The 133,325-nt window shown below is 41.6% G+C and overlaps 20 protein-coding genes and 1 non-coding gene across 28 annotated transcripts; 7 read left to right on the top strand and 14 right to left on the bottom strand.

Annotated features, from left to right (window-relative positions):
- The first annotated feature begins 130 nt into the window (after nucleotides 1–130).
- LOC115057684 (SH2 domain-containing protein 1A-like) lies at nucleotides 131–2,547 on the top strand. 2 transcript variants are annotated; one of them, XM_029524873.1, is made up of 4 exons: nucleotides 131–382; nucleotides 1,015–1,075; nucleotides 1,163–1,307; nucleotides 2,233–2,547. In XM_029524873.1, exons 1-4 carry the CDS (start codon nucleotides 231–233, stop codon nucleotides 2,238–2,240), a joined length of 366 nt encoding a protein of 121 aa, XP_029380733.1. In that variant the 5' UTR covers nucleotides 131–230; the 3' UTR covers nucleotides 2,241–2,547. The 2 variants fall into 2 exon arrangements, with proteins under 2 accessions (XP_029380733.1, XP_029380732.1); XM_029524872.1 differs by having other exon boundaries at nucleotides 135–382; nucleotides 2,148–2,547.
- A 1,374-nt stretch (nucleotides 2,548–3,921) lies between these two features.
- On the bottom strand, nucleotides 3,922–9,151 carry LOC115057683 (granulocyte-macrophage colony-stimulating factor receptor subunit alpha-like). 3 transcript variants are annotated; one of them, XM_029524871.1, is made up of 10 exons: nucleotides 7,176–9,146; nucleotides 6,633–6,703; nucleotides 6,368–6,408; nucleotides 6,139–6,260; nucleotides 5,787–5,968; nucleotides 5,275–5,402; nucleotides 4,958–5,096; nucleotides 4,729–4,834; nucleotides 4,381–4,462; nucleotides 3,922–4,286 (listed from the first exon to the last, which is right to left on the bottom strand). In XM_029524871.1, exons 2-10 carry the CDS (start codon nucleotides 6,694–6,696, stop codon nucleotides 4,179–4,181), a joined length of 972 nt encoding a protein of 323 aa, XP_029380731.1. In that variant the 5' UTR covers nucleotides 6,697–6,703; nucleotides 7,176–9,146; the 3' UTR covers nucleotides 3,922–4,178. The 3 variants fall into 3 exon arrangements, with proteins under 3 accessions (XP_029380731.1, XP_029380730.1, XP_029380729.1); XM_029524870.1 differs by having other exon boundaries at nucleotides 4,729–4,831; nucleotides 6,633–9,151; XM_029524869.1 differs by having other exon boundaries at nucleotides 6,633–9,146.
- Nucleotides 8,718–8,789, bottom strand: trnae-cuc (transfer RNA glutamic acid (anticodon CUC)). The gene has a single exon. It is a non-coding gene; the product is annotated as a tRNA-Glu (tRNA).
- LOC115057682 (caspase-8-like) lies at nucleotides 8,896–11,692 on the top strand. The gene is made up of 6 exons (XM_029524868.1): nucleotides 8,896–9,086; nucleotides 9,558–9,892; nucleotides 10,054–10,085; nucleotides 10,373–10,478; nucleotides 10,562–11,105; nucleotides 11,272–11,692. Exons 2-6 carry the CDS (start codon nucleotides 9,565–9,567, stop codon nucleotides 11,408–11,410), a joined length of 1,149 nt encoding a protein of 382 aa, XP_029380728.1. The 5' UTR covers nucleotides 8,896–9,086; nucleotides 9,558–9,564; the 3' UTR covers nucleotides 11,411–11,692.
- A 655-nt stretch (nucleotides 11,693–12,347) lies between these two features.
- Nucleotides 12,348–14,656, top strand: catip (ciliogenesis associated TTC17 interacting protein). Its single transcript, XM_029524697.1, has 9 exons — nucleotides 12,348–12,468; nucleotides 12,705–12,890; nucleotides 13,006–13,061; nucleotides 13,230–13,316; nucleotides 13,440–13,607; nucleotides 13,693–13,817; nucleotides 14,123–14,199; nucleotides 14,276–14,343; nucleotides 14,468–14,656. The coding sequence occupies exons 1-9, from the start codon at nucleotides 12,348–12,350 to the stop codon at nucleotides 14,654–14,656; spliced, it is 1,077 nt and encodes a 358-aa protein (XP_029380557.1).
- Nucleotides 14,657–15,137: 481 nt separating this feature from the next.
- On the top strand, nucleotides 15,138–20,616 carry casp8 (caspase 8, apoptosis-related cysteine peptidase). 2 transcript variants are annotated; one of them, XM_029524579.1, is made up of 13 exons: nucleotides 15,138–15,179; nucleotides 15,272–15,298; nucleotides 15,705–15,870; nucleotides 16,097–16,272; nucleotides 16,352–16,457; nucleotides 17,367–17,496; nucleotides 17,587–17,636; nucleotides 17,723–17,780; nucleotides 17,987–18,051; nucleotides 18,147–18,258; nucleotides 18,380–18,507; nucleotides 19,621–20,012; nucleotides 20,228–20,616. In XM_029524579.1, the coding sequence occupies exons 3-13, from the start codon at nucleotides 15,760–15,762 to the stop codon at nucleotides 20,361–20,363; spliced, it is 1,464 nt and encodes a 487-aa protein (XP_029380439.1). In that variant the 5' UTR covers nucleotides 15,138–15,179; nucleotides 15,272–15,298; nucleotides 15,705–15,759; the 3' UTR covers nucleotides 20,364–20,616. The 2 variants fall into 2 exon arrangements, with proteins under 2 accessions (XP_029380439.1, XP_029380440.1); XM_029524580.1 differs by lacking the exon at nucleotides 15,272–15,298 and having other exon boundaries at nucleotides 15,139–15,179.
- Nucleotides 20,617–21,049: 433 nt separating this feature from the next.
- On the top strand, nucleotides 21,050–29,818 carry LOC115058115 (protein lifeguard 3). Its single transcript, XM_029525426.1, has 12 exons — nucleotides 21,050–21,224; nucleotides 24,577–24,894; nucleotides 25,550–25,617; nucleotides 26,200–26,264; nucleotides 26,346–26,399; nucleotides 26,506–26,556; nucleotides 27,048–27,087; nucleotides 27,442–27,479; nucleotides 27,557–27,644; nucleotides 27,877–27,972; nucleotides 28,075–28,128; nucleotides 28,247–29,818. Exons 2-12 carry the CDS (start codon nucleotides 24,582–24,584, stop codon nucleotides 28,394–28,396), a joined length of 1,017 nt encoding a protein of 338 aa, XP_029381286.1. The 5' UTR covers nucleotides 21,050–21,224; nucleotides 24,577–24,581; the 3' UTR covers nucleotides 28,397–29,818.
- Nucleotides 29,819–31,730: 1,912 nt separating this feature from the next.
- Nucleotides 31,731–37,018, bottom strand: mcm6 (minichromosome maintenance complex component 6). Of its 2 annotated transcripts, none has more exons than XM_029525262.1 (18): nucleotides 36,818–37,018; nucleotides 36,532–36,678; nucleotides 36,244–36,354; nucleotides 35,952–36,039; nucleotides 35,666–35,827; nucleotides 35,406–35,571; nucleotides 35,162–35,310; nucleotides 34,869–35,019; nucleotides 34,639–34,780; nucleotides 34,313–34,454; nucleotides 34,126–34,233; nucleotides 33,715–33,870; nucleotides 33,467–33,595; nucleotides 33,213–33,377; nucleotides 32,815–32,935; nucleotides 32,513–32,704; nucleotides 32,277–32,416; nucleotides 31,731–32,176 (listed from the first exon to the last, which is right to left on the bottom strand). In XM_029525262.1, the coding sequence occupies exons 1-18, from the start codon at nucleotides 36,913–36,915 to the stop codon at nucleotides 32,069–32,071; spliced, it is 2,475 nt and encodes an 824-aa protein (XP_029381122.1). In that variant the 5' UTR covers nucleotides 36,916–37,018; the 3' UTR covers nucleotides 31,731–32,068. The 2 variants fall into 2 exon arrangements, with proteins under 2 accessions (XP_029381122.1, XP_029381123.1); XM_029525263.1 differs by having other exon boundaries at nucleotides 32,513–32,683.
- Nucleotides 37,019–45,455: 8,437 nt separating this feature from the next.
- Nucleotides 45,456–47,528, bottom strand: LOC115057442 (C-X-C chemokine receptor type 4-like). The gene is made up of 4 exons (XM_029524560.1): nucleotides 47,098–47,528; nucleotides 46,786–46,994; nucleotides 46,398–46,681; nucleotides 45,456–46,294 (listed from the first exon to the last, which is right to left on the bottom strand). Exons 1-4 carry the CDS (start codon nucleotides 47,110–47,112, stop codon nucleotides 45,699–45,701), a joined length of 1,104 nt encoding a protein of 367 aa, XP_029380420.1. The 5' UTR covers nucleotides 47,113–47,528; the 3' UTR covers nucleotides 45,456–45,698.
- A 2,515-nt stretch (nucleotides 47,529–50,043) lies between these two features.
- LOC115058068 (uncharacterized) lies at nucleotides 50,044–53,383 on the bottom strand. The gene is made up of 6 exons (XM_029525376.1): nucleotides 53,329–53,383; nucleotides 52,594–52,677; nucleotides 52,024–52,496; nucleotides 51,395–51,470; nucleotides 51,179–51,307; nucleotides 50,044–51,084 (listed from the first exon to the last, which is right to left on the bottom strand). Exons 3-6 carry the CDS (start codon nucleotides 52,460–52,462, stop codon nucleotides 50,670–50,672), a joined length of 1,059 nt encoding a protein of 352 aa, XP_029381236.1. The 5' UTR covers nucleotides 52,463–52,496; nucleotides 52,594–52,677; nucleotides 53,329–53,383; the 3' UTR covers nucleotides 50,044–50,669.
- Nucleotides 53,384–56,629: 3,246 nt separating this feature from the next.
- LOC115057303 (UDP-glucuronosyltransferase 1-1-like) lies at nucleotides 56,630–60,685 on the top strand. Its single transcript, XM_029524344.1, has 9 exons — nucleotides 56,630–57,166; nucleotides 57,596–57,659; nucleotides 57,741–57,889; nucleotides 58,222–58,349; nucleotides 58,575–58,668; nucleotides 59,376–59,501; nucleotides 59,799–59,886; nucleotides 60,000–60,219; nucleotides 60,322–60,685. The coding sequence occupies exons 1-9, from the start codon at nucleotides 56,630–56,632 to the stop codon at nucleotides 60,590–60,592; spliced, it is 1,677 nt and encodes a 558-aa protein (XP_029380204.1). The 3' UTR covers nucleotides 60,593–60,685.
- A 34-nt stretch (nucleotides 60,686–60,719) lies between these two features.
- ndufb3 (NADH:ubiquinone oxidoreductase subunit B3) lies at nucleotides 60,720–62,147 on the bottom strand. Its single transcript, XM_029524345.1, has 3 exons — nucleotides 62,100–62,147; nucleotides 61,069–61,197; nucleotides 60,720–60,970 (listed from the first exon to the last, which is right to left on the bottom strand). Exons 2-3 carry the CDS (start codon nucleotides 61,194–61,196, stop codon nucleotides 60,820–60,822), a joined length of 279 nt encoding a protein of 92 aa, XP_029380205.1. The 5' UTR covers nucleotide 61,197; nucleotides 62,100–62,147; the 3' UTR covers nucleotides 60,720–60,819.
- Nucleotides 62,148–63,182: 1,035 nt separating this feature from the next.
- On the bottom strand, nucleotides 63,183–66,174 carry pecr (peroxisomal trans-2-enoyl-CoA reductase). The gene is made up of 8 exons (XM_029525379.1): nucleotides 66,048–66,174; nucleotides 65,474–65,607; nucleotides 65,224–65,389; nucleotides 65,063–65,144; nucleotides 64,878–64,974; nucleotides 64,643–64,753; nucleotides 63,768–63,879; nucleotides 63,183–63,680 (listed from the first exon to the last, which is right to left on the bottom strand). Exons 1-8 carry the CDS (start codon nucleotides 66,157–66,159, stop codon nucleotides 63,598–63,600), a joined length of 897 nt encoding a protein of 298 aa, XP_029381239.1. The 5' UTR covers nucleotides 66,160–66,174; the 3' UTR covers nucleotides 63,183–63,597.
- A 1,052-nt stretch (nucleotides 66,175–67,226) lies between these two features.
- Nucleotides 67,227–69,384, bottom strand: rpl37a (ribosomal protein L37a). Its single transcript, XM_029525135.1, has 4 exons — nucleotides 69,330–69,384; nucleotides 68,476–68,604; nucleotides 68,262–68,344; nucleotides 67,227–67,393 (listed from the first exon to the last, which is right to left on the bottom strand). Exons 1-4 carry the CDS (start codon nucleotides 69,330–69,332, stop codon nucleotides 67,330–67,332), a joined length of 279 nt encoding a protein of 92 aa, XP_029380995.1. The 5' UTR covers nucleotides 69,333–69,384; the 3' UTR covers nucleotides 67,227–67,329.
- Nucleotides 69,385–69,629: 245 nt separating this feature from the next.
- Nucleotides 69,630–71,746, top strand: cfap410 (cilia and flagella associated protein 410). The gene is made up of 7 exons (XM_029525064.1): nucleotides 69,630–69,827; nucleotides 69,960–69,978; nucleotides 70,109–70,155; nucleotides 70,262–70,491; nucleotides 70,772–70,922; nucleotides 71,021–71,120; nucleotides 71,216–71,746. Exons 1-7 carry the CDS (start codon nucleotides 69,751–69,753, stop codon nucleotides 71,378–71,380), a joined length of 789 nt encoding a protein of 262 aa, XP_029380924.1. The 5' UTR covers nucleotides 69,630–69,750; the 3' UTR covers nucleotides 71,381–71,746.
- Nucleotides 71,523–75,881, bottom strand: orc2 (origin recognition complex, subunit 2). The gene is made up of 16 exons (XM_029525063.1): nucleotides 75,783–75,881; nucleotides 75,443–75,514; nucleotides 75,212–75,355; nucleotides 74,533–74,619; nucleotides 74,308–74,394; nucleotides 74,176–74,207; nucleotides 74,012–74,069; nucleotides 73,604–73,911; nucleotides 73,406–73,515; nucleotides 73,196–73,328; nucleotides 73,001–73,097; nucleotides 72,786–72,932; nucleotides 72,529–72,700; nucleotides 72,383–72,444; nucleotides 72,185–72,303; nucleotides 71,523–72,062 (listed from the first exon to the last, which is right to left on the bottom strand). Exons 2-16 carry the CDS (start codon nucleotides 75,510–75,512, stop codon nucleotides 71,979–71,981), a joined length of 1,710 nt encoding a protein of 569 aa, XP_029380923.1. The 5' UTR covers nucleotides 75,513–75,514; nucleotides 75,783–75,881; the 3' UTR covers nucleotides 71,523–71,978.
- A 615-nt stretch (nucleotides 75,882–76,496) lies between these two features.
- LOC115058223 (D-threo-3-hydroxyaspartate dehydratase) lies at nucleotides 76,497–79,553 on the bottom strand. The gene is made up of 9 exons (XM_029525534.1): nucleotides 79,408–79,553; nucleotides 79,188–79,317; nucleotides 78,403–78,553; nucleotides 78,141–78,321; nucleotides 77,330–77,448; nucleotides 77,107–77,233; nucleotides 76,856–76,918; nucleotides 76,668–76,773; nucleotides 76,497–76,586 (listed from the first exon to the last, which is right to left on the bottom strand). Exons 1-9 carry the CDS (start codon nucleotides 79,551–79,553, stop codon nucleotides 76,497–76,499), a joined length of 1,113 nt encoding a protein of 370 aa, XP_029381394.1.
- A 1,188-nt stretch (nucleotides 79,554–80,741) lies between these two features.
- col6a2 (collagen, type VI, alpha 2) lies at nucleotides 80,742–93,118 on the bottom strand. 2 transcript variants are annotated; one of them, XM_029524886.1, is made up of 32 exons: nucleotides 92,905–93,113; nucleotides 91,457–91,548; nucleotides 91,206–91,306; nucleotides 90,950–91,093; nucleotides 89,887–90,249; nucleotides 89,773–89,793; nucleotides 89,618–89,683; nucleotides 89,426–89,524; nucleotides 89,284–89,310; nucleotides 89,102–89,128; nucleotides 88,955–88,999; nucleotides 88,755–88,808; nucleotides 88,607–88,669; nucleotides 88,458–88,520; nucleotides 88,302–88,355; nucleotides 88,169–88,204; nucleotides 88,020–88,082; nucleotides 87,811–87,873; nucleotides 87,632–87,694; nucleotides 87,487–87,549; nucleotides 87,344–87,394; nucleotides 87,164–87,262; nucleotides 87,013–87,075; nucleotides 86,756–86,791; nucleotides 86,623–86,668; nucleotides 86,048–86,200; nucleotides 85,831–85,925; nucleotides 85,137–85,318; nucleotides 84,862–85,040; nucleotides 84,721–84,759; nucleotides 82,370–82,704; nucleotides 80,742–81,747 (listed from the first exon to the last, which is right to left on the bottom strand). In XM_029524886.1, exons 2-32 carry the CDS (start codon nucleotides 91,530–91,532, stop codon nucleotides 81,481–81,483), a joined length of 3,036 nt encoding a protein of 1,011 aa, XP_029380746.1. In that variant the 5' UTR covers nucleotides 91,533–91,548; nucleotides 92,905–93,113; the 3' UTR covers nucleotides 80,742–81,480. The 2 variants fall into 2 exon arrangements, with proteins under 2 accessions (XP_029380746.1, XP_029380747.1); XM_029524887.1 differs by lacking the exons at nucleotides 80,742–81,747; nucleotides 82,370–82,704 and adding an exon at nucleotides 82,758–84,113 and having other exon boundaries at nucleotides 92,905–93,118.
- Nucleotides 93,119–97,934: 4,816 nt separating this feature from the next.
- Nucleotides 97,935–119,456, bottom strand: col6a1 (collagen, type VI, alpha 1). Its single transcript, XM_029524673.1, has 35 exons — nucleotides 119,312–119,456; nucleotides 118,566–118,695; nucleotides 118,079–118,279; nucleotides 117,821–117,980; nucleotides 116,404–116,517; nucleotides 116,298–116,318; nucleotides 115,574–115,594; nucleotides 115,426–115,470; nucleotides 115,254–115,307; nucleotides 115,114–115,158; nucleotides 114,581–114,607; nucleotides 114,459–114,485; nucleotides 114,318–114,362; nucleotides 114,166–114,219; nucleotides 113,593–113,655; nucleotides 113,444–113,506; nucleotides 113,307–113,360; nucleotides 113,169–113,204; nucleotides 112,996–113,058; nucleotides 112,684–112,746; nucleotides 110,323–110,385; nucleotides 109,584–109,646; nucleotides 109,400–109,450; nucleotides 109,281–109,316; nucleotides 109,026–109,088; nucleotides 104,536–104,601; nucleotides 102,922–102,957; nucleotides 102,530–102,566; nucleotides 102,316–102,324; nucleotides 102,083–102,216; nucleotides 101,630–101,736; nucleotides 100,702–100,888; nucleotides 100,437–100,608; nucleotides 100,308–100,337; nucleotides 97,935–100,179 (listed from the first exon to the last, which is right to left on the bottom strand). Exons 1-35 carry the CDS (start codon nucleotides 119,394–119,396, stop codon nucleotides 99,575–99,577), a joined length of 3,030 nt encoding a protein of 1,009 aa, XP_029380533.1. The 5' UTR covers nucleotides 119,397–119,456; the 3' UTR covers nucleotides 97,935–99,574.
- Nucleotides 119,457–121,887: 2,431 nt separating this feature from the next.
- LOC115057792 (zinc finger protein 665-like) lies at nucleotides 121,888–126,695 on the bottom strand. Its single transcript, XM_029524997.1, has 7 exons — nucleotides 126,533–126,695; nucleotides 125,585–125,787; nucleotides 125,416–125,508; nucleotides 125,003–125,098; nucleotides 124,755–124,865; nucleotides 124,531–124,660; nucleotides 121,888–124,434 (listed from the first exon to the last, which is right to left on the bottom strand). Exons 1-7 carry the CDS (start codon nucleotides 126,543–126,545, stop codon nucleotides 122,558–122,560), a joined length of 2,523 nt encoding a protein of 840 aa, XP_029380857.1. The 5' UTR covers nucleotides 126,546–126,695; the 3' UTR covers nucleotides 121,888–122,557.
- A 430-nt stretch (nucleotides 126,696–127,125) lies between these two features.
- LOC115057943 (zinc finger protein ZFMSA12A-like) lies at nucleotides 127,126–130,852 on the bottom strand. Of its 2 annotated transcripts, none has more exons than XM_029525203.1 (7): nucleotides 130,699–130,852; nucleotides 130,182–130,384; nucleotides 129,597–129,689; nucleotides 129,419–129,511; nucleotides 129,202–129,312; nucleotides 128,970–129,102; nucleotides 127,126–128,789 (listed from the first exon to the last, which is right to left on the bottom strand). In XM_029525203.1, the coding sequence occupies exons 1-7, from the start codon at nucleotides 130,700–130,702 to the stop codon at nucleotides 127,399–127,401; spliced, it is 2,028 nt and encodes a 675-aa protein (XP_029381063.1). In that variant the 5' UTR covers nucleotides 130,703–130,852; the 3' UTR covers nucleotides 127,126–127,398. The 2 variants fall into 2 exon arrangements, with proteins under 2 accessions (XP_029381063.1, XP_029381064.1); XM_029525204.1 differs by having other exon boundaries at nucleotides 127,126–128,774.
- Between the last annotated feature and the right edge of the window lie 2,473 nt (nucleotides 130,853–133,325).

The following is a 133,325-nucleotide window of genomic DNA, read 5'->3' as shown; positions in this document are numbered from 1 at the left end:
TTCAGATCAGGCAGCTCACTTCAGTTTCCTTACACATATGCAGACTCATCACATATTTTGTTCAAATTGCAAAATGTGAAATACAGCCACATGAGAGAAAGGTGAAAACCAGAAAAGCTTTTTCCTGCTTCTCAGCGTTTCACGTGATATCACACAGCCGCTCAAAAGTCTGATCTGCTCCACCCAAACCCCCCAGCCACACAAACGTTGGTGTCTGCTTGTGGGGAGGAATGGAGCAGGGCAAGATACTGGTCCAGTCTTTTTACTTTGGGAGAATTGGAAGCGAGGTCACAGAGAGGCTGCTGGAGAGGTTTGGACATGATGGCAGCTTTCTGCTAAGAGACAGCGAGACCGTGCAAGGGGCCTACTGTCTGTGTGTGAGGTGAGCCGACTCACTATTTGTGCAGTTGTCATATCTTTATAAGTTTGCTGAGTCATTCTTCTTTAGACAATTTATCTGTGACTACACTGAGCGCATTTTATAAATAAAGGGATTATTCAAATATGCAGAGACCAGCTGAGAGTTGTGAGTAAAGAGTTGATGTTTGCTTTTCACGAAATACCTTCGTCATATCTCTGCACCATAAAACAGATGTGTTGAGCATTTTACTGCAGCACAGACATAATCTTACTTTTTTATAACCTTTTTACAACTTAATGTTCTATAATAATGTATTGAGTGATTTATGCACATAATTGTTAAAGTTCGAGTATTTTAAATTTGGGTTTGTGGTCTTTCTGAAAACTGAAAGAAGAAAAGACAGGAAGTTAGAGTTTGTTGCAGACAAAGCAAAAGATTCTGACAGATAACAATTTTATTGGAAACATTCATATATGTCATATTCATATATCGCAAACACATGTACACATTCTGTACATATATATACATACTGTATATATATATATATATATATATATATATATATATATATATGTGTGTGTGTGTGTGTGTGTAAATCACTTGTTCAGAGCAAATAAGGACTCTTTTAAATCACTGAAATTTGTGATTTACAGGAAAACGCCATTTGTCCACACCTACAGACTCATACACACCCCTGATGGCTGGCATCTTCAGGTAGGTGAACATCTGCGTACAGGTCACGTTTGTCCACACAGGCACAGACAAGATGGTTACTTGTGGCGTGTGTGTGTGTGTGATCAGATTTCAGGGTTCAGACAGCAAAGATTTCGGACAGTAGAGTCTTTAATAGAGAGCTGCAGAAGGGGCATTGCCTCTGGTGTGGGAATGGCCCCTCTAGCAGAGCCACTGGACAGAACACAGCTACAGCACATCAACTTGGGGGAAGGTATAAAACATGCACACACACACACTCATTTACACTATCTGTTACAATATATAGCAGTGGTGTGCTATCAGGAAACACAAAGTAAATAGTGTTTGACGTGTTAAAGTGGAACGTAGATATTAAGAATGTATCAGGGCATGTATATTTTGAGATGGCAGCCCATGGGATTTTTACTTTGGCTCTTGGATAATCGCAGAAAATAGACATGATGGCGAACAAGAGTCTACAATCATTTTACTCAGAAAACTATATTAGTTCCAGGCTAGCATGTAGGATTTTTGAGTACTGGACACACACCCAGATAATAAAAGTTAATGTTAGTCTATGAACAAACTGCACCACAATCAGATAACTTCAGGATCACAAGCATTTGATGTCCAACTCTCAGTTAGGGTTGAGCAGGAGGCTACAAGGGCCTTTTCAGGGATGCTGGTTCAGTTCAGTTCAGAAGAATACAGGCCATTTCAACTGTTTCAACATGAAAGTCTAACAGCACAAAATCTTGAAATAGGACGGGACGTTATCTAAAGATAGACACAGTGAGATGTTGTAGGTTTGTGGCTGGAAAGCGAGATAGCGTGTCGCTGAATCTTAGTCACTGCGTGTATTTTCCATGTGCCAATGTGCAAAAGTAATCGTGAAAATCTGATTAGTTCTAGTTTTAGTATGGAACACTGAAATATTTAATCTGGTGCATGTTTTCACACAGACAGACACACACACAGTGTGTGCATGTTGTGCAGTGCATGTTTTTGTGTTTTCTGTACATCAAAGACGCCTTTTCAGAGAGGAAATGTGACTCGGTGAACTTTGACACAGTCCCAGCTGTCTCCTCCACAGAGTTTGCCTACATGGAAATGAGCTGCAGCAGCAGTACCTTCTAATAAGGCCGTGTCTTTACACTCACACTAACACTGCTAATCAGGTGGATGAACTGGCGATGAAAGGAGCTAAGATGGCAACATGATGGCACATCGGAGATCTGCGGATTTTCTTTTCTTCATATATTCGTCTATATCAATGTGTATTACTTAAATAACAGTTTCAGCAAGTATTTACCTCTTCACCTAGTAGATTTACTGAAATGTTTTACTGTGTGGAAACGTTGAAGTTTATAATAGTGGTTAATCTGTGGATTATGTTCTTTTTTTGCCATAAAGGAAAGAAATATTATGGAATGATGTCAGGGGTTTTTGTATCTCATGTGTAAATAATACATTTGTGTATTTTATCTCTTTGATCTGTGTGGTTTGTGTGCAGATTTTTTATCTGATGCCACTCTAACAGGTCAGCCTGTCTGAGGGTAACAGTACAGGAAGTATAGTGCTGCTAGAAAAGCAGATCTCCATAACTGCCACAGTTATTTATTCTGTGACTTTATGTAGGTTTCTCACAGTCATTGGTGCCTTCTGATCTTTCAACTCATGGACAACAATCGCTTAACAAAGGGTGTGTGTGCAGTATTCCCAGCCTTGTATCTCTCACCAACCTGTCAGCCTCGAGGTCTCAGATTAGCTATACTGAGCTGAACCATCCCTTTGAGACATCCAAGGTCAAATTATAAAATTCAAGTCAAAACTCTACTTTGCGCAAAATGTTGTTAGCTATATGGAATGCTGTTCTTGAGCAGCTATTTAACAACTCTCAACCTTTGGCTGCAGCCTCTTTAAAAATAGCATTTTACCAGGCATTACGATAGTTTAATAATTTTCCCTTTAATTACAATATATTTTCACAAAAAAAAAAAAAAAAAAAGCAAAGCTTTCTACAGATAATTTTCTTCCTCTTGCTCAGGAAACAATAACTGTGTTAATTATTATGGAATTAAAATTTGTGAGGTTTGGAACTTTAGTTCAGCACAAAGACTGGAGGCAGGAGACAACTAGATTAGTGCAATAAACAGTTCACAAATCCTCCTTGCAGCAGTTTGTATAATATGTAGAAAAAAAACTTTGCCACTGAAGAATGGTGGATTATTTCCTGGTGGGTATTGTTATATGTCCACTGCACCTAGAAAAGTTAATGCGCTAAGGTGAGATAACTTCTGCTGTATCTTAATATTCAACGGTCAGATGAAGAGGTGACGTCTTCTGCACTGGGGAGTTTTTTTTATTTAATTTCTGTCATTGACCAACTCTTGCTTTCAGGCAGATTTAGCATTTGCCTTGCTTTATTATATTCTTGTTTTCTACCATGCTCATTTCTGCCTCTCTTCACTCTACATTTTGTGATTATGTTTTTATTAATCTTAAAAGAGGCTGTCATGGTGGTTCAGTGGTAAGCACTGTCAACTCACTGCAAGAAGGTCCTTGGTTGATTCCAGGCCTTTCTGCGAGGGGTTTGCATGTTCTCCCTGCGTCTCTGTGGGTTCCCTCCTGGTTCTCCAGCTTCCTCCCACAGTCCAAAGACAAACACCTTTAGCTTAATCATGGACTGTAAATAAGCTGTAGATTTAAGTGTGAATGGTTGTTTGTCTCTATAGTGGATGTCAGTCCTTCTATAGACTAGTTACTTGTCGAGGAAGAACCCAACCTTCCCTCAGTGTCAGCTCGGACTGGCTCCGGCCCCAACCAACCCTGGCCAATCAGCAGCATAGATAACAGATGGATAATCATAGAAGTCAAGGCAACTTTATTGTCACAAAAAGCTCCACATATTTTTAATATGAATATATTCCACTTTCTGGACCAGCTCCAGATACTTCAGACATAGAAAATATGTTTTATTAGAATATTTAGAAAAATGTTTTTAATTCTTACATCATACAGCAATATTTGTACTAAAACATTTTAAATTATCGCAATAGCTGAAAATTAACTTTGTGTTTGGCAAAGCGTAAAGCTATGAAACAATAAAAATCCAATTTAACATTTAAGACAGTTTTGGTGCTTGCGGAATAGAAATTTTGTCTGTATTTTGATCCACGTCATCCACCATTGTGATCTCCTCATCTGAGGATGATGGGACAGGAGGGGAGAGCTGGAGATAGGCACAACAAGCAAAACTTTGGCATCCTTTGTTCACTTGTGCTTGTGAGTAAGTATCTATAATATGGATGTATGCATGCACTTACTGTAAATGTGTCATTTTTTTCCAAGAAGAATCTATACTTTTGTGGGGGGCGTGGAATTGGAGGAAACAGGATTTTGAGCAACCTGGAATACACACACACACGCATCTTCAGGAAGTTTAGCCTATTTTGTGGCTTTTCAGAAAGTAAACTGCTGTCACCACCTATGCAGCACTTTTTTCTGACTTGAAGTCATCACTTTGTGACTTGGGTCAGTTTAATGCATAAAGTAACAGCTAACAGAAGTTGATAATAAAATGGATGGGCAGAAAGTGTACAAGGAGCAGTTTGAGTGTGTGTGAGATAGGTCAGTGAACAGGTTAGGCTTTAAGTCAGAGCAAGAAGCCATACCTCTGCTGGTGCATCAAAGCCACGAGGATCATGGGTATTCCAAGTGAAATCGAGATGATCAACACAGTGTTAAGTTTGTAAACCGACTGGTTCACTGCTTCCACTACTAAAAGATGCAAACAAGATGGAGATGGCTGTAAAGAGGTTGTTAATTTCAGGACTATAACAGCGTGTCATCAGGCTTCCATGCATCACCCAATCATCAAATGACTTAAACAGCAGCACTCACTAATAGTGGGACTCCATTCACTCCAGTGAGCAGATCCAAAACATATGTCGCCCTTCCTTGTCCTTATCCTCACTTTGTAGGTGTGTGTGGGATCTGCTATGGGCTCTGTATAAGACAGCTTACTGTCCAAAGTTTTTACCTGTTAGGAAAAGATTAAAATCTTATTCCTGTTCCTAAGTACAGGAAAAACAAAAAAAAAACAAAACACAAACAAAATAATATATTTGCTGTATCTCATGTATTCTCTTCTTTTAATCGGAATTAACATTAACATTCATTAACATCCATAGTAATCCATGCAAGCAGGCAGGCTGTACCTCATCACCCAGGTCCAGCTGGTATACAAAGCAGTCAGGTCCTGATATGTTGTTGGGCACCGTCCATGTCACCGACAGATCTTCATCTTTGATTGTTGCAGAGAGGTGAGAGGGTGGAGATAGGACCTCTGCGGAACATACATACAGAAAATCATATTACATAAAGAAGAGTAGAATTATTGTACCAAAAGTAAAGGCTAGGTCGGCCCAAAACTGGCACCAAATATTAACCACTATACAATTATAGTGGTGTCAGAGCCGCCTTAGTAATCAAGTAATAAGAAAAAAAATCTTAACCATAGATTGAGAAAAATGGTTTAACATGGAGCTGGATTCTCACAATAAAAACCATAATTTATGTTAGGAATGATATTAAAACCTTAAGAAAATCCTCAATAATACGGCAGTGAAGTAATGTACTAAAAAAGAAAAATACTCAGATGTGGCAGAAAAACTATTACGTTTGTGCCTCTTTAGCTTTTGTTCAGTATGTGAGAGAAATTAGGTATTACCTATTGCGGACTTTTCATATGTGTAACTCTTGATGGCTGACTTCTTCGTGCTGTGCAGCGTCTCATTAAACTGGAGTATTACGTGTGACATGTCATCATTCGGGACAGTGAATGCCCTTGAGTCGACTCTTGCATTGGACGATTGGCTCAGAGAAGGAATTATACTTTCATGGTTACAAATACTGAATGAAGAGACAGAGAGAGAGTTACACATTCAAATCAAATATGTTATTTGATTTTTAGAAAATGAATACACCTCTATCTCCTCCTAAAAAATATTCCGTTAGATACTGACTGCCCTGCTATCCTAAATGTAAATTTCTCATTTTAAAAATAAACAACATATTAGCACCTGATGTAGACGGAAAGCTGAACATCTTTCTCTAAACCCTGGAGTGACCAAGAGCAGTTGAGTAGATTTGTTGGATAAAGGATGCAGGTAAAGTTTTCATGTTCCTTTGTCACAATGTATTCCTGCAATAATTTCATAACACAGAGAAGAGGACATAGAAATCAAAATATAACTCTATATTCTGAGCCTTTCTCCTGATCTCTAGAAGTTTAATAATTTAGATTCTCACATCCTTTTCCTCGAAACAGATATCCTCATCACCCTTTGTCACTGTGAAAACATTGTGCGTACAGTTCATAGACTCATAATACGTGGGTGTATAAGTGTCTACATGTATTTTTGTGATTCAGACCATTAGCATTGTTGTGAATGGTGGAATTTTTGTCTTCACGTCTGCAAGGTATTAGTTGTGTTTGAGGACTTTAACATGAAGGTAAGAATTAGATTTAGTGTGTATGTGTGTGTAGTCTGTAATAATAAAAGTCTTACAATACCTTGTATGGCAAATAAAACCAGAACACTGGACCAAAATTCTGGATGGACAAAAAACAACTTCATCGTCAACCTAGGGATTTTACACACACATACAAAGAAAGAAAGACAAAGAGAGATACAGGAACACACACTGATCATATATGGTGGTGTATTACTTTAGCCACATGCAAGTAATTTCCTGACTTTTCATACTTCCCCTTTTGGGTTATTTTACATGAAGGGGTTGACTGCCAGTAAAACATAAAGTACAAAAAAATAAAATAAAATAAAAAATTCCTCTTATGAGTGCTTATTATTTTATCAGTCACGTGAGACTGAGTTTTAAGAACATTAACTCACAACCAAGAGAGTCAGGAACAACTGATTTTGACTGTTTTTTGTTTTGTTTCACACACATAGATGGACATAGAACATTCCTTAACTATTATCTGCTCTATGTGTAAACCTTCTTACACAAATCTAACACAAAATCTCCCCTTGTGTAGTGCTTTGGTGTAATGATGTCCGACAGTAAATAGGAAGAAGAAGAACAAGTTTTTTACCTTCTGTTGCACCCACACCCTGTCGCTGACTGTGAGTCTGTGAGTGGTGTCACTTAGATTAATGACACATCTGGGGAAATAAGAGGCATCAGGAAGCCAGGGCAGCCTTTCACAGCAATACACCGCCACATTCAACTTTAATCACGCCAGTATGCTTGGCTTTTTACTTTAATGTCAAGGCTGATGCACTAAAACTAGCCCTATGTGAAAAGAAATACTCAAGAGGAAAAAGCCACTTCTGAAGAAATTGCAAGTGAGAGGTGGAAAGTTGCTGGAAAGTAATTGAACTCTTGGAAAATGCAAATTACTGAAATTTTTGTGCACGAAAAGTGAAAGTATAGTGAAAATTAAGGAAAGAACATGTTTTTCTATGGTGAATTTCAAAAGAACAGGTAAAGGCAGTGAAAGAAGAAAGATATGTTGTTATTTAAAAGGAAATAAGGACAAAATAAATTGTGGAATGGTAAAAGGAATCTCTGCCAAGGCCAGTGTTAGACAATGTGAATCAAATCTTACAGAAAAAAAATAAAAAAATAAAAAAATAATTGTAAATGTTCCACATTTGCCTCAGGGTCTTTCCCCAGCACATGCACCACCCTTCCAACAAATGTAGTACATACTGCTGATGACAAACCCACAAACAAACCAGTACCAGTAAAAACACAATCTCTTTGGCATAGGGAACAAACGATGGAGGGAAGGAATGAAAGAAGAGAATAAGCCAGAAGAGAAAGATGTACTTATTCAAAGTGTTAATAGTGATAACAGATGAACTATTGACAATAAAACTAATCAGGTGGGTAGTTGACATTAATATCAGCAGCATTCACAGCTGCACCGTAATGTCATGTTTTAGAATAGGCACAATCTAATGCTCTGGTTGTCTTCATTAGAAGAGAGATGTCAGTAAAAGGGGAACAGGTTCTGATGAACGTATGACTCAAATAGAAACACATCATTCTCAGTGTTCCCGAAAATTGGCCACTGACAAAGGGACATGATGCATCTTTGGTGCGATCAGGAAAACATGCCCACACAAAATGGTCTGTTACTTATACATTTTATTTATCACTTTGGGTGATTGTTTGTAGGTCAGCCAAGTTACTTAGAAACATGACAACATCATACTAGTGACAGTAGAATTCAGTGTTGTAAAAGTATAGCTGTTGCAGGGCTAGGTTTACCCAGCTAGAAAAATCTGCCAGATCTTCTTGGCTTAAAACTCATTATGGTATCACATACTGTGCTCTTTCTGTCCTGTGTCCTGATACAGGGTCCTGGCTCACTACCAGCTCTGTGTTACCAGCCTGTTTCAAAGTTTCTTTATTTGTTTGTTTGTTTGTTCTGACCAAAGATGGATGAAACAGGCCTATCATTCAAATGATAAACTGGTATTTATAATGTATATCTTTCCATTTATCATTGAATTCATTGAGATCAGGAATTAGTAAAGTATTCTACACAAAACACAAAACAAGACAAATAGAGTCCTCAAAGGTCAATAACAGTGCAATTTACAGCTTGGGGAGGTCAAAAACTCTGTTCCCTGACCGGGAATCGAACCCGGGCCGCGGCGGTGAGAGCGCCGAATCCTAACCACTAGACCACCAGGGAGCCATACGAAGAATGGAAATGATGACTTATATTTTGTGACTAATAATACCTATGGCGTTGGTATTCTTCTTCTTTGGTAAGCGCGGTGTCTTGACCTCCCTCCGGTGGCTTACGGCTGGAACTGGAGATCTGTTGACGGCGGCTGCAGTAACTCCCGGTCAGCCGCTGAGAGGAGTCATTATATCCGCTCCACATGCTGGTGGACTTGGATCGGACCAACACATGCAACTGCAGCAGACCTCCTGAAGGTGAATCTGACCGGAATCTCACCTGAATCTGACCGGAGACTTTCTGACAGTAAGTCTGTCCTCGCCGCCACAGCAGCCAGCTTTGTTTCCATGGACGGTGTCCGCATGAGACGAGCTGAGCTATCAGAGAAAGGTTTCGCTTTCTTTGATGAATTCTGGGAGTACCGTGCGCTCAGATGCACCAACATGCGGAAATGACAAAAGTTAGTTGGAGTTTACAGTAGTTAGGCTATTAAAACTAATCATAAAGCTTAAAGCTAAATGAAAAATGTGAATTGAAAATATGTTGAGCATAAATTCTGTGTAGCTGTAATCCCATTACTGAGTGAACAAAGCAGTAACTATACTCTAACGCGTTCCTGGTTGTGCGATAATACAATGCTATTGCTTAATGTTGCATGTATTTTCACATGCGCCTTAAGCTAAAAACACACTATTTGGGTGCACTCGGGAGGAAACAGGACAAAACTAGCTCTCATTTCCTGCCATAAGTTATCTTATTTGTTTCTGTCTTCGTCAGACTCAGCATGTCAGCCAAAGGAACACTGAAGCGCAACAAACCAGACATTGTTTCGACTTTGACTGGGGACTATTTATTCATCCTCAACAAAGTCTCGGCGAAAGACCTGATAACTCAACGTGAGTACAATAACCTGAAGAGCATCAACAATGTAAATGTAGAGGGCCACGTTGTGGAGCTGGTAGACAAGATCGTAAATAAAGGAGAAGACACCTGCAAGGAGTTCCTGAACCTCCTGCAAGCTGATGAGGAAGTTCAAACAACTTTCCCTGAGATGAAGTACAAGCTGAATGACACTGGCCCCCTTCTGCAGCCCATCCCTTGTTCAGATGACGGTAAGATAACATCAATAAATAGGTTAGAAAGGACTGTGGAGAGCATTTAACACAATTCCTCAGAGCTGAAGCAAAAGTCTCAAGCTTTAATCAGCATTGTTGATTTAATGTTTGGAGGTGAGGTAATTCAGTTTCTCTCTCTTACTCCTTGATTTCTTCAGGTGCTGTGTCACAAGGCAACAAGAAAGAAAAGGTGACCTCTTTATGAGATACACAAACAGATCAGTCCGTGTATTTAATTAGCCTTTGATGAAGAGACACAATAAGATTTTAAAAACTTTCAATAATAATTATAAAGTGCTTGTTAATCCCTACGAACATATACACACTTTCATATATTAATTTAGTGAAGACAGTAATTTCACTGTCTTCACTAAATTCATTCAATTTAATTCAGTGAAGACAGTTAAATTACCGCTTAATTAAGGATTAACTGAAAGTCTTTGTGTATTTATGTTATATTTGGTCCAATGTTTTTAGGATGAACTGTACCAGATCAAAAGCCATCCTGTCGGTCTTTGTTTGATCATAAACAATGAGATTTTCACGGGCAGCCAAATGAGGAGGGGAACCAACAAAGATGCTGGTACGTTATAGAATAGTCAACTTCCATATCTTACACAGTAGTCCTCTTTGTTGATGATGGACAATTAAATGTTTGTCCTGCAGATTATTTGGCAAAGGTGTTCAGCTGGCTGGGGTTCAAAGTGCTGATGTGTAAAGACCAGACCCAGGACCACATGGATCGGACACTGAAGTGCTTTGCTACTCTGAGTAATGTGTCTCAGCTGCAGGAGTTCAAGGTCATGGAGTGGTCTGACACAGAATTCATTGATCTTCAGCAGGCTCCTAAACATGGAGATGCATTTGTCTGCTGTATTCTGAGTCATGGAGAATTGGGTTCCGTCCTTGGGGTCGATCTGAAGCCGCTCTCCATTAAACAAATAACCAGAAATTTCAAGGCAACCGATGAGTCTCCTCTCACCAGCAAGCCAAAACTATTCTTCATCCAGGCCTGCCAGGGAAACAAAACACATCGTGGAGTGTCGTTAAAAGATCTCGAGGCTGATTGTTCTGGATCATCCATTCCTGAAGAAGCTGATGTTCTTGTTACTACTGCCACAATCGAAGATTATGTCTCCTTTAGACATCCAAAATATGGGAGCTGGTTTGTTCAGTCCCTGTGTGAGCAGCTAGAAGAAGGCTGTCCAAAGTAAATATGAACTCAATTTTAATATTTAAGTTTGCTGCTTGAGATATAGAAATATTTATAATATAAGCAATATTTTAAGATATGATGTGATATAATTATTACTTTAGTGTGTACACTGTTTACTATTTGATCATAATTTCTGCTGTAACGCTCTATATTGTTTTAGGAAAGAAGAAATCCAAAGCATCCTCCTCCGTGTCAACAACCAAGTAAGCCAAAAAGAGGCCTCTGAAAGAAAGCAGATGCCTGAAGTGAGGCATACCCTGAGGAAGAAACTTGTGTTGTCACCAAAGCCCACCAGCTAAATATCCAGAAATCATGCAGACACTATATACATCATTTTATGTAATCGGTTTAGTCAGAGGGGTTTTGTAAATTTCTTTTATCTTTTTAGAGCTTTTGTTTTTTTAATCTTTCATACATTTTTGTATCAGACAAAAGGGAGCACAGCATGGTCCATGGTCCAAGTTCTAATGACAGTTGACCTATTATACAACACTTTTTGAGAGCTTTTTTTAAACACAAACCTGAAATGCTCACTCATGGTGTCATTTACAGTTTTTAATAAATTAGTTCATAATAAAAAAGTGAATCTTGTGTATATTTATTTAAATGACGAAACTTTGATGATTCAATGCTTTACACTAAACATTATTCATGTTTCCTCCATTATTTGAACAAGACCAATCAAGCTTTAAAATATTTATGTAGGATTAATATAAAAGTTATATATTTTATTATAAATAAATCTGTATTTTGACAGTAAAACATTCTGCCATTTTTTTTTACTTCTATTTGTCTTTTAAAGTGTGTGTTGTACCTCAATTATCTAGTCACAAACTTTTGTGACTATTTTTGAATACATATTTTGAATATTCAATTGTATTTTCATTAACTTTTTTTCAGGTGCTAATGGTCCTCTATGTAACACTGTAGAACTGTAGGTTTTCGTTTCATTTGGTAGGAATTACGGTACCTTGCTCAATTGCAGATTCGGCGACGCACTTCGATCCGTCTTTACGGTACTGCAGCGTCGTTTCCATGACAACTCAAGACACGACTCCTCTTTTTCCGTGGGTGAAGACGCAGCTCAGAGAAGTCAATAAAAAACAGCTAGCTTCAAAAATGTCAACAATAACCTACCTGTCATGTGAGAAGCGTATCATGTAAAGCTGCTACAGCTGGGTATAAACTTATTTAACGACCAAAGCTGCCTGCCGAAGATACAAGGCGGCGAACTGAATGGAAGCTCCGCCGGAGGACGAGGCTCCTGTCGGGCCCTTGGTGGGCTCTGCAGGACCGAGCCACGGAGAGCAGAGTAGAGGAGCCTCGGACGAAGCGATCATATTTATGTCCAGCATCGGTGGGTTAGCTGTCAATTCTTTCTATGGCAGTCTGGTCAACAGGAGACTGAACTTGCTCCGAAATGAGATTTTGCGCTGACACCGTCTGCTTTTGACATCCTTTCAGTTGCACAAGCCACTCAGTATATGCAAAATCTGCAAATAACACATTTCTGAGCTACAGATGGTTGTTTGTGCGTTTAAAATTTCTCCACTGTGTATTATGTCCTAGCTGATGTCCACCCACTTTTCTCAGAGCCTGCAGAGATCCAGAAGTGTGCTTTCCCGGACTCTATGGTGACTGTTTCAGAGGGTGGCACGGACCTGGGGAGGTTCAGTGTGACTGTAGAGTTTGCCCACAGAGCTCAGGAGCCCTGCCTGATGTTGCATGCTCAGAGTCAGGGGGCTATTGACGGCTCCCCCTGTGGGACTACAGTGACAGGTGACAGGGAGCTTGGACTGTCCAGACACTTTGATATTTGTGTTTTGTTACTTTACAGATCACTCAGTGGAGCTCATCTTCATAATCTTTCTCTTATCTTCGTTGATATTTTAAGCATACCTGAATGCGAACCTGGAGGTGCTGGAGGAAGATTACCATGAGTATGTAAAGGTAAGTCATTGCCAGCAGAACACACACACACACACACACACACACACAGAAAGAGAATGAGAGAGAAAGAGAGAGAGTAGCTGTTGCACCAATGAAGAACATTCAACACAATCTGCCTTTTATTATCTTTCTTATTTTTCATTTTTGCATTTTAAATTGTTTCTATAGCTTGAAGGCCGCAGCTGGGACAAAAGGTGTTACATGGTGCAGCACAATGGGCAGATGATGATTGATAAAGTTACCACTATAGGAGAGGTGAGTGGAGAAACAACTGTGTGAGCCAGCTGACTGAAATCCTGCATTAAAATCCTATTAGCACATTTCCACATTTACATTTCCATGTAAAATAGATGCATTAGTGTGAACATGTGCATGCAGGAGGTGACAAAGGAGAGTGTTTCTTATCCCAAGTCCACCTTGAGTGGGCTGGTAACAGAGGGTTCCATCTTGCTGCTGATGCGCCTGATTGCTCTGAAGAAGAAAGTACCAGCACACATGCGCTTCATCTCCTTCGATCAGGGATTACACATCATCCACACCACCTTTGTAAGTATTTACATTTATGTGAGTGCTCTTGTTCAGACAGAGATTTAAGAGTGGACTCCTTGTGCTTATCTGTCTGTCTGTTCAGGGTGAGCTGGGTCTGAAGCAGATGGATGTCGGAGGTAAGACTGTGGAGGTATTTGGGATAGAGAGGATTGTTCACTCTGTGGATGAAAGCCCAACTACCTGGCAGTGCTACTTCCTGGATGATGGGTACGTTGCACAACTATCTCTTCTATTTCAACACCTTGGAAATTTGAAAGGTGCTTTGCTTTGAGATTTAGAGAGATGCAAGGAATGGATTTAAGTTCAGTCCTTTTTTTTTCCATGTTTGTGAGTTGAATTGTTTTTTGTGTGTGATTATTTTTCATTTACAAAAGACCAACCCTGCATTCACAGCAAGTGTGTCCATTATAACTTAAATACTCAATATTAATATTTCTCGATGCAAAAAAAAGAATACCTTGTGTGATACTTTATGAATTGGTTCTTTCAGCACTTTCTGTTTTTTTTATCAGACACTTGGCCAGCAGAGTGCAGTTGGGATCGCCCATAACCATGAGGCTTCTTCAGCTGCCATCACAGATAGAAAAGGGTAACCATTCACATATGTACAGCCTGAATCTCTAAAAAAACCAAATAAGTGATGGGATTTGTATCTTTGATGATAGGTTTTGAGAAAGTTCCCTTGGTTTGGGAGGAAGACATGCAGATGCAATCCAATTTCTTGGACAGAAAGGTGAAACTGGCTAAATGTTGAAGAGCAACTTTTTTTTCTTTTTTTTTCAGATTGACTGTGTGTTTCTTCCCATCTAATTTTACATATCAGAATATGAGTGAGTGTGTTTGTCTCACTATGACAGGAAGAGCTGAGGGCAGACCACGCTTCATACCTAAGACATCACCCAGAGATCCGTGCCCTTATATCTGACTTCCTGCAGCTGTTGTTGCTGAGGAAACCAGACGATGTCTTCCAGTTTGCCAGAGACTACTTTCTCCCATTTGCGTCTCCCCGTCCTCCTGGATCCAGCCTCAAAGCCTCATTATCCTGAAGGCACATCAAGGGCTTCGCTCACAGTGTCACCAATTTCTCTACTGATTTGCTTTTTATTTATCACTGCACTTGAGGAAATATAGTGATGTGAATAAAGTGTTCTTTATTTTGTTTTGTTTTTAACCGTGTTTTTTGCTTGTTTGTTCATATGGCTTTCTTTCAAACTTGTCCAGGCAAAGCCCGTGTGTGCTGGTACTAGTTAAACTGGACTGACGATGAGGCACAGTCTGTCTTTAAAAATAAAAGCACAATATCTAAGATAAAATATTATTGCATTGAAAGTTCTTCTTCAAATCAGTAAAATTTGAGCTCTGGACCATCATTTTGGTTGTTCTTGGGTCCTGTTTTGTAGGAGGGTGAGAACTATGTCTTACTATGTCCTACCCATAAATAAACACTTTCTCGTGTATCGGCTTCATGCTACCAGTTTAGGGGGCTTTTATTTTGAAACTCGCTGACTTCCTCCAAAACTGAAAGGAACGGGACTTCCGAGTGAACAAGTTGGCGAGAAGCTGCAATTGGTAACTTACTTGGCCTTAAGTCTTACTTTTAAGACCCAAGTTTGTTTGAATGAATTAGGTAACACAGATCTATTGTGTTTTTTTGACGTTAGCTGATGCTCAACGGCGAAACAACAGCGGTAAGTTTTATCGCCGTGTGTCAGCTCAGAAGACGGGACCTCCAAAAGTTAGATAGACTTGATTCCGGAGTCAGTCTGAACTTACTGTCTTTCTACTTTTTTTGTCAGAAACAGTCAAACAAATAGCAACACAACTATTCAGCATCAGTAAATACACGTTCTCTCCAGTTTACGGAACAACTAGTGGTGTTAGAACTGTTAGATTGATACTGAAATACCTCAGACATGACGTCATTAGTGTAGCGATAAATTGGTAGGGCTTTTTGTGAATTTTTTGTGTATCTATTGTCATGTTGCCTCATCAAGTAGTTTAGTTTATCATATACACACACACTAAACATTATTCATGTTTCTTGTGTGTGTGTGTGTGTAGCTTAATATCTCCTCTGTCTGTTTCCCATGGCAGACCTGAACCTGCAGGACGCTTTGAGGGCAGCAGACCTGATTGTGGCGGTGGATCCATGATGGATAGACTGAAACTGTTCCAAATAGATGATGAACTGGGCTCCTCCGAGGTTGCAGCGCTGTGCTTCTTGTGCATTGGTGTTGTCCCAAGGAAACGCCTGGAGGGGGTTAGTATACAGACATGTGACTGTCTACAGGAAAAACTAACCTAGACCTTAGACTTAGAAATATGTCAGTCCATCACTCCTTGACAATCATAGTACAACCCTGAACTCTTGGTGATCATTGACATTGAAGTCAGACATTTGATGACTCCACATGTAGACCTAGATGTAACTTTGAATTGTGTGACAGGGTTGTAAAGGTCTGAATGTTTTGGTTTTTCTCATGCAGATAAAGGATGCGAAAGCACTGTTCTTGAAACTGGAAGAAAATGGCTTGATGGAAGATGGCGCTTTCCTCAGCCAGCTTCTCAACACTATAAATCGTGTAGATCTCCTCAACCGCCTGGAGACCGACAGCAGGGGGGTGCAGGAAACTGATGCTCGTCCTGTCCTGTCAACATACAGGTACAAGTAGTAAGAAATTCTGTCTGTTTTTTCCTTGTCTGTTTCCTCTTTTTCACTCCTCCCCCATGCTGTCTGTCAGGGTGATGCTGTATAAAATATATGATGACATCACTGAGAAGAATTTTGATACAATGAAGTTTCTTTTGAGCCAAAACCTGGGCAGAAGACAAATAGAAAACTGCAATGTGAGTACGCCGGCATGTTGTAAATCACAGCTGTACCTCAGTTATTTTAACCTTACTTATTGTCTTCAAGCTTAGAACCTTATACATAAAATTAGGAATGAAAGGTTTAACTACATTCCCTTCAATGCAATAACCACATCATTGTTGTAGTACCTTTTACACAGTATTTGTACAAAATGTACCTTTCTAAAGCTGAGTTAACTTTACCTACTTTACCTGCACGCTCTATACTTTCATGCCCCCTACCCGAACCAGGGTCCGTATCCCCACCCCGCTTTAACTGGTGCAGTTGGTGAGAGGTCAGAGTAGTTGATGGTAGTGCTGCTTGACATAGTTGTCTTGATGCGAGGAGCGGTGATGGCTGGCATCAGGGGGTGACTCTGGGACGCCTGTGATCGCTGTCTAGCCTTCTGGAGGTGTTGTGGGCCTAACTAGACGAAACACCGGTGAAAGGAGATTCCCACCTGATGACCCCAAAGACATGATAGCTATCACTGCTCACTGGCCTAGTTGGATATTATCTGTAGGGAACATAGAGCAGGGTGAAAGTTTGCTGCTAGGAAGGTGATCACTGAGTCTGGTCCATTTTTTTTTTTGTCGCACAAGTTTCTTGTGTTTTTTCTAAATTCCTACAAATAGAATCGTTCATACTCTCTCTTCAGAATTTCATTTCCTATCACAAATTTCCCTCCTAATTTTTTAGAAATATGAATATGATAATATGAAGTTCAAAAAAGCCAATTTAAGATGATTTTGTTTGTGCATTTTAGCATTGTTAAATTTTACTCTCTTGATTATTTATGTTCTAACATTTTTACTTTCCCCAAAAGCTACTTTTTAGTATTTTTGTGTAGAGCTGCAAATCTTCTGTACACGCAAACAAAACCAAGTATTCTCACCTAATTGCAGACAGCGCTCGACCTATTTTCTGAAATGGAAAAAGCTGATTTACTATCTAATACAAAGCTTGATGAGCTGCAAAGAGTACTGAGAAAATTTGATCATAAACTGTCTGAGACTGTACAGGACTACATTGACGGTAAGAGACTCACTCTCACTTACATGCACACATATGGACATTTTTATTTTGTATTTACAATGATGATGACTGTACTTTTTGATGATGCAGCCCAACAGAATCTTACTAGATTACATCCTCCTGTTCGTATGGATAACCAGGTGTGTGTGCAGAAATGATTGGGCTTCTTTTTTTTTACTATTACGCTTCAAGTCTAGATCATTGACTGCAATGTGTCTCTTACCAGAGGGCCAGCAACATCTGTCAGCCAATGCAGCCTTTAAGATCTGAGTCCGTGCCCGGTTGTAAGCATCTTTTCAACTGTATTTTACCTGAAATTCATCCTTTACAAATGACAAGCGTACTTTTCATAAACACATAGCCATTGTATTCGGGCCCTTGATGGCTATGCTACACCTCAAGGGCCCTTTACCTCACTAGTAAAGATGTTTATATTCAGGCTATAGTTTGTTTCTAATGGCTGTACATTTCTACTGTTTTTATTATCAAGCTGAAAGACAGACTGTCTACACTGATGCTACACCAAACAGACAGGCTGAGTCTGTTATTGAAGAGGTAGCTGTTCTCAAAAGCACAGATCTCTCATTCATTCATTTAACAGAACATTAATGTCTAAGATTTGTCTATGTGGTGGTGTTTGTGCCCTGTAGACAGACTACTACATACTGAGAAACAATCCCCGTGGTAGGTGTGTGATCATCAATAATGAGAAATTCGATGGATTTGGGCTGAAAAATCGAGAAGGAACTCAGGAGGATGCCAGTATGTAACAATGCATTTTAACTGCCATGTGACTGATGACTGAGGATACACAGGGACGCTCACATGTAATTTGATCAAACCTACCAATGTTCTTCAATTTGTCTTTCCTAAATTGCTACAGAGGCTTTGAAATCAGTGTTCACCCGCCTTGGCTTTACCGTGATGATTCACAATGACCTGACTGCTGACAGCATCCGACAAAAACTATCTGAGCTAGGCGAACAGAATTTCTTCAATGATGATGCTTTGGTGAGTGATAATACGTGCTGTAAGAGCAGCATCGCCACTGACTACCCTATATTTCTTACTACTCGGGCTGTAAACCCATAGTTAGGCAGTATGTAAAAGTTCTTTTTGGTTTATTGCAGAGAGTTAGATAGGTTAGACATCACCACTACTCTGCTGTTGTCCCAGTCATTTTTTTTCTTCCTCAATTTTTTATATCAGATCACAGCATCAATTCAAGCATCATGAACAGTCAGACCCTTGCATCCTTATACAGCAGGCATGTAAAGTTATAAACAAGAAGTCTGAAAGATATTAATCCATCTTTGGTTTTGTAATTTAGTTTATAAATGTATCAATTATTTAATCCCAAGTCTATTTAAAGATACATGCTTTCACATTTCTAATTGAGTGTGGATACAACATCCTTTACAACAAAGCTACACAGATTTCTACCTTATTGTATAGTACAGTTTTGGTTTTTTTTGTTTTTTTTAACTGAGTGCATTACTGTCATGTCTGAAATGCAGCATAGTGATTTATGATCATGACGTGAACATTAATTACAATGTGCATGTAAAAGTCTAATTTAACTGCAAGTTGACATTCTACACTTATTGATTGATAGTATTATGCAAACAATCTAGGAAAATGAAGTGAGTGCAAGAAAGTGAATTAGTGCATTTTCCAAGTATTACGGGTCCTGTAACCAGAGAGATGCTGCAGATGTTTTACCAATGTGTGTGGTGGCAAGTATACAGTTCTATGCTGTTGTCTGGCGGGGCGGTAGCAGAACACAAAAAGATTTATGGTGACTGGACCAACTGGTAGAAAGAGCTGGCTCTGTAATTGGAACCAGATTAAACTCACTGGAGGCTATAGTGGAGCGATGCCTGCAGAAAAAGTCATCTTAAGATATTCAGATCATTCACATCATAACATCCTAGTGGATCAGACACAGCCACAGCAGTGGACAGTTTATCCATTCATAATGCGGGATGAAAAGGTACAGAAAGCTTTTAATTCTAGCTGCAGTCAGACTTTACAGCTCTTTATCAATTAGTAGATAGTATACCAAAAAGCACAATTTCCCTCTGTGGATTAATTAAGTTTTTCTAACTCTGCTCTTGAACTTAGGTTATTTGTGTGCTCTCCCATGGAGAGAAGGGATGTGTCTTTGGCACTGATGAGAACAAAGTGTTGCTGAAAGAACTGACGTCACCCTTCTCAAGCAAGAACGCCCCCACTTTGTCAGAGAAGCCCAAACTATTTTTCATCCAGGCGTGCCAGGGGAAGAGCTTCCAGGAAGGATCTATGCCTTTTCCTGCAAGGCCAGGAGATGAGGAGAAAGTCAAAGAGAACCGCCTGGAGGAGGATGCCGGTCCAATCTATTGCAAGAAGGTGCCTTGGGATGCCGATTTCCTTATGGGCATGGCCACTGTGCCAGACTACAAGTCATTTCGACACACTTCCACAGGCTCAATTTACATCCAGGAGCTGTGCAGACAGCTGATCAGAGCAGCAGAAAGGTGAGACACTGCACACTAAGTTGACTGAAATGAATTTGTTTGGACCCCAGTTTAACCTGTCATAAAGGATGAAAACCTATTGATTCTTAATGAAATCACTCCTTGCCAGAGGCTCCCAATGGTTAGCTGCTAATATAGGAGCATAATATATTATGAAAACACAGAGAATTTCTTGAGACTTACTGTTTTATATGTTTCTGTTGTTTTCTGTTCAGCCCTTATAATGATGACATACTGAGCGTCCTGACACGGGTGAACAGGGAGGTCAGCAAAGAAGAATTCCTAACACACAAACAAATGCCAGAGCCCAAGTACACTCTGACCAAGAAATTAGTCCTCAAGTTTGTGTGAGCTGTCTGGGATCAAGTGCAACAACGTTGATAGGCCATATTATCCATCAACAACGCATGTGTGTGTGTGACTGTGGATAATTCTGTGTGTATGTGTAGGTACCATGTGTGATACTTACAGTTGGATAAATTTTAATGTCAGAGTCTTCATTGTTTTCCTGAAAACATGTTGTGTTATTCTAGAGATAAAAAAAATCTATAAAAACAAAATCTTACATTTTAATAAAAAAAAAAAACAAAACATGCTGAGCGTGTTCTGTTATTGTGTGTAAACTAATTGATTTATGGTTTTGATAATATAATAATAAAAATTTAAGGAAATTTTTCCTTCTAAATAAATTCTACTTGTATTAGTGGTTGTATGGTGTCAGGTGAGTCAAATAATCACAATCAGGATATCTAAAAACTATGGGCCCAGAAAAAACAAATATTTAACATACTTAAAAAAAAAAAGTGTGATTAGATAGAAGACGTATGCAGAAATGTACTTAAGGACAGCACTTGAGTAAATGTGAGTTTTAAGTTGTTACATATTTTCACACGGTGAAATGGGGAGTGTGTGCAAAATGAGCCAGCTGAGCCTGGCAGGTCCCGTTGGACACACAAACACAACAGCGCGTATAACGTGTGTGTGTGTGCGTGTAATTAGTGGGGCTCCTCCCTGCTGGTCCTCGCGGCTCCAGGAAGTGTTCGCATCTGACGGTGGCTGCAGCCGCTCAACACACAGGCATCAGGGCTGACAAGCGTCCACAAGCCTCTCCTTACCGGGGAGGGTTTTGAAGCAGTCAGGGTGTGTGCGCGCTCTGTTTTTTCGTTTCTTTCCTTCTTTTGGTAGCCGAATCAGGCGGACTCTCTTCCCTCGGTAAGTGACGCTCTTTTTCCTGTTTTCCAGTTGTTTAGTCTTCGCAGCGGTTTGACTAGCTGGAGAGAGGCGAGCAGAGCAGCTGTGTGTGTGTGTGTGTGTGTGTGTGGTGGGGGGTTTAAGTTAGAGGGGCACGCACAGAAAACTCACTTTCTGTGCGTGTTTCTGAGTTCAGAGCTGTTCAGGAATGTCCCTCGGCCAGTGTCTGACCTGAAAAGGCTTTTTATCCGAGGAGGTTTGATCCGGTGTGCAGGGCGGGCCGGGCGGGGCCGGGCGGGGCCGGGCGGCCGCTGTCAGCCCGCTGTCAGCCCGCTGGACGTGTTCCTGTGGCTCGGGCCAGCAGACAGAGCCCGCCATCTACTACACCTGATCTCCACAGGCTGTCCACTCACAGACACACAAAAGCAACAATGGCATCAAAAGTGTTGAAGACTTGGCTGTCCTTCAGTAAGGCACTGGACAAAAATGAATAATCTAATGAATCTTATGTAATGTTTTTTTTTCCTTGCAACTATTAATGGCCGCAACAAACAATTTCCACCTTCCACTGATCTGCCTTTGTGCCCATCCCAGTTTCACAGGCTTAAAGCAGGCGTCTTTAAATCGTTGTGTCTGATTTGATTGTCCAAAAGCTCAAAAGTTCAACTGTTGACTCAAATTAGGAGAACTGCAAACTTGGGATTTAAAAAAAAATGACTGAATTGATCTTTTGAGAAACTTCTTACAGATTTATTGACTGATTCGTTGCCATTAGCTATAATTGCAAACACTGGAATTAAAAACAAACTTTGAACAAGGAAAAATTACAATACCCTCCCATGACCCTCTCCTCCTGTATAATAATTTACATGGAGCCCATAAAGATGGCATGCAAACTGTATGTCAACCATTTTCTGGGGATGGACAGAGCAACAGAGGAGTTTTACGTATGTAGAGCTGTAGCTGTTGGGAACACATCAGACACACATGAATTTGGAAAGTCATGATGACTAAGGACAAACAAAGGAAGACTGCAGTAGTCACAGAAGTTACAGAACATTTTTTTGATAATGTATTTACTCAACAGAGGCCCTAGATTTTAACTTTGGACTGTCTCAGTAGAAAGTGAAAATTATATGTTTTGCCAAACCGGTTTACATTGTTCCTGTGTCAAAAGATAATTCTATCATTTTGTTCAACCACTGACGCTTGAAAGAGACATGATATTTGAGGAACTGTAGTTCATTTTATGCTATGAGGCTTTAAACTTTATGATAGTGACTTCAACAGGGAGCATTTTTCAACTGACTCATAGCCATGTGAAGATTTGGTGATGACCGAATAATCAAACGGAGAAAATCAACATCAGTTATTTTCCACAGCAAGCCCTCTGCTGAACTTCCATGTGAGGATTTCTAAATAATAATCTTCCTAAAGCAGCTGTTACGCCCTCCTGTTCAAACACACAACAAACCACCTAAACTCACAGCTCACTGTGTGCAAGTTGACCCAAACGTGTGTTTGACTGCAGATACTCTGAAACACTTTTTCCATTCACTGTATTCTGTCCTGTTGCTCGGTGCTTGGGATGTGATGTAATGGCAGCATGAGGTGGAGCCAGCTCTGAATTCCTTTACTGTGTGTATTCTGTAAAAGTCCCAGTGAAAATGAAGCTCTAGGAACATTTGGTGTTTTCTAAATTACTGCGCAAAGAGCCAGTGCCAAATAACAGAAAATACCCTGCCTTAGGCTGTTGTAATGCAATGGGGAATAATTTAACACATGACCTACTAAATAGAGTGTAAATCTGAAGTTTTCAAGTCTTCAAAGTCTGTTGTCGCTGTTGTTTCATTTGTTGGTCAAGTGCTTAAAGTACCACAGTTTCCTCCATTGGAGGATCATGGGATACATGAGCCACATGTGGCTACATGCTGTCTGTGTATGTGCGTGTGTGGTTTATTATTAGACCTCTCCCTCAGAGATCCATGCGGTTGTTCCTGAGCCTGTGATGATTTTTTTGTGAAGCTCACTACTAAGCAGAACCATGTGTTCACTTTAACCTGACACAACCCCAGATGTATGATGTTAGGTCAACTCCAGTGGGATTGTCCCCCAGCCAAGTATTGGAAAAAATATGCGCACACACAAACACACTAAATACCCAGGCCTAAACCAGTCTGTGCTGTTATTAATGAAGAAAGGATTGTGAATGTTTCAAGTGTCAGAGATTTTTATACACTGAGCTATATACAGAGGCAGCCCCTGTGTAGTCTTGATAATGCTGGTTACTGTGGTTTGTTGTGGACATGAGAGTAAATAAACACAGCTGTATTTGATTTACAGAATAGTTTGCGTTAATGTGCTACATCTTGGATTTTTCTGTGGATGTTTGCATTTCAGAAAATGGACAATTTGTGTTTAGATTTCACAATGAAAAAAAAAATGCAAGACAATATGATAATGCAGGCAAATTTGTGTCTAATCTAACAAAAGAAAATGCTTTAAATTGGATTATTGAAGAGCAGGACATTAAATCGTGTGTGTGTGTGTGTGTGTGTGTGTGTGTGTGTGTGTGTGTGTGTGTGTGTGTGTGTGTGTGTGTGTGTGTGTGTGTGTGTGTGTGTGTGTGTGTGTGTGTGTGTGTGTGTGTGTGTGTGTGTGTGTGTGTGTGTGTGTGTGTGTTAATTCCATTTCCAAAACAGCTCATTCCTTTCTCATTTCTGGAGGAACTGTTCGTTTAAATTAGTTCTTCTTTGGTCACCAGGGAGGAGAAATGGATTTGATGTTGAATCAAATAAAAATATAACTTAAACAAACAACTTCCTGTGCACTGCGCGCACACACCCCAGAGGGATCCTGAGCAACATTAGCATCCATTTGGTGTCTAGTTCTTGGCCAAATATGACACCAATATTCGCTGTCCTTTGTGTCGTTCACTGGCCCTTGAGGGAAATTTGCAATACTGTTGTTGCCAAATGTTTCAGCGTAATGACCAGCAGGGCTCAAACCTGGACAGTTGCTAGGCAGCTTTTGCACAGAAAACTGCTGTTGTCTGTGGCTGAAAGAGGATTAGAACAGTGTATCGTAAAATGGGAGGTACTCACTTTCAAAAGAATGTGTGCTGACATGCAGCACTGCTCAAAGGTGCTGAGGCGAACAATAGAGTCAGGTGATAATCAGCCATGTCTTCATCACTCCAACTCTTTCACTTTCACATTGGAGTTTCTTCTTTTCTTAATGTAAAACTATTGATCAGAGCAGCATTAAAGGCCCACACCAATATGAAAGGCTAAAATAACTTGTTAATACTGATTGTGGCAATGTATTGCTTTTTAAATTGTGAAAGTTATCTTCTCCTGCTTTGTCTTCATAGGCATCATGTCCAGGCCAGACTACCCTCCTCCAGGGTATAGTGACGGTCATGGCCTGCTGTACCAGCCACAAGGCGGGTCTTACCCACCGCCTGCCTATGGCTTCCCTGCCTATGGTGGTCCCCAGCCAGGTCAGCCATCTGCTCCCTACCCCACTGGTCCAAATGCCCATTTGTTCCCAGGCCAGCCAGGGAACTACCCTCCAGGCCCATATCCAGGACAGCCTCAACCCAGTGGGCATCCAGGAGCAGGCTACCCCAGTCACCCTCCCATGCCCCCTGTTATCCCTCCTACCATACCATCAGATATCCTGAGCTCAGGTAAGACAGGGACCACCATGAATCCAAATTTATGTGAAGGTGGGACTGCAATTAAGTCTTAGGTCTGGACATCTTAAATTATTAAAGTAAAAAGAATTAATAAAAATTTATTTGTCACTTAAAAAAGTCAAATGAATGATTGCATTTGGAAAATGAACTGAGTGTTAGAGTGTTAAAGTTTAGTTATGTCACTCCAGAGCTCACTAGTCGTGTGTGTGTGTGTGTGTATGTGTATGTGTGTGTGTGTGTGTGTGTGTGTGTGTGTGTGTGTGTGTGTGTATGTATATATACAGTATATATATATAAGCATTCGTTTGCAGTTTTATGAGGATGTTTCAAGGAAATCCCTGCTTTTTGTTGAGAAATAGCTCAGCACATAATTCTCACTGTATAAACCTAATTTTTATCCGTTTTGCAGTACAGTTTTGTACAGCACTCTTTCCTGGGTTATAGTAAGCTAAGTTAATTTTCTTCTGGCCATAGAATTCTGGTAAACAAACAGAAACAGACATAAAGGTGGTTTCAGCCTTCACAATGTGAAACTGTCACTTTAAATTTTCAGTATAAATGGAAGTCGCTTGCTTTGTCTCTGAGAAGCGATTACATGTTTCCTTTAGCTCTTTGTGCTCCTTTGTCTGTTCAACTGGTGACACAGGTGAGGAGTTTGCAGCGAGTGGCAGCGGTTGGGATAGTCTGAGCATTCGGCATGCTTTCATCAGAAAGGTAAAGAATACTCCTATCACACCACGTGCAGCTTTTGCACCAGTGTTGTGTACTATCCCTTGTTATACTGGAGTAAATGGGTTTTTTTTTTCTTAAAGATGCAATTAATCTGTCATCTTTGAAAAGCCCACAACACATTTATTTTTTGGGGTATTTTCAGAATCATTAAAGATTCCTCTAACCACGTGGCTCAAAAAGTTTAGTATTTTTACCACATGGCCACTCTTTTGATTTCTATCACTCATGCTGTCATTCTGTCGCATGCATTTTTATTGCATCTTCTCTCCCCCTGCTCTCTTTCTCTTTCCATCTCTCTTCCTGCCTTTTCCCTCTGTCACATTCTCTGTATCTCTCTCTCAGTCTCTCTGTGTCACCAAGTGCTTACCCATGGAGCAATTTGTTGCATCTCATTAATAACTCTGTGAAGAGTATGGTCTACACTTGTTATATGTAGAGTGCCATGATGCCTTTATGATTTTTCAGCTATATAAATAAATTTGATTAGAATTTTTTATCTGCCTGGAAAATAAACGCAACTGCCCAGATGTTAAACTACATGTGTTGTTTTTGTGTGATTATCAGGTGTATCTGGTTTTGGCGTCACAGCTCATGGTCACGGCAGCCATTGTGGCTGTATTCACCTTTGTGTACGTATTCTGAGCCTGTCTTTTGTGTGGCCATTTGTGTCTGCCTGTGTCACACTGTAATTGTGCATCTGTTTCCCACAGCGAACCTGTCAGATATTTTGTACAGCGAAACCAAGCCATATACTGGGCATCATAGTAAGTCTTTCTCTGTAGTAACATCAGTACTGTTCAAGTGAGATGGGTTAATAAAAATCCAAATTAAAGCTTTTGAATTTTGATGTTGTGCATTTTGTTGCTTTAGTGCCGTGTACATTGTCACCCACCTTGTGCTGGTCTGCTGTAAGGGGCCGCGGTGAGTGTTATTCCCTACTTTTACAAGGTTTACAAGGTCTGCAGAGAACATTTCCTCAAGTGAATTTAGTAAACATGTGTAACTGGATCTAATCCAGTTACACAAAACTAAACTAAACTAATGTTTACTAAAACTAATCATCATCCCAAGAAACTGTAATCTAGAAAATGGCATCTGCCCATCACTGTTATTGTCACTATGAATCAGCTCTTAGAGATTAGGAAAAACACCTTTAATAACCACTCAGATCCCAGGGTGAGATATTTATGTTACTGCCCAAAACGTAAAATAAATAAATAAATAAATAAATACGATATATATATTCGAAGGTGTATTATATTTGAGCTAATTTGTGTTAAAACTGAAAGTGAAACTTTCAGCAGCATACTCACACTGAAAATAAACCTTTTTGTGAAGCACAAGAGATTTCTTTTTCATTATTATTTCATTTAGTTCAGATAATTACCATTTTAATTGCATTCTCTTTGCAGGAGGAAGTTTCCCTGGAATGTCATTCTTCTGTTCCTCTTTGTAAGTGGGGGGATTTGGGGATCAAAAGGTAGAGACACATAATCATCAACAGTTTCTAGGAGATGAACCAAATCAAGTCGGCTCTGAGAGCAACCTGTTCAAGTAGTAAAGATGGACAGATCTCAGACTGCTGACTGGTTTGTCACTCTTAGTTTTTGCCAGTTTCCATTTTTTAACCGCTTGAATCTTAATCCAAGTTTTAGTTTATAGCTCATGTAACTATCTTAACTTTCTGCTCAGACTGACCATTGTTTCAACCACAGATAATTGTTACAATGAGGATTTTCTTAGTTAGACAGTTAAGATATGATAGTTTGCAGCTTTTAAACCTTCAATTACGCATCATTTTCACAGACTCTGGCTTTGTCCTACATGACTGGCTCCATATCCAGGTAAAGAATCAACCTGTACGGTCAGAATGAAAACTTCCAGTGTACCTCTGTATTAACTGAATGCTTCCTATTTTTAGTTACTATGACACAAAAGCAGTGTTTCTGGCTCTGGGTATCACCGCCGTTGTCTGCATTGCCGTCACGGTCTTCTGCTTCCAGACAAAGGTGTGTGTGCGTTTGTGTGGTCCAGGTAACACACATGCTGTGGGGACTTATCTATTTCACTCATATTAGCGAGACTCCTCATAATATAAAGCATAACATTTTTAAGTAAAGGAATTAAATGTTAGTCAATGAAATGTACTCTGCAGCTGTGGAGACACAACTGTGTGTGTGTCTACGCATATGTGCGCCCATGTGCATGTTAAAATGGCTGTGGATGGTTTCTTTCTTAAAGGTCGACTTCACCAAGTGCCAGGGCCTTTTCTGTGTCCTGGGGATCGTAGTGTTTGTGACTGGAATCATAACAACTATTGTGCTCTCCTTCAAATATGTGAGTGGAAGCTTGTGTTAACAACAACAAAAATACTGTTACTGACAATATAATCCTGAAAACCTTACATTTTCAATCATTGTAACATGCTTGTTGTTGCAGATTCTGTGGCTTCACATGCTTTACGCTGCTCTGGGAGCCATTTCTTTTACTATGGTGAGTGTTTTACTTTGATGAGCCAAATGTTTCCATCTTGTAAATCACACCTCAATTTAAACTGGACTCATTACTCTGATAAAAGAGTTTTTTTCTTGGCATTTTTCTCTGTTTGTAGTTCCTGGCATATCACACACAGCTGCTGATTGGTAACAGGAAGCACTCCATCAGTCCAGAGGAGTATGTGTTTGCCGCACTATCCATCTATGTCGACATCATCCAGATCTTCCTTTTCTTGCTGCAGATTATTGGCGCTTCAACCAAATAAGTCTACAAAGGCTCAGTGGGGTGCAAACACCCAGCTGCAGAATCATTCCATGCTTTTTTTTTTTAAACCTTTTTGCTAAATTAGTCAATACAGTCAGAATAAATGTATAAAATCATGGTGCACGTCTGGGAACATATGAAAGGGCTGAATTTGAGATTTTATCATTGTTTTGCAAGTTTAATGCTGCACACAAAATATGCACTTTTTCTGAAATCTGTATTTGCAGCTGCATTAAGCATTTTAGTAGTAGTTAGCAAATTGTATTAATTCAATATAAATATTGACAATGGAAAGCCAGCTGCCATATTGTTTTACATTTGCTGGACTTCCATTGAAGTGGTAAGTGTTTCTCTTTGCACATAGATCCTAGATACTACGACTGCTTTTCATTAATTGTTGAAAATGGGCAAAATTTATTTGCTCAAATGTTCTAAATCAGATTTGCCAATATAGCAGCCTTTTCTCTTGGTGTTCTTCAAGTAGAGTAGGAGTGCGCATCTTCCAAACATTTTCTTTAAGTCTGATATTGAGTTATTTCATATTTATTTTTCATCAAAAACCATCTTAAAAGCTTTGTAGGGGCAGGACTGCTGTATGGCATAAATGATTCATTAATAGGCTACTACTAAATATAATTAATTTACCGCAGAAAAATTTGTCAAATACAGAATATTTAACTACTACTTAAAGGGATTTTTAAGAGGGGGTCTCCATTGCTTTCTTTCCATGTTAGGTGACAAGATTAATATCACTCCTATATCTAATATGAAACATAGCAACCAGCAGACACAGTGGAGTTAACGGTAAATGTTTACCTGTTTTGATTTTGTCAACAGTAGTGTGGATCAAACACTTATCTGTCGTGCCAACACTTGGGAGAATGATGTGCCCACTGCTCTTACAGATTTTTGTCCCCAAATGTATTGTCCTGCTGTCATGATTTACATACTTCACTATAGTGCCTTCACAATGACATATTGAAGATTGTATGCTTTACTTAAGTCAAAGTTGTACTTGGTGAGCTTTTATATTATTGTTACATACTCTATGTGCCTACTTGTATGTTTGTGTGTTACAGTCTGACTTGGGCCAAATGTAGAGTACCAGTCAGGTGGGTTAGTCCAAAAACAAAAGCACAGTGTCATCTTGTTACATGATTGGAACTCCATAAAGCATGGATATATTGCATCCCAGCTAAACTGGCACACTGTCCCCATCTAGCTGGTCCTCCATACAGCACCACCCACATTAAGTAAAGGCCCAACAACACAAACATACAAGCCTTGACTATAAACAAAAATATGGCAAACATTTTGACTGTGTGGTATAGAAAGGAAGTTGGTGTGGGTTTGTAAATATACATATCAATGTTGAAGAGAATCTGTTTGCCTTTTTCATATCAAATAAAAAGATTTTGTTTGAGTTCTGATGTAGTTTATATACAGCTGTATCTAAACAATTGCCATTCCTAAATATCTTTTTATTTCTTGGAAGATATTTAAACATTAGATTGGGTCAATACAACATGGTCATTTTCCAACAGCTCTCTTTCTCATTAACTGAGTAAGAAATAAAACTATCCTGGTAGGTTTTGTCACATGACATGTAAACCCACAGAATAATCAGTCACCCATGCCTGAAGATCTCAGAGAGCTCAGGATGTTTTAAATTTGAGCTCATATCATTGAGCTCTCTTCCGCAATCAATCTTGGGCAGTAGTGCAGGAATCAGTGCAAAATCATCACAGCCAACCAGGAACATCATTGGTCAACGTTAACATTCTCTGTGTGTTGGTGGTAACGACTGCCCTCATAACTGCCCTCGTTTGAATTTCTCATCCTCTGCCGAATCTTCAGCTGCTTCAGTCTGTTTTTGTCCACTTCTCTCTTGGCCAGGATGAAGCTGATGATGCCTATGGGGAGGCCTATCATCCTGGGTAGGGGAAAGATGGACATGAATTTAAACAGAGTTTAAATGTCTAAGTGTCTAATATTTCGTCATTCCTCGTTTATCAATAAGAATAGAAATTACTGTACAGTGATATTTTCACAAAAAAGGTACGATTTACTACAGTGCAGTTGTATTAGATTACATTTGTTTTACAAAGTTTAAATACACTTGACTTTCCAAATGACCATTGAAACATGACTAAACTCTTGCACTGGTTTTCTTTTGGCCAGGCACAGGGTTCAGTATGTCAATTTGTATATATCCACTGTCATCACAGACCAAAATGCAAAATGGTAAATTTGAAAAGATAAACAACACACTGTGCTTCAGGCCAAAGTTTTATCTAAGCTCCAAATAATCAAGCTGAAGATCTTTCAAATTCAGTAATCTCTCAACTGACGCAATCATATTTGCATTTCAAACTTTCATCTACCTTTGCAATATGCAAGACTCTGGCTAGCACAATTTAGATCCCCGATGCTCAGAGCAAATATCTCGTTCATTAAGAAAATAATATTCGGTGAATATTATATATGCAGAGGTACTGATGAGTTAATTGTGCTTTCGGCTGTGGCAGATTTCGATGTACAGAGGTAACAGTAGTGCCTTACGAAGGACAGTGGTGCAGTCAAACATGAATAACTGAGAAACAGCCAGCCTTTCTATCAGTGATGCTGCCACTGTTGATCAGTGTTTTTGTTCCCAGAGTGCCATTTCTTTGTCATTAGATTATTTGGTCACCGGACACTCACCAGGCATAGGCCACCGGCTTCATGGGGTTCTTCGCCTTCTTTTTGGGGATGTACTCTGGTTCTTCAGCCTCCTCTTCCTCGGCTCTCCTGGCGGAGGTGCTGCTGCTGCTCTGCGGCTCCGTGCTGGAGCGCCACCGGGGTTCAGAGGACGAGACACCGAGCTGGCGACACTGAGCAGCCGGCGGCAGCGACCACTTACGGCTCCGCGTGAGGAGGCACCGGTGGGGAATCAGGTGAAGACCTGGAGATTTATACGTCGTTTATCTGTCAGTGACATGACAGCCGCCCGTCCGATGGGAGGACTGTTTAACAAGCTACATTTCACCTGGGTGGCGCAGTAACCCTTGAAGCCGAGCTTACACAAATGCACAACAGGCGTCTGTCACATGTATTGTCATTTGATTGTGTCACCATTTTACAGGACATTAGGCGGCCGCAGGTGTTTTACCTCTCAGTGTTGTCCCCACGGCTTTCACGTAGCACGCCGCCATGTTAGTTGAATAAACTCGAGCGGACATGCGCAGAGCGGTCGTCTGCCGTTACCTAGTTGACAACATGAAGGTGGCACTTCCGGGAACTGCAGCACGTGACCAAGGACTGTCCAATAGCGGAGCGAGGGAGGTGTGTTTCTGTCAACATTTTATTTATTTAACATTTCAGAATTTTACAAAGAGACATAACTTAAAACCACAGCGGTGAGCTACAGGGTGCGCCTCCAATAATACAGTTACGACAAACAGCAATTGCACACGTCAGGGCTGTTCCCGCAGTCATACAAACAGATGCTAACAAAACAACAACAAAGAGCAGCATATTTACAAAAGTCCATTGGATAAAGAAATTTTTTTTTAGGATGCCCAGGATCTTAACTTTTTACAAAAGAGATGATAAACTCGAAAATAAGTCAAAAAACATCCACAGGGCTACTTTTATGCATGCATTACATTTGAGCACGAGTAATGAAAGCTGTTCAATCTTCCAGGATGTAGTTGGGGTTGACAACCAGAACACCCTCCTCTTGGCTCTCAGTTTCTGAGCCCTTCAGTCCAGCTTGAGACAGCTCAATCAGGATGTGGTCCTGAGGGAAAACATACACACACACATCGCAGCTTCTGTCAACCACACTTACCCGTGGCTTTAAAAACAGCAGTTGTTCATTTTGCAGATGTTTTACTCACATATTGCACCAGCCTGTGGATGACCTTCTCTATCAGCCCCTTCTTGTTGATGAGCTCCTCTTCAGAGTCGATCTCGGACTCAATCTCCTTCAGATACCAGTTCACCACTGCACTCTTCTTTAGCTCATCCTCCTCTTCGGCTGCAGATAACAGCAAAAATGTGAGATTTAGAAAACTGCATCATCATAAAGCCGACGGATTGAGAAGCAGATTGTATGGAGTGGAAGGCCTCTTACCCTCCTCTGCTCTGCGCAGATGCAGGACAAGCAGGTTGGAGATGCGTTTGTACTCAGTAAACGACAGGCGGAGGGATGGTTTCTGGCTGCTAGGTTCAACTTGGCCATTCACATGTCCATTAATTTCATTAAGGCCATTAATACCATCCATGTGGCCATTTACACCATTTACTCCATTAGGGACATTGTCTCCTGAAAATAAAAGTTTACATGAGATGATTTGTTTTCAGTATGGACAACTAGCCCACCTCAGTCATGCTTGTACATTTGTTTCCAGGCGCATGTTCACTGTGTGATAGTACCTTCATCCAGCTGTTCCACCTCCATTTCATCCTCCTGCTCTAAGTTGATGTCGGGCGTCTCCACCCTGATGATGGATTTGTTTAGCAGGCGGAAGGCTTCCTTCACATGTTTTGGCTGCACCTGGAAATAAAGAGAAAATGTCAATGTTATCTTGTAGTGGATATTTCACTGTGAATATCCATTTTCTTTTTTATAGGAAAATGGATATTCATTTCCATTTTGAACGTATATGATAAAATTTTTTAAATGAATGAATTCAAATGTATGTCTTTATCATTTGATAAAGTCTATAGAGGGAATGGAACAGTTTCTCAAACCAGCACATGAGCCACTTGGCTATCACATCATGTTATGTTTGGACTTTACTTTCTCAATAGGCGAGTACAGTTGTACTCACTTCATCACAGCAGTGCATGCGTGCCATGGCCTCTGACAGGCGGATCATGCTCTCTAGCTGCCGCACTGTTATCCTCCAAGCAGACTTGGACAAGCCGCCAGAGCCGTCACGGAGACGCAGACGCTTGTACTGCTCCACGATGAACTCCTCAGATTCGCTTGAAATCTACATATGTACAGTGTTAATAGTTTATGCACATTAAAAGCCATCATTAATAATGTGAGTGTGGAAGAAACTGCAGACCACACACCCACCTTAGGTTTGAACTGCCTGGCAAAGAGGAGATATCTACGGATCTCATCCAGAGAATACAGTCTGTCTACCGACTCCTCTACGCGAGAGTGCAAGTCCACAATACGCCTGGCGATCGCGTAGTCTGTCACCTATACCCACAGACAAACATAGAATAGTAGGCTGGGTAAGACATTGAGCAAACAGCTCAACTAACTAAAATATAAGCTTGTAAAATAAAGTAGATAAATACTCAGACTATGCCTGATACCTCGTTAGAGTCATCGACCAAGATGAAGAAGAGGTCGAAGCGGCTCATGATGGGCGCGGTGAGGTTGACATTCTGTTTCAGGCTCTTGCTGCGGTCGTAGCGCCCGCCGACTGGGTTGGCAGCAGCCAGGATGGATGTGCGAGCATTGAGGGTGGCCTGGAGGAGGAAGAGAACAAAAAGTCAGGTTATTCTATGGCAAAGATTGCTGAAAGGCCTGGTTCATAACACAGCAGCTGTATCAGTTGCCACATTGCCATGTCTTGATTTCATAGGATGTGTCATTAGGGAGGCTTCTCTTGAGTAAAATGAGGTGATGTAACTTTTATTCTTTAATTGTTTTATGTTTTATCTATAAATTTATTCAAGCTGTGTAGTAACATGTTGGCTGAGCCTGATGCCTGACTCCGTTACCTTGACTCCAGCTTTAGTGATGCTGATGGTCTGCTGCTCCATGGCTTCATGGATGGCCACCTGGTCCTTGATGTCCATTTTGTCAAATTCATCAATGCAACATACACCCTGAAATAAAATTCAGTTATTAACACCAGAGGATAGGCTGTAATGTCCTTTACTGCAATTTATAAATTGAAGTACTCACATTGTCAGCCAGCATCAGAGCTCCAGCTTCGATCACAAACTCATGCGATTCCTCATCTCGGACCACAGCAGCCGTCAGACCGGCAGCACTGCTGGCTTTCCCACTAGTGTACACTGCTCTGGGGCTGAACTCCTCCACGTGCCTGTAGACACACTTATGTTTATACATCACCATACTGGGGAGAATAGATCCATTCAGTTCTGTATTTTTGGGGTTATCAACAATGGTAACTCAACATAAGCACTGACAGTAAACCACTAAAATGATCTCAGTCTTTGTTGAGGGAAGTGCGAATGGAGAGTAATCTGTATGCTTGCGTTACACACTTGAGGAACTGGCTTTTGGCGGTACTCGGGTCTCCAACAATGCAGACATTAATGTCTCCTCTCAGAGAGGTTCCCTCCATGGTCGTCTTGGGAACGCCGCCAAACAGCATCAGCAGGATACCGCGCTTCACCTCGTCATTTCCTGCACAACACCAAACATTGGAGACACGAATTTGAAAATCCAGCGTGTCAGCAGCCTCTCAAGCGTCAAAGCTGGTCCAAGCACTGACCGTGGATGGTGGGGAAGAGGCTGGTGCACAAGTTGTGGTACAGGTTCTTGTCCTGGCTCATCTCAAACACTTTCTCCCACTCCTTCTCTGTCATCTGGCTCTTGATGCTTTCTGCAGTCTGCTCCTCTTCCCGCAGCTCCTTCCCACCAAACTACAAGGAAAACATAGAAAAACATTTGGCCCTCATTTGCTGTTTTTTTTTTTTTGGGGGGGGGGGTCGGTCTTTTAAGCAAGAGGCAGGCAATGAGAGACTGACTTCCATATAAAATAAATGCGCATTGTCTGTGTCTTACTCGTGGGTTAGTTGGGGCCACATTGCAGGCCAGGAAGGCCAGTCTGTACGACAGCTCTCTGACTCCCAAAGCTTTCAGGCCTCTCAAACCCTCAGACTCGAAACCCTGGGGTCCTCCGGCTACACGGGTGCTAGTCTCTGCTCGCACCCCTGAAAGGAGAAGACCCATACTGTAAAGGAACTGTCAAGAAAAATGTTTTCCGCTTGTTATCTGAATATTCAAAATGTGTTTTTAAATCCCATACCAGGAGTGCTGAGCTGCGAGACATCTGGCACGACAATCAGGGTCCCAGTGAAGTCACAGCGGTCTCCAGCCTGAGCCGCCTCCACTGCCTCGGCCCTCAGGACAATCTCCAGGGAGCGTGGTACTGAACCACGGGGCAGCTCAGCCTGCGTCTCCTGGATACGAACCTGAGTAAAGAGTTAAACCCAATCATCAGAACTCTGGCCTTCATGCGAACACCTCCTTCCCATTGAAGCACAAACATGGTGCCGATTCAGATACCTTCTGGAAGTCGATGAACTTGGACTTGTGTGTGTCCAGGTGGAAGCGGGAGCGGTTGTTGCAGACAGGGTTCCTGCAGATGGTTGGAGGAGAATATTTGAACTGCTGATGGACATCTTTGATCACTGCCTGGCAGTCCATGCACAGGAAGGTGCCGCTCACCTGGAACAACCAAAGAAGTAGTTCTAATGATCAGGCCCCAAGATAGAAGCTCAACATCAATGTAAACAATCAGTGTTTAATCTGATCCCAACCTCATAGTACATTTATATGCCGAGTAGCTTACCAGTTCAGGATGGACTGGGTGCGTCCTCACCACCTGACCACTGATCCTCACCAGGGTGCCGATACGTGTAGACGAAAGCTCACGAATTCTAATTTAAAACACAGAAAAACAGTCACATATAAATGATATAGTAGTATTAATATTAAGTAGTATAGTAGTATTAATACCAATAATAATATCTTTGGAGGCTACTGAATGAAACACCAACAGAGCAAACTGAGATCAACACTGTGCATATTTACATTTACAGCACTACCACTAGCAGATTTAAGTTTGTCATCATGGGCCTTACTTGTGTCTGGTGGGAAGATCTTCGAGGGCAACGTAGAACTCCTTGGTGAGAGGAACGTTCCCATGATCCCGGGCAAAGTTGCGCACTGCCCGACACAGGAAGGGATACACTCTGAAGGCAGAAGCTTTCATGTTAGTCCAGAGGTGCGCTTTCTGTGGCTGTTGGAGATTTTTATTCACTAATACAGGTCATGTATGCGAGTCAGTTTATCAAGCAGAACAGCAGCTTCATCATAGAGCCAGGACAGTGTGTGTGTGTGTGTGTGTGAGGGATCGGAATCAGGCTCACCTGTAGTACTCCTCCTGGATGGTGGTAGCCAGCTCCTGGTTGAAGCCCTCCAGGTCTGTGAAGCTCACCAGCAGGGTGTTCCTCTCAGGCCTGATCAGCTCCTCGGCCTCACGAACGTACTTCACCTCCCCATCGCCGGTCTGAAACCTGCACAGGAGAAACGATCGGATATTAAACATCGACAGGCGATCGGCACATCAACGGATGAACAGCTAGAGCCCAACAACACGCAGAGCAGAGCTTCAGCTCGTCTCCACACAATGGATCCTCCCGCTGCGGGACTTACTCCTCTAAGAAAGCCTGGAACAACTTCTGGCATTTTTCCGCCAACTCGTCCTTCACCATCTCCCCGGCATTTTCCGCAGTTGCTGTGGCAACATCCATGCTGAAAAACTGTAAGAATGCGACGAAAAACCCAGAAAAAATGTGAATTGCAGACCCGCACCGCGTCAGTCCGGACTCAGACCTTGTGGATCAAGCCGTCACAACAGAGATCCACTTTTCGCGCGAAAAGATGGACCACGTGACGTTTGGCGCGCCGCTGCTGACCAATCGGTAACGCCATACAAACATCTTCCTGTTTGTGGCCAATGAAATGGTGGAACTGCAGAGTGACGTGGTCCGCCTCCTGCTTCAATAAAGTTCGGATAAAAAAAAATGCTGAAACGAAGAAATTCAGTCAGTCGGCTCGAATGAGTCTGTCCACATATTGACCACGTTTATGACGTATCTGTTGTTATGTGTAAATGCTGTAATCACTGGCCATAACGTGTTAATATTAGCACCGCTGATTCAGGCTGTTTAACGTGTGTTGTATTTCCCCAATACGGCCACTGGATGGCAGTAAGCACAATCTCAAATATCCATATGCAGTATTTGTAGACATTGCACAATAATTTAATTGCATATGAAGATAAAAATATATTATAATCTTGTATCTTCTGAATTCTTGCATTTTTTATGTTCGTGGGAAGTCAGTGAGGGATCATGTATGTGTGGTGTGGTGTGTAACTCTGCCTGGCTGCTCTGTCTACACAGCCACCTTCTGTGACACTATCATGGAGGGTCTTTATCCAAACATTCAAACTTTTTTACTCTCATGTTTGAAATGGATATCTCTGAAACATAAGTGCTCAACATGCAGTGTAGTGATTTGAAATGACCACTGGGGGAGGATGTCATCAGGACAAAGGCTCGGCTGCAATCACCAGGACCACACAATCCACCTCTCATTTATCTGCTATGTCAATTAGAAGATTAGTTGATGAAAGGTGACACCTAAATAGATATACTATAATGATGAAAGTATCGTATTGAAACTATTTTATACTCGCAAACAGATACAATGCTGCTTTTGTTTTAATATTGCATTTATAAGAGAATTTTTGTACTTTAGATATAAACCTATAGTTACATTCATATATTTGAAAAATACAAAATACAATTCTTGTATACAACACTTGTTGTAAAATATTCATTTAATATATGTCTTATACATATATACACATGTTGTTAATATAAATATTTATTTATCAATTTGTAGTATCACTTTCCCAATACTGCTACAAGAAAATACATCCCACTGATGAAGACCATGAGCGAATCCTCTGGGTTAAAGAAATCTGGTTTGATGGTAGGTATCCATAGTGCAGATTACTTGCCAGCATCTTCCTGAATGGCTAAATGTATGAGTTTCTAAAGTGTATGTCTGCAGTATTGGTTAAGCAGAAATCAAAGGACAGCTATGTGGAAACTGCACACAAAAAAAGTCCCAGGACCACCTCCAAGGCTCAACACTGATTTGAACTCCATTATTCCATTAATTGCTATTTCTGTTCCCACATTATTCTCACGTCTCCACCTGCTGAGGTCAATAAAAACACCCCTGGCAGGCTATTGGTTTCACCTGTCACATTGTATGAATCAACCAGGAATAAAGCAGGAAGTTATTGCAGGCCATTTGGATCCAGCCCAGTCTTTCGCTCCTTTATATTTCTCCTTTTGTCTTGACCCCTGGCTTTCCCACGATTGTTCAGCGACAGGAAGCTCAATTTGTCTGAGTGTGACAAGGGAATTGTGAACATCTGTACATCTGTAGGTAAACATACACACATACGCACACACACATGCACATCCACCATAGCAACAGTGCCATAACAACTGATGAGAAGGGATTCATATATTTGTAATTTGCCCGAAAAATATTAATGTTTGTGTGTGTGTGTGTGTGTGTATCTATATATATATATATATATTTCATTTTATTATGGCATAATCATGTACCAGGCACCAAGATGGCTTGTGCAGTCAGACAAGAACCTTGATGGTGTCAGATTTGTGGTAAGTGGTGAAAAGATAGCGAGAACAAACAGGTGTAAGCGCAACAGGATATGAAAGATGACAGAGATCAAACAGAATATTTAAAAAGGGCTGTTTCCTGGTTATTTTGTGCCCATACTGTGATTCATTTTCATTGTTTTTCAGTTTTACTCCTGCAAACTGGACCAGAAATGAAACTGTAAGGAAAATTTAAATGCTGCCATATAAGTTCATTGTGCCCAGTTTGCTGAAGACAGGAACGGGGTAAAAATTGTGTGTTGTTCAGATCTGCCAAGGATCTCTTGGGTGGGAAAATTGTTTGTTTATGTCTGTTGTCAGGTTTAAGCCACCTAGAACATTATTAAACACACAGGGAAGAAAGACAAAGGACAACAGCGCTCATTTTTACTTGCAAGGAGAACAGACAGAGATATGTTCAGTTACGTTCTCTACCTGCTCTGACGTATCTCCTCTGTTCTCCTATCTTTATTTCCTTAGGGTGGTCCCTAGTTACATGACGTTGCAGCTCTAAAGGGTGGGGAACACACAGCTGCAACGTAGTGGATAGATGCTTATTGTATAATCATATTCAAGGTACACCTCTGAAACATGACACACCAAACACTTTGAGAAGCTAGTTCATAACCGAAGTAATCTGGTTTCCGTCTCCTCCCTGTCTTCATGTTCCTCTTCAAAGGTCGTTGCTTATCTTCCGGAGGTATGATCTCCGCTCCTGTAAGAAAAACACAAGTTTCTGCATTCCTGCAGGGTTAGTAAAAGTTGAGCAATACTGTGATAATCATTTTATGTACATTTATTCTAACATTTCCCTCCTGTTTATCACATTCTTGCTCAAATTCTCATATCACTCTGCTCAGTCAATTCATGAAGATTTTCAACTGCGAGATCATTTTTATGAGCACAAGAAAGGTTACACTTGGAGGTAATGTCTTTAATATTCATAATCGATTTAATCAGTGAACAAATCCAGTAAATTTTCAATAGAGTCTTCTTTCCCACTATTCTCCTCATCAGTTTGAGAAGTGCCATCCAGCAAGGGGTACATTTGAGCCACTTTATCCTCCATGGGTGAAATTGCTGTAGTAATTAGACGGTTAATAAGAGAACGCAGGCAGGGCACACAACAACATCCACACAAGGTTAAGATTGCAGCAAACACTGTTATAGAGACCAAAACAGAGGACACTAGAAAAGTCATATTAGTTTGTAACAATAGTGCTGAGACTGCATGTGGTACATGTGGTACTTTTTAGCACAAGTAGTGTGTAGTAGCACAGTATTTTTCTGCCTTCCTCCATCAATGCTGTAGCTGTTTCATGTGGAGGTTTATTTGGAACGTCAAGTGAATAATAGTAGTGTGGTTGGCCTGATCCCTGAATTACAGAGATCCCCTTTTTCTATTCCTTTTCGTCTTTTTACTGCAATGTGTCCGTGAGGAGTGGGTATTAGTGCTAGTCCTAACAATAACAACCCATCGCGCCCTAAAAGATTAACTGGACACTCTGGAAACATCAAAATAGACAGCAGGCATGTCTGTCCTTGGGGGTTTCTCAACCACAATGGTTCCGACTCGGCTACTTCAGTTAGCTTTCCACTGGCAGATCGCACGGTTACACTTTGATTGCTGAGCTCAGAGTTTGGTATCATTTCTTTGCATGTTGTTCTACACGCCCCCGTATCACACAGGAAAACAATGCTTTTGCCATTCACATATAAAGTTACATCTGGTTTTGCTGTGTTTAATGCTAGTAGGTCTTGGAGATTTAAGATCTCCTCAGCTCCTAATGAGTTCTCCTCATCAATTTTTCTATCTGACTGGCCTAGTCATTTCAACTCGCCTAATTTTTGTGGACAGTTTCTAGCAATATATCCCTCTTTTCCACAACACCAACACTCTCTAGAGTTTTGTTGATGTCCTCCTCTGTAACTTCCTCCTCGGCCTCTGCCTCTAAAACCTCCTCTCCCTCCCTTGGAAGGGAGAGGAGGTGTACAAATGTATCCACCACGTCCTTGGCCTCTGCCGCTATCTTGGTAGAACACCTCTCCCTCCTTTTCCTCTTCTTCCTCCTGATAAAATACTCCCCCTGCCTTTCCACCTTTTTTCTCCTTAATTACTTTTTCTGCATGGAGTGCATAGTTAACATAGTCCTCCATGGTCCCTGTAGCGAATCCTATGTAATGTTTATTAACCCAGCAACGTATTCCATCTTTTGATCCTGCATGGAGAGCATTTTTTAATTGTTGCTGGAATACCCCATCTATATTTCCATCATCTTGCAATCCACTGTGGGTTTTGAATTTAGTTGTCATTCTTATCTTATATTCTTCAAAGGATTCATCCTCCTTTTGCTTTACTCTACCTATCTCGGTGTAGTTAGCTCTATGTCTAAACCGTAGAGTAAGTCTGTCATTCAGGTCTCGTACACGGTTATTTAACTCAGGGTCATCATGACCCAGAACACGATCTCCTCTCATAGGGTTCCATGGACCCCTCACATAATGCCAGTCTGGTCCTAGCGCCTGCATCCAGACCTGCTGCGCTTCCTGCCCGTTTAAATGGTAGGAATTATCTCAAGTTCTCCATATCTTGAACGAATTGTGTGACATCCTCCTTATGGGAGGTCACTCCTTCTATAGCTTTCTTTACATCATCTATGGTCCATGTCCTGTAAACTAGAATAACAGGGTTGTTGGCCTGATCTTCAACATTTGGATTTGCTACCTCAATCATTGGGTAAGTCCCTATCTCATCCTGCTGTATTACCGGTGGAGATTTCTCTCCCGGGGAAAAGACTTGGACCAGTCTCCTACTCTTCCCCTAGATCGAGTACTTCTAGGGGTTTCTGTTGGTCCATCATATGGTGGTAACTCACTTAAGTCTGGGTAAAGTCCTCGTCCTGGTCCTGAGGGAGCTGGACCTGCAGCTCCCCCTTCAGCCTCTTGGCCTAAATCTCAGTCGCCTCTAGGTCGTCTGCTAGGTCCTGTCTCATTGTCTTCTTTTCTCTGATACATTAAGTCTTTTTTTCTACGGTCCTGTTCTTTCTGTTTTTTCTTTTTCTTTCCTCCTTCTCTTTGTCCTGCCACTTTCATCCAGTACTGTGTTTCTTCATAACCTTCCTGCTTCATTTTTTTTGGGGGGATTTTTTTTGGTTAGTTTTGTAATGCTGTCTTGTAATACACTTATCTTTTGTGTATTTAAACTTCCGTCGAAATTGTGTTTAACAATCCATCTGTCTAGTTTTCGATTTTTACATGGATCCTATTGTTCTATGAATTTCTAATCCTGACACTTCAATTTATCTCTTGGTTTTTCTTTACTCGACCCCTTCCCCATTTTAAGAATTTGGTTCGACCTTTGCAACACCTAGGGTATTCTAGAGGTCGATTTTTATCAGTGGGGTAGTCTCTCAAATTCCTGTTGTGGTAATTCTCACTTCAACTCTTTCAAGTGGAGAATTCTTGCCTTTGCATCCACACCAGTTGACTACTTACAAATCCTACTGTTTTATATGAGACGAAATACCTAGTGGTATGCCAATCTCCTTTCACACTCACATTCACTCTCCTACTCGGAATTTAAGGGTGCACACCAGGACTCCGTCATCCTCTGCAGAGACTCCCTTGGTCTCACGAGACTCCCTTGGTCTCTTTTTTTTCTTTACCTGCCAGTGTCTAGAATATTCAGGGCTTGTTTACGCGCAATGACCCCTAGTCATTCGCCGTGGCCACTCACTCTTTTTAAGTCAAGACTCAACTCACCTCCGTTGTCTTTCCCCTCTCGGAATCCGGTCAACCTTTGGATCCCAGCTGGCGGGTCGATACTCAGTCCCGGAAAGGGTTTATTTCCGGACCCACTGTTTTTAGGAGTCCGCCGTGGCCACGGTTTTCCTGGAATCCACCCCGCCCGCTGGAATCCTCGGGTCTGTTGGAATCCGGCTCAAAGGACCAAGTTAATGTCAGGTTTAAGCCACCTAGAACATTATTAAACACACAGGGAAGAAAGGCAAAGGACAACAGCGCTCATTTTTACTTGCAAGGAGAACAGACAGAGATATGGTCAGTTACGTTCTCTACCTGCTCTGACGTATCTCCTCTGTTCTCCCATCTTTATTTCCTTAGGGTGGTCCCTAGTTACATGACGTTGCAGCTCTAAAGGGTGGGGAACACACAGCTGCAACGTAGTGGATAGATGCTTATTGTATAATCATATTCAAGGTACACCTCTGAAACATGACACACCAAACACTTTGAGAAGCTAGTTCATAACCGAAGTAATCTGGTTTCCGTCTCCTCCCTGTCTTCACGTTCCTCTTTGAAGGTCGTTGCTTATCTTCCGGAGGTATGATCTCCGCTCCTGTAAGAAAAACACAAGTTTCCTGCAGGGTCAGTAAAAGTTGAGCAATACTGTGATAATCATTTTATGTACATTTATTCTAACATCTGTAGATCATAAATATTGGACAGACAACACTGAATGTGTCTCAATCCATTGAGTATGAATTCAATTAATTTATGCACTTCCACGTTCCATTTGGGAAGCGTAGTCTTTTCTCGTTTGCAGCTCTTAATTAATGTATAGCTGATGGAAATGACGTTTGTTTGACATGTGTAAAGGAAGAGTTTGTACAAATTCAAATATTAATCCAATCATGGTTTTGGATGAAAGATCATTTCAATTAAACCTCTGGCTGATAGTGAGTTGGTCCTGATGTGGAAGTAGCATCTTAAAATCAGGCTGTATGTGGGCTAGATTTGAGCTTTGGAACCAGTTCAGAAGAAAAGAACCAGCTGATTCAAGTATGGACTGAATTTATTTTACGACCTGGCCAGCGATCACCAACTCGTTTGTGGAAAATAAACATCTGTGTCCATACCAAAATACATGACAATCTATCCAATCGTTGTTGAGGCAGTCTACTTGCAACCACAAAAGGAAAGAGAGAAGGCCTGAGAATCTTCACAGTCACAAGGATGAGGTCTCTGGAGACCGTGAATGCCTGTAGAAATGATTGTCCCTATGCATCTAATAGCTGTTGACATATTTCAAAACATCAGACTGACAAACCAACAGACAACTAAAACGGAAAAATTTGTCTACTCTTGTTTTTGTTCTTTTCTAGCAATATATGTTTTCAGTTCTAGTCGAGCCAAACGTTGTAGGGTTCACATAAACGTTTTGTTGAGGCATTAATCTAAACAAGACTTTAAAGAGAAACTTATATCTATAATTGGGCCACAATCGGCATCCATTATGTGTATCCTTCATAAAAGCTAAGTGATATTTTTTTATTCTGTAATAATCTACTGTATGTTTGCATCTCAGCGTTGTAGCTGGTTATTAATGGAATTGTAGAAAAGCTGTGAGTGGTCTTCAGGGTCATCTCAGTGTCGGTAAAGTGATGTACTGTGGAAGCTCTCTGTGTTGCTTTGTGTTTGATTGTTTTAGCTGCTTGTTTTTCCTAAAATGAGCTGCAGGAAGTGTTTCCTGTTTTGAATACACTATAAATAGAAGAGAATTGTGGTCCCGCGTATATGTGTGTGCGTGTGTGCGTCTTAGTTGATGTGAGTGTCTATGAATATGTGAAGGAAGAAAAAAAAAACAGAGATAAAGACATGAACAGGTAACAGGTACGTTTCTTTCCACCATTTCTCTTTATAAAATTGCATGAGCACTGACTAAAGTCAGTGTCAAGGTCACAGTGAGTCACACTGAAGCAGAGTCAACTCTCCATTGTAACAGTTAGTTGCTATATTCTTCCTTTTCGTTTCCCTCACAGCTCTGCTCCTCATCCTCCTCCTCTGTGCCCCAGGAAACGGGACACAGTAAACTTCCAGCTTCTGTTTTGCTCACTTCCAAGTGGAAGTAGATATGTGGGAAGCACTTTAAGTGTGTGTGTGTGTGTGTCTGTATTGGTGGAAAAGTGAACCTTCTAACCCTTCCATGCCCCTGTCTCTCTCACGAAGAAGGCACATACTGTTTACATAATCAACATTAATCTAACCCGCACCCTCGAGGCACTGACACAAACACACCACATCCACTAACCTGGGAGCTGTCGCATGTTGAAAAGCTGCTTCATTTTTTTCTTTGTTGCATTATTTTGGACAGGTTTTATTGTGCTGCATGTGCGGGATCAGGGGATTCAGCTGGCGGACGGCTGAGTGATTATGAATTATTACAAATACTGAATCAACACACAAATGCGTCACAACTGATGGCAGCACTGTTCCCTGAACATCTGCATCAATGAATCACCAGCACATCAAATATGAATCACAACTGTAGTGACCTGTGGTGATGTTGGCAGCTGTTGACTGGCAAAAAAATTCATTTGATCCAAGCTTCTCTTCCCACATTTCCTGTCCCTTTTGAATGTGTCCGCTGTGATAAAGCTGCCAGTAGCTTGCTTGATTAAAGACCAAATTATTAGACTAATCTTAATGACATCTAGCCTTGACACTTGATGAGGATGGGAGTGTGGATGTGGTTGAGTGGCTGCAAGCCAGAAATTAAGACTGTTTCACTTAGGAAGAAAGAAATATAGTTCATAAAAAAAAAGCTCTTTCACAGCCGTCGGTTGTTTTCATATTTTATTACAAACATGAACGAAATACTACTATTACTACTAAATACTAGCATTTTAATGTTTATCTAATGGAAAACCCATAATGAGGGAGAAGACAAGTCATGGGCCAGCCGACTGCTCCTCATTTTCTCAGATGCTTTGTGTCAACATCCTAACATCCGTTCACTCACACATACAATATATACAATATATACAGTTCACACACACGCACGCAAAGCCAGTTAGCAGCACAGACCAACACTAGCTGGAATGTAAACTTGAGGACTCAGACTCTGTGGTTGTCGAGGCCCCGTTTCTTCTTCGTGGTAAAATCTTCAAACTGGAGGCACGGCTCAGTGTGAGGGCTCTGCGGGCCGAACTCTTGAACCCGGCCCCCAGGAAAGCATACAGCAGTGGGTTCAGGCAGCAGTGTGCAAACGCCATGGGCTCAGCCACGGCCAGCCACACGCCTAAAACAGCCTCCAGCCTGCAGCTGCGGGGCAGGACCTCCAGGCGCACTAGAGCATCAACAGAGATGCCCGCTCCGTAGGGCAGCCAGCACAAGAAGAAGCAGAGCACCAATGTGATGGTGGTCCTGACTGCTCTTCGCTTCTGCCTCTGGCCCCCCAGCGGGCCCCGGGTCAGCCTGGTGACAATGATGCAATAACACACCAGCAGGACCAGCCCTGGGATCACCAGACCCACCAGGACCAGCTGGAGATGGAAAACTGCAACCCAGAGAGGAGCATTGTGTGCTGGGTATAATCTCTGGCACAGGATGGACCCCTCTCCTCCCTCCTGAGTCCTGGCAAATATGAAGTCCGGCACCGCCAGCAGGGCAGCGGGCAACCAGGCACCTGAGGGAGGAACACAGAAAAACATAAGGAACTGTGGAGGTGAGGACAGGAGAGGAGAGGAGAGGGATAGTGAGATAGGGTTCATCAGCTGCTGGACTCTCACCTACATACACCAGCCTATGTGCCAACATCTGCCTCAGCCCACCAGTGTTGGTGTCAGTGGCTCTGACCACGGCCAGGTAGCGGTCCAGGCTGATGAAGGCAAGTATCAGCACGCTGCCGTACAGATTGACTGTGTAGATAACATGCACACCAATGCACGCGACTGCTCCAAACTGCCAGTGGCCCAGAGCTGCGTCCACGGCCCAGAACGGCAGTGCCAGAACAAACAGGAGGTCAGCAGCTGAGAGATGGAGGCGATAGCAGTCCGTGAGGCTGCATTTTGACCTGCATACAAACACAAGAGCACAAATCCGTTTAGCCCATTCTGAACCGTTGAACGCTGCTAAAGCCAGAGCTTATCCACCATCAACCCTCCGGCTGCCCCTCACCTGCGTTGGCAGCCCAGGACCATGACCACCAGGCCGTTCCCAGTGATGCCCAGGATGAAGATGAGAGAATAGACAACCGGCAAGAAGACCCAGTGAAGCTCAGTGGTCATCACATGTTCCACCTCACATGGCTCCTCCAGATCTAGTCCCAGCTCACCGGAACCAGATCCCGATCCTGTGTCATTTAAGTTGCTGTCAACGAGGATGTGCTGGAGAACAAACAGATGCATGATAACGATGATGATTAGGGGAACAGAGAGAAGGAAGAAAGCAACCATGACTGCATCCTACACAATGACATAAAATCCTCACCTCAAAGTAGGTCATGATGGGGACGGACCCTTGCTATTTTCTAAAGCAGAGTGGAGTCTAGCCCCGGTCCAGGGCAGCTATTTATCCGTGCTCACGCTCCTCCCCTTCACACTCCAACACATCTGTGTTCCTGCTGAAATGATTTTCCTGTTTTCGAGGTGTCAGGTGCTGATTCTATCACAGGATACTCTGTTGTGTGTCTGCGTTTTGCTTGAATTGTTTTGGTGTCTGGTTTGTGATAAGCTGTGGCAATAGCAACTCAGACAATATGCAATGCGTGATATACGTTTGTTACGACTGTTTCTCCAACTGTCATGCTCTGATAAATCAGGACAAGTGGTGAAAATGTCAGTCTTCAACAGACTGTGAACAAACTTGCTCTGCTTGCATAACTGCCTTGTACGAGTCTCCCCCTTGTACACGAATGTTCAAGAGGAGACGAGATGATTATCAGAGCTCCTCTGCTCTGCTGCAGCTGCAAGACGCCATCTGGTTCTTCACAGTGAATAACTTGCGAGTGTGTTGTGTTCGTGTGTTCGTTTAGCGCATCACCTTTCTGTTTTACACACTGATGCAGCCGTTACACAACCATCAGTACTGTTGGACCAACTTGAATAGTTCTGGACTTTTACAGTCTTGAATATTTCATAATGGGAGTTACTTAACAGATGTGTTAAAAAAGGAATTGTGATGATTTGTACGTGAAATTATTAAAATGTGAATTCACAGGTGAATATTTCCATATTCTTTCTTGAATAAATGAAGGAGCAAAAATGCAAACTCTTAAAATTTCTCGTCTAATGATTTACATTTACAGTTTCAGACTGAGGAAACAAGCGTGAACTGGAAAGAGGAATATGATGGACAGACACATTCAAATAGCCTGATTCCAATGTAAAATTCTAATATTTAATTGGCTCATTTCATTTCTATTCCATTAACTGAATTAAACTTTCCTTATGAGTGTGTTAATTGATTAAAATTCATGTGATGCAGAGCCAGTGAGCAGACACATTTCCTGGATTTGGTAGCAGCACTTCTGAATGCAAATTCCCATCCATCCTCTCCCAATACACTAATCCCACAAGTAAACGGCTCCACCCTCTCACCCCCCAGGAACGCTGTCAAACCTTCAAAAACCAAGTGCCTTATCTCCGTCTCATTTTCCCCACCCTTCCTCCACTTCACTGGTATCAGCGGAAAAATCTCAGAAATAACACTGTTGTGTTGTGTTAATGTCCTCAAATCGGATACACTGACTGATGTAAAAAAAAAAAAAAAAAAAAACAACTCAGATGCAAATGGGCTTCTTGGAAGAGACACAGATATCCCACTCTGTTGTATGGTAGGTCCACTGTGCTCCAACTTGTTGATGCTCCTGTTTGTCCTGCTAACATGTGAAAAAGTGTGGTGTATGCCCTGCCTGACTATCTGTTCTCGGTATTGTGTTTAACCACAGTGAAAACAAATAGACAGAACAACATGCTTTAACACAGTTGGGAGACACTCCAACTGACTATGAAAACAAGTGGCGCCACCTTGTGGTCAAACTACTCAGTCCAGTGCCTGAATAAAGTGACATGCTACAGTCTGATGTATGGACTAGCCCTGATGTAGATTTTGAAGGACTGAGAATTTAACGCTCACAGATTTATTTGACATCACCTGATAAATGATTGTGTGTGAGAGTGGAGGGGCTCAGATTGCACAGCACTTTGTGCCATATTATGCTACCGTAAAGATGCCAAGGTAAGGTGGGTACAACGCTTATTCTCATTTTGCCTCTAGTTTGTGAACGAAATAGTGATATTGTGTCAGATCTGATCAAAGCAGATTGAGAATTTATTAACGTGTAATCGTGAGACTAACTCGCACAGTGAATTATATTATGTCTATTTATATGTTATTTCTTGATAATGTTAATGTTAAGAGTTTCTGACTGTCAAGCTTGCTTATCAACCATTTTTAATGTGTCCTTGGATTCTGTGGTAAGCATGGTAACCAATGCTTATCCAGAAATCTTTGGTAAGTTTTTAAAGAGAAGTCTGCAGGAATGCAGGCGGGGGGGAAGTGGATGGCAGGGTGTCTGCTCGTCCCACAGCCTTAAGTCCACATGAACTACCTGCTACCTGCAGATATTAATTCCTTCTATATACTGTTGATTCATGTTTTGGCAGACCTGATGAGCAATAAAGGCACAACATATAAGAAATGCCAGAAATGCAATAGTTGTTCTTGGTGCTGTTTTACCATCATTCATCACAATTTTTGATTCCTCCATTGAATTATTCAAACCCCACTCCAAAGGTTTATTAGGTTTATTGGCAAAATGTAAAATAATTTGAGTGTTTGCAATAAATAAATAATAGTTATTCTATGACTGCTGCAGTCTTAAAATTATTTAACTCTAAATAGAAATCCTCCTAAGAACACACATTTGCAAATCAGGTGTGGTCTCAAGCACCCCGCATGCAACCAATGAAGCCCTTGATTGGTTGGGTCAGGGGTGCTTGAGATAGAACATCTCAAATATCTGTACTGTTGACTAAGATGGTTGATTGCATCTTATAAATATGGCTAAGTCAAGGGAATTGAGCCAAAAGTTCTGAGAATAAACCCTTCCCTTGCACAAACAAGGAAAAGGATAAATAAAGATAGCAAAGGCACTGAATGTTCCCAGAGATGTAGTTGGAAACATACTTTGTGCTGATTTTGGAGAAACCACTTGTAATATTAGTTGTACAGTGCAGTGCAACTAATCCAATAAATTTACAGTGATGCTTGAATAATTTGGATTGCAACTGTATGTGTTTTAGTGTGCACGCTGAGGGTTTTATCACTTTTTCATACACTTTCACACAAGTGTATGTCTTCAGGACAGGGCTCATACACACTACAGTGCACCGCGCTAAAATAGATAGGCAAAAAATAATGACACTATGAACACGAATGAAAATTTATTCTTTTGATTTGTTGATATAACCTCCACTTCCTTAGTCCATTGCGATGCGAGTTCATAACAGTCAAATAACTAAATCTGTTGACTGTTTTAATGAATTAACTTCAACTGTCAAGACACCTTCACTCTGAACCTGTTCAGAAGTTAGAGTTTTCATAGAACTACAGCACAATACATAAATGTAATTAAAAAGGCCCCGAGGTGTATGAAACTTTAAATAAAAGGTCTTCTGAGATTTAAGAAAACATTAGCTATTCATAGCAATGTGGAACTCCAACTTTGTAACTAAACTCCAGGTATGCGACAACAGTTATTGACACTATTGTGAGGAGCCTGGCTAAACAACACTGAAAACCAACTATGAGTACATCCAACCTACAACATTTCCATCTTAATATCAAAAAAACCTTTCTGCAGGCAACTGTTTTTGCTCCAAAAGCTTTTCGCGCTCAAAATAATATGGAGTGGTAGGGAAGCTAAAACATAACTTTGGAAACTAAAACCTTATAACATGGAAGAGGCCTCATCCAAGTTACTTGAAGCTACGCTAGAATAAGAACACCAAATACCGTAGTTGCTGAACTGGAGCTTGAAGCAAAGTAGTGTCACCTCACTAACGTGTCTCTCTGAATATCATGCCACTGTTGCCACGCAGTTGAACAAGCAAGTTTCTGAATCCACTTGTCTTCTTCGGTGTTGGCTGCCTCAGTGGGATCCTCTTTATAGGACTGATGTTCTCCAGAACAACTGAGCAGGGAATCAACTTAACCTTCAGATCTGTATCTACTTGATTGCTTGTTTCTTCATTGCTACTAATCTCAGCGCCAGGACTGCTGATATGATGGTTGCTGGTTGGGGGAAAATCATTTTCACTGGTAAGCCTGTTAGTGATGTGTGGGTGGGGGTTGCTGCTGTTAAGACGCTGCTGCTTAGGGGAACGAGATCCTTGAGATTCATCTCTGGTCCTCTTCCTCCTCTTGCTCTTTGGCTCCTTTTTTACTGCCACTTTAATACAATACCTAAGGTTCCTGACACAAATGCAAACCACAGAGAAGTCATTTCTCATGTTGACAGTTAGCTTTGTTTAGTAGGAAATTGATGATGTGTACAAAGAAATTTTACCTTTGTAGGAAAGTGTGCGGCCTTGAGCAGATGGATGATTCTCCCTCTTTCAATTGTTGCTCACTTGGTTTCACATCTTTCTTGAGCTTAACACCTTTCTTAAGCTGATGTACATGGATCAAAAGCTTCCTGACAAAACAAAACAGGGAGTGAGTTAGCTCGGCTGCTGCAGCTCAAGTGTAAAACCAGTAACTGTACACACAAAGGCAATCTTACCCTGTAACATTAAGTAGTCTCCGAGGTCGCCTTTTTTTGATCAACACCCACTGGTCACATGTCGAAGACTTTGGATCTGAGAACAAACGAGACAGAGAGGTCAACCATGTTGATATAAATCTGTCAACTGAATACAGACTGATAATTTATGAAGTCTCCTCTCTGCGTGGACAGCTCAGTGCTCTGAGAATGTTGTGTATATGTATTCAAATCAGGTAGTGTCAATCAATATGAAAAACACATGCTTACAAAGCTGATAGACAAACATTTACTCTGATATATTTTCACATTTAATTCTTAGACTGTTGCTTAAAGGGACAACTCATACAAAAGCTAAATATATAAACCCATTTCTGTGGCTGCCTTAACCACATTGCAATGAGGGCCACTATTTTAGTGTTAAATGTCATCAGATAGAAACTGTAATATATACAGTGAATTTTATATATTATTATATTATAAATGTAATAAATGTATAAATAACGTAATAAATTTAAGTACATTAATGTAAGTATTATTCATCTGATTCTTGTGACAATATTTTTAGCCTCTCAATGTACTCTCTGCAGCAATTATCAACTTTCTCGACAGATATTTCACCTGCATGTAAAAGGAATGAGTGCACTCACCAGTGTCTAAGAGTTTACTTTTAATTGGCGCTTTCATCTTCTTTGCCCTCTGGTAGAGCTTCTGGCAGGCTGAGCACTGTGGAGGTCTCTGTTTTCTGGACATAGTGTTGTACAAGACAGAGGGACCAGAAGCTATGCTACTAGTAACAGAGTCTTCATCTGAATCGTCCACTCCTTTATCAGTTATCTTTATAAACCCGTATTCATCCTCCTCAGCTACAGGTGCATCCTGTGCGTCAACGGCAATGCCACCACTGCTCCCATTATCTGCATTAAATACACTGTTTCCACCATCAGTCTTTCTTGACCTGTTCCTCCATCTCTTACTTCTCAGCTTCCGCTGGATAACTCCTTCATCGGGGCTGGGGCTTCTCTGGGGACTCTTTTTTGGGGCTGTTGACAGTTTGGAGGAACATCTGGATGAACGTCTGGGAGACATGGGGCTGTCCAACTTCACACAGTACTCTAGAGACCTGTGATAGGGAGTATCAGTGATCATCATTTGCAGAATGGAGTAGATGTAGACATATAGATTAATGTGTGTCATTAGCTGTTTTCCCCCAGTCATACCTGTAATATACTACTTTTAGAGAAAATGAATGACTGTGCAACTCCAAGCCATCTGCCTCAGATCTGTCAGCTGCAGGCCTGTTCCTTGGAAGACAACCAGCCACTTTGATTACGGATTAAAAAAAAAAGAAATACTTGTTTGCATGTTCATGTTTCTGGTTGATGTGGCGTGAGATGCTACATGATCAAAAATATTCTCACGCCTGACAATACAGGGGTCAGGCTTGATGAAGTAAAGGGATTAGAGATCACACAGCAGCCAAACAACAGCAAACGTTTCTCCTGTGCAATTAGTCTGGACTAACATGGACCATGTAGCAAAAATCAGCTGATATCTTTACAAATGAATGTAGACGTCACAGGATGCTGCACACTGGGCAAAAACTGAGGAGCTGCTATGAGGCCAATGACCCAGAGCTTTCTTGGATCCCTGGACCTGTGCTGGTCTGAAAACACTGAAGTCGAAACTGTTAACACAACATTAAAACATTACTGCCGCTTAGCTCGTTTAGCATCCCGCCTAAGAGTTAGCTGAGCTAAAAAAAACAAAAACAAAAAAAAACAAACAAACAAACAAACAATTAACAAAAGGCAAACAACAATAAATAACGACGTGACAGCTGGTGGTCCGCTGCTGCTGTGACTCTAACTTACTCAGTGTCTGGTCCTTTCATATTGCTAACACGCTTCACTCGACATTCATTTAGCTGACACTTTCAAACAGCGGAAGCTTACTTGATAACATTGTGGCTAGCGTTCCGGTGAGCTCGCGGACCCTCGTTCTTCTTCGTCTTCTTCTTCTTCTTCTTCTTGGATTTTAATGGCGGTTGGCAAAAAAAAAAAAAAAAAAAAAAAAAACGTTACGGTGCATTACCGCCGCCGACTGGTATGGCGTGTGGCTCGAGTGTCACTTAATCGTACGAACTAAGGAAACTTAGACAATTAAATAAGGCAAAATTATATTCTTTTTTTTTTTTATCAAACCTGTTCTTCGAAGATATTGTAGCAACGCATCATCACATTTTCGCTCGAAACTCTTTTGAATCTAACCTTACCTTCAGTTTTGTGAGGCTCAAATTAGTTATTTTCTTTCTTCATTATATTTTTGTCTCCTGTTGATCACAATAGTCACATTTTCCTGAGGCATGTTTCTTTATTTTATAGAGGCACCTCGGGATCGTGTTGTCTTTCTTGTGACCCCATCTCTTCTCTGAATTATGCAGTACCATCTGCCTGTTCTTTCTTCTTCCCATTGCTTTTGCCACCTTTCTTTTAACTTGTGCTTAATTTTGGTATTCATTTCGGTTTTACTAATTTAAACTTGGATGTCGATGTTGTCTTTCTTGTTCCTTCTTTTTTCCCCACCTGTCAGCTTTTTCATTCCCACTTATTCCTATATGAGCTGGTATCCAAACTAAAGTTATGCTCAGTTCCATCATTTAGGCTCTGATCAATGTTTGTTGGATTCCCAGTAATATATCTTTTCTGCTGTCTGACTGTCCGTTTGTTATGCTAATCAAAGTACTCTCCTCAATTCTAAAAGCATTTCTCCCGTTTCTACTTGTAATGCTGAAGTCTGGGTTTTTCTAACTGCACCTGTAAACGACCTTAATACCTGATATTGAATGCTGCAGACCCTTCTTGTACCTCTTATATTATGATTATATTTACTATATATTTATAATATATGTGCTATATTGTTTAATTGCATAGCATTTTGACAGATGCAGGGACTATTTTTAACTTAGTGGACAGTGAGCACCAGGACACCCAGATCTTATGTTGGATCAGAAGCTATGCTGCAGGGGCTGGGTTTTAGTCTGTGTGTTTTGTTTCGTTTGTTTGTTTTTTCCTCTCCCCCTCCCCCTTGTGTTGTGTTCAGCTTTTGTGCAGGAGGCATGGCTGACCAACTCTCCACCTTCCCTGGTTTGCAGTGGAGGCACACCTGGTTCTTGTTTGCCACTAATCAATCACTCCCTGGTCACCTCTACATCACCTTGCCAGATAATTCTGACTTGCTCAGTAGTGCTATAGCAGAAACCCTTGTGCTTATGCTTGTTGGCCTCGAGCCTTTTGGTTGCCTGTTTGCTAACTTGTTGCCTGTCCTTTTCCAGTGTGTGCCGTGTTCCCCATCGCCGAAACTTAAACTGCCTCTCTCCACCAGCGCCCTGCTTTGACTAGTTCCTGTCTCCCCCCCACACCTCTAAGCTTTTGAAGAGCTGGACCATTTCTGTTTGCGCCTTAACCTGCTACTTTCTGTTCATTAAAATACACAGAAACTGCCCCCCTGTGTCTGCCTCCGCTACTGTTGGTCCACCCCTACATGTGTCAAGAAGTTTCCTTTTGATATTTGGTTGGAGGTTTATTCTTTTACAATGTACCTTTATAAAGCTACTATAACAATGACTTCACATATTAAGAGGAGCTCTATAAAGTTGAGTTTTTATTTATTTAATTTCTCTTCGCAAAGAGCTCCAGATCATGAACTGGTTATAGAAAAAGCCTTGTCATCCGGTGTCATGGGTTTGATCCTAGAGAGCCAGGACAACCTGGTTGAGCGCACATGATTCTTAAAATCAATGTTAAAATGTTCCAACTATTATGAACAACAAATGTGACTATGGTAGTAATGTAAGCAACATTTATCTGAGAGGCATATAAGTGCATGGATAACAAACATTATAGGTATGCCATCAAGAGGAGAAGACAGAGAGATTGGTCTGTTTTGCTCAGACCTGTGAGAACCCAGGTTACACAGGTGTACTAGGCCTGTGTGACAAGGTTTGAACTCTTCCCTGGCCTCTTGAAAGAAAAAGAAAAGGTCCTAATATAAAGCGTGAAGTCTCCATAAGACAGAATTCTTACCCTATACAAGTACTAATAAGTTTACTGATGGCAATGCATTTCAGCTACAGCAATCAACTGAACTAAAAAGAAACAACTGATAAAGTACACACATATATAACTGGACACAACTCTACAAACTCAGACAGCATCTGCCGCCTCAGCAGTCTTGGCAGCTACAAAAAGCTGACAGAGAAGCTGAGGAGGAGAATCTGCAGAGGACAGAGATCTTACCCTTTAGGATGTTGCCATTAAAAAGAGCAGAAGAACATTGCTTTTTTTTTTTGTTTTGTTGGACATCCATTCATAAGGCAGCAGGATATTTTTTATTTATTTATTTTGCATTTGTTTGGTTAGCTGACCAGCCATGTCAAAAATAATTTAGATCAAGTGGAGCCTGTTCTTTTGTTTCCAAATTCTTCAATAGCAAGGCCAGAGGGCCACATTATTTGCAGCCAAAAACTGGGTCACCCAGACAGATTCCAGTGCTCGTACTTTTAGCTGCTAACAGAAACTTCATTAGACCTTTGCACGGGTTTCTTGGATGAAAATTGTACAAGTTTGGTGAGATGTGAGCCTGACAGATGCAATAGATACTCTGCAGGATATCTGGCATCACACTCAAAAGAGGCATGGACTCACAAGCACACTGAAATGCTTGCAACATCATTATATTGACATGGGGGGAGGGACAGGTTGTTATTCACACGCTCTTCTCATGGCCTGTGTCTCAGCACAAGTTGTGAAGAAATCAGGGAAAACCTTTGAGCAGTATTCCCCGCCTTCTTAGAGATTTTTGAAAAGGAAAGGTTCTCTAAGGGGAGCAAGGACTCGGTGACTAGTGGTGTGACATGTTTAAAAGATAGCACATTAATATTTGTTGCAGATTAAAAAGAACATAATAGGATAAAAAAAACTATGATAGGGTTTTAAAAAAAAAGTTGAGGTAACACTATCACTATTTTTCCCCGTTTTTCAGGGCCGTAACAGTGGCTAGCTGTTTGATACAATTATTGCCCTAAATGTGAACTTTGAACACACACAACTCAAGCCCTGCTAGTGCAGAGAGGAATTTCAACAAGCAATAACCAGGCAGAGTAGCCTCGGGGAGGGAGTGGTGGACAGGAGATTTTCTGTACACTACCTTTTTCTTCGTGTTGGAATCAGCCAAGTCTAGACACTGTGGACAAAAATGTGGAAAGCAACGCTGTTTGTGTTACTGCTGCTAAGCATGGATATGCAAGCCGATGGTGCTGTAGATAATACAGAAGACTCTACAGCAGAAAAGTCCAGGCTGGTGAATAAGAAGACAAGAACAGAAGAAGCTGAAGTCAGTCCTGCAAGAAACACAGCTTCTTCTTCCTCTTCTTCTTTCTTGGGTAACTTGCTGGTTGTGCCTATGGATGGGAGTCACTGGATAGGTATCAAGGCCATTGCTGAAGAAATGGGTCGCCGTGGACACAGAGTCACAGTCTTGATACCAGAGATCAGCATACGCTTGGGCCCTGGGAAATACTATGACACTGTGGTTTATCCTGTTCCCTATGACCAGGCTTATTTGGATTCTGTGATGTCCAGTCATACGGACATTTTAAAAAAAGAAACAGAGTCAATAACGGAGAGGATCAAGACAAGATTTTCACAGTTTCAGAAGATCTCAAACTTCATACACATCACTGCAGAGGGTCTACTGTTCAATGACACTCTCATTGCCCGTCTGGCACAGCAGGTGAGTGCAAATGCACAGGTAGAACACAACATCAGTATTAACAGTGAAAACGAAATACAGTTCAAGATAATTCATTTGTACTGTTGCAGTACACTACTCCTGCTGCTCTGTTTGATTGTACTGCAAGATGATATTGATAATGTGGACAAACCCAATAGCTAGTGAACTTGGAACAGTTCTATGCCAGTGCCAAGTTTGGCATACACAAGTTTGTGTCAACCCTTTGTTATTCAGTGTGGAACTTTAATCTGCGGTAACTATAGCTGTCAGACACATGTAGACTAATGTGATGCACAGAAGAATGTTGCGAGCTCACAGGTCTCTCCTGTTTCTCCAGGAAACTGTCATTATTACTGTTCAGACAACACAAAAGGTTAATTCCTATCATTCCCATTGTCCTTGGCTCCTATTCGCCCTTTTACTCTTCAGGACTTTGATGCCATGCTGACAGACCCATTTTTGCCCACTGGCTCATTAGTGGCTCGGAAATTAGGTGAGTTTTGGTATACTGGGATCATCAGCATACATTTATATTTGCACATTTTCACACCTCTCACAGCTCAATCATTTCCAGGTATCCCAACCGTTAATGTGCTGAGAGGCATGCTATTTTCCATGGATATGACAGCTACAGGCTGCCCCTCGCCGCCATCTTACGTGCCTCGTTTTTTCACCGGGTACACAGATCAAATGAACTTCAAGGAAAGAATTGTCAACACTTTGGTGAGCTATTATAGGAAAATACACATGGGGGGTGGGGGAGACAATGAAATGAAAGAAGAATGTGTTTTATTGTGTAAAATGATCATGTCCACATTATGGGCATTGTTATGTAACTACTGACACTGAACAGGCATTTACTGCAAGATGTCAGACAAACTAATCAGTTTATCATAAAGAAGTGATCAGGTGTTTCTCAGATGTTGGTACAGAAACATAGGTCAAAAAAGCCATTATGTGGTAATGAAGCTCTTGGTGTCAGTCTCCCTGCTTTACAGCATATCAAAAGCAGCATGGCTGCATTGTTTTATCACCCTGATACATCTGAACTGCAGATAGCTTTACTGGAGCCGCTGCTCGCCCGACTGCTCTCCTGGCGCTTTGACCAGATGGCGTATCAGTTCCTGGGGGAGGAGGTTGGTGTGGCTGAAGTTCTCAGAGACTCTGCTATTTGGCTGCTAAGGTAACATGGACAAAGGTTATAAGCTATATTGATGTTTGGGGGAACATCATGACAAAGAAGATCCTGCACACATATAATCTAATCAATTACACTAAAAATAATAGCAATATGAAGTGAGAGTAATTTGCTGCTGCATCGATTCTCTACCACTGAAATTCAAAGAAAGAAGCTTCAGTCTCAAATTAATTTATACATTAATAAATATTCTGATACTATGTACAATAGGAGTGACTTCACACTGGACTTCCCACGCCCTCTGATGCCTAATATAGTACTAGTTGGCGGCATTAACTGCGATGTGAGAAATCCTCTGCCTGAGGTAAGACTGTGTTTCATATTAGGAAAACTCATTGCTTTTATTTCACTTCTTCCTCACTTTTTGGGGAAATCTAGAGAGACATAAAAACATTAATTTGGAAATAACGTGTCAAATCAATACTTGTGAAGTACTTTGTAATTGTTTGAAGAGTGCTCCATCAATAAAGTTTAGAATGAATTTATTCTTCTGGGTCATGGGGGATGCTGGAGCTAATATTGGGTGAGGGCAGGGCACACCCTGGACAGATCACCAGTATGTCACAGGGCCAACACAGAGACAGAGGCAGACCAAGAATCACTCACACTCACACTCAGACCTACAGACAATTTTAGAGTCACCAATTAACCCAAACATGATGTCACACAGGCACTGGGAGAACATACAATCTCCAAACAGAAAGGACCCAGACCGGTGATCAAACCCACAACCTTCTTGTTGTGGTGCAACAGTGCTAACCATTATGCAATCACACCCTGTATTCTACTATTATTATATTTTGTCCTTTGGATGGACCTACATTTTATAGGCTTGATCATTCCTGATTGGCAGGAGGCAGTAGTTTCTCCACAGTGCGTAAACATTTAGTCTGTAATTACTGTGTGTGACAGTACACTGAATATTAACACAACTTGGATTTTTGTCATTTGTACTGTTCTTGGGTGCCCACCAAAAACCCCTATTATGAGCTTGTGCTTGTGCTTTTGCAGGATTTGGAGTCCTGGGTGTCAGGAGAGCATGGGTTTGTGGTGTTCACTCTGGGCACCATGGTATCAGATATGCCAGAGGAGATTACCTCTATCTTCCTGGAAGTCTTCAGACAGATTCCACAGAAGGTAAAGGAACACATATGAGCATATATCGGGACGTGATGTTTTACCTTTGCAGTATGATCTAAAATAATTTCAATAGGCAACCTATTGCACAATTTGCTTGATGCAAGTGGCCACAGTCCGTCTGGTTCTACTCAGGGTTTCTGGCTCTTCAGAGAGTTTGTCCTAACCATTGTTGTTAAGTGTGATGTCGCTGTTAATACATTAAAATGTAAAAAGTGAAAGTCTAGACCTAGTAAATTTGATTTGGCATAAAAAAACCAGTAACATAAACAACCTTTTTTGACACTTGACTAAAAGGTGATATGGAGGTACACTGGCCAGGTCACCAGCAGTATCCCGGAAAATGTGAAGATGATGAAGTGGGTGCCTCAGAATGACTTACTAGGTCTGTTTGTCTATTTCAGTTATTACAATTATTATTATTATTATAATCATGTAATTGCAGAAATCCTGCCGTAAATGCATGTTCAACTGACTGTGTGTGTGTTTGCATGTCAGCACATTCTGGAGCTCGGGCTTTCATCACTCACGCTGGCTCACACGGTCTCTTTGAGGGACTGTGCCATGCTGTTCCCATGGTGATGTTGCCATTAGGGGGAGACCAGCATGACAATGCAATGAGGTTTGTGAACAAGGGAGTGGGAGTAGTGTTGGATATTTTTTCCATCACAACAGAAATCCTCCTTCAGGGACTGAACCAGGTCCTACATGACATCAGGTGAGCGGTTGCACTGTGTCTGTCAGTTTGGGGATCTACCTTTGACACTAGTATGGTTTGATGTTGTATTCTTAGACTCTTCTGATCCATTTGTGTGTCCAGGTATAAGGAAAATGTGCTGAAGCTGTCAGCTCTCCATAAAGACCGACCAGTAGATCCACTTGACCTGTCTGTGTACTGGACAGAATATGTAATGCGCCACAAAGGGACAGAACATCTTAAACCTGCTGTCCATGAACTCAACTGGATCCAGTATTTGTGCCTTGATGTCATAGCACTAATAGTTACTGTAGTTCTGACTTCTTGCTTTCTGACAATAAAATGCATAAAGCTATGCTACAGGAAACTGAGCAAGAAGAGGAAACAGGACTAGCTACATTTGCACAAACAGCGATTTGTTTTCTTTATCTATTTTAATCTATTTAGAATAAATATTAAGACTGACACTGCTTTTGGTTTAAATGGGTGGATGCGCTAAAAGACGAATATGTGAAACCATCTAGTGATCAAAAAACATTTAATTAACAGTAAATACGTAATATTATTAATATTACTAATAATATTATTATACATTGTGGTCTTGAGGGTCAATGTTGGGTATTAGTGGCCACCCTTCTTTGGTGGGAACAGGGCATACTCTACAGCCAGAGCCACAGTAAAGGCAGCAAAGCCCCACTTGAATCCTCTCAGCAGTACATCTGACAGAGTAACAGCACGAGCAAAGCCACCTGAGTATCTCCATGCCTCGTTACTGGAGGGCGACAGGACAGACAGAAGGGGAGAAGTGTCAGGAATCAAACTGGATCCACAATCAAGTCAGCTATATCTCCCGTGAATAAAAACACTGACCGTGCCCATGGGTCCTTGAGACCCCTGGCTGCCAGCCTCTTCTGTGTGAACTCCAGTGGCGTTCCCTCCGTCTTCCACTGCCGCCAGTCTGGCATGGACAGTTTGCTGTGGCCGTGGTCACCTCCCATACTGAAAATAGATAAATATGTTGCCAGCAATTTTTTTTATTCACTTTGTGCTAAGAAAGTAGATAGCTCAATTTGTACCCTTCATGTCACCTTTTCAAATTTGACATAGTTATCTTGCACACACTGCCACACACAGTGGAAAGAAAAAAAAAAAAAAGGTGAAGCTTTATGAATTACGCACAAGCACAAATAATTTTTGACTTGTATTGTTGTTTGCAACAAGGAAAATAATATTCCGCTATTCAAAGTGTAGACTATGAAAAAATGTGTAGCATGAATTAGAGCTGATTGGAATCAGAAGATGTATAAGCTGGAAAGAAGCATGTGCTACTGTAAATTTACAAAGCTAAAAATTATTAGATTTTTTAAAGTATTGAAATATTTTTCAGTCCAGACAAGTATAAATTAGAAATGTCTGCAAATTGAAAATTATTTCATTTCGAGGTATTACTTTCTCGGCCTGCAGCTAGATGACTTTAAAGACAAAAATATGTTGAGGCTAAATTAGACGATTAAGTTGATCTGCTCAATAAATTATGTTTTCAATTTCAGTATCTGTTGTCACATTTATATGTTGTTCACGTCTGACGATCGATTAAAGTTATTGCGGTCTGGCTATGTGAAGTTTAACACTTCATCACTGTTTATCACTGATTACTGAGTTAACTTGCTGATCTAAACTAAATTATCTGATTATCGGAGTAACTGAAGTGCAGACACATTGAATGCGGCTAGCATTAGGCTAACTCAGCTAGCTACGTTTCTCATAAACTTTGACTCTACAACCATTATTAACTTACATGTACATATGTATACATATAAAGGCGTAGTTGGCACCCAGTGTGATACAATGACACAGAATGCTGCGAAGATGTTTGATTTTGTAAGGAAAAGAAACCGTACCTGAGTGGTTTGTTGTGACCTCTGCTGCTGGAATAACGTTTGCGACAATGCAACACTTTACGGCATTACGGCTCATCATCCGGGCCACCAAAGCAAGGTGTCAGTTTGCCACTTTTTTAGTGTAAATTAAATAAACCAGTACCGTACCTTAATGAAAATACGCATTACAAGCACAAATATACTTATTTACTGTGTCCTTATTAATATTCATACTTGATATTTCATGCTAATTGTAAAACATTAGCTGCTTCAACATAATTATACCTAATATTAATAATGAAGTTAAAAAATCTATCCAAGGTCAGATCAAATACTGAAGACAGTTATTCAGTTTGCACTCTCAACCTTATACAGTGTTTTGAAATAAACTTCTCACTAATTTCTTTGGTCTACATTTGTCCTTATAGCTTAACACCACAGGGCAGGGCGTGTCAACTTTTTATGAGATAGATGCACTTTTAGTGTTGCAGCTAAATATTCTATTATTTCAGTTTGTGTGTCTGTGCACCTGTGTGACCATCACCGCCCTCCCTGGAAGTTGGTTTGTGGATCTTTATTGAGTGGAATTACCTTCGTGTGGGGGCAACAAAGGACAGAGAAGATGCAGAATGATGGACAGGGGAAGGGAAGCAGGAGGTGCTGGTAGGAACTGTTGGAGTGAAGGATGCTCTGCTTTTTCTGTCACCTCGCTCGGGATTATGAGAGCCCAGAGGGTTTCTGTGTAGACCTCTGGAGAGATGGGAGTGCAGATAGGTGAAGGTGTCCCCAAAGAGGAGCCAAGTCGAATATGGGGTATATAGTGATGGAATGAAAGAACAGCTCAGTGACCATGCCACATGCCCACCACCCTGTGTGCGGGAGTGCATGAGGTGCCAAGCCCAGAGAGCTGCCACAGCCCCTAGTGTTCCAGGCGGGCGAGGGCAAACGCCACCGGATTGCCCAAGCAAGTGTGTGCCGGAGCACGCTTCTGCAATCCCTGTTGAGGAAGCATTGGCCTGCACAGTGAATAACCAATGATACAAATGTAACACATTTCATTTAATAATCTAATTTTATTACCAAAAGTTTTTATTTCATTTTGATATCAAAATTCTTAACATTTGTGACATGAAAATGTGTACTGTGACATTTATTCATTACACAATCAGACCTGCATAAGTCCAATGTCAAGACAGTGGAGGTCAGAGACACTAATTGTGGGTTATGTGATTCTGTAAGTGCAAATGCACTTTGCTGTAATGGTGGTCAAAAGCCCTCCATGTTTACTTATATGTTTACTTGCTTAAGTGACAAAGGAACTGAACAAAGAACATTCCTAGCCTTACATTACATCGGCTTTTGTGATACAAATCAGTCCAGGAAATCAATAATCACTTCTGTTAATATTAATTACATACAATTATGTACAGGATTGGCATAATCAATCCAACCAGGCTACTGTGGTAATTTCTTAATATGCCTTGTATGAATTAGGCTCAGATTTTGTCTGAAAACTGGATTAGAGTTTGCTCTTTGGGTTGAGCAGATCCTTCATAGCATCCAGGTTCTCCCCCTCTGGAGCGTCAGGCCATGCACTGTGGTCTGGACACACACACAGACAAACGCAAACTTAGAATAATACAAAGTCCAAACTGAGGATGCACGTATGCATTAAGAAGGTGCACATACTGGGTATCTCCCATATAGAGTGGTATAAGCTCTGTCCTGCATCAACTCTCAGTGTGGCTCCAGAGATGTAGGAGGCTGCAGGAGAGAGCAGGAAACACACTGCTGATGAGATCTGAAAATAGAGAAACAACAAAACAAAAATTATTATCTCTAATCAGGCTAGTTGCACCTGTACAATGAAATAAAATCGAACAGGAAAGCACTTCCATAAACTGTTGTAATGTTTTCCATTGGTTTCAAAATACGAATATTGGATTAGTCTGCAAAAACCCACAACAACTGACTATATGTGTAAAATCTTTGCACATGGCACTGAACATAATGTTCAGATCAGGGAGAAATAATGGTTAGAATAAATAAAAAGACAACTTCACTACATTCATTGTGGGGAGGAGAGGGAAGAAAAAAAGTATTGACTTCATGCTCTCCTGGAGTTGATATGATCTTCCTCAGATGGAGCTACATGACATCAGACCTTACCAAATATGTATGTATAAAGTGGCATTCAAAGAAACAATGTTAGATATGATGTGATCATCTACTTTGGTATATATCAGCTGTCCCTGTGATACAGTGCCAATTGCAAGACAGGTGTCTTTTATGAGTGGTCAATGATCAAAAATGAAAAAAATCATATTATGATTATTTTGGCAGATATTTCAACTGTGATATGAGTCATGATCTCAGTTGGGTCCTGTTCAAAATAAGGAAGAATAGACTCCTTCATTTATGGTCTGTTGTGAGATATTTTCAGTTTAGGAAAAAATTGCATCTCATTGTGATTTGTATATTTTAAAATATTTCAACAAATTGCTAAGTCCTACTTTAGATAAAGTTACAGTCTACATTGTGAATGTCATTAAATAGTTAAACACCTCTTCTGGTACTCCTAGCCTCTTTGCAGGGCTAAATGGAACAGACATCTTGAAAAGCTCTGGTCCAAGCTCCTTGTAATTCTCCATTGCTGTTTTGGAAAAGATGGTACCCTTTGATTGGACAAAACAGACACAGGCAGGAAATTACCACAAGATGTAAGGAAAAAAAAAAAAAAAAAAAAAAACTACAACAAAAAAAAAAAGATGTGCAGTGCAGTAACTCATATGTATGTACCGGCGCCACAGCGTTGACTCTGACTCCAGAGTGAGCCCATTCAATGGCCAGACTCTTGGTCAAGTTATCCACTGCTGCCCTTGCTGCTCCCGTGTGACTGTCAGGAAGAGCAGATGCCACTCCATGAGGGAAAAGAGTGCGAGTTTGTAAACTTGTGTGTGAATCTGGAAGGAAGTGGTGCTTACGCCATGCCTGGGAAACCCTTCCACATGTCAGCAATGACATTGATGATCACACCTCCGTGCTGCTTCATCCATGCAGTGTAGACTGCGTGGAAGAGGACAGCGACACAATCAGACTGAGAACTCACACTGCACTCAGCCAGTGTTAGCAGTCTGCAGCTCACCCTCCTTGCAGCAGTGAAAGGTTCCGGTCAGGTTGGTGTCAATCACTGCCTTCCAGCCTTTGGAGGACATCTGCTCTGCTGGGCTGCTGAATTGACCTCCACCATTGTTCACCAGATAGTCTATTCGGCCGAACTGCTCCAGCACTGAGGAGACAAGGTGCTTCACCTGGAGCACAGGGAGTCAAAACAAGATGAACCTGCGCTGGGAACATTAACGTGAGGCGGTTTTAGTGGCTGTTCGGAAGCCCACCTCATCATCGTTACGGATGTTGCATGGTAAAGGTTTGACACATGCAGGACTGGAGGGAGGGATCTTCTGTCTCATCTCCTGAGCAGCTGCCTCCAGCCTCTCTGCCTTTCTACTGGCAATCACCACACTACAGCCTAAAGAGACAAGAGTCATTCTGACATTTAACTATGTGAGAGCAACAACTGCTGTGAAGCACCTCACTGTATGGTCACGTGATATTATGATGGTAAATAAAGTCTTCTGAGGTTGTAAATGTAAGATCTTGGGTGAATTCTCATATGGAGGACAGTTGAAGTGATCTTTCTTTCTTATTCAGCTAACACAAACGTCTGGGATGGAAGTATGAAACCTGAATGGGAAACAGATTTCGTATCGGTTAAAGGTCATAAAGTTTTCTTCTACGGCAAAAAAACAGACTGAAATGATATTTTTAGTGGAAATATTACATTTCGTTCCCCCCAAAAATGAGACGTAGTTTTCATGCTAGTCTACACTGACAGTGTGTGTCTGCTGTATTGACAGTGTCACAGGTGAACAGTTCATAGTTCTGCTGGGATCAGTCAGCAACTCTCACCCAGCTCCAGCAGCTCAGCACAGATAGCTCTACCGATACCGGTGCCCCCTCCCGTTACTATCGCCACTTTGTGCTTGAACAGGCCCGGTCTGAAAACACTAGACGTCGCCATTGTTGTTTGTGACTGTCTGGAGGTGGAGCTCTGACACTACGACGGCTGCTGGGAGATTTACGGCAGCTGCTGTCTGCCGCCTGCAGCCTACGGGTACCTGTAAGGTTCACCTCCCTCAAAACGTACCGACCACAGATTATGGTAGCTCTTTCATATAAGTTTCTTTTATTCTGCTATTGGATGTGTAATTCTTTTAGGAATACAAAATGAAAGTCTATCAAATTATGTCATTTTCAATTGAGTGGTACATGAAAAATGTCCCCAAGCATAATTTGGTATTTATGTAGTGCAACACCCCTGCAGATTTTCTCCAAGCTGTTTCCCCTTTCATTATACTATGATTTCATAATTTCTGTTAGGGTGGCTTGTTCTGTGTATGTCTCTTGACGAAGCCTAAGTTTTTGTATTTCATATTTGCTAAGCACCCTCAGTAACTGAACTGAGTCATAATATTGACATTTTTCTGGTTTCCTGAGGGTAATATATTCAGTACCCAAAACTCTAAAATGTAAAAAACTTTGCCCTTTACATTACTATCAGTATTGCTTTATCATAGATGTTTCAATTGGTCATTGCTGGAGATATATACACACACACAAGTCTGACATTTAGATATCCTGGTGAAAGCCAACACTGTCAAACCGGGATGCTGTTAAATCTGCCCCTGACAAATCAACATCAGCTGGGGAAAGGGTCTTTAATCCACAATTCAATCAAATCATGAATTACTGCTGTAATGAAGAGGGTGCTTTTACCTCCTGCTCCAGTTATGCATTATTTGAAATGCTGGGGATTGAAACAGGCGACATTCACAAAGCAAACTAAATGAATAACCATAAGCTTAATTGTCCACAGAATAAACACTTGAATTCCCCATAAGAAAGCAGTTTCACTGTTTACAACAAACTGCAGTTCAGGATATGGTGCTGTACTGAGAAAATTGTGCTGCATGACAGTACAATTTTATTGGGGGCCTGAGCTCCAGTGAAAATTTGTCACTCATGAGAAAATAACTGGTTTTCACCACTACATTATAAACCCAAAGTACAAAAGAAACAAACAAAGGATTCCGCTCCAGACTGCTTTATTTTTGGACGTAGTGGCCCTGTCCAGGTTGGTTAAATTATAGAAAATAAAGTCCCAAATCCACCAGCGAAATATCGCATTGGTTTACTGGTCCTTCAACTCCTTCAGTCTCCTGATTGCGGACTTGACTGTGACAGCAGAAGTTGTGCTGAAAAAGAAACAAGACAGTTACTTACAAAAGGTGGAATTTCACTTCACTTTCAATATAAACACACCTAGAAGCAACCACCACATCTCTTGTTGCATTAGATTTTTTTTTTTATGTCAAAAGTGATACATTTCTAGATATGGGCATGCAAAGTTGACATTAAACTAAAGTTTCATCTCAGGTCCTCACTCACTCAAATGCAGAACCTCAACAAGTATTAAGGAGAAAAGTTTTCCAGACAGCAGTCCCTTATGTTGAAGTGCAACAACATCTCTCATTAGAGCATGACTAATTTGAAAGCAAATCTCATAATGTTGATTTTTGTACAAAGTCCAATCATTTCACATTTTCAGATCTAGTGAGTGATTTTATTTTCTCTTTGCTCTGTATGATTTATAGTTCCTTTCACTGACACAATGACATGTTTTAATCCATCTCAATGAGCAAACTGCTCCTTCGGATGTCAGGCAATTCCTTTGAGAGTCTATCAAAAAAAAAAAAAAAAAAAAAAAAAGTCCACTGGCCTGGAAAAGTCAAGCATCTTCAAACCTATACACAATTGTGTCTGAATAATCGTAAAGGATCAATTACTGATGCATTTGCTGGACTGTGCATCACATATGCAAAGCCTAAAATAGACAGCCAAGAACGTGGTTCATTATATGGCCAGTTTACAATCCACCAATGGAGCAGAGCTGATATCCTGTGCAGCAGAAAGACCTATTGTATTTTTGATTCAAATTGCCAAATTGCAGACACAGCCCTCAAACCAAATTGAAAAGCAATAATTACTAACAGTATATATGACAGTGAGAGGTTACTAAAGGAAGGTACCGGATATGTTTATAATATTTGAGAAGAAACCTACTTGTAAGTCCAGGCGCCTCCAGCAACTGTCTTCCTGCAGGACCCACAGTGCCAGATACCAACAGCCCTCCTCTTCATCTTGGTCTGTGTTGGGTGGGGGCACAATGACAATATGTTAAGAAGGGATTATATTTGGGTAGAAGCAGCAGCCCACCTCAAGCACTGCAATCCCTTTAAAGTATCCATTTAATGCTTTATTCTTGGGATGTCCTTACCTTGCCACAGAAAGAGCAGGTGTATTTTGCATGCTGGGAAATTTCAATTTTCTTGACCATTTTCCTCAGCGACGCGCCATAACGCGTGCCGTATTTACCAACGATCCCCACCTTCTTGGTGCGCTTGGCCTGTTGACAACATGAACACACCGGCATTAGCGCAGATGTACAAACTTTGACCACAAGTAGTTCATTGGCATAATACATTTATTTATTTTCTCGCTAACGGCATTGCTTGTAACAGTGAGCTCTGATCGGTTTCTGTCACCCAGTTTCTTGAACTGAAGCCGTGCAAAGCGCCAGTGTGGCTGCAGCAAAGTTTTAACACTGACAGCTTGCTGTGCCGGGAAGACACCGTGCAACAATGCTGTAGATATCCGCCATACGTTCAGCTTGTTGAAGGAAAAATAAGTTTGATACCGGTGGTGCAACGAGCTAACATTCACTAGCTTCTTTTCCCCAAGTTAGCCACCTAGCTAATTTAACAGCCCGATCCAAGTTTAGGAACTAATGACCGACTTTAAACAGGAGCTGGGCCTTAACGATATGAATTTAAAAAGCGCGGACCCTCCAAATGAGCACACAATACAGAAATCAATGAGCGAGACGAGTGAGTATAAACTGGTCCGCCCGGCACTGGGACTCAAGCGAGTTTAAGCAATGGTGGCAGCCATTTCTGTTTCACTGGGACGTGAAAACATCGTTTTTCTATCGTAATAACGACAAAATCAACAGAAAAAACACTCAGATATGACAATGGAGGACACACAACAGCATCCAAATGGGTGATTGTACCATTTATAGCACAAAAACGTTAGATTGACATGGATTAGGAAGGGGGCATTCTGGCTCACCATCGTTTCAGTGGAGACGTAGGTCCAAAGAGGGATTGCTTACGGCGCAGGCGCGATTTACCGCCGTCGATCGTGCGGCATTGTGGGACTTTGAGTTTTCAAAGTGTGCTCGGAAAAACTAAAACGCCACTTAAAATTTGCTATAGTGTATAGAATTTCAATCGCGTCAAAGCTAATTTCCAAGCATCGCCAAGAAAGATTCCTGAAAAAAAACGAGTATCTAATAAAGGACTGCAATCAACCCGTAACCAAGGACGCTTCAGTGGATGTGCGCATGCGTCTTGATGTGGCGGACGACAACATCCCTGCTGCTGAGTTGAGGTGTTTGCCCACTTGGGCTGTCATAATGCGGTCTTTGTTCTTTGCGCAGACATAGCGCATTAAAATATTCTTTATTGTGGACCAAGTTCAGTGATAAACCATGAAGCTAACACGGAAACTGGTTCTCGCCAAGGCCAAGGCCTCAGACCTGGAGAGCGTGAAGAAACTCAACTGCTGGTGAGTGTTTCCATTGTAGCGCACCACTTGTTTACTCTGTGTAGAGTTTGCACGGTGATGCTCAGAGTGACAGATCAGCTTTTTTGTGTGTCTCGAGTTTGTATTGAAGTGACTTTTCATATTTTCTTCCAGGGGATGCAACCTAACTGATGTGAGTAGAGAAACACCTAACGTCATGTGGGACACTGCAACCACCATCACTGCTGCAATTTACTTCACTACCCTTCAGTCTACTGAGGATGTTTTAATGCTATTTTGTGATAATTTCACTGTCTTCCCAGATTTCTATCTTTTCTCAAATGCCTAACATCAAGGTGCTGACACTGAGGTTGGTATGACACACAGCCCTGTTAATGCTAACACTGACACTGTCTCCTGCAATGAAATATCATTATTCTGAATAAATAACCAATCCTGGTCGTAATCTTTCTCAGTGTGAACCGCATCTCGTCTCTTGCCCCCCTGGCTGGCTGTCTTTCCCTGTGTGAGCTGTACCTGAGGAGGAACTTGATTCCTTCCCTCTCTGAGCTTTCTCATCTGCGGATGTTGACAAGTCTCAAGGTGCTCTGGCTGGCTGAGAACCCCTGTTGTGGAATGGAGTCCAGCCATTATCGCCTGACTGTATTGAGGTGCCTGCCCCATCTCCAGAGGCTGGACAACCTGCGTGAGTGTGCAGTGTCTCTGCAACAACCCCAAGTTGGAACTGATTTGTTGAAATGGCTGTGCTGTATTTAAGATGGCTTAAATAAACTAGTTTTGTGATGGGTTTAGAACCAGACTTGTATGTTGATAAAGCGTAAACCTCAAATTCTTTATTTAGTAGTTCACCTAGAGCTTCTGATCATTTCACATTACTTTCATCTGTACATAGTTTGCCAAGTTATTGTTGACAAAACAATCTCATCCAAAGTAGCTGCTCATATCTATGTGTTTTCTGTGTGCAGCAGTGACAGAGGAGGAGATTGCACTAGCTGTCATGGAGGGTGAAGTGGTCACCACCCCCCCAGGCAGTGTTCAAAACCAGTTTTCCTCAAACAGACTTCCCGAAGCAGAGACAGAGAATGACCCCCTCAACTACAACATGGAGGAGACCAAGTAAGTCTTGCAATTATATATAAGTACTTCCAATGATTAGAAAGTCCATTTAATGCAGACGTGTTAATAGAAACTATTCCTTTGATCTGTGTTTACAGTAAAATCAGGGAAGAGTTGGGGATGAAGCCCCTCTCGAGGGACAAGTTCCCCTCTCTTTCCTCTCCATCAACCAGAGAAAGCGCATCACCTGAGAAAAAGGTGCTCTTTCACCTCTGAACAATTCTCCCCTATAAATCCAAGGGCTTTAAACCTTAATGTCAGTCACTGACCGATTGCTGTGATTGTATTTTCAGACACACACTCTTGATGCAGTTCTGCTGTTGCTCAATGATTTGGATGAAGAGGAGCTGCGCGTTGTACACACAGCTACACTGAACAGACTCCAGACTTACACACTGGACTCACAAACACTAAAAGATTCACTGCAAACACAGAAAACTGCCGACATCTCACAATGAAACACTGCACAGCATGTACTCAGGGCCAAACCTCTCAGTCCCCCTTCCCTGCCTAAACCAAAACTCTTGAATAGAGATTAGAAACAGGGTCCTGACCACCCCCAACCCTCTCCCCAGTTGCCTCCTGACTCCAGTAAGCATGGCAAGTGATGTAATTTCACTGACTCCCTCTCTTTTTGTGGTCCAGTTTTCACATGTGGAAAAGTCCCAAAAGATTTCATTGGCTTTACTTTGACTTTTTCATTGCAGCACGCCTTCCTGCCTTCTAAGAACAAGAGATTGTATGTTTTGCTAAATGTTAATCTATTTCTGTAATGATAGAGAATAAATTGCAATACTTTCAGTGTTGAATTTAGTTACACAGATGTTAGCAGAAAACTTGAATACATGCATATGCAAAGTGTGAATATCACAATACTACAAAAGCGCATTTATGTCAAACCAAAACATCAGATTTAATATTAAATTTAATCTGCAGACACTGTAGGATGGGTACATGTTGCTGGGCCTTTATATCAATGACTGAGTCAACCAAAATGTCTCTGCTGGAAAAGGGAATCCACTAAGTATTTGTTCAGGGGAAGTCGTAAGCATCTTCTTATTCACCCTCTTCATTGTCCAGGAAATCCATCAACGTGCTTGCATTCACCGCAACGATCAGGTACTCAACTCCATCTGCACCCTGGAGAATGATAGGAATGAATGTGAGTAAATGCCACCTCGACACTGCAGAGTTGTGGCACCAAGGTGGATATTAGTTGTGTAAAAAAAATAATAGTAATTTAAAATTACAAACAGGTCCACCTTGCGTGTACGTATAAGTTTGTGGTCTCTGAACTCAGTCAGCTGAGTCCTCAGCGTGAGATCTGAATTGACCAAGAATGCTTCTCGACAACGCTGGTAGAAATCTTGAAATGACAATCCTGCACACAACGATAGGAAAACCTTAAAGCCAAATAACAATGCAGACACATTAATGGGAAGTTTTGAATGTGTGCGCACCTGTATATGAAGGATTGTCTTTGTTTTCCAGCTGAAATTTCACCAGTAGTTTGAAAATTCCTCTGCAAAAAAAAAAACAAAACAATCGAGAGCTCAAACAATGCATGAAACACTTAAAGCTCATTGCATCAATGTGAACGTCGTACCTTGCATTAGGTGTCAAGCTGCGGAGCACATGTGTGAGGGAGGACAGAGCGAGCGCGCCAGTCTGCTGCACTAGCAGCGAATTTTCATACGATGTTTCTTCCGCATAGTGCTGGAACGTCACACACTCCCACCACAGCCAGTTAAACTGACTCTGCTTAAACTGGTCCCACACTGGAGACACACAGGAATGACATCAACTGCAAGGATACATTTAAACACAATGAACCCTGCAGTGCATACACTCACAAACACCCACCCAATGGTGCGTTGATATGGTCTAAAGAAGCCACTAAGTGCAGGTTGTGGAGGGATGCCAGCTGCCCCAGTGCACTCTGGGTCTTCTCTGCTCGCAGCATTGGCCCATCAATATTATGGATTATCAGGTACACATGGAGATCTGGGCCTGTGTGGACATGATAAATTGGAAAAACTGATAATTTCAACATAATATGTGACACAAACTCACTCAACTGTCTTTGAGGGTCTGAGAGATGAACTGGATCTGGTCTGAGGGTGTCCGGAAACTTCCCTCATGCTCTAGAACCTCACACGTCAGAGCATTTAAGATCTGCAGTTTCAAGTACAGATAGAGAAAAATCTGAGTGTGTAATTTGTCCTTTGATTCCTTTTTAGTCTGCGTTTCAACATAATTTAAAAGATACTGACGGATTTAAGGGTGATGGAAGGAAAAAATCCATTAACTACGAGGTGAATTTCTTCAGCCAAGTGAGACACACGGAAGTCCTCCAGCAGAGCTTTTTTGCTGCCCAGACCATAGACCAGCACACTGAAACCCAACCTGAACACAAACACACACATTTTCTTTCTTGTACCATTTTATATTCACATACAAAGTAAAGAGTAAACCACGCTCACTGTAATTGTAACATCCATTTGCTGAAGTGCTTTCGGTGTTTGCCGTGGAGCTGCTGGATCTCTTTAGAGTAGCACCAAGTCTTTCCCTCCAAAAGCCTCACTATCGTCTCCTGCAAACACAAAATAGGATCAAAGCCCATCTCAAAATGGAAAGCTATTATTTTCACACATTTATAATCTTTGTTGTTGTGTACTTACCCTGTCAAGTTTAGGGTTGTGCAAACGCTCAAGGGTGCGATCTGATGTCAACACTTTTGAACTTCCGTGGGCCTCGAAATACTCCTCAACCATACTGGGCTGACTTAGGGGTTCAGGAGTGTTCTTGCTCTTCTTGGCAGGAGTCTTATAAAGGGCTGCAGATAAACCTTTACTTGGTGTTCTTGGAGTCTTCGGGTTTTCTTTAACCTCTATCTTTACTTTCTGCTCATCCTCCATCCCATCTTCATCTTCCTCCCCAGAGTCCGAGGGTGAGAGCTCACTGTCGCTGTCTGAGTGAAGGCTTGGATCTGAAAATGGCAAACAGCTTTAGTTATCAGTTAAAGTCTATGTTGGCCTCCCTGAGCTACTGTAACAGGAAGGAAAGCTACTTCAGTGTTTTAAACTTACTCATTATTCTCTTCCGCAGCCTGTGAGGTGTTGTTGAGGCAAACTGGACCTTCTTGCTCTGTAATTCAAGAAGCCAAGATTATTCTGAGAAAACAGCAGCAGAACTAAGTAACTAAATCACAGCGACAAATGGTAGCAACAACAAAAATGCCTCCTTGTCTCACCCTCTGTGGAGTCCTGCTTTCACCTCTATGGTCTAAATAGAAGAGGAGAGAGAAATGATGGACTTGGTATGTGTGCAAATTAACAACAGATGTGATGCACTTAAAGTGACAAGCATGATGTACCGGACTTACAGCCTCTTCTGGTGGGAGTCGAGGGCTCAATGTTTGGAGTCTTGCTGAGGCTTGCACTCTTCCCAGGAGTCCGTGCCAGCTCACTTGCTATGTAAAACAGAGGGCAATGAAAACCAAGTTAATAATAATAATCGAATAAATAGGGCTGAAGCACAACAACACAACAGGTTTGTGTGTCAGTGATGTGTCAGTGATGCAGATGGTGTGATGCCTGGAGCTTCTCACCAGTCTGGGCCAAGCTGTGGCTGCGTTTAACTTTCTGAAAAGTGAAAATGGAAGATCCAGCCACTCTGGACAAGCCATCTTCATTCTCTGTGAAGCCAAGAAAAAAAACAAAAAAAAAAAACAATGACTATTTCTATATCATCAGCATGCTGTGAATTGGTCCTACACTTTGTGATTGTGATATTAAATTGTGTTGATATACTGATAGGCCCAGTCTACACAATGTTTGAATAACACATTAGAAAAGCACCAAAGTTTCAACAAAAAATACTGTTCATATGATAACTTTTATAAATGGTAGGGTTTGACTGGGTGTAATTTGTAAACTTCTGACTGGGATTTCTTTCTTATTATGGGGCTCCTTATGTCAATGAATGCGCTTCAATAACAATATAAATGAGAAGAAACATAGACATCTGCGCATTTCCTTTCAGAATCTGAATCAGTGTTAGTTGCCAAGTTTGTGAACACATGCAAAGATTTCTTTGCTGGCAGTTGCTGTCCTCCTTGTATGAAAAAATAAGAAATTAAAAAAACATAAAAAAAAAAAAAAAAAGATGAAACCTCACAATACAAATATATAATCTCCTACATACAGCCACAGAGAGGGGTCTGGAAAAACCGCTCTGTAAACTGTGCTCATCATTTACCACTCACAGTGGGCGTTTGTTTTACTCACCCTCTGTGTTGTCTGTTCCTAAAGCTTGGATGTAATTCTGCTCATTAAACACTTCACTCTCATCTCCATCAGCCCCTTCTGCATCCTCTCTGGCACTCTTGAACGTGACCATCTTCTGGACAGACCCCCCGCTGCTCTTAACGCCTGCAGACACACACAAGCAGACGGATTATTGAGGTAGAGAGTCCCGGACAGTTTCACGCAGACACGCACTGAGTGTCTGGTCCGTACCCTCCTGTTTGTCCACGATGTGCTCCAGGACATCTCCGTCCCCGACGAACTTCACCTCCAGCGCGGTCATGTCTGCAGGGAAACACAATGCACCGTGTGACTTCACGCTACGATTGCAAACGCAAACGCAAACACACACACACACACACACACACACACACACACACACACACACACACACACACACACACACACACACACACACACACACACACACACGGTTGCTGTCAATGTCTTCATCCAGCAGACAGCGAGCTGGCGGTTCGGGTGAGTCCGGTCCGCTGTTCACCCTGTCCGGACACAAACTCGAGCAGCACGAGTCCGGACTGGGGACACTTACTGTGTTAATCGTCAGTATCAGCCGAAAAAACGTAAACAAATCCTTCATGAGCCGGGAGCTGCGACAGACGACTGCCTGGTAACTTCCCGCGCCATCCTACCGAAGGTTTTAAACCACGTGACATGTGAAAGGTCACACAACGGCCAATCGCAAGGCTCGTCTGGGTAAAAACATCATTTCCCATGATGCCCCTTGCGCGGCAAACCTAGTCATAGCTGATTTGAATACAATTACAGCATCTATTTTATTCTTATGTTAAGAAAGAAAAGACAACATAATTAAGTCACAACATGGTGACCTATGTGTTATCTAGAAGTTCATCTTTAATATGGAAGCACATTTTGCTTTCAGGTCTGTTACAGTCATTTTAGTAGTGTGGTAACGACATGATAAGGCAACATATTCTTAAAACATTAATTTAATTAAACATATATTATTGCAGAAGTGTACTTTTTCACATTTGTTGTTTCACAGTATTTTAAATGCATTAAGTAAATAGCACTTCAAACAACACAATGCAACCGATCAACTGTTATTAAATCAGTACTTGAGAAAAGTTTCTACACTTTTAATTTGCAAATAATCGCAATTACTTGTGCGCATTTTTATTTTCACCCCAGAAGAATGTAGGAAATAAATGATACTACAAATTTGCTGACTTTTTCAACAATCTAGCAACCCAAAAAAAGTATGAATAAAGAGCTGGGCAGCTGTTCACCATCCACGCGTGGGTGTCCACTTCCCCAGCAGTCGGCCCTCTGAGTGCACATAGTACACTGGATGCATTGAAGCAGTTGCACAAGCCTACAGAAATCAACAGAGATGGTCAGGAGAGAGGAGACTGACAACAAAAACAAAGAAGCCTCCACATTGAACAGTACTCACATGGTAGGGGATTAGTGTGAGCAGAGAGCCGATGGGGTATTTGCTGTAGTCTAGCGCTCCTGAGATAGGCTCCACTCTACCATGCTCCTGGGTCATCGACAACAACCTGGAGAGAAAAATCTCTTATCAAAACTTCAGCCACAATTATATTTAGGACTGAGGTTAAAATCTAAGAGTAGCAGCATTACTTGAGATTTGGATGGCCTTCAATCACAGCATATCCAGTGGAAAGTTTTCCGGCTCCATCCAAACTGATGGGTGATCAACAGCAGGGGAAATGAAATGTCAGTGCCGTCACCACCCATGCAGAGCTGACATTAAAGTTGCAAAGGGTACTAATGTATTAGCTTTAGATGATGCTGATTTACAATGAAGGCGTCACTGTCGGCCTACAATGTAATCTATGAATACACAAAGGGTACAACACTGATGAAGGCACCTGATTCCAGTCCATCCACAGTCAATCAGGAGCTGGTTTCTGTGAGGACAGTGTCCAATGACCCTGGTCAAAATCCTCACAGCCACGTCCTCCAGACTGCATGAGCCAATCACAAACTGCTGCACATCTAAAACACAACAGAAATTATCACTGTTGTTTGTGTTTGGTTACTTTTTTCCAAAATGTATACATGATAAAATTACATCTACATTCATCCACACACCAAAGAAGGCGTAGTTTCCAGGATGCACCTCGCTGAGCTGTGCCATGTCTTTGATTGGGTGGCTACAGGAAGGGGTGGAGCCAATGCTGGACTTACAAATGATGCCCATAGCCTTCAGTCTACCAGAAACAAACAGACGAGTGCAATTAATGGTCAATGACAATACATAAGGAAAAACAATAATAATAAAAATAATATATACTTGCAGGGATTGAATTTTGGACTGCAATTTCAACATTGATATATTGTGTGAAGTTTATGCAAAATATGACAGATTCCCTTATCTCCACATCAACCAGATATTTACCAGATAATTATAAGTCATTTTTTGTTGGTTTGGTGTCCACCCAGACTTCACAGAAAATTTCTCTCCACATTTGGTCTCCTCAAACTCCTACAGGATGTTCCTGGCTCTTTAGCTGCTAAAAGCTCCGAAATGTGATGGACAATACATCAACCTGAGATTGCCAGCTGTTGGGGCTGGGCAGGTATCATGGAACAGGTGTATCAGAGCTATTTACTGGAAATGACTTTGTTGGGGTGGCTAAAGCAAACAGTACTGCAGTGAGAGGCTATACTTCTCACATTATGCACAGTCATTTGAATGTTTTCAAATAAAACTATTAAGGTTAATATGGAAAATTAAGTAATAGTAATTAGGCAATAATTAACTTCCTTGAATCCTATTCTACACATCAAACGTCTTTCTTTTAAACTTATCTTTTTTTGTAATTTCTTTTCAATTACATCTACAAATACTTTTGTACTTGTCAGGAGGGAACAACAAGCAACCAGTTTGTTTTTGTCTTACTTTTCCATAAACTGTAGAGTCAAACTGGTGGTTTCCTGAGCAACAGTCTGTATTTCCTTCACCCCTTTGCAGTTATAGGTGTTTCCACAGTGAGCGTACACTCCAGTCAGCTGGACACCCTCTGCCTCAGAGATGGCCTGAGCCAACCTGAGAGCCTCGGGCTCTGAGTGCAGGACGCCAGCTACAACAAAGACCAAACATACAGTCAGATAGCGCTCAGTTGGCGATGACCTGCAATGTTACGGTCTCCCTGCCTGCTCACCTCTCCCATTGCCACAGTCAAGTTTCAGCCAGACATGCCACTGCCGGCCATCTCTCAGTGGTCTCTTTTTGAGTTGCTCCAGAGCTTCAGGGTGATCCAATAAAACTTGAAAGAGATCCAGCCTCTCTGACAGAGCTGCACTACGCTCTACCTAAAACCATACACACATATGCCACATAAATGAATCGTTTTACAGCTGATACATAATGAAAAAATATAATATATAGATTTATCTCGAATTAATGTTGATTGGTATGATTTGTTTTTTCTTTTTTATCAGACATCTAGTTTTAGGTTTGTTTACCTGACACGTTTCGACGTATGTAAAACAAGGAAAAATGAACATAAGAAAAGAGTGCGAAAAGGAGACAGCTACAGACAAACCTGAACAATAAAAGAAAAGGCATAACAGGAAAATTACAAGTCAGCCATAACAGACCACTGCAAAACAGAAAATGACATTATGGACTGGGGGAATGCCAGAGTCATCCATACAGAAGATAACAAACATCAGCGCTGGATCAGGGAGGCCATGGAGATCCGAAAGTGAAGCCCGAGGACCATCAACCGGGATGAGGGAGCATACATGCTCTCCCATACCTGGAGCGCCATCTTGCAGGGGGCGAACGGACAGCAGAAGGCGTGACCGACCTGTCAACCCGGACAGGAAGGTCACGCCTTTGGAAACATCAGCTGATATGATGCGTCACCAATAACATGTCATGTTTTGCAAAGCAGTGTGTAAAAGAGAGCAGGGACACAGCTGTAGAGTGAAATGAGAGGACCTTATCAAAGGGAAGAGAGTATGCATAGAGGATATCATCAAATCCATGGTCAGCATAGAAAAAGGCCTCAGCAAGTGTGGAAACGACGATGCACCTCCGTGTTCCTCCTGTCATTATGTCAGCACACTCACTGGACACGAAGACAAACGCAGAGACAGACGCGATCAGCATCCTTCGAATGTGACTGAGCTGTCTGGACATACTGTGTGTGTCTTCCTACAGAGTTTTGTGCGTCTTCATGTGTGGCCGAAGCTGGACCCCCAGCTTCTGACAACGGTCTTTCATCCTCTGGGCATTTCTCTTTACTTTATCCACATCCACCACCAGAGCAGGGGTACACAGGGCTGAGAGGGGCTCCCCCTCCATTCTGGCAACACTGGACCAATTAAAAAACAAACACACACACATACAATACAATTCTCATCCAGTTAAATTCCTGTGCATGAATGGCGACAACTCACTGTCCTGACTCTGTCCTGATCACATACAAAAGCTTAACAAAACAAAACAAAACAAAAAAAACGATTCAAACTATCAGAAATAACATCGTATTTTCAGTACTCTGCAATTTTGCAATGCTTCAGGTCATGCAATATAGACCTTTGAACTTTGAAAAACAAATATCACGGTGCCTGTTGTGCAAATTATTCATGCCTTCCATGGAAATCTTACGATCTCTAAACGACAGAGCGTGTGAGAGACACGATACAAGAAAGTAGAATAACATAAAACAATTCACGCTAGGTGTTCGTAAAAGATTACCATGAAACTCAGGTCTACTGACAGACAGTTTACAGACAGACCTGATTTCTTTCTATTCAGTCAAAGATGGTTATGTGTGAGAGGGCCTGTCGATGGTTCACTAATGACGATTTACCGGGTCCCCCGTCCTCTTAACGTGCAGAGAGCATGCCGGTTGCTGAAGCTACTGTGGGCGCAAAGTCAACGACCGACTATTTGCTATCAGTGGTTATGAGTTCGAGACCGAACCGGTTCGCTGCCAAGCCTCAGGCCCTTTCTGTCTCCTCTGCACTGATGATCGCACAACCCGGCAGACGCATTGGAGCCCGCAGCTCTCCGCACCAGAAAGAAAAATCCCTCGAACTTCCCATTGGAAGGGCTCACGTCACAGGGTATCCCCGGATGGACAAACCACCATTAACTTTTTTTTTTTTTTTTTTAACAAACTATAGGTATTACATACAGTTCAGATATGTAATGTGAAATACATCAATGCAATTTTGTTACATTTGTGAGTAGCTGTAAATTACTAAATATGTTAAGTAATGTGGAATAATAAAACTTATTTGCTTCCTAAATGAAATGCAGGCTATCATGCAGCAATAGACTTGCTCACTGTAATATTTGGTCGAGCAGGGAAAGCCATATGTCAAATTGGTGGGCTACATTTGACCCAAAAAAGAAAATGCTAGTTTCTCTAACTTCAATAATTAATTCAATATATTCTCTATGTATTCTATGAATATGTATGCATATATATATATATAGTTACAGTTATAGTGATTTGTAAGCAGATGAAACAAAACACATATATATCTTGCAAACACAAAAGCCAGTGTTGGGGGGCGACCAAATTATGCTTTATTTGCACTTAATGTTTACAGATTTGGTACTTTTATGTTTGTCTGTTAAAACATTACAGTATATGTGTGTTCATGTGCATGTCTATGTGATTCTGTGTGTTTGAATGTGGGGCATTTATGTGTATGGAATTTTTTTCTTTGGAGAAGACATGTCTACATGCTTTTCATGCCCTGAACAAACTACAGTAATTGCAACACAACATGATGTGAAAAATGCTTTAAGATCTAGTCAGATGGCTTTGTCCTGTTTTCTATTTAAGCACCTTTAATGGAAATAATGTAACTTCGTGAAGAGGGACTGAGAGCGAAAGAGACAGAGTGAAAGAAAGGATTTTTTTCCTTAAAAATGAAAATCAATACGAAAAAAAAAACCAACATAAAGCATACAATTTGTTTCATAAACATTCAATAATCATATACCTGTCCTGTAGGATACTTATGAGTGTCTTTGGTTGGAAGTGCTGACAGTGGATTTAGAATAAACAGAACAACCAAATTTCATGCTGTTAGATATGTATATTTTTGTTTTTCTGTGTGCTGTTGCTACGTGGATTGTTTTGGCTTTTGTAAATTGATCTTCAGCAATGAAAACAAGATAGTGCCTTGCATGTATAAAGCACTATTTACACGTACACAGGAGGAAGGTTCTTCTTCGTACCCTCTATTGTTTAGAGCATTACAGTTCCTCACTAGCATATCCAGCGGACAAAGCGCTCAAAGAAAGAGGGTTTGTTCAGCGTGTTGTAGTCAGAGCCTCTAAAGATGGCCGACATGTCCCCTAGAGATATCTTCCGCAGAACATCTTCATCTGTGTCGGTTCCCATGGCAATCACCGTGGGAATGCCTTCTGCTCTCCTCATGGCATTCACACCCTCATCCAGCTGCTCGCTGGCTGTGATGCCATCAGTGATGAACACAAAGGCCACCTCAGCATTGCGACGAGCCTGGCGGTTATTCTAAAAACACAAGATGCAATGTTAGATGAGCAGTTTAACTTTTCAGGCAATCCACTTGTTTGCTTCCTTTCAGTAGGAAAGTTCAAATGTTGACATCTGTGTAATGTGGAGTAAGAAAGGTGAAAGATAGTTCAGCATGAAGACATAAAACATAGAAAAAAGCTAACCCTAAATTGAAATTTGATTTCTCTTTGTGTTAAGATTGAATATATATAAACAATCCATAAAATACAGTATGTTAAAGTTGTGGTGGGATATATTTTTGAATGTTAGACAGAAGCAGATTGGCCCAAGATTGAGTCCAATCCTAATTCTGAACAAATGCTAATGGTCTAGTGATCTCCATCGTTGTGGTGAGTAATTTTACGGTTTTAGAAGGCTCACTCACTTTGTTAATCAAATGTACTTCAGAAGATATAACTTTTATATGTGTGTCAAAAATGACATTACAGCCAGCAATTGCTAACATCAAGATTAATACTTGACTTCTGGGAGTGTCCAATTTATCACCCGGAAAATGTTCAACTCATCAGTTTTTTAACAAAAATATTCATATGACTCAAACAAGCTGCCTTAAGAAAAGCTTAGTGATAGCTAACAGTTGGGTGTGTGTTTGGTTTACCGATAAAAACACCACATTGTTGACAGCATGGATGATAGCGCTGCCCAGAGCAGAAGAGGAGTCCATGTAGGTCACGCCTGCCAGTGAATCTGAGATTAAATTGCGGTCGTGTGTGAGCGGGAACTCCACCCTCTGCTCTGTCGGGCTTCCATACTGGAGCAGAGCCACGCGGGCATTCCTCTCGTCTGAGCTGCTGTTGGCCAGCATGAGGCGGCCAGCCACTTTCTCAATGAACTCTTTGGCCCTGCGGTGGTTCTCCAGTCCCATTCTCTCAGATCCATCCAGCATGAACACCACTTCCACCGGCCGCTGAACACAGTTAGCCACCGCAGGCTCTGGAACAGACACATACACAAGGTTGTAAATCAAACATGATGCTCAGTGGACTCCTGCTGGAACACAGATGTTCACAGGTGATGTTTTTGTCATACGTCTCTACATGCTGAATGGTCGTCCAAATGCCCCTCTAAACCTTCGTTGAACACTAAAATCCCTTTCAAAAGAAAAAATTTAGTTTGCTCTACTATTTATTTATCTTGTAACAATATTACAAAAAAGAATGCATTACATTTTACAAGACTACACAGTTCGAATTAGCAAGTTGCAGTCACGGAGCTAACATGATCCCGATCCTTTCCCACTGTGGTCATTTTCCTCTTGTCATCCAACTTTACAAGCCAAGCCACATGCAAAAAACAATAAGTAAAAAAAAAAAAAAAAAACCTTCTCTGGTCAAGGGCATTACATATAATAGTTCCTTCGTGGTCAGTGCGAAGTCACTTGACCAAACAATCACATATGCTAAATTCTGACTCTTTTACTGTATATCGTGATATGTATAACACCAGTTCATTTCCACATGTAATGGCTTTTCCATCAACATGAGTCATTCACAGACAAAAGTAAGGGTTGTAACCATGGATATGTGCAAAACAGCAAAAAAGAGTCATTATACTGATTCAGCGGGCTCATGATTCACAGTGGAAATGAGACTTCATGGAAGAGCCATTGTATATTAAACATGAGCAACATGAATCACTCTACAGAGGAATCTGCTTCCAACAAATAGATTACATTCGTTTTCCAAGTGAGTGGATGATGTTCCTCCACTAAGGTGGAAAAACTTAAATCTTTCAGATTACCCAACAGATAAACCTTTCTTCGACAGCGCCACTTGTGTATGTGAACTCAGAAATACTCTATGAGGTTAGCGAACATCATGAATCCACATTTGATTTCAGCCCATCATATGCACTAAAGTATACACGAGGCTGCTCTGAAATTTTACAGAACCAGCTTCAGATGATGCAATTTATTTGCAACAGCCCAGATCCATATTGCACCCAAAGAGTTAAATCAAATGCCCACCCTTTTAAAAAGTCTATTTTATGTCCAGCAGTAAGCTTATTAGTCATTGGCATCCCTATTGGGGAGGTAGCGTGGTTAGCATATGAGCATTAGCAGAGTCCTAAGGCTTTCTCTGGGTCTCCCATAATGTCTCCATAGACATATTTGAAGGAGTCGATGAACAGCTGGGTCCACTGCTGTCTGTCCGCTCCCTGGGCGAGTTTGGCTCTCTGGGCTGTGTACGCCATGGTTGCCACGCCAACCCCGTACTGCTGCTCACTCAGGCCGTTCAGTAGGTTGGCCACACCCTCCAAAGAGGTGGGGACCAAATTGGGGCTGCCTTCCTCGGCCAGTGGCTTCCAGGGGTGAGGGGTTTGCCCCACACTGATGCCCCCTCCTGCAACGAGTGGGCGGAATAACATTGTGGGCAGGATCCCACAGACACGACGCATCAACACAGCCAACTAAGATGCCAGACGCACACCGAGTTGCACAAACAGGCAAATTTGTGTTGTGTGTTGGTTTTACAGCCACAGAAATTAATAGCTCCCATTGTAAAAGATGAGTAACTACAGATTTGGCATTTTGACCTAAGCTGAAGCCAAAATGCATCTGCTGTTAAACAGAAACTAAAGGTGCCAGTTTGCTTCAGACATATGGACACAGAAAAGTATAATTGTCCTTACTTGCCATCGTAAAAGCGGTTGAGATGCAATGCATCAAGCAAAGAGGGTAACTATGCATACTTAAACACGAGCCGTTTGTACAGAAAGAGCCTACAAGGGAACACCTGCATGCTTTCCAACCTCCACATAACAGGTCAAAGGGTAGACATGACATGAGCATGTTTACACGGATTGACAATCAAAGAGCTACTTTGTGTAAAAGATATTGATGCCTTACTAATGCTGGTTATCCAGGTTATATCAGTGCAATGTGTATAAACTTTGAAGAGGACACAAAGCAAATCTAAAGCTTATTTGATGAACAGTATTTCATCTTACCTGATTTACATGGGAGATCAGGGCATATGATGATAGGATCTGAAACCAAAGACAGAGAGACCATGTCAGACGACAGGATCAAAAGACAAAGCAACTTCTCACACCCAATTTTAACTTGATGTGTGTTTAAGGCTGATGTACCTGGGCAGAGCACAGTCTCAATCTTGTCGATGAATTCCTCAGCCACAAGGTCTGCAAAGCGCCTCATTCCCAGCACCCTGCCATCCTTCTGGCAGGCGATACTCTTCAGACTCTCATTCTCCTCAATCTGGTCGAACATGTCTCCAATACCAATGGCGCTGACATCAACACTGGGATCACTGCTCACAGTACACACAAGCATGACATATAACTATTTTCCTCCCCGCAAAAGCAAATTCTTAAATACCAAACTGGACAGCCCCAGTGTCAGGCACCTGCAGAGGTAGGTGAGCAGTGAATCATCATCTCTAGGGTCGAAGCGTCCATCGGTTATGACAACTACAGTGACGTTGGCTTTGGCTCTGCGGCTATCCCTGATTAGGTTGTCGTAGGCGTACTTCAAAGCAGATGGAGTCCACGTTCCTCCAGCGATCCACTCCAAACGCTTAACTGCATCCTGAACAGCAGATAAGGCAGCATGTGAGTGATGTGTATGCATACCTGTGATGTCCGCACTGAGGGTGGGCAGAGGAGGCCCAGAACATTTATTGTTTTCACTTGATGAAATGATTACTCTCACCTGTAAGATTATTAGTTATTCCCATCTATAAAGATGTCAAATCATTTTTAGCATTGAAGCTTTAGCAGAGCTCTAGCGACACAGGCTCCATAAAGGTAAACTTTCCAGATTTTAACTTAAACAGGCAATCTTGTGTTATGTCATAGATCAATAAATAACATATCAACTCTGTTGAAATGTAGAATATAAATGACTCCATTTCACTAGCTGTGTCGAAAGATTGGTTTACAATGCCTTATGTGTGCTGAAGTTTCCACACATAAAGCAGATGTGATCTGATCAGAGATGCTAATTATCAAACATGGACACAAGAGATAAAAGGGCAGCCCGCGCTATAACCTACAATCACACTTCAAAGCTCTTTGTGTTTGTGTCTGTGTGCCTGAGACCTTGAAAGCAGAGAGGGAGTCGATCCTGGGATCATCGAGCCGGATGGCTTGGAATGTTCCACTATGACTGTACTGGACAACTCCCACCCTTGTGCCTGGAAAAACAGGGAACCATGTTTTTCTCACATTTAAGCTTCCAGCCATTTTGAAATAATACTGATCATACTTTCATTCTGGATGAAGCAAGGGGATGCAAGTATTATATTTTCATGGTCACCTGTTTCTGCCTTAGGGTCCTTAGCAAGTGATCCCAGTCTGTTGATGGTGTTTATAACAAAGTTCTTCTCCAGGGTGAAGTTGGTAAGACCCACTGACTCAGAGCTGTCAATCACAAAAACAATGTCCACGGCTCCGCAACGTTTCTCACAGTCTGCAGACAAAAACACAGAGTGTTGGGCTCATAAACGACAAAGCAAGAATGGAAAACTCTGCAGCACGGCAGCATTGTGGTTAACACTAGTGCTCCACAATAAGGTGCATGTTCTCCCCGTGCCTAGGTGGGTTTCCTCCGGGTACTCCGGTTTCCTCTCACCGTCCAAAGACATCATGTTTGGGTTTGTTGGTGACTCTAAATTGTCTGTAGGTCTGTGTATGTGTGTGAGTAGTTGTTGGCCTCTGTCTCTGTGTGTTGACCCTCTAATGGACTGGTGACCTGTCCAGGGTGACCCCGCCCTCCCCCAGTGTGAGCTGGGATTGGCTCCATCACCCCCATGACCGAGAAATGGATAAGCGGTTGAAGAAGAATAATAATAATTATTATTATTCTAATAATAAGAATAATGGAAAACTCACCACAGCAGCCGCATGTCTCCCTGATGTAGTTCATGACATCACATTCCTACAGGAGAGCACAACACATTTTAATATATTGGTGTTTCTGTTGGTTTGCCAGTGAGCAAATAGTGTTTAGATGGGCTGTTCTTACAGTGAGGCCAGGATCTCCCTCTGGGCCCGGATCTCCCTGCAGAGGGACAGGCACAAAATCATATGCCTGTCTTTAAACCTGTTTGGTTCGGGATAGCAGCTAGAGTATTCAAGTATTCAACTAGTATATACACTCTAGTATTATACTGTAGTATAATACTAGAGTATGAGTATTTAAGTAAACACATGATCAGGTCTGCTTTATGTGCACATTTAGTGAGCAAAAGGTACCCCTGTGTGAATATGTAGTGTACTTACATCCCGTCCATTCTCTCCTCTTGGTCCTCTTGTGCCAGGTTCACCCTGAGGCCCGGGCTCTCCCTTTTGGAAGCAAATAGATTATAAAAATTGTAACTATACTTGCAAACCTTTCCTTACATTATAGCAAAGATCTAAAAGGGCTACTTACTGCTTCTCCTGGAGTTCCTTTATCCCCAGGATCTCCTTTTTGACCACAGTCTCCCCTGCTGCCGCGAGGTCCACGATTACCCTTCTCTCCTCTGTCGCCCTGCAAAGAGTGCATTTTTTTGTGTCAGCCAAGCAGGTTGCATGAGCAAATGTAAAGAAACAAAATGCAGGTGTATGTTACCGATGGTCCTCTTGATCCAGGATAGCTGAAACCAGGTCTTCCAAGATCTCCCTAAATGGCAATCAAATGAACAGTCACAACAAAGAAACTCAGAGCTAAAAACAGTTCAGAAAAGATGCTACTGCAGATATATAGATACTCACTTTTGGTCCAGGCTGTCCGGAGTCTCCTCTCGGCCCAGCATCACCAGGGTCACCTCTGGTACCCTACACCAGAGACAGTCCAAGTGTTAAAGAAAGCTCAATATGTACTTGTTGATACACTACTCAGATGTTACTTTCAACATACATTTTTTCCAGGCTCTCCTGGTGACCCTGGTGGCCCTCTGGGGCCTGGCAGGCCATTGTCTCCCTGTTGAGAGGAAAGAGTGTTGACAACTGGTGGAGTGGATGAGAGTGAAACTCAGAGTGCATCATGTCCATCTAAAATTACACATGATATAGAGATTATAAAATGGTCATTTTTACCTTTGAACCTTTCTCTCCCGATTCACCTGGAAGTCCTCTCATTCCCTCTGGCCCCATTTCACCCTAAAATATCAATAATAAGCCTCTAGTGGGGTAATGGTGTCTCAGTGAAATGTAATGAAAACTATTTAAGCCAGGGAATATAAGTCCATGATAAATAAATGTTTCATAATTGTGTGACAAGTGCAACAGTGCATGTGAATTAATACCTTGTCTCCCCGAGTTCCTTCTGGCCCTTGAGCACCTTTTGTTCCATAGTCCCCTCTCCTCCCCTGGAACAGAACAATCATCAGAAAACCAGGCAACACAAACCCAGAGAGACAAAAGAAGGGGTCAAGGGTAAATCTGATGTTCTTACCAATTCTCCTCTTTGTCCTGGAAGTCCAGGAGTTCCCTAAGAAACACAACATACAGTTGAGCCACTTGATGCATGTGATGGAATGTGTGTTGACAGGCTATATTGTCTGTGACGATGAACTTATGAGTCTTACTGGATTTCCTTTCACTCCAGGGAGACCAGGTGATCCAGGACTTCCCCTCTCTCCCTACAGAAAAAATAAAAGAAGTTAGCCATTTACCCTCAACACTATAGCTGTTTAACATGACCTCTTGACTACTACTCTGTTTCATAAGAGCGGATGGTTTACCTTTGGTCCAGGATCTCCAGCCGGTCCAATGGGCCCAGGTCTACCAGGGCGTCCTGGATCTCCCTGAAGACATCACAGAAATACAAACCATTTAACCAAAAGTCAAATGAATGATGGTTTGAGTTTCAATTTGAGACAGGAACATTTACCTTCTCTCCATCAGCTCCAGGGAGACCATGTTCACCGACATCACCGGGGTGACCATCAGGACCCTGCAAACAATGGAAAATACAGTGTAAATAGGCCACAATATAGCACAAAATGGGCTGAACAACAAATTTTTGTTGAATGTCATACTCTGTCGCCTGGGTCTCCTTTGCAGCCAGGAGCGCCGATCCGTCCAATTTTACCCTATAATGAAAGAATAGAAACAAAATCTCCAAATTGAAATCGTCACTTAAAAATCAGACATCCACTATCTGTGACTTTTGGTATTTTGTTCCCCAAACTGTACAACAAAAGCTGGTTCTCAAGGTTCAGTTGTTTACAACACCTACCTTCTGTCCATCAGTCCCATTGCGTCCTGGGATGCCAGCCACACCCTAACAACACAGAGAAGAGACTGTGAGAACACAGAGCCAAAAACATACCAGGATCAAGGATAATTGATTGACTTTGATAGGAAATTTTGAAAAAAGACCTACCTTCTTTCCCTGAGCTCCCATCTCTCCCTGCGGACAGACAGAAAATCAACAGTCATTTCTTGAAGGTACATGAAAAGTTTTGTGTGTCATCATCATTTGCCCAGATTCTGTCAACATTTATCAAAAATTGTTCTTCGAAGACAGTTAATCAGGTTGATCCATAGAGCACAGTGGTTCCTTGCCTTGTCGCCCTTAAGGCCTGGTTCTCCCTATAAAGAGGAAAAACAGAAAAGAAAAAAATATTTATCACAATAATATCACATTACAATTATTATTATTTATTTATTATTATTATGTGTGCAATGCTGAATGGTGGTGACTCACTTTGATACCGGGTTGACCGATGGGACCCTCAATACCGGGGTCTCCGGGGCGACCTCTCTCTCCTTTTGGACCTGGATCACCATTGTCACCTTTAGCTCCCTGCAGTCAACAAATGAAGAGGAATAAATTGCCGTGAGAATGAAAATAAATGGTGTTGAAGTGTCTGTAAGCGTATGTGGAAGTGACACTCACTTTTTGTCCTCTATGGCCTTTTGGACCGGGGGGTCCTTGTGTTTCCAGACAGGATACTTTGTAGCACTGCAATTTGAAAGAAATGGGTAAAGAATTGTACAGTCTGTCGCCAAAACTGTCACATTTCTGACTATTTTTGGTGCATGCTGCCTTACCTCTACGTATGCTAAATGTTGCTGTGAAGACAAAAAAAAAAAAAAGGAATGAACATAAAAGGCACTGATAATTTGTCATATTTCTTGGAGTGTCCCTGTGTGTGTTTGTGTTACCATTGTGTTAATGATGCGGTCAATGGTCTCAGTATGTATGGTGGGTCTGCTCTGGCTCAGATCCACAGCCATGAAGTCTCTTCTGTAGACCATTGCTGGAGAGTTGGCAATCTCTCTTAGACCCGTCTCTTCAACGTTCTTTGTTGCCGCTATAACAAATATCCGGATGCCTTCATCACGAGCCTTCTCCGCTGCCACCTTGATGCCCCCACATGGGTTTCCAGTCACATGGCCATCAGTGATGACCACAGCAAATCGGAGGGCTGAGGGGGACGAGGGCGAACGAAGCATTTCCTGGGTCATGTTGGAAATGGCACAGTCGATGTAGGTGCCTTTACCCAGGTAACGGATTCCTCGGACACCCTGGGAACAGTGGCAAGTGTGAGTTAGCATGAATACTCCATTGCCAGCTGCATATTTTACTATCGGAGAAATCAGATCTTTTTTTAAGGACAGGAAGTTTGAGGAGTGGACTTCTGCCACCAGCCAGAAATAGGTTTGATTAGTTTAACAATATAACTGGAGGTAAATAGCCTCCAAAAAAAAAAAAAATCACCTCTAAGGCTCAGTAATTTTTCACTCGTACATACAGTATGTTTCAAGTATTAAATAACAAATAGCTATTTTATATTGGGCCATGTGCTGGATAGTTGCTAGGTCAGTAACATTTGTGCTTTACAGGAAGTCAATGATTTCAGCAAACATCTGGCCCAAAATCCCCCATAAAACACAGAATCTTTGTTTCAAATTAAAATGAACAAATTAAACAATTGAAATGTAGTATGCCATTTCAAGATGTGTCTCCTTCTCACCAGTCTCTGTGCTAAGCTCACTGAAGCAGCTGCCAGATGTAGTCTGATTTGTAATTGACACACATGAGAGCAGTGCTGATTGATTAAGTCCGAACCAAAAACAGTTCAGAAATATCCATTCATTATCCCTCCATTCAGAGATGCCAAAATTCAACACATGATCACTTGGTTAGTAAAAGAAACCTATGAAGCCAAATGATGTCCAATATAACTAAAGGGTGTGTGTGTGTGTCTGTGTGTGCATCACTCACAGAGATGAAATTGCTCTTAGGTCCAATGTTACTGAACACCTCCTGCTTCTGGGAGAAGTGCAGTCCTCCAATGTTCCATCTGATCTGTACAGCACCTCTGAATTCAGCATCGTCTAAACGCTGTACGAACTCCTCAGTGAATGTCTACAAAAAGACACAACGCATTGCACAACATGGCAAGAGAAGACAATTTGGTCAACTTTAAAACTGGCTATTTTCAGGTAAGACATTTGTTCAAATTGTAAAACTGCTGAACCTTGATGCTGTCAACCAGTGACCCAGGGGGGGGTTCCTGCAGGGCAATGGTCTCCGATGTGTCTATGGTGAAGTAGATGTCTATGGGACATTCATTTTTCTCTGGAGGAAACAGACACACAAAAAACATCTAATTACATGCAAAATTGGAATAGATTTCATAAAAAAAAAAAGTTCCATGTTAGGTCACTGAAGTTGTGTTAACATATTAATTGAAGCAATAGCTGGTGTTGACAGTTTCATGCCACTCACTGGAGCATTCTGTCGGCTGGCTGTGAGTCAGGGCTCCAAAAAGAAGACAGAGCGCGATGACCTCTAACCCCAGCATCTTCCTGCTGTCCTGTCTGGCACATAAAGAAACATGATAAAATGAAATGGACAGAAGGAAAGAAAAGGCCCACTGGGAGGGAAATGAAATGGAAAGACAGCCAGACTCAAGAAAAGGGAAGTAAATTCAGGTGAAAATTTTTAATTCTTAACAGATAAAATGTGCAACACCCTGCAATGACTCTTAGTTTGTAGCATTAGCTGATAGCCAAAGTCCCAAAATAACACATTTCTTCATCTTGACTCTTTATCTGCTTTCAATTCACAGGTTTCATCAGACCACAGGTCTACAGACTGTTCCCATGGAAACAAAATGGCTGCCAATGTTATGTAATTGGTTTTGAAGCCGTCAAAGAGAAACAAGGATGAAGCTCCTACAAGCTACACTCATAAACTTTTAATAAGTCATATCCACAGCTTCTAAAAACACATCAAAAATAACACATCATTTTAGGCAATGACATAAATGACATGAACCTGCGAGCAGCCTCATTTTATGGATTCAAACCACAAAATTTGCTGTGCCACAGTCAGCCTTGGTTTACAGGCTGTACTGTAACAGAAAAGAGCATCCAGGAGCATCGACCCGTTTTCCATCGGAATTAACACAACTTTATAACGGCAAGTGCTCACAGTAAATATTCACCCGTCGGGTATTTATGCACGATTTTTGTTGTTTGTCATTTGAGTGGAGTTCCTCATTCTATCACAAATTCCGAATTTCCTGAATTGCCACCTAACCAATTGACATGCAGTGAATTGAACATGGGGCCAATGGGCCATTTGAGGGTCTAGCGAGGGGCCTCTGGAGGGCAGCAGACTGACCTCAGATCCACATCACTATTAACACCACAAATAGCATGACAGCGAAGCCTAATGGTAGCATCTACAGGCACAATTCTGCATCTATTCCCGAGATGTAAACCCAGCAAGGGCCCGACGCCGATGTGAGCAGACTCTTTGCTCTGGTTCCCTCTAGCGGACAGACGGATGCGCTGTGCGGAGGAGTCGCTCCTACAGATGTTCCCATTCGTCCTGCTGTCGGGACCAGCAGATTGAGCAGCAGCCCGCACAGCCTCTCATCCCCGCACGGGTAAATATCACGCAAAATACTCGGAGAAAAGAGCACCACAGTCTGCGCTCACTACCTTTTTAGGTTTTCCTCATGAGCGAGTAGTTTGTGGATTTCCGATGTTTTGCACGGCCAAAGTTTACTGACAAAGCATTTCGGTTTAACTGAGAAAAAGGGTAATTTCAGTGAATGAGGACATGCAAGGAAACTCAGAAACGCAGAGGAAGTCAGACAGAGATGTTCGGGGAGAAGGAGGGAGAGCACATTATGGCACATCGCTATGCGTAAAAGTGCTACATACCTAAACGCTTTCCAATGACTTCAAATCTTCGTGGCCAGCTGAGCGTCTGTTGACTATCTCATCTCAGACGGAAGGAGGGCCGAGAAAAAACGGGCTATAGGATGAGAAAATGGGGAATAAAGTCTTGGATGCGCGTTAACTTCCCGCAGAAGAGCCGTCCGTCCGCTCTCCCTACCCGGTCCAGCCCCAGCAGCCACTTCTGATCCCTCCTCTCGGGTGCGCGCGGCGCGCCCCAGTGCCGCTCCTGTCTGCCGCTTGGAGGCGCAGTGGCTCCGCAGGAACCCGTGTTTGCGCGTGCGCGTGCACAGGATACCAGTGGCTCTGCGATAGAGAAGAAGAAAAAGACGATGATGATGATGATGCCAAAGCACAGCTAGAGCTTCAAAGTCAGGAGATATCACAGTGGTATGGATGTGGCCCTCAGCGGAAACAGATGGCACAACCCCGGGGGCGCGCTGAGCTTTCATGTCCCTGAGACAGAGCTTTTAGAGGTTTCATAGTTATTCTCACATATGTGGTGACTCAGAGCAAAATAGAACAGGATAAGGAGTAGACTTAACCCCCTTTACCCATAAATATGCACACAAAAGGGCCTTCATTTCTGTCTGATGGTCTGGTTGCAATTAGTAAGCCTAGTGAGAGGAGTTTATACTCAGTGTAAACACTGACAGATTGTCCATGAGTCTGCTCACCATGTTTATATGTATGTAGGTGATCCAGCGGCCTGTTTGCCTATTTGTATGTCTTAAACTCTTGGTGGACGTGGTGGGAGGTCTCCCCTCATGCATGATTTACTAAGTATGTGCACATGTGCATTCTTATTTACACCATAAATGTAAAACGTATTTGACTTCATCTCATTGTTGCAGATGGTGTGCCACCTGCAGTAACCCTGGCTGGACATTGGCGCAAGGTTTTCATCCAAGTCCACCTTAATGGCATGAGAGGCAGAGAGAAAGAGAAGATGACAAGGTCATTTGTGTAAAATCTATGTAAAAGATGGTGAAGTTAAGGACCAGAAGGTATTTGAATGAAGGTTTCCGATTTTTGGGGGCTTGTGGCTGACCATTACAGTCAACAGGGTGTTTAATTGATTTGTACAAGCAGTTTTTAAAGACGTTTTGCTCCCCTTTTTTAATTTAACTTTATCTGACAGTGTTGTGGGTTACAAGCAATCTAGATGTGGTAGGAGGGGAGACAGCAGTCAGCATTTTGCCAATGGATCTGAGAATGAGAGAGGATGGGGCAGACAGAAGGAGGAGACCAGCTGCTGACCAGAGTTAATACTGTAAGCCTCTTCTCTCTATCTTGGCCAGGGAAAGGTTTTTCCTTAAAAAGAGAGGAAGAGAGGAGTGAAGTAGTGTGTCCCTGTATGTGTGTTTGTGTGTGTGTTGAAGTGATGGAGAGCTGTAGAGGTGGATGGGGGCGGAGGCAGAGAAGGAGGCGGAGGGGGGGTTCTGGTCTCTGTTAAAGCTGTGACTCATACAATAGGAATTACCTCCCTCCCAAGAAAGAGCAAACCAGGCTCTGCCTCTCTCTGCCTCTCACACTCTCTCTCACTCTTTTTTCCCCTTATTTCTTTCACATGAACTAAAAGAGTATTTTACTCTTGGGGGACTTCTGCATAACCAGCTCCAGAATCATAAACCGTTTGACTCTGCACAAATCACTGTGACTCTCAATGTTCCACAGAAAATGCACAAAGAACAATTCAGTTTTGCTTGCAGACACGAAGGCTCAGACTGGGTGTGAAGAAAAATGTAAAAGGAAATCAAGCGCAAGTTTAGAAATGCAAATGCACTAAACAGTGTTGTCCTGCACATGCATGTACAATAAAACAATGGACTCATCTAGAGGTTTTTTTTTTTATAAGGCTGTCCTGATCTCCATGACTGTCTCCCTTGAATGTCTTATGGTGCATAGAATTGCAACCAGACGTCCTCCAGTCCAGCTCCAGAATCACAAGTTTTTACTTTAATAATAAGTAAACAGGATATTACTTAAACTTATGGTGAGCAAACATGCACTGGGCTATTCCTTTGCTTCTTTTGGAGTCTTTATCCCTCCTTTTTACCAGATGTGCTCTATGTTCAGGCAGGCAGCTGGTAGTTGTTACCCCAGTGCATTATCAGCACATACACGCGTACGTGCGCGTGCATACACACACACACACACACGTCCATGTGTGAAAGTTATGTCACTACCAGTGAAATTTGGTGGAAATGTTTTTCTGAGGTCTGAGTAAGAATTAAAATGGGAGTGAGAGGTCCCATTGCTGTGATTTCAGAAAAAGTGGGGAAGGAGGAAATTGAATTTCAGGAAAACGAAAGACAAGCCAAGACAAATTTCTGAGGAACTGTGGCTCATACAAAGACACATTTGCAGGAATCTCACAGATGTAGATGTATGCACGCCTTAAACGTGCATCACCATGCAAGAACATACATCCATATACACATATACAACACGCAGACTTTGACAAGTTTCGCATCAGTGCAAACATATGCTGTGCACACGCAAACACAGACACAGATACATTAATGTACTGAGCCAAGATGAAAACAGCAGCTCAAAAATCTGTGACACAGGAAAAAAACAGGATAGTAATTGAAAATGAGACGTTTCCACTGCAATTCTTCCACAGTGAGTGTGAAGTTTTAACATTAAACAGCTGTCTCTTGTTGAGTTGTAGATGGAAGCAAATTTAACATTTGCATGACAATAAGCTATTTTGTGTGTTTGTTTGTTTGTTTTTTTTAGCAAATATTTGTAATAATACACCTTTGACCCCTGATGGAGAATTCCTTCACTTTTTGCTCATCTTCAACTGAGAGTCCAAAGGTCAGAATAAGTGACAACATACCAGCACTTAAACAGAATTAGTGTTTATTTAAACACATCTCTTTACTTTTATTGATTTTATGCATTTTTATTTGGAGTGAGCTTTGAGAAAATAACAACTTTACTTCTTTCTGTCAAGAAGACAGAAAAATCAGCATTCGGATGGTTGATGCTGCCTCACACACCAACAAACACTATCTAAAGCCTGTAGGACAAACTGAAGGTGAGAGTACCTACAAACAGACCATGATGGTCAACAAGGATAATCAGTGGGGGTCAACTCTTTCTCCAAACCAAAAAGGGCAAATGTTATTCTTATAGTATTTTGCTTGTTAAACTAAATTAAGTATCAAAAAGCTCCCATTCAATGTAATGTAGGGTTAGGGTTAGAAGTAGAAGTAGAAATCTAAGGTGTCTAAGGTACCAACAGGTAGAACCCTTAAATTCCTGAGGAAAAACAAAAAATGTGCCGATTGAAGAGGGCTGATGTAAAAAAAAGATAAAGGATGAAACCACCACAGCAAAACAAAAGCATTAACTCTATATTTATGTCAGAACGTCTCTCTACAAAAAATAATCGTCCTTATTCTCACGACTCATTGCTGAGCACCAGGGTAAAATGGATGAACTGACATTTATATTTGTGATGAAATACCCAACTAATTTTGAGAATGCGAACATTTGTTTGCCAAGCTGTGACTGTAAAAGCGAACTGAGTTTGCATACGACAGATACTTGACACAATCTAAACTCTGAACAACAGACAACTTGCATAGTCATGCATAGTTACTTAGATACACAACACAGGCCACTTTGCGGATGTCTGAAACTTCATCAAGGTTATTTCATGAATACTAGAAATATACTGTGATGTTTACGATTTAAAATGTTTTTTTCCTTTCAGACCACCCTGCTTCAATCCACCCACCGTTCCAACCCTGCCTGTGAATTATGCTCCATCATTACAGAGATCAAAATAAAGAAAAATAACATGATTTCGCAGCAGCACTACAAGCATTCAACTGCATACTTATGTCAGCAATTGTCTCACATTCATACTGCTCATATCCTGATGCGTGGCAGGTGATGTCTCTGTACACCATGTTAGTTTAGTGTACCTCTGCCAGTGCAGCCTGTAATTGTGGCGATAAGTAAGTGCCTCATGATGATGATACAGGAAAACCCAGTGAAAGTCATTACAGTTCATCCTCTGGAGAAAACAAACATCTGTACAAAAATGCAACACATTAAATTGTTGTGCAGAAAGTCAACTCTGGACAAAGCCCCTGGACCAGTCAACGATAATGTTCATACTGGTTTCAATACCACTGACAGGAAATGGTCATGGTCATGATATGTTTTTGTTTTTGTTTTTTTTTTTCTCACTGAGCTATGATAGAATAATAAGTGAAAAGGAGATGTGGTTCTTATAGTAAGAAGATATCAGTGACTGAGTAGCAGGCTGAGCTACTGACTTTGACAGTGCCCATCTCAGTTGTTCCACTAGTCTTACCTAAGCTTTATTTGGTAAAAACCACCCAGATGGCTCAAAAAGGAGATGAAATTACATAAAATTAATGTAAGCATGATAAGTAGGCCAGTAATGAATAGCCAACTACATTAGGACGTAAAAGTAGAACTAGGCACAAAATCTTGTGAATGTTCTAATACAGTTTTGTAGTTGCCCAGCAATTTTCCTTTCGATCTTGTTGTGGCAGTGAAATTGCTTCCGAAATGAAATCGTGGAGAAAAAGTGAGACACATTCAGTACTGCTTACAGCTAACATGCTAACATACACACACCAACAGTGGCAAAATTCTGTGTTGAAAAAGTCAGGCTGACACTTTCTGTGGTCACCATTTTAGTTTACTGTAAATAGCCTGTTTTGAGACTGAAGTTGCCATAAACTAAAATATGATAGAATGATAGAATATGATGAAGTTAAATTAGTGAACACTGGCTGGATGAAACCGCCACAAGAAAAAGCTAGGGGACTGTGAAGGTTGGAGGAGGTTGATATCCATAGTGCCAAGTCACAATAAGGGTCAAACTACATTAGTTTTCACATTTCACGGGGTGGATCAATGACAGAATATTAAGAAGCGTACTGATGCATGGACACAAATATCTTAGCTAGCATAAACATGTGTTTGTGCATGAGAGTGGGAAAAGAAGCGAGCAGAGGCAGTGTGGTGTAGCAACCTTTATTGAAGGAGCTCTTACAACAGTTCAGAGGCTGGGTATCCTCAGGTAAAAATATCTTCTTTAACAACACGACTAGAGGCTGATCGGCTGAGACTAATAGCACCACAGATGATAACAAATGTAAAGCGACTCTGGCCACTGATAACAACAAAATGAAGGTCTGGAATTTACAGATGACGGATCTGAAAGGTGTGTGTGTGTGTGTGTGTGTGTGTGTGATGGGTTTACAGCATTAGTCCCATTAAGTTTCTTTTCAAGCCTTAAACCATTACAGATGTTTTCCTACCTCACTGATGAGGTAAGTGTGTGTGTTGTGTGCATATCTGTGTGCGTGTGTGTGTCTGTTTGATTTACGTGTCTGCCCACACAGACATTCATGAACAGGTTTCTATCATTTGAACTTGTGACATCTGTCCAACTAATTCTGGAAGAATCGCCCGGAGCTACATGTAAAAAAATTACCTCACTACTACACATATACATTTTAAGCATGTACACACTTACACATGCACACACATATATGCAGACACACACACCCAGTTAAACTCCCACATGTTGCATCCAGGGGTTTTGGCCCATTATTATCAGGTTGAAGTGCTGATGGGTTTCTTTTTTTTGAGGGGGGTCTGCCTGATGTCACATCTAGCTCTGTGTTGATTTGGTGAACCAATAGAGCTTTTAGGTGATGTCAGGTGTAAGTTTTCACCAAGGCAGGAACATGTTATGACTTTTCCGATTATTTTCTTTATAAAAGCTTTGTAAGGCAAATGGTGAAATAAAGCTGAGTGGTCAATCATGAGCCTTCAATTTATGTTAACAGTCATTTAGGTCCAGCATTCACTTGCAAAAGAATTTGTCCTCAGTTCAGAGCTCTGGTTGATTCACGTGTGTCATGTAAAAATATGATACCGCACATCCAAAACCACATGAATCAGTTTAAGAACTACCTATAGAAATCCAAATTGGAGCCTAAACACAATCACAAATGACAGAAACTTCAGTCCTGGAAAGACAACAGTATAGCCTCAATGGGTTGCTTTAAACTATTAATCGTTATGTGAAATAATTCAAAGCTGATAGTGATACAGGAATGTAGAATACCTGAGTAGAAACCACCCCAATGCTAGTGAGAGATAGAGGATATGACCATTTCTGATGGCTGTCCAGGACTGAAGTGACCCCTTTTTGAATGGGACATTTTCACCCTGGTTTGCCTCCCAACTATAATTTTTTATTGTTGTAAAAAACCTCAAAAACTCTATAATGGTGTGATGGGTTATGAGCTAATGATAGAAGCATAAAAGGTGCGTACAGTCTGAGATGGTCTAATCTGGAGGTTCAGCTCAGGGTACCAAAGTCCTATGGACATTTAATGCAAATTTTCGTTATTCAGTAAGAACAACTTTATGGAAAAAAAAATGTTCTTAATGACTTGCCTGCTAAACCAAAGGTAAAAAAAAAAAAACAAAACAAAACACAGACAACGTTTCCATTTGTCTGCCAGACAATCATTTGTGGCTTCTTTTCTTTTTTTCAAAGTACTCAAACACAGTGTATGGTAAATGAGTGAGACTGAATATTCATAATGGGACTAAAAATCTAAAGCATGTTGAGTCCTGTTGTTTATTTTCGCATGGACACCCTGCGAGAGACGGTCTGGGAGAAGACCCCACGGAGCAGAGAGGCGTAGTCTGGGACACGGAACAGGTGGCGCTGGGCGTAGCTGATGTCGTCCAGCCGCCCCCTGCTCACCAGCATGCGCAGGTTGGCCTCATTGACCTGGCTGCCAACGGCAATGACGTAGAGCTCGATAGCGGCATCCGCCACCTCACGAACACGTTTTTCCAGCACGGCCTCAGTGATGGCCTGAGACCTACCATCAGAGAAGAGAACCAGCTTCTTCACGCCTCCCGACGCATCTCCACGGCCACGCAAGGTCCTCACGGCAAAGTCCATAGCCTGTAGCACATTGGTGCCGTCGTTTTGGAAGGCCGCCTCTTCAATGTGATGAGACAGAAGGGTCAAGTTGGTGGTCAGCACCTGTTCCATACGGGCATTTCTGCTGTACTGGGCCACGCCCACTCTGACGGGACCCCCAGTACTCTTTGCAGTCAGGAAACGATGGGCCAAGTTACGGACAAAGGCCTTGCTTGTCTCGAAGTTCTTTTGGCCCACACTGGCTGAGCTGTCCATCATGATCAAAATATCAGCAGCTTGAGCAAAAGTGACTGCAGAACACGCACAAGCACAAAACATCAAGTCAGTTTACGGTAGTTCTGAAAATTTCAAGAGCTAGCCAACAGACAAAATGACACTTAAACATTTCTAATTTTCTTTACTTGTAAATCAGACTTACTGGGACATTTGTAGTCTGGGCATTTCTTATCTGGATGAGAAAAGAACAGGGTTTCAGTCTGTTTATCTGGTGATGCTGCAAACATTTAGTTGATGTAAATTGATCATGGAGGTGTGCTCATGTGTTTACCTTGACAGATTCTGGATGTGAGGTTCTGCAGGAAAGTGTCATCAAGCAATTCAGCAAAATTGTCCAGGACGAAGGAAAAGCCCGGCTTGGGGTCACTCTTACACACCACATTTCCAAGCTGCTCCTGGTTGGGTTGGCGGCCTGAGTAGTCTTTCACTCCTAAACCACCCACCTGCAGATGAGCAGACAGCTCAGCTGCTACTTCAGCCGCGGCGCAATCATTTACAGTGTTTATCTCCGTGTGTTATACTCCACTCAAACTTACCCTGATGTTTTTACCACAGAGCACATCGAGGGGAACCTTGTCCCTAATAATGTCGGAGCGGCCATCGGTGAGAACCAGAACCACGCGGTTCTCTTGCCTCATCAGCTTGATGGTGTTGTTCAGAGCAAAGTCAAGTGCCTCGCCAGTGTATGTGGCCTCAGCCAGCCAGCGGAGGTCTCTCACGACCCTGCGCACACACACACAAGCACAGAGAGATTTGATGACACAAAAATTTATGGCTTTTGAAGAAAGCATATGATATTACATGAGTCTGTGTTATGTTTGCTACGAGGTAAAATAACATGGCAAAGCTGCCATGACTGCTGCATGTAGAGAGTTTTTTTTTTCTTGGCTTAATTTCAATGCAGTAAAACTTTCCAACATGTTAGCAAATTCATATTTGCTTACTTGCCAGGATACAGAAGATTAGATGAACACCCATGTCTGTGCATTAAACTGCAGACAGTTAGGAGGTGATTGGCCTCTCCTCACGTGAACTCTTTCACTGCAACTTAAACCAAGCTAAGTTCGCTGAGCAACACGTTTTACCTCATTTGTTCGACTTGCAAGGTTTAATATAGTCAACCTGTGAACTTTAGTGACCCAAGCTATCTGCCCTTGCATCCAGCCTTAAAATTAAAAGCTAGGCTTACTGTCCCATGGCATCAGTTTAGTTAATCAATGTGTAATTAAGCCGACTCCACTGTTGTGTGAAGCTATTTTAATAGAACCTCTAGTCCCTAAACATGATTATGATCTTAATGTAAAACTAAAACTACTGAGGCACATAGTTTGGTGAGGCTGCAAACTGAACCTCAGCAGCAGTGGTGAGAGGGAATCATTGTGAACCACCATTACACTGCACATTCAAAGGATGAGTCACAGAAAAAAAGCTAAACAGGATTGTAATTCATTCATGTGAACTCACTGTTTAAATTCAGTGAGACTGGCGATGTTGGTGCCCAGTTGGACAACTTCTTGGGCTCGTGCTCCACTGTACTGGACTACACTCACTTTGGACTCATTACCTGCAAACTGGAAAGAAAAACATTGCATGGTAACTGTGTGTTTTGGTCCGTACGTGTTATGTCTACAAGCATGTGTTCTCCTCTGTCAACATTTTTGTGTCCCACCCATCCTGACTAATTATATCCAAAGTGGAAGAGGAGAGTCACTGGAGAGACGTAAGAGCAAGTTGCACAACCAGAGAGAACATATTTCATTCACACTTTCTATTTTGAGGTTTGTTCTGAAAGCAGGAAGTTTCCAACATCTCTGAAAAGTAGTTTTCACAACATTGCTGGTATTGTATGTAAGAATAAGCACTCATGCAGTTTGGTTAAATGCCAGCAACCAGAATAAATTCTGAGGAGGTTGTTACCTTCACTTGCTGGTCTTTGGCCAGTCTGTCAATAACTGTGATGATAAAGTCTTTGGCAAGAGCAAAGTTTGTGGCACCAATACTCTCTGAGCTGTCCACAATAAAGGCCAGGTCCAGAGGGGCACACTTACACTCTGCAGACACAAAAAAATCACGTGAACAAAATCCCCTTATCTATGCAGCTTTTGCAATAATTGTGATAGTCATTGCTCAGAAATTAGGTGCAAACTTACCGCAACAGGCTGCCGAGTGATTGGAAAATGGTCGGGAAAAAAAACAAGTTAATTGACCACGCAGAAAAAAAAACATAACACAAACATATGCACATAAGTAATGCTGAAATTCTTCAAGATCTGATTGCAATGCATGCTAATCAGGCTCTGATTAGGGTTTAGAGCACATGTGGCTTCCTTTCTCTCTGTGTGTGTGCGCGCGTGCATAACTTACAGCAGAGCTTCATAATAATGTCCAGAATTTCACATTCCTGAAGAAAAAAGAGAGAGAGAGGTTGAGTGCATGTTACAATATTGTTAAATCACATTACATAACTTTTTAAACATAACAGATAGCCAGATCCTTGACTTTTCCAGCTGCTCCAAAAGAAAAAGAAAACGTGACAATGGTCATATTTTACTTCTAAGACTGTTTCCACGAAGGGCGATGGCTTTGTGTGTTCTGTGTTCAGGAAATTCGCCGTGTGGCTTTGGACTGAGCCTAGAGTATCAGTTTCAGCCTGAAGGGCGAATTAAGCCTGTGGTGCTTATCCGTCTTCTCCCAGGGTTAAAATGAGGTCAGGGGCTCAGATTAAAGAGACTATTTCAAATATACTTAATACTCACATCAGTTCCTGGTGGTCCAGGAGGCCCAGGAGGTCCCTGAATGGAAGGAGAGAATGAATGTGAGTAAAGAAGATAGGAAGATGGAGTGATTCATTTCCCTGATAGATGTGCATGTCTATAAATAGACAAAGGTTTATCTGGTCTGACTTCAAGATGACAGCAACTTCTGGAAGAGTCCTTTATTTTAACTGGAATATAAAAATGATGACTCTTTGGAAAACTATTATTCCCTTTAACAGAACCCACATCCGCGCCCACGCACTTCTGTCCTGCTATCTTCCTGCAACATATGAATCTTCTGAAGGATTTTTCGCACTTTGTTTTTGTGCTCTGCTGCAGGAAAAAACATCTGTTTTGTTTTAATGGACATTAAACTTAAAGAGCATTCTTCTCTGTGACAGAAGCCAGTGTCGCTCGCATGAGGGACAGAAAGAAAGAGAGAGACCGTGAAAGAGCGATAATTGTAGGCGAGACAAACTGTCCTGAGAAATACATGACGCAAATTGCTCATGAGAAATACGCAGCACAGACACAGGACAGCAGAGAGGCCGTAAGAAGAGAGGAGGAAATGGAGGAGGAGGAAGAGGGGCGGAGAAATGAGAAAGAAAGATGGGAAAGAGAACTGATTGTTTCCCTCAGAGAACACACCGTCAAATGTTTTATATTTAGAGCCAATCTTTGTGCATTTTTTCATACAACCCACCACCACAAGCTCCCTCTTGACAAACGGTGAAAACGATGAAGATTGTCCTTTTTTCTGTTTTAGTTTGTGGTTTGGTTTTATGGTGAGTGGTAAGATTAATGCAGCTCAGCTCAGTTAGCTCAGTGAGACGTCTGTGAGATCAGTGGAAACCTCCACCCACAGGTAGTAAATTACACAGGTCTGAAAGCTCTTTTTTTTTTTTCTTTGTGTTTCTTATTGTTTATAAATCACCAAGAATCGCCCAAAGTAAAAATTACTTGAGCCACTGAAACGGTGTGTGTCTGTGAGGCTGAAGCCTGTTAGAGCTGATTCCTTTTTGACCAAAGACCTGTTTGTCCAAAATGTATTTAAACATATCAGCGATTAACGACATGGACATGGATCTTTCTTCCCATGAATACAGGGAAATGTAGTTTATTCTATTGACTGTCCTGGTGTGGTAAATACTTACAAAATCATCAACTATGCATTCATCTGCAACTAAATACTCTTGTACATTTTCAACAGTGACAAATGGGGGTACACTCTGAGGGGGGCGGTTGGAAATGATTGTGATACAGTAATAAATACCATCAATAACAGAAAAATAGTAGAAAGTTTATGTTTGAATAGATACACATTCTAAACAATGACATGATGGTACTGAATTCCTGTGTTCCCCTGGAGTGGTGACATTAAGACAAAAATATCTGTCTCTTTTAATCTGTAAATTAAAATATATTTTTGAATTAGCCTATTAGCATAGACTTTATCTCAAACTAAGGTCGTCTCCCATTGTTGGTATTTACAAGACTCCGAAACTGTGTTAGACTGTCTACATGTGGACAACAGGCGCTCCAGTGTCTCAACACGCATACATCTGGACACATACCTACATAAACACACACACCCTGGCTGTGTAATATACTTACCGGTCTGCCCTCAGGTCCTCTGTGACCTTTAGCTCCTTTGGGTCCTGGAGGCCCTGGTTCATTGTTCTTTGAGAAAAGAAAAAATTACATGGGGATTAGGAGAAAGGCTGACACCTGTTTCTTTTTTTTTTTGTTGTTGTTTGGGTTTTTTTATGCATTTCTACCTTTTGAAACTACCATATCTATAGCATCCATTCCTGAATGTGTGCTTCTGCAAACATCAGTCACAGTGTAGGGGTCAGAAAAATCTTCTTGACAAGTTGACAGATTCATGTCCCGAGGTGCTGGCATATGATGGCAGCTGTGTGACAGGTTCCTCTTCTCATCAAAGATGCTGTTCTATCAGTAATTACTGCTCACGGTTCAAGCTAAATACAACTTGGTGCTTAAAACGGATATAAACAATGCTGCAATAAGAGACCAGTGATATTTTTGGCTATGATGACTTTAGTGCAGTATGACAGGAAAGAGAGACGGTTTTGCTTATTTACTTTTGGGTGAAAAGAAAACAAAACGTGTTAATAGATCAAACATGAATATAAAAAAGGGAAGTTTTACCAAACAAGTGTTAGGCACCTGCCATGACATGAGAAGGAATTAGCTATTTAAGTGAAAACATGCAATTTTTAATGTGTTTAGATACTTTTTTTTTATATATATATAACTTGCCTCTGTGATACATTAGGATTGATAAAAAATTTTTTCATTTGTAATTCTGAGGCCTGACAAAACATCACAGTATTCCGATTTGAAGGAATGAAAAAATAGCATGTGACAAAATAAAAATTAAAACATTTTACATTTTACAGAGAATAGTAATGGCCATTAGAAAAGTAATGGCGCCAAAATATAGACAGGAGATACAGAGATAGAAAGAATGTGACGTGATGATAACTTTTTTCAACGAGGTAAGCACATGGCCTATAGCTCACGGAGCATGTACATTAATGTCCTAATCTTCTGCTACTTGTTCCAGGAACATGGTTTAAAATGGCTGTAATTGTGGCATAACATGTCATTAACCAATCAGAGTGCCATCTTCTAATCCCTTTAAAAACAGGCTGGCCTTCAAGTCTTCATGGTTAAACTGTAAGACCGTAATAAACACAGCATGGGTAACGCTATTAATGAAACAATGGGAAATAATGCACTTTCATTTGATAGAATTATGGGATTTGAAGGATGTGAAATTTTGTGTAATAATTGTATTGTCTATTGACATTTCAAGATGTCTTGGGAAGGCTGTGGGAGGTCAGTAATCTCTGGAAAATTGAGTTGACTGATTAATTGATTAATTGAATTAGGTATTTGTAGCCTGTGGTTTTAATTGTGGTTTACATTTGTTCATTTAAACATTGTTCCAGTTGAACGTTTTGAAGAAGTTACATTTCTGTTTTCAGATTTTGTAGGGTAAACCTGATCAAATAGATGTCGCTGAGTTTCTGCCTTTTCAATGAGTAAAGGATAATGGCTTTATTTTTAATCTGAAAGTCTGGGTTGTTCAAGATGATTTAGATTTATTTGATGTTCAGATCTACTAATTTGATTGGATGAATGAATGGTTTTAATTGTGCGAGCAAAGAGAAATAATTCTAGGAAGTCTCAGCAGCTGGGTTTATCATTGGAGGATAGTTCAATTCAATTTCTTGTTTTTACACAGGAATTCAGTAGCTATGAGCCAAGCTTCATATTAAAACAGCAGAGTAGCCAGGAAATAATCTGAACAGACATCAGGAACATTAGGTTTTCGCTATCTTTTCACACCCTCAGTTGTATATGCAGGTCAAATTTGAATAATAAATGCCAAGCATTGAGAAGTAAACACTCTGCTTACTTTTAAAATTTAGTTTTGATTATAATCACTTTGCACAAACCAGTTTATCATTTCAGAAGGGGGTATCATTAAATCACCGGAAAAATACAGTCATTTAGAAGAAAGCATCAAAATCCACTTAGAATCTTGATCGCGACCAGATCTGGTCTTCTCTGTCCAACTATCTGCTCCCGCAGCACAGCTGCAGGAAGACAACAGCTTAAGTCTCTGCAGCTGCTGCACTGTGAGAGTGAAGAAGTGTGGAAAGTAAAGAGAAAACACCACAATTCAATTTAGAAGGTTTACCTCATCTCTAACGTAAATGGTCCCACACATGGAGTTACACACTGGCGGACTTAGTTTGGTAAGAGTACTTATATACAATATTGAGCTTTTTCTTGTGTTGTTTTTGCAGAGATTTGCCTGTATTCTCTGAATAAAAACAACAAGTCCAAACAACAAAACATTTGACTAAATTTCCTCAAATCCTCAAGCTCACTATTAGACAAATCTAATGTTTTAATTCTATGCTCTAAGTAGTCATAGACATTTACAGCTCAGTGTGCCAGAGAACAAATGAGATGCGGTGACGGCAGAATGGCCCTGCCACAAATCATTACAATAAATCTTTTCTGCACTTTGATCTGAGTTAGAAGCCAAGTGAAACTAGAAGATCTGTATGTCTGCTGCACAACCGTGTACCTCCTGCAGCCAGATATGAGAGAGAGGCCGAGCGAGAAACAGGCAGTCATGCCAGCACCTAGCTTTTAACACACACACATACAGGTTTGTTTCAACCTTGAATGTGAACACACACACACACACACATGTTTTCAATTACAGCACTTCTCAACTTCAAACACTCTCATGTAAAGAACAGGAATCATGTGAGCGACATACGCAAACACATTTCCTGACCATGCGTTCATGATATCATATCTGATGACACACAGCCAGATGTGAGTGCTTGTTATATGCGGTCAAATGTGTATATTTTCATTCAGTAGAACCTTAATCTTCTCTGACACAACTATCCCTCCTCTAGCTCTACACCCCCCCCCCCGTCCCCTCTGGCCAGAGAAAGGGCAGCGCATGTCTGTACAGGATAGAAATGTTTAAACAATTCACAAATCCAGTTGTTCATGATGAACCCTGTAGCATTAATTTCCCTGAAAAAGCTGTTAACCAGTTTGATGTCTCATGTTTTAGGGCCATTCCAAATTCCACGTCCCAAAACACCAAAAAAAATATCTGAGAAGAAAACTTGTGGAGACAAATGAGTGACTGTTCTGAGAAAAACGATCTAACAGACAACAAAGAGACCAATGAGGAAAAGTGGAATGTCATTAAATCTTTTTTTTTCCCATTGAGAGGCAGTAAATATGGCATCTTGTTAGGGACCTGGTTCTGCACTGACCAGCAGAACAGCAGAAGAGGATAAACTAACAAAAGCTTTTTTCTTATTCGCTTTTCCTTCACGGGGTTAGATGAGCAGACTGATACCACTCGCTTATCTGTTAAATACAAAGCTACAGCTCACAGGAGGTCAGCTTAGCACGGAACCACCTCTGGCTTTGACCGGGCAGTTTATTTAATATGGTTTGGTCCATTTATTTTCTATTACACCTAATTCTTCTCTAAATCTTACTACAAGTTTCAAACATCAGGGCAACAAGCACTTGACTTTTACAAGAATATGTGTCGTCCAAATGAACATGTTTTGAGTTGGTGATATGGCATTTTATAATCAAACTGTTCTTCTACACAGCTGCAGAACAAATTATTCAGTTTATGAGATGTTTCCTGGTTGCTGTTGTCATGACTCAAAAATGAGCAAAAAATTGGAAAAAGTAAATGTTGGGATTACTGGGTGAAGTCTACTTCTGCATCTAATCCTGCACGTGCTTCAGTACTACAACGTCTAGATGTGCGGTAAAGTGATCTAACACTGCAAACACAAACTTCTCTAAGACAAAAGAGGTCACCCTGCCCTGATTTAAAGACGAGGGAGTTAAAACGTGCAGAAATGTTTATGTCATGAAACATGAACCTTGGAAATGCAGTAATTTCAATGTAAACACGACCAAGTTGAACCGGGGGTTAGAGTGTTAAAACAGGCATTCTGTATGGACATGGTTGATCACACATCCCTACAGTTACACCACACACACACACACACCAAAAGAGTAATGCAGTCTCTTCATCGTTTCTGCTCATTTCCTGGTATCCTTAACAACGACATATACACAGCTGCATCAGATCACAGCCATCTTCCCAAGCGACACACACACACACACACACAGACACACATGCTCACTAAATGTGTTCAACTTATGAAAGCATTCCCAGCTGCAGAACAGAAGTAGAGTTTGAGAGCAAGCAGAGCAAAGTATGAAAAGAGATTTAAAAATGCATACTAAAGTATGAAAAAGTATATGAGGCTAAGGGAGGAAAACAAAATGAAAAACAGAAATTAAAAGGAGGAACATTTTATTATATATTATTGGAAGTGGCAAACTAGCAAAAAATATGTAATTGTGCTGACAAAGTGAGACATGTGATTCACATCCTGTCAGTGCTCTCTGCCAAGGAGAGAGTGTGGAATGATAAAATAAGATCAAGAGTGAGAAGCAACTCCAAAAAAAAAAAAAAAAGGCTGAGTAAAAGGCAGACTCACATCAAGGCCTGAATCTCCGGGTTCTCCGTCATCTCCTTTAGGTCCAGGGGGCCCTTTGCTACCCTGATGGTTGTACAACAAATGTTCCACAGGTGTCACAAGGGGATATGGGCACGACAATCAATATAAGTGAACTACAAACAATGCTGATGCTCAAATTAGCATAAAATGAACAGAACTATGCCGCTTTACAAGAGAAAATCAAGCAATAGTCTGTATTCCTGTAAGTTAAAGGAAGCTTGAAAGATGACCTACCGGCTCACCAGAGTCTCCACGGGGCCCAGGATATCCCTTCAAGAGACAAACAATTTCAGTATCAAAACTTTTAATCCAGCAAAATGTGTTATACGTGATGTACAGATTGGACCACTTACCTGGAAACCATGACAACCTACAGTGCCATTTCCTGGGACTCCATCCTCTCCCTGAAATCAAGAAAGAGAAACACTTGAAGCTGCACACACGCACACGCATACACAGACATCATAGCTGAATTTATGATGAATGCCCCGCATCTGTCTCTCCCCCTTTGTCCCCCTTTCTGTCTCCCATACTCACCCTCTCCCCCATCTGGCCTCTGTCTCCTGGAGCTCCTTTGATTCCTCTTGGCCCCTTTGGTCCCTAGAGACAAAAAGAATGATTACATTAGAAACACATGAATTATAACATGACATGCATTTGCTCTGTATGTGTGCGTTTATGATTGTGTACATACAAGTGTCTGTACTTCTCTGCATGTGTATGTGTGAATAAAAACACTTCTCACTACTTATGCAACAATCAGTAATTGGTTTCAGATCCTAGCAGCTGATCACCGATGACATAAGTGTCCTGACCCTTAAAACGTCTTGTAGTAAAGATTGTAAACAACATGGCTCGGGATAAGAATCACTTTTAATTGTAGCTCACGCAGTTAACTGCACATTTTCAAGGTTTATAGATATAATCACTGATTTTACAGTTTCAAACAGTTGAATAATTAAATTTTCTGACACTTAGCTAATTCATGTCTGTTGATTAACAGTGACCAGAAACAGTGATTAGCTTCTGTTGTTGAAATGAAATGTTGCTGAATCCTGATTGGTGCACATTGGTCACAAATGAGCCAATGTGAAATAAACAAATACAGACGCCTCCTATGTGAAATAGATTAAAGCTGTTATAAAATAATATGTGTGCCAGGAGGATGCTGTCACTCACAGTGTAAGGATCTAATTAAACAAATAGCCTTTTGGAGCCTTTCAACATGTATCTGCTTCACAATAATCAGTTTGTGTAAGTGTCCTGTTGGACCCACCTCTGGTCCAATTGGGCCTTCATCTCCTCTGTAGCCAGGAGCCCCAGACTTGCCAGGTTCGCCCTGGGAAACAACAACAGTGTTATGGCCTACATTTTACTTATTTCTGCATCATAATTATTTATGTCACTCAAAAATGTTCCATCTTAAATAATAACAACCATTGGTGATGCCATTTTGTACTGACATACTGTGGGGTACATAGACACTTGTCCGTGTCACTGCTGACATATTAGACCTATTTGTTTCATACCTTTATCCATCATTTCCATTTTTGTCACCATGTCTTGTCTTTTCAAAACACGCACTTTTTTTTTTTTTTTTTTTGACCTCACAAACTCCCGCTTCCGTTTCACATTCGCTTCCAATTCTCATATATTTCTTTTCCTCAGTGATTGGCTGCCTTGCCCTCCGGTGCTGCATCCGTGTCTCATTAGGTGTGTTTCAATTATCCAACTTAATGTGCAACTTGAAAGTGACTATTTCTAATTTAAAACAATTTTAAAAAGTAAAAAACTTGTAATGGAAGCAAATGAATTTTGGAAAACTCTAATTTTGGTTATGAGTATTCACTTTTCAACAAACTAAAATTCAGATTCAGGCCAGGTTCAACTGAGCGATAGACTAATGGAAATACATAATCATAGTGGAATTTTTGGAAAAATGCTTCTCAGTTATGCAAAACTGTGTGGAAAAATGGCTCCTGGTGTACCTCGGCTTGCAGTGTTGATTGCTAAAGTATGTGATTTCTTTCATTGTAGTCTTCAGTTTTCGGCAGAAACGCCACAGCAAACTACAATGTTAGCATTTGCTAACTGGATTTGACGGTGGATGAAACTGCCCTTTAAAATTTGCTGATGTAATTACTTTCTCATATAAAACAATCTTCTATGTTTAGCTATCAAGTTCAAACTAGCTATATAGCTATATTAGCTGGCTAGACTCATTCATGTTGTTCATGCTGTGTAGTAATCTAATGCAACGTCCCAAAAGTTTTGCTGCACTACAGGTTTTTTTTCTTTTTCGAATTTAGCAAAATTAAAATCATGAAAATAAAAGTTTTAATGTCATCTTTGTCCATCCATGGTACTCAATTAGCCTCACTCAGCACAAAGCCTGGACACACAACATTAAGTTCTTTCTGACAATGAAAAAAAAAACGAAAAAAACACTCCCTCTAAACCTCGAAAGGTGTCTGACTCACACTTTGTGTTTTGTGAATTCAACATATAATTTATAGTTACAGAAAACATGCTTGTAGTCGAGAAAAAGGGTTGGGGGTTTAGCTACAGTAACGCTGCAACAGCTGCTATGTGTCCTGTTCTACAGCAGAGTTACTTCATGCACACAGCTGAAACTGAACAAAACTCTTAAAGTGCGCTGCTAGACACACACAAGGAAACATTTAGCAGTTCTTGGAAGGCTTTTGGTTTTTTTTGCCTTTCAGCCCAGTCAGTCGACATCACAACCTCTACAATCTTTATCCTACTTGAGATGCTGCCTGAGCTGTATTTAATATTGCTCTTCTCATCCCACTCACAAGGTGAGATTAAAAAGCCAAGAAATTTAACATCTCAAGGAAGTTGCTGTGCTTCCTTAGATTAAAATGAATGTTTGCATAATGTTGATATCTTTTAAATTCAATTCTATATACACATAATACTTTAAAGCGTAACTTTGAGGGGTTTTAATGAGTGAAAATGATGTACAGAACTCAACTGCACTGAATGGTAAGGTTTTTCCGGAGCATTTAAGGTGGGCCTAACATGTCAGTTATTCCATGTTTTCTGTACCATTCAGTTCCTCACCGGTCATCCAGCTCTGATGAGGAGGTGCAACCAAAAGCACAAAAGAGCCATTGAATCTTCTGACTTCATGGAGGTTACCACAACTAACGTTTGCAACATATTATTATTATTACACTGCCCAGCGCCTTATTAAGAAAACCATACTGAGGCTTTGGCTCAAGCAGAGAAGAGAAGAATTGAGTCAGAGGGGAAAGAGTGAGTGTTGATGTTCCCAGGAGGAGTACAAGCTGAGAATGAGAGAGGGGAGATGGAGCATGCGGGAGTGGGCAGCAGTCTGGGGCAACAGCCAGATTTGCCTCTGGTTAAGCTTCTCTAAATGTTATCCCCCTCAACATGAAATATGGAATTGAGCATTCGCATGTGCATGCACACCAGGAAGTATGTGCGCATGTTCCTTTCCCAAGTGGAAAAAAGAGATACTGCCAAAGAAAAAATTGGGTGGTTCATTTTTTGAACTGCTGCCTCCTGAAACTCAGCCAGCAGGCTATCAGCTCCTGTTTGTGCCTATCTCAAATGTGGTGTGTGTTGATATTGGTGTGTGTATGTGTCTTACAGGCTCGCCATTGGGGCCAGTTGAGCCCTCCCTCCCCTGCTCTCCGCGGGGTCCGGGCTCACCCTGAAAAGGCAAAAAAGAGAGGTTTAAGTGAGCTAATGGAGACAGAGCCAAGTCTTGAAAGAAGCTCTATCAGGAGTGTATGGGGACTGAAGCTATAATAATAAGTACGACTTCCATTACGGTCAGTGTGGTTAGAGTCTGCTCAATACAGGCAGCAAACTGCATTTCCCATGAACTTCTACAGTGGGAGATGTTGAAATCAGGTAACTTCACACATTTCACCACACTGTCATCCTTATCATCACTTACGGGTTCTCCTCTTGGTCCTCTGTTACCACGGGAACCTTGCTCGCCCTTCTCTCCAATTTGTCCCTAAAAGAAACATTTTAGAGATACTTACACTCTGAATACTTACACACTCATACATACATTCACTTAAAATGGATATTAATTTATGCTAATTATATTATTATATTATTTACTCTCTCGCCACGAATTCCATCCGGTCCAGGTGCACCCTGAAACAAACACACAGCAGGATGTTAGATGAGCCATGAAAGACCATTAAAATTGAGATTTTTGGACTTTGGACTGGATTTTCTGACGGAATTATTACTTACGTCGTCACCACGCTCTCCTTTGTCCCCATCAGCTCCCCTAGGGCCCCGGTCACCCTGTAAAAAGACATAAGAATACAAAGCATATTTCATGCGCCGTCGTCTGATATCCTCCTGTGTTTGTATCTGCAGTGATTTACCGGATCTCCCAGAGGCCCATAATTTCCAGGCCTTCCTGGTTCACCATCTCTTCCAAGATCTCCCTGAAATAAGCACAAACACCTCATCACACATCTCAGCCAGCATACCTAACAATCTCTGACGGCACAAAAATTAGCAAAAACCTTACTTTTACTCCTTTCAGTCCATAAGGACCAGAGTCTCCCTTTGGCCCAAACTCTCCCTGTAGCCCCTGGAAAAAAAAAACAGAGAGAGAGTTTCAGCACACATGATCATAAGCAGCTGAAACCACAACATTCGATCTAGAAAACCGCCGTGCATGTATGCTTATGTAGGCATGTGTGTTTGTTCATTTAAACAATCTGACAGCGGAGAATGTAAACGAAGTGGTGATTAAAGAGCTAATGGCCGCAGTCTGCCAGACACAGGGTGTGACACTGGTCAGGGCTACACCATCAGCCACATTCATAAACATGCAAATGGAACATTTGTAAACAATGAAGCTGAACTTCAAGCAGATATGGAATTGGCTCGTCTAACTCCGGGGAGAAACCCAGACACAAAATTAGGGAAATACGGGATATGCGTGTCCAAACACTTTGACTTGTGATTGACTGAGTATTTGAGGTCCTTAAACCTGTTGCCTTTTTCAGAGCATCTAACTTCTGTTAACTGGTTTGCACCTGGTCAAGGCCAACATGTGAGACCATAAAAGTGTTTTAGACTGAGATATACAACTCACATCTGAGCCTGGAGATCCTTTACAGCCAGGAAGACCAGGAAAACCAGCTTCACCCTATTGAGGAGAACCGCAGACACGTGTTGGACAATAAACCTCAGAAAAAGGAGGGCAGTCAGAGTAACACTGGTTGAATGTTGGGATCTGTGAATCACCTTGCGCCCATCAATTCCATCATTTCCGCTTTGACCTTTGTCTCCCTGGGAAGAAATATCAAATGGGAAGGTTAGAATAAATGTCGATAAAGCAATGGAATTCAGCATTAGAATGCAGAGCAACCAGAGATAAGATCTCACCTTATAGCCTTTGTGTCCTCTTTCTCCCTGCAGGAAACAAGGACAACATGAGTCAGTCATGAATTATATAATACAAAACATACACTGGGTGTTGTTAAGTGTAAAGATTTCTCCTTTCGTACCTTTTCTCCTCTGGGACCACGGTCTCCCTGCAAACCGAAATACACACCGTTATTATGTTCAAGTGTGACCTCATCATAAATACACATTGTCTATCTGTCCCTATTACATTTAAGGCATTAACACCCCAAAATCTAACTTAGAATAATCCATTCAGTGTGACAGGACGGCATCCTTGTGGAGTTTAAATTAGTTTAACTCTACTTTGTTTCAGGGTCATTCATGTAGCATGAAGGCTTACAGCATATTTATTTCAAATTTATGGCATAAAACGTTTAGATACTTTATGACAACAAGAAAACCATAATGTGGAAATGTAACTGGGAATTACTGTCTTGTGTGAGCCACAAACACGTTTATTTGACCTGGTTCTGTGGGACCATACATCAACATCACAGTGTCATCATTGCTCCTACTTTCTTTACTCACTGTTGAAAGTGCTAAATTTCTGTAGCTTCCAGTGACTGGAAGCTCTCAGTCCTTTCAGTAAAAAAAAACCAAAACAAAACAAAACAAAAAACCTGTTGGACTATACCTTCATTCCATTGTAACCAACGGGACCAGGATCTCCAGTGTGACCCTACACAGCAAAATAAATGTTTTCATTAGGTTGTGCACCATGATCAATGCAAAGAGTGTTGGGTGCGCATGAAGATGACTATGGGAATCACTTACCGGGGCACCCATGTCTCCCTTCTCTCCAGGCATTCCTGGTCTACCTGTCTCTCCCTGCAGACAGGAAAACAAACACAAGTTGACTGGACTCGTATGTTGGTGTCATGTTGACACTGATTGCACTGGCTTCTGTAGGTTATTGACATAAGATGAATTTGCATGAAAGACACACCTTTGCGCCTCTGTCTCCATCTGGTCCTTTGGGCCCTCCTGGAGCCTGCGTACAAAGCAACAAAACACAACCAATGAAACAATTGCCCAAACCATGAAATTCAAAAATCATTTCTAATGGAGAGATTGTATCAGGAAGGTGTACTTACATTGCAATCAAAAGAGCAACACTAGAGAAAGAAAAAGAAAAGAGAAACTATGAACACATGACAGTGGGAAAAAATGCCTTCATGTCATTATATTTGACAGTTGATTATTATAGATGTTATCTCAAAGTGAAATACTTAAGGAATTTTCTGAACTTAACATCATGTCTTGCTGCCAGGCGACATCAAGGCTGGGCAAATATTTAACATTGCACCACAGTGATTTTGTTGGAAATTTGATGGAGAAAATTGTCAGTAATCGTTATTTGCTTAAAGGGATAATTTCAGCTTCCTGCGTGACTCCATTGTGTTTCCTGTGAGAGTTCAATAGACTTCACATGGCAGCACTGACCAACAGTAACAAGACTGAACCAGTAACAACATATAAATAGCTTTAGAAGCAACAAAGAAATGAACAGAAATTTGGTTTGAAGAGATCACTAAGTCATGGCATTTAGCCAGTATACAGCACAAAGCTGGGGATGTTTATAATTTATCAATAATGCCTCTGTCAAAACAAAGCTGGTAGAATTGTAACTATCAAGATACAAACTGCCAAGACACCAGTTATTGATTTTCTAGCCATGTTTCTTTGACTTACGTGAAAAGTGTAAGCGTGTGATACACTAATGCAGACACACTTACTGTGAACTTTCTGCTTTACATGTAACAGCAGTAAGAAAAAAAAAAAACATGCAAAAAGATTTCGGAGAAAAACATGACATACCACATCCTTTGTCTCGTTCGTCTGAAAACAAGATAAAAAAAACACAGGTTAATGGTGTTTATGGGAGAGGGTGGGAGGAAATGAGAGGTCTGGGAAGGATACATACGATCATGTCAATGATGGTTCGAATGGTTCCGATCTTGGTGGATCTGGAGTCGTCTGCGGCGGTGAAGTTCTGCCTGTAGCTCTGGTCTGTGGCAATCAGTGACAGTCTGGTGTCCTGGAGAGACACAAAACACATTCATCATCACCTCCAGCACAATTCAGGCAAGCCACATTATGTTACTGATGTTACAGCTTCAGATCACATCTTCATTCTGTGATAACTTTGGTTCCACCCATATTGGCCCGATTATCTGCAAAATGATTGTTTACTCATCCCGTGCGTCCATTAGCCCACATCACTTATTTCTGAAACTTCAGGTGTCAGGCCCCAGAGCTGAAACCGTGTGAAGAATGAATCTTTGTTCTTGGCAGCAATTAATATAAACACCTGACAATGAATGTTTTAAAATGACACCTGGCCTGCACAATATTGTCTCTCACTAACATTTGGAACTGTAGATACTGTATGAACTGTTTAACAATTTAGGGTCCATGATTAAGACAGCGTTGTCCATTCCAAACTAACTTGGAAAGTTTGTGGAATTGTATATGTGCACACTCATACATATGCAGACAGTTTATATGTTTGAGGACTATGTTGAGTTATTGGGAATAAAGACGTTTGGCTTCATTGACTTAACCTTGCTTCACTTTGCCGTACCACATGTCATGTGACACTACTTCACCTTATTTCACCTCAGCACCCTTCACCTCACCTCACATCGTCTAAACTCTTAAAGAGAGATAAGAAAAATCATAGTAAATCATAGTAAGAGAATTCAGCTCAGCGTCGAACGCACAAACATTTGCCTCTTCTCAACAGTTTGAAAGACTTGGCCTTAATACCAATGTCATTGCTTTAAAGTTAAAGAATAAATTGTGTACAAAGAAAAAGAAGCTGACATGGTGAGTCAGCAGGCTGAGTATTTTATCTTGAGTCTCAAAACACAGATTTTATTTAGACAGAAGGGTGATACTAAACTTTGATCCTTGAAGTTTAAACCAAAGATTGTATATTGTGTCAACATCTCACAATGGAGTGGCACTGAAAAAGGTCTCTTTGAAGAGAGCAAGAACTCTATCAGTGTACAGATAGACCAGATAACAAATGACATACGAATGAAATGTAAGGAAATAAAAGAAATCCAGAAAACACCCATGGAAACACCCATTTGATTGGATCTGATCTTGTTTTACTGTGACACCCACTTTTCCCAACTGAAGGCAAAAAATAAATGAAATCTCTGTGGAAGACTATGTAAACTGCTCCAACAGAATATTATGTGCTCCTGTAGGACGCTGTTACTCATATTAGGGAAATACTTTTCAAGCACCGTAACACTGAATCTTTTGATTTTGTTGTGGTGGTTAGGATAAAATTACAAGCCTCATCTATTTATTGTGCTGATGTGCTGTACCTCCTGGTCAGGTGAGATGGCCACAGCAAACACTTTGACTCCATGTTGCTTGGCTTCATTCGCAGCCTCCTGCACTCCTCCGCATGGCTCTTTGTAACCAGTAATAGGATGGCCATCAGTCACTACCACGATGTACTTGTTCTCATGATAGTGGGAACCCCTGAATGAAGACGGACACACAAACACTCAGACATGAGATCATTGGTTTTATCTCTTAATGTATTAACGTGTATACTATATCTGGGTGCGCTGGCTTACCCAATGAGCAGCTCAGCAAGGCCGCTCTTGATGGCGCAGTCAGTGTATGTGCCCTTGCCGATGTATTTGATGGTATCAATGTCGTCCTTCAGGGCCTGGCGGTGAGTACTCAGGTCACTCAGCTCTCGTATGATGATGACTTCGTCACTGTAGTGCAGTGCTCCTGAGTTCCATGTCAGGACGCGGTCACACTGGTGGCGCCTGGGTACATAAAGGTGGCCAGTCGTCTCATCAACTCAACACTACAACGCAACAGCAGCTAATAGGCCATGATGAAATTTGACTCAGTACATTTATGAAATCAGTGTACTTAAGTACAGTATTTAGGTACTTATACAAAGTAGTCAACATTCGTGATGGCTGTAGTCAGAAATGTTCTCTTGTGCACGTGTAGCCACGCCCATCAATTATGTCACCTGGCCCTGGACATCACTGCAGGAATTTGTGAAGCTATAGCATTGAAGCAGTTTGTGTGTGTGTGTCTTACATGTCCCTCAGCTCATCTATGAAGCGCTTGGTGAACTCTTTGATCTGGTCAATATAGAAGTTTGGAGGTTTCTGTCTGAGGGCGACACTCTCAGATGTATCCAGTACGAAGTAAAGATCCACAGGACACTCTGATAAATGCAGGAAACAAAGATGGCAGCAAGGTTATCATCCATATCCACAGAAATAAGTGGATCTCAAATGCATTTCCATCCTCCATCCATCCATCCATCAGTGGAAGCACTGAGGCCTACAGGCCAGCATGATGGTGACTGGAGCACTGTGTCCCACTGAATGTCATGATCATGTCACGTCTCGACACAGGCAGATTAATGACAGATGCAGGACTGGACAGACTACCCTTACACTGAAAGTCCTGCTCTGCACCTTGACAGAAGTAGATGATTATGCATGATGAGGATGCCCCCCCCCCCCCCCATCCAGGACGTAGTCAGGCCCACCATCATGGGACCCTAACCTTAACCCAACAGGGGCCATCGACTTGGGCTAGGCTACAAACATCCTCTGCCCTTTTCCTCTGAGCTACTGTTGCGTCTCTGCTGCAAGTTTTAGGGGCGAGTCAAACTTCACAAGTATGCAACCGAAAGACAACGAACATCTGGACGAGCTCTTAGACATCAGTTCAGTACATTACAGCACAGAAAGACCAGTTCTCATGCATCACAAAGCCATAAACCTTAGATACAAAATACATTTTAAGAAAGTTTTTTTTAATGGCCAACTTACCAGCAAACCTGTTTCTTTGGACCTGCGTTTGCGCTGCTGTCAGGAAAGCGCACAGCAAAGAAAGTAGACCTCTGAGAGTCCACATGATTAAATTCCCCCCAAACCCCTTAAAAAACAACTAAAAACAAACAAAAAAAAAACCCTCAGCACCAAGCTCCCCACAAAAAAAAAAAAAAAAAACACCGAACCTCTCCGGTCCCCAAAGCCCGGTGACTTCTAAACCGATTGGACGAAGTTTTGGTGATCCAGCGCTCCGCCGCAGTTTGTCCGAGGAAAAGCCCAGAGCGCGCAGAGGAGGACCGGAGCGCGGGAGGAGGAGGAGGAGGAGGAGGAGGAAGAGGAAACGTCCGCGCGCTTTCTCTCCGGTGATGGGCAGGGTGAGACACCAGAGCGCGCACGGACTAACCGTTTACACTAAAATGCTAGATAAGTCTGTCTGCTTCCTTAAAAGGGGACACGGATACACAGAGGTAAACAAGCAGCCTGCTGACTGTCCTGGAGGGCCCAACCTGCACAGGCTGATTTATTTATTTATTTATTTATTTATTTAAACTTTGCACGTTTAAAGTGATTTTGACTGCGTTTCGACGCGTTCACGGCACAGCGCTTCAGAAATACTTGAATAGTTTCCTTCTCAGTCACCCTCCTCCACATATAGGCCGTGTAGGAAAACCAAGAAATGAGGCCCTGAATAGATGCAGTGATGTGATCGAGTCTTAATCAAAAGCAGCTGACACACATTGGAAGCGTTTTGTATTTTTTTTTTTTCTTCAGCTAAAGATTAATTTCTGTGGAAATCGGGGGTGGGCGGGATCTCAACGCATCTGGCCCGCCGCTGCGTCCAGACCTGACCTGAGCATGAAGTCAAGGGGAGGCTGATGGACGGGTGGGTGGGTGTGTGTTGGGTGGGGACCTTTTCTCGTCAACTCAACGAAGAAGCACAGTGCCACCTACTGCTGCTTTGTGTGCACACGTTGGAGGGGTCTTTGGAAAGTTTGGGTTTTTTTTGTGTTTTTGGGGGGGCTGCTCCCTTGGCAGCATGCTGATGGTGGGTGGATGCTCCACGGTTGCTGTGGACATGCATGTGTGTGGGACAACAGGGACAGAGGCCTGGACTAAAATTTTCCACTGAGCTCACTGGTGCAGGGAGGAAAAGCTGTGTGTGGAAGGGGTGGAAAAGGAAAGGAGGGAAAGAAGGAGGGATGCGGAGAGGAGGAGGGGACATCTGGTAATGATCTGTGTTTATTAGCAAGCTCTCATAGTAAATCTGCTGGATTACTGGCAGCTGTGTGGGTGTGTAAAACTGTGTAGTGTCTCAATGCCTACCTTCATCAGATATACACCTACCCTAGAAGTTGGGGGAAATTCATTAGAGTATTTGGGAGTGCTTTCAATTTTCACAGTAAAAAATGTATCTTATTAAATTCAATTTCAAAATCCTTTGTGTGTGTGTGTGTCTTCAAAAAACGGTTTTTATTTTAGTCCTGAAATTGGCGGGTGGGAATTCAGTTTGTTTTGGCCAATAACATTCAGCCCTCGGAAAAGACACAGACATGGTATGACCCAAACACGCTGATAAAGCTCCATCACAAGCAGATAAATGCAGTAACACATACTTCCTGAAGCAGAGAGGTTCTGCATAATGTCCTGGGCACAGTCCGTTGGTAGACAGGAGACAGCAGGAGTTTCCACAGGATTCTAATACTCAGTGGAGAAGATTAGTAGCATTTCTGAGTGAGGGGAGGGGGAGGGAGTGCTGATGAGCCCAGCCAGTGTCTCCATTCTGGATATCATTTCAATCAGTGGTTCATTTCTTTTTTGCATCTTTCAACAGTTCCACAAACCAGCACAGCCATCTTTGAGGCTGTGAATGGCAAAGATGTGGGTTTGTTTCAGAGAATGCGACTCAAGTTATTTTGTATAAGTGGCCATGGATTAGATGAAATAAGCATGAAACGAGAGAGAGATGAAGGCCTCTTTTGAAAACATTAAAGTCATTAGAGCACATATGGAAGAGATTAATCACACTGCTTGGTTACGATATAACTCAAGACTGTTTGCCTGAAAATCCAGTTCACGTGGAAGTTGCTGTGGCGGTCCAACTGTAACTGGGCTACAGCAGCAGCAAGCACAGACGTTTCTTCAAAGAGGAATCTTTGTTATGGCTCACACCATGTTAGATACTGAAAAGCACCAGACAAAACATGAGGAAATTGCCTCCTAGTTAAGATTCCTACACATGCAAAAGTTAAAAGGTAATGACAGGAAACGAACCAGATTAACTTCTCCCTTCCTCTCTCACGTCCCCAAAGATCTTCAGAAAAATTCCCTTTTCTCTACTTTGCTTCAGCAAAGAAGGAATTTGTTTTCCATGAAAACACTTAATTTTAATTCAGTACATGAGGATTTAATTAAGGATCTATAACTGTCATCAATCCCAGCAGACAGAGAAGTCACCACTTCCTGATAACACACAGGGATCAAGAGAAGAAGTCAATGGTTGCCTACTGCCATCTAGTGAATCTTATATTCTGGTATTCAGTCCAACGCCCAGTGTGTCCACACTTTTATCTCCACACAATCTTTATTGTAGTGTTTTTCTTCAACAAAGAGTCAATTAACATGCAAGTGCAGCAAGGTAGTTTAATCTGAAATTCACAAACCTTTCAAACCACAGTGGGGAAATAAAAAGTCTAAAGGAGGTTTTAATTTCAACTCAATGTAATTGTCTTTAAGCTTATTCAATGAGGGTCAACATTACGATTTCTCTCACTTTTCTGGCTTTTGCCAAAAATTGATTTTCACCAGTATTACAGCTTGTTCCTTACACGTGGCATCTCGGCCAAATAATATTTAACATCCAAATGTAATCATGCAGAACAAACTGATGTGACAAAAACAAATAATCTGAAAAACAAAAAAATAAAAAACCAAAACCCCCAAACAAAACAAACAGAAACAGCGTGGTGAAGAACGGGGGGAGAAGAGCCATTTCTGTGTGCTGGTTTTCGTAGTCTCTGACATGTGGGTGTTGTGATTACATTTAATTTAAAGTAAGTAAATGTAAATGAAACCTTTTCGCCCAGTTTCAATAGCGACGTACAGCATCATTCCATATTCTTTCATGTATTGCTTGGTTTGGTTAGAATATTGTGATTTTAGTAGTAGCCACTCTGTCTCAAAGGCAGTGTTTCAGGATAATTGCAAAATGTCATGAGATTCCACTCGTTTGCCTTCATGTCTATCTCAGTTTAAGTTTGAGTGGCTTTTCAGGTGTCTCCTCAGGTGGTTCAGGCAGGTATAGGTCTTGGGACAGATCTGGCAGTGGTAGGGTCGCACTCCTGAGTGGTTCAACATATGCTGCTTTAGCACACTTCCATCTGAGAAGGCTTTCCCACACTGAGAACACACATACGGCCTCTCCCCAGTATGAACACGCATGTGAACTGTTACCTTGTGCGCCATTGTGAAGCCTTTGCCACAAACTGTGCACTTGAACGGCCTTTCTCCTGTGTGGGTGAGCCTGTGGGTTCGCATTGCGCCCATCTGGGAGAAAGCCTTCCCACAATCTGGGCACACGTGTGGTTTCTCACCTGTGTGAACCCTGGTGTGACTCCTCAGTCCTCCTGCTGTGGAGAAACACTGTGAACAGTGAGTGCACTGGTACGGACGCTCTCCCGTGTGAGTGCGCATGTGCTGCTTCAAATCGTAGCGGTTTCTGAAGCCGCGGCCACAAACCAGGCAGCTCTCTGGTCTGTCGTCGTTATGGCGCAGCTCGTGATTGGCTAGGCATTTTTCAGACAAGAAACACTTGCCACATTCCTGACACTGATATGGTTTCTCGTGGTCAACTCTCTGATGGTACTTCAGCTCGCTGATCCCAGGGAAAGTCTCATCGCAGTATCTGCACCTGAAGCGATGGTTGGGGCTGTAGGGAAGCTGATGTTCACTCATCTGATGGTTTCTCAGCAGGTGAGCCATCTTGAAGGTCTTTCCGCAATGAGAACATTCATATTTTGTTAGCAGCTGCACACACTGGTGTCTGACCCGTTCATGTAAAGACCGGAACTGACAGCCGCACTTTGTGCAAATATGGGCGGCATTTTTACACTTTCTCTTTCTGTGACCAGACAGGTGAGCCTCTGTGCGGAAGGCTTTGCCACATTGAGAGCATTTGTAAGGCTTCACTGCTGTGTGGAACCTCTGATGTTCGAGAAACTCAAAGCGATATTTAAAGCTCCTTCCACACAGCGGACAGTTATGGGTGACCCGTCCCCGAGGGTAGATAGCTTTGGCAGAAGTCTTCCTGGACGACAGAGATGCTGAGGATGTACGATGAGCTGAGCCACTTTTCCTGTGTTTTCCTCCACTCATTAACTTGGCCGTCTCTATTTCACCAACCTCTTGATGCCGTTGTTGATGTTTGGTCAGACATTTGGAGGAAATAAAGCTCTTTCCACATTGTTTACATTGGTATGGCTTATCATGATCCACCTGCTGGTGATACTTCAGGTCGCCAATTCCTGAAAAACCTTCCCCGCAATGGCTGCATTTGAAAAGGCGGCTTTGAACATGAGTTAGTAAATGTTCTTTTAAGCTGCTTGACTTTTGAAAACTCTTTCCGCAGTGTCCACAGTCGTAATTATGGCCACGTTTTGGGCAGTGGTGTCTGAATTTGTCCAGGGAGGTTGGAAAATTGTTCCCACATTTAATACAGAGATATGCAGCATTTTTGCATTTACGCAGCCTGTGACCGGCCAGCAGAGTGGCTGTTCTGAAAGCCCTCCCACACTCAGAGCAGTTATACGGCTGCAGCCCTGTGTGAACTCTCTGGTGTTCAATGAGGACAGAGTGATGCTTGAAACACTTGTCACACTCGGGGCATTTGTGCATTCCTGACTGCTGTCTCCTGCGTGGAGACGATGAGATGTCAGTCCTTTTTGGTGATTCAGGAAAGTCAGTTGAGGTGGAAGGATTTGTTGACAGTTCTTCATCAAACATGACAATCTGAGGAACCTCATTATTTTCATCATCACAAGCACTCGGGTGTGAGGCGATGGCCACTTCCAGCGATGGAGGGAGAGATAAAGAGGGAATGAGGAGATCGTCTGACTGAAATGGGGCTGTGAGTGGAGAAATTAGAAGAAAATGAAAAACAGAACAATCTGTTGGTACAATTTTTTACCTACATTACAGCTCAAATAGATTGCGCCACATACCAACACCACTCTTTGCCAGTTTTCCATGACACTGTTTGCTTTGAAGAAGAAATTTAAGGTCGTCTCCGTTTGAGACACACTGCATGTACTCCTCTAGGACTGAGGGGGCTGCACTGATCCAAGAAGCTGTCTATACAAGAGACAACAGAAAGATTTTGAGTTTCAGGTTCAAAGTGCCTCCATTTTCGGCCATTTTGGTAATTGTTGAAAAATCCCTTCATTACCTGTTTGAAATCTGGGATTGGCAGGAGCTCCTCAAGTCTTGTGAAAAATTCACAAACTAAAGTCTCTAGTGCTGTGTCAAAGTCAGGCCCATACTCCACAGGAAACACATTCTGTCAATTTAAAATAAGTAAACCGTGTGAAAATGTGGGGAAAATGAAAAAAATAAACAAAACAATTTACAAGTTTTCAATTTAGTAAATCATTTCTTGTTACATCATATATATATGAAGCTTAATATCAATCTTGCCTTGAGAAAATGTTCTCTGCCATCAGTATCCTCGATGAGGCCTTGTACCAGCTTCATAAAATTTGCCTCTGGTGCTTCAATCACAGGATCATTTGTCTGGAAAACAAAACACCAGACATATGACTACAGGACTAGGTAGGGCTGCAGCTAACCTTTATTTTCATTATTCATTAATGTGCTGATTTAAGTTAGCGTTTTATTAAATGAATTTATGAAAAAAATAAAATAAAATAAAAAAATTGTCAAAATTTCATTGAAATCAAGTTTACAAACACATAAGAGCAAAAAGAGAGGAAAATAAAACCTGAAAATGGATTAGCTGGAAACCTTTCATTTATCGGTATTAATTCTTAAAATTGATTTCAAACAATAATGTGTGATCACAGTAGTTTTCTGAAAACATGATCACTCACCTCCTCAATGCACGAAGTTCGGATTCGGTTTAGGTGGCTCTCAACAGCCTTGAGATCCTCAGGATGCTCAGAGCGCAACAGTTCAAGAGTTGTCTACAGAAAATTTCATTTGTTTTTTTACATAACACTGGACTGAATCTTATTTGAATTCATTACACAAATCACTCACCCTTGCTCTCAGACCCAGGGAGAGCAGCCTCCCCTCTCTTTTACTCATCAGCTCAGGGACTGCCTCTGTTACCATGGACACAAACTCCTCCAGTTTCCCATAGTGCTTTATGTTCCGCTGGCGGACCACTTCCCACATGACCGCGGACATCAGCCGGAGTGGAGGGACCAGCAGAGCCAGGGAGGACAGGGGGACGCTGAATTCTTCAGAGGGACATTAGACTTGAGTCAAACTTAAGTAAAAGCAGTGTGGGGCCGGTGTTCACCGTTACACAGTCCCGGAGTCCGCCCAGTCCGTACCTACGTGGGGAACTGGATCAGACTCCAGTGTTTGAGGGGGGGGGGGCTGAAAGTGTCTGTCCTGGTCACTTCAGCATGTCTTGGACACAAATGTCCTCCCTGTCTGCCCCGACTCGGTGTCCCTGGGGTCCCCATGAAACACAGCGGGGCTGGATGAGCCGGCTCCCCGCGGTGCAAACAATCCGCCCCAAACGCACATTTCATGGGTACACATCTTTGGGGCAGTCCTCAAATGCTAAAGCACACACCCTCCGTGTTTTTACTCGGAGGCACGATGTGCAGGAAAGGGAAAGGCGAAGCGAACAGCCAATTGTTAGCACTGCGTCCGACTCAACGTTGGAAATGAAGATGCTGCCGATTAAATGCACAGCTGTGCTGCGTTTGGTGCCGTTTAAACTTCTCCTCGACCACAGAAAACATTAGTTAACACGAGATATTGGCCTCTGTTTGCGCAGCAAAGTCTTGGATTTAGCCACCGAGCCGCCACTGCTCCCTAATCTAACCGGCATATTTTTATGCAAAACGATTCTTGTTCCAGGGATTAGTCGAGGCCTGCTGGGGCTAGGCTAATCCTCCCCTTCAGCAGTTCGGCGCCGCAAAAGAAGCGAAGAGAACACTTTTTTTTTATTATTTACGAGCTGTTACTTACCCATTTCGTTCATCTTGGGGCTCTTCTCTGATGATGGTTTCAGAAACCACTACAGTGTCACATCGTTCATGGTTTAGGTTAGCGTGATAGCTAACAGCATACGAGCTGCAGGCGCCAACTTCTTCCTGAAACACGTTGTCATTGTAGGCAGCATTGGCCCGATCAGTGTCAGAGACGTTCGTTTCGATGTACGGGGCAGCCCGGGAAGAGGACTCCTATTCACTCTTATGCCAAAATACCGGTCACCGCCTCCCCGGCTCATCGAAGAGTTCAATGTTATTTAACAGCGAAGTTTAAACTTGTTAAGTGATATTTGAGTCTCAGAATCTTAATGTCCACATATGCTTATTTTCTGATAAGATGAAATGTTTCGAATAGGTTTGGGTTAAGAATAGTTGAAAACGTGTTTATCTTACTTTATAGTTCTTTTATGAAAAGAAAAAGTCTTTACTGGATTAACTGGGGTTCATAAACGAATTTAATTTGGTACTGTGTGTTTCTTTTTAAAGTTAGCCTTACGGCTGCCTTAAGAAGTTTGATGTTGGATTCTTGTAGAAATTCTCTATAAGAAACAACCAGGCTACTTTACGAAATTAACTCTGTTACCTGACAATTGAAAAGACACCAATTAATAGAGAGGGAAAATTCTTCTTAACATATGTTTAAGGATGCCAGAATAAAAATACACTTATAAAATCACTCTTTCAAAACGCACCAAGAATTCAGTCGGTAGAAAGCGGCATTTTTGCAATATCTTTCTTCCAACAGAGGGTGAGTGTGACACCTGTTTAATAGTCTATAGACAACATGAGGGTCAGTACAGACAAGTGGCATAGCAATTATTTGGAAAATAAGACTTGTGGTACTTATAGGGAATCAGACTGGGGTTGCACGACATTGTGAGTTTTTAAGTGCCTCTTCAGGTGATTGAGGCATGTGTAAGTCTTTGCACACAGCTGACATGCAAAGGGTCGAATCCCTGTATGGTTCATGGTATGTTTTTTCAGTTCGCTCCTCCGTGAAAAACCTTTCCCACATTCAGTGCAGATATAAGGACGTTCCCTGGTATGAACACGCATATGAAGTGTCACTTTACTGGCCATGGTGAATCCTCTTCCACATACAGTGCATTTGTAGGGCTTCTCCCCTGTGTGGGTGCGTCTGTGTATCTGCAGCTCGCCAGCTGAAACGAAAGCCTTGCCGCAGTCAGAGCACAGGTATGGTTTCTCTCCAGTGTGAGTTCTAATATGTATGTTCAGGTTTCCCGACACAGAGAAACGCTTCCCACAGTACATGCACTGAAAAGGCCTCTCACCTGTGTGGCTACGCATGTGCAGATTCAGGTCATGTTTGTTTTTAAAGGCTTTGCCACAACGCCCACAGATCTGTGTCCTCTGCTGTCTGTGGCGCAGCTCGTGGGCCGTCAAACATGCAGCGGAGCTGAAAAATTTCCCACACTGCGTGCACTGATTGGAAAGTTCGGGAGAATGAATCTTCTGATGAGATCTCAGCTCTCCCATACTTGGGTACACCTCCTTGCATTGCCTGCAGGTAAAAATACGGCTCTGGGTGTGAGGTAGCTCATGTTTTCCAAGTAAATACATTTTCTTGAAGCTTTTTCCACACTGAGGACAATCAAACTTTTGGACGCTATGAACACAAGAGTGTCTAAATTTGTCTTGTATAGACTGGAAACTATTTCCACATTTGATGCAAATGTAAGCTGCTTTAGTGCACTGTGTCCTTCTGTGAGTGGACAGGTCAGATGTCCTCCTGAAGGCTTTTCCGCACTGAGAGCACTTGTAAGGATTTTCCCCAGTGTGCAGTCTCTGATGCTCCAGAAGCTCATAGCGGTAAATGAAGCACTTTCCACACTGACTGCATTTGTGAGCAACTCTCTCCCGAAGGGGGCCTATCATGGAGTTGGACAAAACAGAACTGTCAGCAGATGTAGAGGCAGCTCTGCCATCACACTCCTCTACAATGTGAATATCAGGAATAGTGTCTTTGCAACTCCTTCTTGCTGTTTGATCTGCATTGCCGCTGTTTTGATGTGCTTGTGTCTCATTCTCATCTGGCCATCCAGTATCCTGTATCCCCAGGTCTCCCACCTCCTTAGAAATTGCCTGAGATTCTCTTTGGTTTTCAGTGGGTTGCACGTTGGATTCCACATCTTTGGTTACTCTCAGTGAAGTTTGGAAAGATAAAGATGAAAAAAGCTGCTCTTCTGAAGGAGATGGCACTTTTGGAAAAAGAACTTAAAAGAGAAAAACAAAAACAAAATAAATGGTTAATTTCATTAACAGTTAATCTGTGCATCTTTTGTTTATTTTGTCAGAAAATGTTTGGTATGTTTACTTGAGTCATACTATAATTTAACCAATGGCTTGATTATAAACTGATATGCACATAAAAACCTTGCCAGTGACACATTTACCCCTAGAATCCATATTGGTAGTTTTCCCAAGATGCATCTTGCCTCTGAGCAACACTTTGAGGTCATCTGGTTTGTTTGCATGCTGCATGTACTCTTCTAGCACAGAGGATGTCTCACTGATCCAAATTGCAGTCTTTATGAAACACACAAAAATATTATTTTAATGGTCTGGAAGCATGGATTCTGGCCTTGTAAGCTGCAGTTTTTATAATAGATATCATGGTCTTGCTACCTCTTTAAAGTTTGGTATAAGCACCAATTCTTCCAATCGGGTGAGGAACTCACAAATCAGAGTCTCCAGTGCTGTATCAAAGTGGGGGCCGTACTCCACAGGAAAGACATTCTGTCATGGAGAAAATTCCAACCAAAGGTGTAGATATAAATTCTCACAGTACCACAAACAACTTTAACTGCCACTTTAATGGTTAACCTTAATGAGACAGTCATACTTTGAGGAAGTTCTCTCTCTCTTTAGGGTTTTCTAGAAGTTCGTGGACAAGCCTGACAAAATTGGCTTCAAGAGCTTCATTTTCTATCTGCGACTGTAAAATAAAAACGTGAACATTCAAAGTTAGCGAAACAATTTTAAAAGGCAAAGTTCAACGTCCGTGACTGAAAAAGCCTCACCTGTTTTGAGATGGGTGGCAGGAGGCTGTCTATGCGTGTTCTCACACATCTCAGATCCTCTGACTCTCCAGAGCATAACATCTGTAAAGTCATCTGGAAGAGATATGTAGACATTAACATTCATTCATTCTAACCCAGACCAACAACCACTCACACTCAGACCTTTGGACAATTTAGAGGCACCAATCAATCCAAACATGATGTCTTTGGACGGTGGGAGGAAACCCATGCAGGCACGGGGAGAACATGCAAACTCCACACAGAAAGGCCGCAAGCCGGGAACTGAACCTGTGACCTTCTCACAAATGTTTCAATTTGAACAAGTTTTAAAGCTAAAAACATTCCCAGCTACTTTCTAATATATATTTAAACTGCAGCTGGTGTTTTTTTTTTTACTTTTACAGCTGTAATACATATTTAGGTAATATTAACTTAAATAAATGATCATAGAAATGCCAATGTTACAATAAGAATAAATAACTATGCCATAAAAACGATGTTTATATGAGAATTACCTTTAAGACTCAATATCTGCCATTGCCAACAATACCTTCATATTCAGAATGGTGTATCACTATCCCTTACCTTTGCTCTTAAGCCCAGAGTGAGCAGCCTCATCTGTCTGTTTGTTAAGATGTCAGGAATGGCTTCAGTTACCAAAGTTACAAACTCCTCCACTTTCCCATAATGCTTTATGCTCCTCTGATGAACCACCTTCCACATCACAGCCAACATTACTCGCAGAGGTGGAGCCAGGAGCCTCAGTGAGGACATTTGGAAGAGGTCCTCTATTTAAGGGAGGGAGGCATCATTAGAACCAGGCATCTTTCATTTATAGATATCAAAATGTATCTGGCAGGTAGAAAGCTGTGCGGATACACAGTGTCAGCTGCTAAACAAACTATCCAGTGATAAAGACTCCGTGTATTCCTTGGCTTTTCTTATGTATGGGTGATGTTTATACTTTTATAGTTCTGCTTTGGCTTGTTGAGACATGTTGTTTGACAACTCATTGACTGATCAAAGCAATGAAGTTAGCTTTAGCTGCCATGCTAAAATCAAAACAAAATACTGATGAGAGCAGCAAAATGCTACACGTTACCCATTTTATTTCCCTGACGGGCTGTGATAGTTCAGTGGAACCAGTGAAATGTTTCCGAGTCAAAAGTATCTCCCTTCTACGGTGTATAGGAGTGAAAGGTAGTTTTTAATCCCAGTCCTCGCCACCTTCTTCTCAAATGCAGCAGAACGACACTTCCGGGTTGTACTTCTTCTACTAATGAATTTCCGGCAGACTGTTCACGCAGTGCTGCCCTCCCCGGGCATGGATTTTATTTTAATGGCGACGAGTTGAGTGAAGACATTTTGAGACATCAGTACCATTATGGAAACAGGATAGACAACAATAACTTTGTTGCATGACAAAACATCATGGTGTGCATTTTGAAAATATCCACACCAACACAGACCCTTTGGATGTTCGCCTCTGACTGTCACACAAAATAGCCATCTATCTATCTGGTGCCGAAACATTACACTCATCTGTAGGTGCATTAATCCTCCTCGAGGTGGCAGTGAAGGGTTTCTAACAGCGGTGTGGCCCACTGAGTATATATCAGAACCAGAGGACATAGTGCCTCATCAGACCATCTGGGCAGTGATAGCCAGCCCTTGAACTGGTTGATGCTCCAACAGTTCCTGAGATTGGTTGCAGTGATGCCGGGAGCATTATCCTGTTGAAAGAGGTCACTGCCAAGTTTGGGTAGGTGGTAGATATCAAAGTGTGTTTTGTTACATTAACAGGTGGACATAAGGTTTTGCAGCCGAACACTGGCCAAAGCATCGCACTTCACCAGCTTGTCTGCTGCCAGTATTTTATCTGATGCTTTCTGTAGGTAAGGGACACACCCATCCATCCACGTGATCCAGAACATTTTCTTCTATTTCTCTGTGGTCCAGTTCTGATGCTCATGCATCCATTGTAGGCGTTTTTGGTGGTGGACAGGGGTCAGCATGAACAGCTGGACTGGTCTGCAGGTCGACTTCTTAACCATCAATGATCCTTGACCCGTCAGCCTGTTTCCACCGCAGACCAGGTTCATCCCTCAGTCCTGCTGTACTGAAGCTTTTGACGCTCTCTCTGGGCATCTGGCCATCACAAATGGTCTCGGACAAAGTCTCTCACATCCTCACACTTGACCAATTTTCCTGCTTTGACTCCCCAACATAAGGACAAAATGTTCAATTGCTGCCTCCCCTACTGGCAGGTGCCATGGTACCCATATCATCAGTGTTATTCACTTCACTGGAAACCTTTTGACCACATCAGCACAATTGTAGAGTAAGGTTAATTCTGATAAGAGCTTTCAGAAACTTTCAATCACTGTTTTAATGTTCTTTTCTCAACAGTGTGGGGCTTCCATAAAAACACCCATTTAAATGATGGGCCGGTTTAAAAGCACAGTGACTATCATGTAGAAAGAGAAATGACATTCCCACTGATCTCTTAAACTGATAATGACGAGGCTCCATGTGGCTGCTGATTTTTATGTAACTAAATCTTATTTAAATAAATGACATGTATATGACATACAATTGATCAAATTCCTTTTTTTTTATTAGAGTGTAGGATATGTACATTATATGTCGACTATTTGTAATGAATTGCATTGACATTGATGTGTTTTACTGTGTGCTAGTGCTTTTTCCAATTAGACATATTGCCTTTTTAATCTTTTTAAAAATGTTTTCTCTCTCTGATGAAGCTTTAATCTCCACCACATGTCCAAATGCTTAAAAATCAGATCAATTACCAAGTCACATTCATTCAAGTCACATTTTTCTGGCATTTCAAGCACAACACCAAATTAAATTCAAAGTCAGCATCTGTCTGTCATGATGGATGGCCAAAGTATAGTGTGCGTTAGTGTAGTAGTTGTGTGTTAATGCATGTATGTCCACTTGGATACTCTGTATGTGCATGTGAGTTTGTGTGTATGGGAGAAGGAGAGAGAGAAAGAGAGCAAGTGCGTGCATTTGTGTGTCTGTGAGTGTGTAATTAAAACAAGTGATTTTTTTTTACACACAGATTATCCCTCTATCCCAGCTGGTCAGAGTTGGATTTGACCACCCCGACAACCAGAGAGAGGAAATCTCTTTGGGGCTAAATCCAAATTGGCACCCTTGATGATTTTTTTCCAAACTGAAAATGTCAGAGTGCTCAACTGTTAACTTGAATTCGGCACTAAAATGCAAACATATCACACATTTTTATAATATAACTCACTGATGTCCCGGAGAGGCAAAACTCATACTCTAGAGATGGAAAATTGTAATTGCAATTGCATAAAAGTTAAACTTCCAGTTTCTTTGGTTTTATTTCATTCCTAACAGTTGGTATTTTACTGGATTTCCCTCTAGAATGGAGGTTTTGGTGATAAATCATGTAGCAGCAGCATTGCTTAGGATTTCTGTGTTTATGCTCTGTTTCTGTGTGTGTGTGCTTGCGCAAGTCCCTTCTGTAAAAATATTTCAATAGATCATCATCATCCATTCATTATTTGCACAGATCAGTTTTACGTGATTGTACTGCATTTGTGGAGGCAGTATAAACAAATTCTAGCTTTAAAGGGCAATACACTTATAAGGACAGACCGCAACGGAGATGCAGAGGTTTGTGCACATCTGCCCCCCCCCCCCCCCCCCCACACACACACACACTGGCTCAGA

This window comes from Echeneis naucrates, chromosome 17 (assembly GCF_900963305.1).
Source record: "Echeneis naucrates chromosome 17, fEcheNa1.1, whole genome shotgun sequence".
In the NCBI taxonomy this organism is placed as follows: Eukaryota; Metazoa; Chordata; class Actinopteri; order Carangiformes; family Echeneidae; genus Echeneis; species Echeneis naucrates.
Note: the sequence above shows the minus strand (reverse complement) of the source record. Positions and strands in the feature narration are given on the sequence as shown.

Bases quoted from the DNA above. Each gene is read 5' to 3' on its own strand.
- LOC115057943 (XM_029525203.1), bottom strand. The intron at 129,690-130,181 runs GTAAGGGATAGT...TATCTCTTCCAG, and splicing joins CTCTGGGCTTAAGAGCAAAG to ATGACTTTACAGATGTTATG. The intron at 129,103-129,201 runs GTAGCAAGACCA...TGTTTCATAAAG, and splicing joins TTATACCAAACTTTAAAGAG to ACTGCAATTTGGATCAGTGA.
- LOC115057684 (XM_029524872.1), top strand. From the start codon at position 231: ATGGAGCAGGGCAAGATACTGGTCCAGTCTTTTTACTTTGGGAGAATT. The intron at 383-1,014 runs GTGAGCCGACTC...TGTGATTTACAG, and splicing joins GCCTACTGTCTGTGTGTGAG to GAAAACGCCATTTGTCCACA. The intron at 1,076-1,162 runs GTAGGTGAACAT...GTGTGTGATCAG, and splicing joins CTGATGGCTGGCATCTTCAG to ATTTCAGGGTTCAGACAGCA.
- LOC115058115 (XM_029525426.1), top strand. From the start codon at position 24,582: ATGTCCAGGCCAGACTACCCTCCTCCAGGGTATAGTGACGGTCATGGC. The intron at 24,895-25,549 runs GTAAGACAGGGA...CTGGTGACACAG, and splicing joins ATCAGATATCCTGAGCTCAG to GTGAGGAGTTTGCAGCGAGT. The intron at 27,645-27,876 runs GTGTGTGTGCGT...TCTTTCTTAAAG, and splicing joins TCTTCTGCTTCCAGACAAAG to GTCGACTTCACCAAGTGCCA.
- orc2 (XM_029525063.1), bottom strand. From the start codon at position 75,512: ATGACCGCGCTGGAGGTGAAGTTCGTCGGGGACGGAGATGTCCTGGAG. The intron at 73,329-73,405 runs GTGAGCGTGGTT...GTTTGTGTTCAG, and splicing joins AAATGGATGTTACAATTACA to GTTGGGTTTCAGTGTGCTGG. The intron at 73,098-73,195 runs GTCAGTATCTTT...TTGAAACTGCAG, and splicing joins CTTCCATCACCCTTAAATCC to ATCTTAAATGCTCTGACGTG.
- cfap410 (XM_029525064.1), top strand. From the start codon at position 69,751: ATGAAGCTAACACGGAAACTGGTTCTCGCCAAGGCCAAGGCCTCAGAC. The intron at 70,492-70,771 runs GTGAGTGTGCAG...TTCTGTGTGCAG, and splicing joins CCAGAGGCTGGACAACCTGC to CAGTGACAGAGGAGGAGATT. The intron at 71,121-71,215 runs GTGCTCTTTCAC...TTGTATTTTCAG, and splicing joins GCGCATCACCTGAGAAAAAG to ACACACACTCTTGATGCAGT.
- col6a1 (XM_029524673.1), bottom strand. From the start codon at position 119,396: ATGTGGACTCTCAGAGGTCTACTTTCTTTGCTGTGCGCTTTCCTGACA. The intron at 115,595-116,297 runs GTATGTCATGTT...TTCTTTCTCTAG, and splicing joins CGAACGAGACAAAGGATGTG to TGTTGCTCTTTTGATTGCAA. The intron at 100,338-100,436 runs GTAAACACATGA...TTTCTCATCCAG, and splicing joins CACATCCAGAATCTGTCAAG to ATAAGAAATGCCCAGACTAC.
- LOC115057442 (XM_029524560.1), bottom strand. The intron at 46,682-46,785 runs GTGAGGGGCAGC...GTTTGTATGCAG, and splicing joins GTCCTGGGCTGCCAACGCAG to GTCAAAATGCAGCCTCACGG. The intron at 46,295-46,397 runs GTGAGAGTCCAG...TTCCTCCCTCAG, and splicing joins ACATAGGCTGGTGTATGTAG to GTGCCTGGTTGCCCGCTGCC.
- LOC115057303 (XM_029524344.1), top strand. From the start codon at position 56,630: ATGTGGAAAGCAACGCTGTTTGTGTTACTGCTGCTAAGCATGGATATG. The intron at 58,350-58,574 runs GTAACATGGACA...TATGTACAATAG, and splicing joins TCTGCTATTTGGCTGCTAAG to GAGTGACTTCACACTGGACT. The intron at 60,220-60,321 runs GTGAGCGGTTGC...TTGTGTGTCCAG, and splicing joins CAGGTCCTACATGACATCAG to GTATAAGGAAAATGTGCTGA.
- ndufb3 (XM_029524345.1), bottom strand. From the start codon at position 61,196: ATGGGAGGTGACCACGGCCACAGCAAACTGTCCATGCCAGACTGGCGG. The intron at 60,971-61,068 runs GTCAGTGTTTTT...GTCGCCCTCCAG, and splicing joins CTCAAGGACCCATGGGCACG to TAACGAGGCATGGAGATACT.
- LOC115057683 (XM_029524869.1), bottom strand. From the start codon at position 6,771: ATGATCAGTGTGTGTTCCTGTATCTCTCTTTGTCTTTCTTTCTTTGTA. The intron at 6,261-6,367 runs GTGAGAATCTAA...AAATTATTGCAG, and splicing joins TCTGTTTCGAGGAAAAGGAT to GAATACATTGTGACAAAGGA. The intron at 5,403-5,786 runs GTAATACCTAAT...TATGTTCCGCAG, and splicing joins ATATGAAAAGTCCGCAATAG to AGGTCCTATCTCCACCCTCT.
- LOC115057792 (XM_029524997.1), bottom strand. The intron at 124,866-125,002 runs GCAAGATTGATA...TTAAATTGACAG, and splicing joins GCAGAGAACATTTTCTCAAG to AATGTGTTTCCTGTGGAGTA. The intron at 124,435-124,530 runs GTATGTGGCGCA...CTCCACTCACAG, and splicing joins ACTGGCAAAGAGTGGTGTTG to CCCCATTTCAGTCAGACGAT.
- casp8 (XM_029524579.1), top strand. From the start codon at position 15,760: ATGATGGATAGACTGAAACTGTTCCAAATAGATGATGAACTGGGCTCC. The intron at 17,497-17,586 runs GTAAGAGACTCA...TTGATGATGCAG, and splicing joins TGTACAGGACTACATTGACG to CCCAACAGAATCTTACTAGA. The intron at 20,013-20,227 runs GTGAGACACTGC...TTTTCTGTTCAG, and splicing joins CTGATCAGAGCAGCAGAAAG to CCCTTATAATGATGACATAC.
- pecr (XM_029525379.1), bottom strand. From the start codon at position 66,159: ATGGCGACGTCTAGTGTTTTCAGACCGGGCCTGTTCAAGCACAAAGTG. The intron at 64,975-65,062 runs GTAAGCACCACT...TCTTCCTGACAG, and splicing joins AAGGGTTTCCCAGGCATGGC to TCACACGGGAGCAGCAAGGG. The intron at 63,681-63,767 runs GTATGTGCACCT...GTGTGTGTCCAG, and splicing joins CTCTATATGGGAGATACCCA to ACCACAGTGCATGGCCTGAC.
- mcm6 (XM_029525262.1), bottom strand. From the start codon at position 36,915: ATGGATGTTGCCACAGCAACTGCGGAAAATGCCGGGGAGATGGTGAAG. The intron at 32,705-32,814 runs GTACTATCACAC...TTTTATTTTCAG, and splicing joins GGTGGAACAGCTGGATGAAG to GAGACAATGTCCCTAATGGA. The intron at 32,177-32,276 runs GTGAGTAAAACA...GTTTTCCCTCAG, and splicing joins TCCACAGGCTGGTGCAATAT to GACCACATCCTGATTGAGCT.
- LOC115057682 (XM_029524868.1), top strand. From the start codon at position 9,565: ATGTCAGCCAAAGGAACACTGAAGCGCAACAAACCAGACATTGTTTCG. The intron at 10,086-10,372 runs GTGACCTCTTTA...CAATGTTTTTAG, and splicing joins AAGGCAACAAGAAAGAAAAG to GATGAACTGTACCAGATCAA. The intron at 10,479-10,561 runs GTACGTTATAGA...TTTGTCCTGCAG, and splicing joins GGGAACCAACAAAGATGCTG to ATTATTTGGCAAAGGTGTTC.
- LOC115058223 (XM_029525534.1), bottom strand. From the start codon at position 79,553: ATGGAGGGGGAGCCCCTCTCAGCCCTGTGTACCCCTGCTCTGGTGGTG. The intron at 79,318-79,407 runs GTAGGAAGACAC...CTTCGTGTCCAG, and splicing joins ATGAAGACGCACAAAACTCT to TGAGTGTGCTGACATAATGA. The intron at 76,919-77,106 runs GTGCCTTCATCA...ATCACCCATCAG, and splicing joins TGTGGATGGACTGGAATCAG to TTTGGATGGAGCCGGAAAAC.
- col6a2 (XM_029524886.1), bottom strand. From the start codon at position 91,532: ATGCTGGGGTTAGAGGTCATCGCGCTCTGTCTTCTTTTTGGAGCCCTG. The intron at 89,129-89,283 runs GCAAGGAACCAC...GTCTGTCCGCAG, and splicing joins CAGGCCTTAAGGGCGACAAG to GGAGAGATGGGAGCTCAGGG. The intron at 84,760-84,861 runs GTACATCAGCCT...CTTTGGTTTCAG, and splicing joins TGAGACTGTGCTCTGCCCAG to ATCCTATCATCATATGCCCT.
- rpl37a (XM_029525135.1), bottom strand. The intron at 68,345-68,475 runs GTAAGGACATCC...CACCCAACACAG, and splicing joins CCTGCTCTTTCTGTGGCAAG to ACCAAGATGAAGAGGAGGGC. The intron at 67,394-68,261 runs GTAGGTTTCTTC...TTTCTTTTTCAG, and splicing joins GGAGGCGCCTGGACTTACAA to CACAACTTCTGCTGTCACAG.
- LOC115058068 (XM_029525376.1), bottom strand. From the start codon at position 52,462: ATGTCTCCCAGACGTTCATCCAGATGTTCCTCCAAACTGTCAACAGCC. The intron at 51,471-52,023 runs GTGAGTGCACTC...GTTTGTTCTCAG, and splicing joins AAGTAAACTCTTAGACACTG to ATCCAAAGTCTTCGACATGT. The intron at 51,308-51,394 runs GTAAGATTGCCT...TTGTTTTGTCAG, and splicing joins AGACTACTTAATGTTACAGG to GAAGCTTTTGATCCATGTAC.
- catip (XM_029524697.1), top strand. From the start codon at position 12,348: ATGGAAGCTCCGCCGGAGGACGAGGCTCCTGTCGGGCCCTTGGTGGGC. The intron at 13,062-13,229 runs GTAAGTCATTGC...TTGTTTCTATAG, and splicing joins ATTACCATGAGTATGTAAAG to CTTGAAGGCCGCAGCTGGGA. The intron at 13,608-13,692 runs GTAAGTATTTAC...CTGTCTGTTCAG, and splicing joins ACATCATCCACACCACCTTT to GGTGAGCTGGGTCTGAAGCA.